The sequence below is a fragment of the Glycine soja genome, chromosome 16 (assembly GCF_004193775.1).
Source record: "Glycine soja cultivar W05 chromosome 16, ASM419377v2, whole genome shotgun sequence".
Classification (NCBI taxonomy): domain Eukaryota; kingdom Viridiplantae; phylum Streptophyta; class Magnoliopsida; order Fabales; family Fabaceae; genus Glycine; species Glycine soja.
The window spans coordinates 2655516-2758740 of NC_041017.1; the positions used below are offsets into that span (position 1 = coordinate 2655516).

A 103225-nucleotide genomic window follows, 5' to 3' on the forward strand; every position below is an offset into this window, starting at 1 on the left:
GAGTGTGAATAAATGATTCCTTAGATCATTACAACCTTACAAAATTCTTAACGTCAATGTGTTTCCTTTTTGTTCTACATTAAATTGCATTTTCGGATGATCTTTCCTCATCCAAGAATACATTTTTCCTCTCAAGCGCGCGGCATGATTAAAGTATAATTAATTTCTGTAGTTAAGTAAGTTCTGATCTTTATTAATGAAATACTTTTGCTTATAAAAACAATTGTTGTTAATAGCTTGAGATTAAAACAAGAAATAGTTCAACAAGAAACATACTTTTTATTTGGTACGAAGAAATTGTAACAACTAGAATAACTCTATGAACTTTATCAACGTTAAGGTAACGGTTAAAATTACCGTTTTAATTCATTGCATCTGTCTTTAAAGGAGGAAAAAGAGCAGATCTAGGTTACATGCAATGCAATTCACCAACGGCTATTGGATATATACTTTCGTATGTGTCAGGTTTCAGTTAAACAAGATCCTAGATTCCGAGTTTTGGGTAACAAAAAAAATATACTTTTGTGGAAAAGTTAGGGTATGTTTACTTTATGGGGGAAATAAAAGCAAAAATTGAAAGAAAAGAAAGAATAAAAAATATATAAAGAAAGTTATTTTTCTTTTATTTATTTTTATAAAAATAATAAGAAAAATATGTATAAAAATTACTTAAATATCTATAATAAAATGAATAAATATGAACTAGTTAGGATAAATTTGTCTTTATATATATATATATATATAATCATTACATATATATTTCATCATTTCATGTTTGTGTGAGTCCCCTCACCTTTAATTCTTCTATTTTTTCCCCTTTAGTCTTTACTAACAAATCAAACAAATGATAAAAGGGTACGTATTATTAATTCATACCTGCTCACTCATTCATCGTCCTACGTGTTTAACAAAAAAAATTAACCGAGTTAAATAAGTAACTTTATGTTTAAAAAAAATCAGAAATCAAATGTAATATAATTATTTTTGAAAGATCAAAATAAATATGGATCAATATTTCAAGAACCAAAATCATATTTAATCACTATTATATATATGACTTGTCAAGAATATTGATTTCAAGAAGTAATAGTAAAAATGTTTATTAAAAATCACAACAATATCCGACAATATATATGTAATAATTAATAGTATTTTTGTTATACAAAATAATTAACCTTTATTTACAAAAAGTTCAGAATCAAATAAAATCACTTGTAGAATGGATATTTATGACGTAAACAAAAAAGGTGGCATGCAATAAAAGTAGTGTATGCATTACGTAACGGGGTATAACGAGTACACTACATTTACGTACTGCATGCTGCTTGGTAATTAATGGCAGTAAAATACAATCTGAGAATCCATCACGATACAAAGTTTCTCGTCTACGTGTATGGTGATCATTTGCCATGCCAGAAATTATTATTCTGCTTTCTAACCCCGTCTTTTGTTTTTTACTAATTCGGGTACAAAATAATGAAATATACATTTCATTTCAAAACCCAAAAATAAAACACGTGAAGGCAATGCAAATAATGTACGTAATTTCAATGCCTAGAGCCCCGGATTCAGAAATGTGCAGAGCGAGGTACGAGTTTGGCATGCACACGAACAAATTTGAGAACAAGAGAGTTGTCGGCATTAATCATAAATTAAGCTCAACTTGTGTTTCAATCTGGCTCCTGTTTAATCAAATCTATTTGTACTACTGCGTGAATAATTGCCTACTTATTTTTTATTTTTTCGAAAGTAATACACAAAGGTATTATTATTTTAAAATAAACTGAACCAGACTGCCATACATATTTGAGTTCGATTAAATGTTTCTCGAATAAACATGATAAAATTTAGGTCAATTTTGATGGTTAAGTCAAATATATATTTATAATTACGTTTTTGACCATCCAAGAAGTATTATAATTAATTACTTGAATTCCTAATTACTTAATTATATATATATATATATATATATATATATATATATATATATATATAAAACTTTGACGATAAACACTTTGTGAAAATATTTATATGACTTTGTATATTTGTTAATGAGACAACAAATACATTAACTATCATGTTATCATTTTTTATATTCATAAAAATATAAATATAGTATCAAAAGATTTATAATACTTCCACATCATATTCAATCAATTGAGTTATATATCTTAATCTATCATGTTACCATCTAATGTTATATAAACAAAAATCTATTAAATATTTAATAAAAGACTAATGGAAGAATCAAAATGGTTTAATTACAATACTTGGAGGTTCCATTTTATGCATTAGAACCCTATAAACTAAAATCTCGTAATTTTGATACTTAAAGAACAAAAACTGTAATTAAGCCTGTATATTTTTAGTTTCAAAATAATAATTATAAAAATTAAAATTAAAATTTTAAAATAAAAGGCAAAGTTTTAGACTATATGTTTATATATTACATTTTTATATATAACATTCATATAAAAAATAAATTGAAAGGATGTTAAGTTTTCTTAAAAACAAGTTGGGTAAAGTTCAATGAAGTTAAAAATCAAATATGGATGTTTATAGGACATATTTAACTTGACTTTCACCCACCAAAATTTTAATAAGGTGATTTACTTTAAATCAAATCCAAACTTGACCATTACTATATATGAAATAGAATTAAACTGACTTAATTTGTTAATATAATTATAAATTTTAACATTATATATAATTAATCAAATACAAATGTATAAATTTAAAATTATGAAATATTTTAGGATATATATTTCAACAAACAATATCAATATAAATATATTATTGTGTTTTTTAATATAATATTAATTGAATTAATAAGTCCTAATTTTTGTTGGTAACATTTAGTTTCGTTAGAAACATACTCAAGTCAGTTTTTTTATTAAAAAAACATATCCAATATACCAATAACTCGTACCGGATTGGAATACGTTTAACGAAATAAAATAGACATCAAATTGAAATTTAAGTTACCCTAGAGTTTGTGTAAGAGATTATAAAAAAAAGACATTTTATTTGCTATAAAAATCCTCAGTTTATATGACTGCGAAATTGGGCTCCACAAATTTTACCAAAAGTCAATCCAAACGGAAAACACACAATCATACGTACACACAGATCACGTGAATAATTGAATATTGAATACTCCCCCACTTAACCCACAAGAGAGGTTAATATTGGTCGCTAGACATGCTCCAAAAGTTGTCAAGTACACTTTAACATCATCGCCAAGTCAGCTTCGTAGCTACTTGAATTGTACAAGCTAAGCACAATGATGCACATTGGCTATATATATTTCTTACTTAAAATAAAAATTAAAGTAAATTACACTAATTTTTTTTATAAATATTCTTTATTTTTTTTACTCTTACATCAATCCTTAAAATTGATTAGCGTAATTTACTCTAGATATTATTGGGAGCCAAACATATCACGTATAACATTTAAAATTTTCTTTCTTTTTATCTTTTTCTTTCATCCGTTCTTATATGTATTCCAAAATTGAGCATAGGTTTTCCATTATTCAATTTAGAATTGTCATTATAAGCTAGCATGGTCCATTCAAATTAACTTATAACACGTCAACCTATTTTGATTCGAGTGGACTAATATGATTGTATGCTTAAAGTTTGTTAGTCTAACCCTTGATAGATCTCTAGTCAAACGAGTTAGCACATAGGTCATTGTCTTTTATAAAATATAAAAAAATATCAAAACAAATTAACTTTTATATAATAAGTTAGTGAAATATTTTTCAATTATTATAAACTAAAAAAATATATAGGTTCTCCTTTCTACCCTAAAATATAAAATTTTAATATGTAATGATTGAAATAAAGTAGCATGCACTAATTGTATAAAAATATATTTGGTTCTTAAAATTTTCACTATTATCAATGAATTTGGTCCTATTGTTAAAAAAAGAGTAAAGTTGGTCTCTAATAATTGATAATAAATATAGTTTCTAAAATTATTATTACCCTTAGTTTTATTTATAGCATTATAAATATAATTAACTTAGCATTTGTTAGGGATGATTTTTTAGTCTTGAGTTTTTTGAATTTTTTAAAAATAACAATCAATTTTTAGCTTTAGTTTCAAAAATATTTTAAACCATTTTTTTAAATATGATTAGTTTCAAATAAGTTAACGTTGAAAGTTTCATATCATATTAAAATTAGTTTAAAAGTATTTTTGTGGGATAATAATGATAATGGTGATGTCATCATCAATAACAATGATAGAGATATTAGTAAGGGTCATGGCGGTGATAAAAGTAGTATTAGTGGTGGTAACAATGACAGTGACGATGAAAACTATGGTGGTGGTGGTGGTAGCAATGTCAGTAGTGATAATGATGTCGGTGACGACAATGATGACAGTAATGATGGTGACACCAAGTGGTGATGATCACAATGATAGTTACAATGACACTAATAGTAATGATAGTAGCAATGTTGGTGGTGGTGATAATAGCAATGATAATAGTGGTGGTAGTGATGATAGTTGTTATGACAGTGACAATAATGATAATGATGACGGTAGTTTGGTGGTGAAAACAACGAAAGTAGTATTAATGGTGGTGACAATAATAATAGTGATAATAGTGATGATGATGATGGTAGTAATGATGACAACAAATATATCATTGTCAAATGTGAAAAATATGTATTTTTTTAAATTAAAAACTAATTTTACAAAACCTTTTTTCTTGATTTTAAAAATAAGTGTAAAATTGTTTAGAAAATAATTACAAATTATTTTAGCTCCATTCTTTTTAAACACATTTTGTTTTAAAAATTATATTTAAAACCTAAAAATTAAAAACTTACAACCACTCCAAATAGATCCTTACTTCTTCAATTGGCCAATTATCACTAATTATTAATCGTTTGACTTCTAATTTAAATTGATTGATACGTATCTAAGTCAAAGACTCAAATAATTAATAATTAATGAAGTTAAAATACAAATTAATGATCTAATAATTGAAATCACCGACTATTGTCAATTTCAATAATTAAAATTCTTCCTTATAATTTTTTTTAGAGATTCTTCAAAAATTTAAGAATTGAAATTTTACAAGACAAATTTGATGTTTCATTCAAAAAATTTGTAGAGTTATTTTTAAGAGTTTAATGATGATCTACTATGAATATCATTTAATTATAAAACATCATTAATAATATTAGATGACAACATAAAATTATTTCATATTCTCACTACATAACTCTTTTTTTCTTTTCTTAAATCATTTGATTAAAGTATTTATTATTTTGTACTTTCTAAATATTTTCAGAGACTAATCCATTATAACTTTGCTAAACAAAACATCAATTATTATATCTTAATTATCCTTACATTTTCGATAAATAGAAGCGGTTGTTTTATATAATTCAAATAAAACACAATATAATAATTTAAATTACTTCTTTAATTAACTTATTAAATATATGATTAATTACGTATATTATTTTAATTTTTATGATCCAATATAGAATTGATTATTAAGTATTTTTAAGATAATGTCTATGTTTCACATCTTTTATAATGGATCAGTATAATGATATATTATTTTATCATTATGAAATTAATATAAAGTATTTATTAATTTTATTGATAATTAATATTTACTGACAAATTTATAAATTACTTTTAATGAGATTTTTTAATTACATTTTTTTATTCAAACAATTTAAACTTGAGACATAAAAAAAATCGAACACTCCAGAATATTATATAAGCAACGAAAGGCAAAATAATTATTAGTACGAGTATCCACGAAGAAAAATGATAACATCCATTATTGAGAAATTGTGTAGACAATATAGCCTAATTATTGAAAATGATTACAAGGACAACGATTTTCCCTGGTAATTATGATTCTATGTTGATTAAATTAAGCTGTGATTTAAGATTTCATTGTGACAATGAGCAGGCAGTTGGAACATCATATCAACGTTACGTGAAATCATTAGTACAAAAATTAATATATAAAACCAGTGGTAGAAAAGTTGCTTTTTCAGGCGAGATCTTCTGTGCCCTAATGATTTTATCGTTTTATTTATTTATATATCAATATAGTGACTTCTTAACGTACACCTCGTTTATTTTAAGGTGCATATTATTTTTTTAGTATTCTCTTCCTTTTGAGAAATTAATTAAAACTAGGTGTATGCCGTGCAACAGGTTTTTAAAAAATCAGAGTGAAAATTTATTAATTTTTTTTCTACTGTCCAACACCCATTAGCCAACACGTGGTAAGGTGTTAGAGAGTTTCATAAATATATAAATTATATTTTATTTATTTTATAATATCTAAATGTATATGTTATATTTTAATAGTTTATACATAAACAAAATTCTTAAGAGTAACGAATAATTAGGAAAATGTCTCTTAATGATATTTTAGCCTTTTCTATAATTTTTCTATAACTTGTAGTGCTTCAAATAACTAATTTTGAATTTATATTATTATTGATTTTAATATTTTAAAGTGTAAACGAAGTTTTAAATATTTTTATTATTAGTTTTGAATTTTTATCTAAAATTTTTATTTTCTTTTAAAGTTATAGATCTGGTAATAAATATTCAAAATTAGCTAACAATCATGTTGAGAATCAGGGTGCAAGAAAAAAAAAATCTTTAAAATGTTAATGTACATTAAAATTAATTTAAATATAGCATATTGATTTTTAAAGGGAGTAAAATGTATAGTTTAAAAATAGAGGAGAGGGAGGTTGTGGTTTTAGCATTTCCCAAGAAACCAGAAAGTAATTCATCCGGCCTATTTTTCAAAGTTATTTAAACTTTAATTACTAACGAAAGTGATATGGCATTTTCTTATTCATTTATAATGATAAAAAAAAGTTATTTAAACTTTTATTCTAAATTATATATAGTTAAACCTTTCAAATATATTTCTCAAAGTTTAATTCTTCACATGTTAATGGTCCCTCAGCATTAGTTGATTATAAATGAGAATATAAATTAGTTTGACCCTTGAACTGCTTCGCCACTTTATTTTTCTAGGTTGGTTTTATACGTTTTTACTTCACTCATAGGTAGCAGACCCATGTATCGCTTAAGCCTAATGGTGCACGTAATGACAAAATAATGGTGTATTGAATCCTTTGGAAACAATTGCCTTTTTGTTGCATGATGCAAAATAACAAAACATTGTTGGCCATCTCTTTCCATGTGATATTTCCCTCAGAAGAGTAATGCTCTACTGGGTGAACAAATATAGGACAAATTATAAAGATATAAAGGGCCAGCTGTTAAGAAAAGTGTAGTTTTTTTTTTCTTTTTGCAAAGACCAATTATATATCATAAAATAATTTTAAAAAATGGAATTTTAGAAGGAAATGGACCATTATCTCCCAGCTGCACAATGAAAAGTAGCTCGTGGTACCACAGGAAAAAAAAATCCTGTCTTTGTTGGTTGATGATGGTGGACAATTAACTGTTCAAAATAATAATGTTTAATTGGTGTGCTTAATTCATTTTTTCGAGAAAATAAACACTCACGTAAAAAAAAATGATCATATAATAATCCTACTTACAAATTGATGAATCATGAAATTTCTTGGAATTTAAATTCACTTTTAGACGCGACATACATATAGGCCCAACTTATGGTTTGCATTGCACATTTGATTTCGTATCTTCTACGCCAGAAGATTTGCAATAGGGACCAACAATTATTTTCAACTTTTTTTTCCTCTTTGATTCTTGGTTTTGGGTTCTTTTCTTTTTTTCACTTTTGGGGCATCCTAAGAAAGTTGTTTTTTTTTTCAGGGGCTAAGAGAAAGCTAATATAGATTCCATATTTCCATGCACCAAAGTGGCAAAGCATCTGAAAAACCCAAATTGGACCATCCATACGATCAATGAGAAATGCTTCATTCTTGCTTTTTTTTATATTATTGATTCAGTTATATTCATAATTACTATTAGAATCTTAAGATAAAAAGGTAAATAATCGATTGACTTTTGTCATGGCTCATAATATGTGCTGTGGTATTCATATTAACATCATAAAATGTCTATTAAAAAAATTGTCATTTCTATATATATATATATATATATATATATATATATATATATATATATATATATATATATATATATATATATATATATATATATATATATATATAATTCAAGAGGAGGTTGTAGTGTAACGTCGATTGATGTTTGACAATGCACAACTTGAGGTATTTAAACGTGACTTAAGAAGTGAAAAGATGGAGATATCTCAATCGAGAATTTTAGCACATCCCATAAATTACGCTGTGTCTCGAAAAAGTTGTGTCCGATAGTGACATCAGTTTAGTAACTAAGTCAAATATTAACAATAATACAGCTTAAACTAAACTGAAACATTATATATTTGGGATTCGACGTACTCCTTGACTCAAAATTCAAAAGTGAAGAAAGATTCTGAGTCATAGTATAGAAACTGCATGAAGAAAAGTTTACCTTATACGCTGTTATAATATGGTTGGAATCCCCATTATAAAGTTTCAAACTCTAAAATTAATGTTTCGGTTTAGTGGTGGATGAACACGATCTATAAATTTGTGTTTTTTAACTATAAATAATATAAAGTCCGATTTAATTTGAAGACCATAATATCAAAATAAGCAACATATTGATAACCTGCTTATGAATACATTATTAAGTGTGTGTTTGGTCAAACATTAAAACTCATGTTTAAAAAAAACACATGTTTCAAGGTACAAAAATCAAAACAATGTGAGGAGAAGTTTTTTTTTTTTTTTTTCAATTCACGCAACTGTTTCACAACATACCGTATAATTCTAAGTAATCAATTCTGTGTGATTTTCTTGCATTGTATTCGCATATGGCATGCAACCTTTTTGGGATCATATACCCTAAATGTTCAACTTATGCCCATATTCTCAAGTGGTTTACCAGCCGCAATAAATGACTAAATTCAATTACAAAACAGAATGATATTGATCGTTGATCTACCTTGCCATTTGTTTTTCCAAATGAATTGTACGTATATTCTGAACCATACAACTATTTTTTTTAATTGAGAATTGTCTCCTTTATAGGAAGCATGCTATGTACTCCAACTCTTATTATTTAAACAATGGCAAAAATATGCGCATAATTTATTGGAAACACTGTTTTTTTCGCATAATGCACAATGTGTCCTAGCCGTTTGGGCGTTTTGCTCCCTATGTGAATAAAACTTTTCATAGCTTTGATACTATATAACAGTAAAAATAAAAAAAAAATGCTTTCTAATCACGTACTAGCTAAAATATATAATTTTAAAATACTTTTGACATAATTTTGTTATTAATTAAAATTTATTAAGAATTTATTCAATAGGAAGTGAGACTTATATGTTTTTATATTAGTATATTTTAGCTGATAATAAAAATATATTTAAAAAGCATGTTAAAAAATATATGATGAGTAACATGTCTCTTATAAGTTGTACGCATTAATGACATAAAAAAACAAAAAAAAAAACATATCATTTCGATAATGACATAAAGGAAAAAAAATCAAAAAATAGGCCGGATGAATTACTTTCTGGTTTCTTGGGAAATGCTAAAACCACAACCTCCCTCTCCTCTATTTTTAAACTATACATTTTACTCCCTTTAAAAATCAATATGCTATATTTAAATTAATTTTAATGTACATGAACATTTTAAAGATTTTTTTGTCATTACGTGCACCATTAGGCTTAAGCGATACATGGGTCTGCTACCTATGAGTGAAGTAAAAACGTATAAAACCAACCTAGAAAAATAAAGTGGCGAAGCAGTTCAAGGGTCAAACTAATTTATATTCTCATTTATAATCAACTAATGCTGAGGGACCATTAAGATGTGAAGAATTAAACTTTGAGAAATAGATTTGAAAGGTTTAACTATATATAATTTAGAATAAAAGTTTAAATAACTTTTTTTTATCATTATAAATGAATAAGAAAATGCCATATCACTTTCGTTAGTAATTAAAGACTAAAATTAAAATCTACATGACCATATTAATTTATTTTGAGAATAAAACATTCTTTTCTCATAGGTATTTTCTTTAGATACAATCTTATTTGAGATACAATTAGACATTGAATATAAATATTTCTTTCAATAAAAATTTGAACCACAACAATTTGTCATGTTACGAAGTATTGGTCCTTTTTGTTAGACCCAGTTCGTAAAACGAAAAAGATTAAATCACCATAAATCATCCTCACAATGGGTAAAGAAATAGGCAGGAAAACTTATTAAATGTTATCGAAACTTTTTGATAAAGGGGAAGAAAAGCAAAGGTAGTAGTGTGGAGGCCTAAAACATCCAAAAAAAGCACATAATCGACCGAATATTCTATAAACCAAAATCACCCATAATGGCCACATGCAAAGGCAAGTGCCAACACTACTCAAAAGGGTAGCTTTAACAATAGGAGCGTGGGCAATATAGTGGTTGGAGTGAATTTACAAGAATGTTAGTTGATCACAAAAGATGCCGAAATATATTTTGCATTTAAAATTAATTATACATTTACAATTGAATACACACACAATTAAGTACCTACTACTTCTAAAAAAGAGTTACGTCTTAGATCATCAATATATAATAATGAAATAAAAGAAGAGTTACTTCTAGATTTGGATAAAATCGCACACTTTTTATACTCATTGAGGATTCAAACTCATTATTAGTTCTCAACTACCAATTCTTTACATATGGTTCAAAATCTTCACCACGTTACTTGCTAAGTAATTCAATGTTGAAATCATTGAGATTATGGTGAAGTAGTGGTGAACATTACTAACCTATGAAATTATGGTGCCTAATATAACCACCAAAAAAATTATGATGCCTAGGCCTAATAGCTAGCACGAGTGATGTTTTTGTACCCTTTGGGACTTTCCCAATCAAGTGTTTTGGATTATACAAGCAAAATCTAACTAATATATCAATGCCAATGCTCCCGTTGGAGCTCCACATTTCTAAAACCGATAAAGTAGGTTTTTCGTGCACCAGTATATAAGTCACATATTTTTTACAAAAAAAAAAACAGCAGTTTAGGATTTCGTATTTGAAGTTAGTTTATTAGTAAAACTAATACTATGAGTTTCGTGAAGAGTAATAAACTAACATTACGGACTCTAACAGCTCAAAAATCGAATAAAACATCAATTTTAACATCTTTGAAATTGGCATCATCGACCAATTTGGTCTTTGACATTGTGAACAAACAAATTTAATCCTTAATTTTGATAACTACCAGAGTACCAGTTAGTTTAGTTGTTGATTTTAATAACAACTACTGTTAGTTATTTTAATCCTAACATTGTTGTCATTTAATTTGATCCCTACAATAAAGATCAAATTGACCGATTTGATAATGTTAGTTGTTGTGTTTTTAGAAAGATCATGTTAGTTGTTAGAGACCAGATTAATGTGCAAGTTTGAGAACCCAAATTAATCAACGTACCGATTTCATTAACCAATGTTTTACACTTTTACTCAAGAAATATGGTAGGCAGAAATTCTCAGTTATTTGAGTTCTATTTGCACCCCTTTTTCTCTTGACTTTCTAACCCAAATAACACAAAAAGAAAAATTATTTATCCAAATACCACTCTCCCAGCATTATTTCTCTACCTTCTTTTTCCCCCCACCCCCACCCCCAAAGCCCGACTTCCCTTCTCTGAGTTGTGCCTAATTAAACTTTAGTTTGTACAAAAAAGATATATTTGTGATTAAAATATATTATAATGAATATTATATGTTTGTCAAAAAACTTAATTAATAAATTAATTATTAACTAATCAGTTCATATAATACTACTTTTGTTCATTGTTTTTGTTAAATAAACTTAAAGTGTAAATATGTTTTTAGTTCCTTAAATATAAGTCATATTTTTTTTGTGAATTTTTACTTTTAGTCCTTTTGTAAAGTGTGAGTCAAACAAAAAATAAAAGATTCATAATTTTTGTTATTTTTTACGATTAGAATTTGATTTTCTATTTTATATATTAAAGTAAGATTTTTTGACGGTTTCAAACTATCAGATTCAAGTCAATAAAAAATTAAAACAATTTTTAAAGCATTTAACGACCTTTTAAATTTTTGTTACTAACTTGATTATGAGAGTTTTCAACCTCTAGAAATATACTTTAAAATATAAAATAGAAACCAGATTTTGACGGTCAAAATTTATTTCAAAGTGTGAATCTCTTATTTTATGTTTTGACTTACACAATGACTCAAAATAATATTTTGTGGATTTCAAGTACTTAAAAAAATAACTTCAAATTTGAAGGACAAAAAATAAAATGACTCAAATTTAAATAACTAAAAACATATTTAAACCTAAACTTAATTATCACAATTTATAATAGTCATAATTGCTATTGAAAAGTTGTTAATAATTTAAATAACTATTACAACAATTGAAACAAAAAAAATGATAATGAGAAATAATTTAACAAACTTGTTCATTATTTTTGTTAGCTTGATTTAATTAACAGCTATTGTAATATTTCATTGGAGGCCACTTGCGAGATTAATTTCTTCCTTTATTGTAAAATTTTCAATTAATTATAATGAATTGTTTTAATTTCAAGTTTGTTTTATTAATTGTGATAATTAGTTTCATTTAAAAAAAACAATGGACAAAGTATTAATTAATTTTTTTAGTTACAAATTACTTAATGAATAAATTTCAAAAAATATGTAATATTCATGGGTCATGAACTTCTTTTCCTGGAGAAAAAACAATAACGGTATCCAGAAAATCGACTAACTCTGTACAACAGATAATTTCAATGTATATTTTAATCACAAATATAATTTTTTTTTGTATATGATAAACTTTAGTTATACATAAAACTTAGAAAATAATTATAATTAATAATTTTTAAAATATATAACCAGAAAAAAAATGCCACTGTTAAGAAGTTGGGATGGAAATCCCAACTTCCTAACGTAACTAAAAACAAAAACATTCATGGGAAGTCGGGTTGAAAAAAATTGGTAGAAAGGAAAAATAATGTTGGAGAATGGTATTTTTCCATTTTGCGTTATTTGGGTGAAAAAAATCATTTCTCTTTGCATCCTCTTTCTGTAATTTTTTATTTTCTTAAAAAAATACCTTTCCTTAAATATATTTAACTAATTCTGAAAGTGTTAAAATTTTAATAGTTCCAATTATTTTTGAAAGAATTGACATGCAATAACAATGTAGCGTATATTTGTATAAATGTTGCAACGAAATTTCATTCTCTTTGAGGCATAAAAACGCAGAAGTGACAAAATTGTTACTTTTGCATTTTATGCATTAGAAAGATAGAAATTATATTAAAAATGTACACACAAACATGCTCCTAATCTCCAATTGTGCTTACACATTTCTTGCGGTGCAAGCTGCTAATCATTAATTTCATACTAATCCATGGCTTCCAAAAATTTGTTTCTGGATGCGTAATTTTTTTAGTGGATCATAAGTGTTAATTTTATTTTTTTACACTTTCATAATTCACTTTTCGGAATGTATTCAATAAACTAAAAGCTAAAGTTTCAGAAATTAGTTTCTAGAAAATCCACTATCCAACAAGAAAAAATAAAATTAATTTCAGCACTAACACTGGCATTGGGGTTGGGGATGAGGATGGGAAGGAGGTCGGCGATGACAATAGAAGGCAAGGATACTAAAAAACCGAGAGGGGGAGGACGGCAGCCACCACGCCAGCCACCACCCGATTGGCGGCGTTGAAAGAAGAGGTGCAAGAGGAGGGCAAGGACAGAGAAAAGAGGGTGAAGGTTTTAAATGACAAAAGAAATGTTTGAGGCGGAAAAAGGGATTGCAAATAGAAAGGCCCGTAAGATTGTCATGGATTACTTGGCCTTTTTTCTAGCTAAATGGATTACTCGGCCTTAAACTCCAGCATATTCTCCCTAGGGTATTTCTTCCTTTATGCCTATGGGGGCATTAAAAAAAAATCAAATCTATGGAATTTCGTAGAAGTGGTAGTAAACTACGGGAGCAGTTAGTTCTATTTAAAAGTTATAATATACTGTAGAAAATTTCATTGACTAAATATATATGTAGCTTTCGCAAAAAAGTCCACAAAAATCTTATGAATAGTTTATTTTTCAAGTTCACCCAGGCATTTATTTGGCTTGGCTAAACTTGTTCGTTGTTGAGAAATAGTTTGAAAATCAGCTCATTTCAGTACAAGGCAGACTCAAGGATATTCAAGACTTTAAACAAAATTTACATCAAGACCTTTTTAAAAATATAAAATATATTCTTTTAAAAAAATGTATCATACAAAATCCATTATTAGTTTTGTATAATGAAAAATAGAAATTAAACATTTCTCAATTAATAAAATAACTAAATCACTCCTAACATTACCATTTTGTAAAATATATAGAGAGCGAGCGACGAATTATTACTGTTGTAAAAAGATTCTTTTATGGAAACATAATACGCATTAAATCAAGAGGCTAACTAATAACTATCAACTATAGGAGTTAAATAAAATTCTAAAATATTTTCAAAAAATAATATAATTTTATAAAAATATTCTCAACCCAATATTGATTTTTTAAAATATATATATATATTATAAAAAAAATCTCATACCACTACCAAAAAACAATACACACATGCCTCAGTTGCCTATACACCTTAGAGCTGGCTATTTGAGTACATGCAAAAAATAAATAGTCAAGTAACACATTCATAGTAGAGTGTGTTAACACTAGCCATTTGTTGGAGAGGCACATCCCATCTCATTCAAAGGTAACTGATGAACCTTTTACAGTGACAGTAGTGTCACCACACTGATCAACATACACAATAGTGGATAATATATGATTGAGGTCAAGGCATACATTCAAGGCATGGGGCATTCAACTGTTAGATACATGATATGGGGGAATGCAATCAATGTACATACTCCCCATAGTTAAATTCAGTTAACCTAAACAAGAAACTGTTACTTCTAGTTTAAACTACCAATTAATTTAGAACACTACAAAATATTTTTTAAAAGACCAAAATAAAGTATACATGTTGAGATATCCAGTGCTCCAAAAGACTGGGAAAAGGAAGAAGACCAAAGTTTTGCAAATTACTGGCAATCCTATAAGGTAATTGTTATTGTACAAAAGGGAAAAAAAAGTTTTATCTTCATCCAATTTTACCTGCATCCTTTTCCTTCATCAGGTGAATTCACCATCTTGATAATCTTTAGTCAGATCACTAGCTACCCTGCAAGAAAATAAACATTGTTATCATATATTAATAATAAGCCTTCAACGATTGGTGAAGATAAATTGAAGATTGTGGCAAATGTAATGAAGTACCTCCTCAAGAAATTTGATAATGTCAATTGAAAGACCCCTCTAAATTTTAACAAATGACAACAACCAATTGAGGAAAAGAAGTGAACTACTGTACGAAACCATTTCAGCCTGCAACCTTAATTGCCCCCAATTCATCAATCTTTGAGCTCTTATGCTGCAAAGAAATTGGAAAATTGAACAGAAAAGTTCATTAAAGATTGGACATGATCAACCACGAAGAGATAAGACATTTCAGAAATGTATAGAAACAGAGAAAAAAATGGGTGGAGGCTTATCCTAGACAAGGCGTCTTTCCTTTATTACCTTGCTCTTTTTGTGTTTGTGCACATCATTAACATCATCGTCTCCATCATGCTTCCGTTTCTGAAATATAGAGAATTAAAAAAGATTAATAAATAAAACTAAATGTTTGCAACATGTCTAAATAAAATGACGAGCAAAATCCCTTTTAAAATGCTAAATGAAATAGATGTCCATCACCGGATCTTAAATCACAATACAATTGAGTAACACATTATTTACTCAATTGTTTTCAATGTTATGGCATGGAAGGACTTTTATAACACTATTTACTCTCAATGTGAACAATGTAGATGCAGCTATCTAAAATTTCTCAACCTTTTCATGGTGTTTCTTTGAGTGATCAGCACTGGAATCACGATGTCCGCTTTTATCTTTCTTTTTGTCCCTGTCCTTATCCTTGTCCTTGTCTTTGCTACGGTCTTTATGACGATGCTTGTGCTTCTTGTGCTCCCTATCCTTATCCTTGTCCTTGTCTTTGTGCTTTTTATGCTTCTTCTCCTTGTCTTTATTCTCACTTTTTGATTTTCCTGCAATAGTTGGAATCCCTTTCTCTGCCTATTAGGGAGGAAAAAAACAAGGAATAAGCGGCATTCATATATGTAAAAAAAAAACACATTCAACTAATTTTTAAAAGAAAAAAGTGATAGCATGTCAAATGATTTCGGCAAGAAAAGCAAATTAAGTATGATCAAAATCAAAGAAAATTTCTTACAGCAGGCAAATCAATGGGAGCTGTTTCCCGTAATTGAAAAGCTTCCTTGAGAACATCTAGGTCAAAAGGCTGTATACGAGCATTTGTATCTCTGAAAGATGTATTCTGAATAAGTTGATCCAATTGCATCCCATCTCCTTTTCTTATTTCTGTGTCTCCTACAACATTGTGAAGGTAGTGTGTGTCCGCGATTGACACAGGGAGAGGCCTCTTGCAGAAAAACTCATAGTGGGGCAGTAATTTGAAATGACTTATAAGATCCACAGCACCAGTCAATTCCCTTGGTCCTAAAGGTTCAAACACCCACAGTATTAATAACAAACAAAAATATACACACACACACACACACACAAGAAAATACAACAATTTTTTAAAAAGGGAAGCTTGCAGGGCAATTTTTAAGTATGACTCAAAATCCTGAACAAATGCTTAGAGTAATTTTATATCAACACAGTCCAATTTCTTTTTATCCAATAAATTCATCCATATACCAGGAAATAATCACATTTAAGCACTTATAAAATAAATTAATAGCAAACTATGAGTTTCTGTAAACATAACATGTTTTGTTATGTGGGTTCATGCATAAAGCTATTATATACCAAAGTTGAAGATTATAGTAACAGAGTTTTTGTACAAAAATATATAATCAAAGTACATGCTGATATCAATTTTTATGTTAAATGAGAAAATTTATGACAAATGTATGTCCAAGCCAATAATATAATGCCAAAAAGAAAAGGCAAAACAAATTTCACAAAAGTTGAATTGAAAATAATTCATCCTCATGCTATCTTTCAGCTAAGCAATGAATCTTCCATCTCATCAATCCAGATTGTTAGTATAATAGGAGTACAAGTTAGTATTGTATATCATAAAGTCTAACGAAAATTCATTCTTATTACTTAATATATTCTCCCTTTTCCCTTTTCCATTCAATTTGAAAATTTTTCAACAGGCACTAATTGACTAAGTTAAAATTATGATATAGGGGCAAATGAAGATACCATTCAAGTTAAAATACTAGCTGTTTGAAAATTTAACTAAGTAACACCAATTGGATAACTTGTACAGTCAATGCCAAGCAGATAGGAGATCAGGACTATAATAATAATAACACAACATTAGACAACAAACAAAGATTTGTATAAAATAACATAATGTAGAGCACTAATGTAACCAACTTTTTACCTCCTCCAAACTTTTTGCCTTCAGGGTCCATGAGTCAATCTTTCATGAGCTGTTGAACCATTAACAACTGCAATTTATTAGATGACACAAGGTATCTTTCATCCATAAATGTCAAAACTCAAAAGAGGTTTCAATTGCAAGATTTCAAAATAAATATAGGCTCTCCATATAAGGGCAGAGTTTTTTTACAGAAAGGTAAAAATTATATTAAAGAAAAAATAAGGGAAATACAACAAGAGTGGATAAGGTATCCACAAAAGCATTTAAAAAAACACAAATTTATAGAATTAAAACAACTTCATAAAACCTGACTCTAGCACTACGGCCATAATTGCAGCATCTGTGATGCTATTCAAAAGCGCATGGCTAATCAAACTTCGTAGCAGCCCATGGCCACTCCACACCACTATTCTGATATATGCGCCATTGATAATGATCTAAAAATACAAAAATTAACGTGCCAAATATATAATCAAAGGACGTATTCATTTGGATACTATGGTTCATTTATAATCCAAATATAAAATGAAGGAAAAAAACCAATGAATTCTCAAAAACTAAAAATTTAGGGTTTTCTAGAAGGCTGTGCTTGAGTAGCCAAATGAGTAGCTGATATCCAAATAAATGCAGATATCCTTTTTGCTCATTTCATGGAAATAAATAACCTTAAAACCATAGTCATCAATCTTGGATAGTGGCACGTAGCAGCTAAGTCTGTTATCAATCTCTGATAGCGAGATAGCACCATGATCTGTTATCAATCTCGGATAGTGAGATAGCACGATGATCGCTATTTTAAATATTATAATACAAAGTAAATAATTTATACTAGACATAAATAAATAAAAAAATGAAAAACCCAAAATTAAAGAAATTCGTGGTAAATTTACGGCACCATCAATCTAAGAGCAATAAGAACATGGTAATGAAGTCAAAAAATGAAAGATGATGGTGAAATTAATTAAAAAGAGAACATAACAAATTAGATATAAAAAAAAGGAAAAATATGAATTGGGAAGTCTATAGGAAGAAGAAGGTAATACATGATAAAAAGTAGTTGTGTAAAGTGTGAAGAAATAGAGGTCAAACAAAGGTAACTTTTTGTGGAATATTTTACCCCAAAAATAAACAAACAATGTTGTTCTAGGGGTAAAAAAATGGGTTATTTTGGTAGCGCCACTTTAGCGCGCCAAGAGTCGTTATCTTGGTAGCACCACTATAGCGTGCAAAAAGCCGTTATTTTGGCCGTTTTGGCTGTTGTTGAAATTGAAAACCGCTCTACTATTTGAATCCAATAGCAGCCCTTCTGCTATCCTGATGTAGCACCACTATAGTGCGCTATTGACTACTATGCCTAAAACTCAGATGATTAACAATGATGTTCTAGGGGTGAAAAAAATGGGTTATTTTGGTAGCGCCACTTTAGCACGCCAAAAGCCGTTATCTTGGTAGCGCTACTATAGCGCGCAAAAAGCTGGTATTTTGGCCGTTATGGCCGTTGTTGAAATTGAAAACCGCTCTACTATTTGAATCCAATAGCAGACCAAGGCTAATCCACTCTGCTATCCGGCTGTAGCACCACCACAGTGCACTATTGACTAGAAAGCTTACAACTCAGATGATTAACAATGATGTTCCAGGGGTAAAAAAAATGGGTTACTTTGGTAGCGTTAGTGCACCAAAAGCTGCTATCTTGGTAGCACCGCTATAGTACACAAAAAGCCGTTATTTTGGCCGTTGTTGAAAATGAAAACCGCTCTACTATTTGAATCCCATAGCAGCCCAAGGCTACTCCACTCTGCTATCCCACTATAGCACCACCATAGCGCGTTATTAACTACTGTGCTTAAAACATAGATGATTAGTTGTAATTACTTTATTTTCGCCTATACCAATAACTCAAATTCATGCTTTTCCCTTTAATTTTCATTAAGGTGACAGGAACTTGATTGATTAAGCTTTAAAAAGATAAAAGTTTTTGCTTTCAAAAAAAAAAAAAACTCAATCATGACCGGCAGCGGAAGTAGACTGTATCCTTCCACAAATTTTTACCAGAAACGTCTAGAATTCAAACCCTACAGTCACCAATCTTAACAGGGCATTACTTAATCACCACCTTGTGACCAGGTTAGTCCTCGAAGACCACGAAAGGCAATGGGGGAAAAAAAATCTATGAAAGAAAAACAGTAAAGTTCACACAAACAAATACGAATTTTGGAATACTAACACTAATTTCAAACAGTTTTCCCAAATCTGCATCGATTTCAACCATAAAGCGTTTGCTAATCCCCACTCTCAATTTTCACCTTTGAGAAATATTCAAACGCAACGTTCAAAAAAAAAAAAAACAATAGCAACAAATTCAACAACTTCTCAAAGAGTGCTGTTTAGCAGAATACTGGCAAAAATCAACACCACCATACACACCCCAAAAACAAAGAAAAAAAGTCATGTAGGAATTGAAACAGTAAAGAGAACTCACAAGAAGTGACGCGAATTGTGGGTTTCGAAGCAAGTAAAACCCTTCCGAATTGAAACGAACCAAAGCCACGCCCCCAATCTAGAACCTTTCTCGACCTTCGACCCACCGAACAAATACTTCCGCGAAAGCTGCGCAAAATTGGAATTGTTAGAGCGAAAAGAAATTCATTTTTTTCAAAAGGGTACTCGAGATTGCGAAGAAAAGAGGAACCTTTTGTGGTGCGGGAAAAAAACAGCGCGCAAAGCAAAATTGGAATTGACCCGTGAAGGAGTTCGCGTGCGGGAATGAAAGAAAAGACCGAAAAGTGCAGATCCAAGCAGCGGAAGAAGAAGAAGAAGAATTGGGTCCTCACATGAGCACGTAAAGAGAAGATCTTTGGGTTCAGTTCTGGAACAAACTGTTTTCTTCCTTCCTTCGCTCGTGTTTGTGTTTCTCTGTTTTTTCTTCTCAGTGTTAAGAAAAAACAGCAAAACCCAAAATTCTCTCTTCTATTTGCCGATGCCAGTTGCCACCTCTGAATTTATATTCAGCCCTAAGTTTCTGTAAATTTTCGATTTTACCCTTGGATTATGCTTCTGCTATTGGATAAGGTGTCAATTTACGGCAATAGCCAACTTTGGACTATTTCGGACAATGGAGCGGAATGTGTGCATAGGAGATTTTTCTGTTTTTGTTAGTAGACACAAAGGTGTTTTTTTTTTTTAAAAAAAAAAGGTTTTTAAGTACAACAAACACCCCATCTTGTTAGTGTGGAATTATGACAAGAAGTTGTGAAAAAGCCCACGTGCGTTTGTTGTTATTTTTTTAAAAAATTTATATTTTTGCATGAATTTTTCTAAATTTTGTTAAAAAGTAGATATATAGAAGATGTGGGTTGGTTTAAGATTGAGTGGGAAAGAAATTCCATCCAATCATATTTAGTGCATGTTTGGATCTTCGACTGATTCGATGTAACACGTCGTTCGAGACAAAAACAAATAAGATGATACTTTCTTCAAACTTAGGTTGGATGCAAACACATCTTTAATGGTCTTTTTATTTGCTCGTTTTGATAAATTTAAATCAAGTTAATTAAATGTGTGTTTGCTTAGACATTAGAGGAGAGTGATGTGTGTCGACCTGATACAAAGAATACTAACTTTTGCATCAGCTGTACAGTTTGTTGGACATGGAAAAACATTGTTACATAAATTGCCGATACGTTTCAAAACACACGCTAACCAATCATACATTTAATTAGTTATTTTTAGTGCACGGTAATAGAAATCAAAATGAAGAAAATAGAAATTGAGAAAATTTACAGACGATAGAATTGAACACTAACGACATCAGTTATCAGATAGTTATTGATGTCATGGAGTGATGTTTCTCGAATCAACAAATAGTTATTTTATGATGCTCAATTATCATAACGTCCATACAATGGTTTCCTTCTCGAAGTGCATGGATTTGTTTGACAACCTATTCTTGACCGAGTTTATCCCATATATTAGTTTGGTTAAGTCGTTCAATTTATTATTACTTTTTATGTTTGTAAAAAAAAAAAACCAAATATTTAATGCATTTATGTGATGTTGTAATCATTTGTCTTAAATCAGTATATAATTTTTGTGATAAAAGAAAATCAGTATGCAATTTATCAAAAAATATATATCTTGCCATAGTTTGTTACTATTTATTTATACATATAGTTTGTTACTATTGTTAGAGATTCAAAAAATATATCTCATCACAACTTGTTAGTATTGTTAGATATCTTATTATTATTTTTATCTATTATTAACTCTCCCCATAAATAATAATTAGTCTTTGTTAGTAACTATAAGTGTATGTAAAATGAATATTTTCTCGCAATAAAATTGATTTCATACTCAAATATTAATCAAGATTTGAATTCTGAATCACTTTGTTAAGAAACATTAGTCACTATCACTTGTGTCAACTGATATTGTATATCTTTTTAGGCTAAATTATAACTCTAGTCTTCCTAGTTTTCTAAATTTATGATTTTGGTCTCTTTAAGTCTTAACCGTAATACTTAATCTCCTTAATTTATAAATTGACGATTTTGGTTTCTCTAATAGATTAATTAATAATTATGATTATTATAAATATCAATTAATTATAAATTAAATAAATATTACCAATCATAAAAATAATAAAATACAATTAATGTGGTGTTACTCCCAATGAAGTCACATGCCATGAGGAAGGTTGAAGAAGTGTTTGCGGAGAAAAGGAGTACAATATTGTGAAAAATTATGATTAATAATTTTTGTTAAGCTTTTTTAATAATCTGTGGTTTTAATTACTTTATAATTAAATGCTTATTATTTGATTAAAAATTGAAGGTAAATTGTAACAATATTCCTTTAAAATGAAGAATAATAAAAAAAAGTATTGATATGCCTCAAAATTCAAGTTATTCCTTGTTAAGTATTGATAAACTTACCTTATATACAAATTTTAATATTAAATAATAGTATCATTTAGTTCCTCAAATTTACCAAATCAATATAAAAGAAAAGATAATAAAGTTATTTGATTGCAAATATAAATATTTATAATCTTTAAAATATATTATACAAGAAAATAAATAAAACTCAAATATTTTAATTTAAAAAATAAAAAATAAAATAATTTATACCATGAAGACTATAAAAAGAAAAATAATTTATTAAAAAAATAGTATATTTGTCTTAAAAGAGAGATAAAATGTCATTATTTTCAAAATAAAAATACTATAAAAAGGGAAGAAATATTTTGTTAAAAATAAAATAGAATAAATAAATAATACTTAAATATTATTATTTTCTACAATCAAATTCTTCAAATAAAAGAATTAATTTATTATTAAACTATTATACATTGTATATACTAAAAATAAAAAGATTAAAAAAACAGGGGACCACGGCTCCCCCTCAGCTCTATGTACGTCCGCTCGAGTGCACAAGTGTTGATAGGTCCTCTTGCCCTTTAACCGCTACACAAAAAATACACTCCCATTACTGTTAGAGTGAGACTTTGTTCCCTTCTCAATTCACTTCGTTTTGGCGCCGCCGCTGCACACTCCGAGGTTGCTGGGTTTCGGAGAAGTTCCAATGGCGGCCTTCGACCACTTCGGGAACATGTACGACGTTGCTTTCAAGCCCCGCTTGCTTCAAACCCTCATAAGAGACCACCTCCCCGATGAGAAACGCCCCTTTTCGAACCCTTCAGAACTCTCCAAAGTCGTGTCTTTGATCAAAACGCACTCTCTCCTCTCTGAGTCTTTTGCAGATTCCACGCGCCCCAAACTCATCGAAGCATCGAAATCCGCACTCACTTCCTGGCTCAACCGCATTTACTCCCTCCTTTCCACCACCATGGTGACAAAAAAAAAAAACACAACTTTTACTCTTTTCTTATTGTTTTCAGTGATATACTGAGATGGGTGCCTTTTTTTTTTTTTTTTTGTAGCCAGATAAATGCTTGGCGGGGATCTCTCTGTTGGGGGTTACTTGTGAAGAGTGCAGCTCTGAGCGTTTCCTAGAATCTTACTCTGTGTGGTTCCAAAAGTTGCTGTCTTTTCTTCAGGTACCAAGTTTTTCTTTTTGACATGCATATATGTAGATGGTTCTTTTGCTAGCTTTCTAGAATTTTATGTTTTTGGGGATATGAAGTGGTGTTCAATGTAGATATGCTGTTTTCTAGGGTCGTAGATGAATTTAGACCCGAGTGATGCTCACAAGTGGTGCCTAGTAGCTTGGGTCTTTTTAAGAATATGACAGGGGTTCGAATTTCCATCCCTGGTTATGCAAATAGAGCAGCATTTGTGAGTAGAGGAGTTGTCCCTTAACTGGTACTGTACTTCTCGGGGAAGTAGTCCCACGGCTTTTGGCTATGGGGATATCCCTGGGTCCAATGCTGGATTGGAAAAAAAATTGATACTTTCTATCTGTTGTATTTTGCATGTTATCCGGCACAACATATAAAAGCGGGTGCTAGTACTCGAAAAGAGGGCTTAATCTAATTCATACCATTTTAAATTTAATGATATGGTACTAATCAATTTGTTGTTCATGAAAATCTATAGGCTTGCCTTTACAGATTAAAGGCATTCTGCCACTAATTTCTAAATCAGCTATCTATCTTTGGTTGATGCCTTTTAGGATTACTGAATGTGCTTATTCTGTCTGTAAGGCATTGTTGAGTTCATGCAGCTTCCTCTTTTCTTGTGTTGGATGATAAGGATCCTATTTTTGTCTACATGATATGTTACTGATTAATGTTGAACATCAATTTATCTGATACGATGTCTTTATCTTTTGTCTTGGACTTCGCATTTGAATCTTTTGAAGTACACATGCACTCAAACATTGGTGCTCTTCTTTACATGGATCTTTGTTCTAATCTCTGAAATGAATTTTTACTTTTGTTATGCAAAATTGTGATGTGTTCCTTGATCTTTATTTAAAACAGTCACCTGCAGATTCTCATTTAGTGAGGGTAGCTGCCTGTGCTTCAATGTCTGATTTATTTGCAAGGTTAGAGTATTTCTTTTCCCACTAAAAGAGTTTCCCATTAATTGGTACGATTATTGGTATGCAATGTAGAATACTCATGCTTGATGCTGCTTAATTGAATCCCCTGCTGTAAATTTCTTTCTTTCTCTCTCATTCTCTGTTTGTCTGCAAGCTGTTGTGTGGTTGCCACATACATTGCCTGTAATTAATTTACTATAACAAGCAGTTGCATATCACATTTACAGATCACAAGTATTACAGCTCTTGTGCCATATTGCATGGGTTGCTGATTTGCAGGTGGGCAACCAAGTGATTGGTTGTTGCAAATTTGCATCATTGTTGGGGTTGTTCTCAACTGCTCGTTATAGATTTGAAGGGGTTGCAGTTTGCGGGTGGTTATCAGAGCCATGCCTTGCCCGCAAGTGATCCTTGTTCAGCTTGGAGGTTCACCGGAGGAACAATTGGTGTCAATGGAGGCTGGTTGAAAACAATCTTTAAGTAACAGAAATATGGTCATCGTGAAAGAGGCAAATTAGAGGTGTCACGAATAGGGAAGCAAATGCATAATAGAACCAAAAAAATAGGGAGGCAAATTAGAGTTTGATCAAGTCTGACTGTTTGAGTTTGTTAGCGAGGTGGCATGATTGATGAACCTAAACTCCTAAACTTGGCTGAGTTTACAAGTTAACTTGAAAGTTTGAGAACAACAGATGGTCCTATGAAGTTCCTTAAATTTGACATTCCATCTACTTAACAGCTTACTAAATTTCTGATTATATATAGCTCCTAGGATCTCTATTGAAACAAAATTAATATAGACATGCATTTAGTCTTAATGTTAAATATTTCCAATATTTGTTGTGTGGAATATTTTTTCACTTATTGCGATTATCATTTTGAATCAAATTAGTACAATCTTGGAGCCATCCTCTGAGTCCCGTTGCTGGTGAATCTGTCTTCATTAAAATAGCTTGCAGCTACCTGTACTAACTCTCTGTTACAAAATAGGTTAGGTGGATATCCCAAGATCAAGAAAGATTCATCTTCCTGTGCTGTGAAAGTTGTTCAGCCTACTTTGAAGATGTTGAATGATGAGAACTCAGAGGCAATATGGGTAAGTGCTTAATAATAATCGAGGGAGAAATTCTTGGGTTGAAGTTTGTTTGGGCATATCATAGAATTGCATTTGCTATCATTATATGTGAAACATTATAAATATACAGTATATGTTGATGGACAAAATCATTTAGTTCATCACATGATGCATATAATGTAATCAGAAAGAATAACTAAACTATTGTAAGAATGCAACAGTTTCCTCAAAACCTCTCTCACGTACTCATGCATAGGTATACACTAAAGAGATGAAAATGTCTTGTGTTAAACTTAGCAAATGTGGAAGGTAAAAAGTTTTTGCTGAATGCAGAGTTGCAGACAAAAATATAAGATATTCTTTGCGTGCTCTTGACACTAGACACTTTTATTTGTCAATTCTCATATGCCATTTCTTTGGACAGAAATTATCTGCTTTATTTGCTTACAACTTTTTTATTATTTGAATTGTGGTGTATGCAGGATGCTGCAGTTCATTTGTTATGTACCATAATAACTTCATTCCCATTTTCTATTCGTAATCATTATGATAGTGTAAGCCTCTCCTTCCCTTTTTGCTAGTCCTTAATTTCTGTATGCATGACTAGAACTTTTTTTCTTAGAAGTCTACTACCTGCTTTAATACTTGTTTTACCAGAGCAAGAACTTCAAACTCAAATGGTAATTTTGATGTGTTCCTTTTCTTTTAATTTCACCATTATCTTTCTTTTTTTGACTTCATTATTATGTTCCTTTTGCTTCTAGGTTGATGGTGATTGTGTGTGTAAATTGTGGCATTATTTATCATTAGGTGGCAGATATTGACATGCTGATGCTGTAGATATATTCAGAGAGATTGGCATGTTGTGTTACATGCTTCACGCTCTTAATTTATGTTCTTTTCTCTTTTTGCATTTTTTTTAGCTGTAAAGGATTATTTTTATCGTCATCCCTTTGCATTTCTCCTCTCTATCTCAATACAATTCTTTTTTAATAAAATAAATACTTGGATATAATTATGTTTGTTAAATTGTTCTAACCAGCTTTTTTTTTCCTAATGTATTTTTTGGATTATTATCATTTCAGTCCTTAAACTTTTAAGCATTTTTTTAGTCCCTGAACTTATTTTATCTTTTTTTAGTCCTTTAACTTTTTTAGTTCTTACTTTTAGTCCCTTAACTTTACGGAAAAAAGTTAAGGGACTAAAATTAGAATTAAAAAGTCAAGGGACTAAAACCAGAAATTCAAAAAAGTTTAGGGACTAAAAAGATAGTAAAGCCGTATTTTTTTTTATATTTACACGAGTCATCAAACATACAAGGGATGCACCTAAGATTTGCATAATTGGGACGTTGATGCTTTTGCAGTTTGTATCTGCATATGCCTTGTATTGACACTGCTTTTCTTATTCTTGTCAATACTCTTGTGTGTCTCTGTCTCTGCATGATTGAAAGATAATGAACATGACATGTTTGCTTGTGGTTGGTACCAGTTATTTTTGTTGCTTTTATGAGGGAAAATGTCGAGGAAACTATTCAAGCTCCCTTGGTGCTGTATTCACATTTTGACGAGTGTTTTAAATTTATGCAGGTTGAATCTGCTATTGCTTTAAAACTTTTGTCTGGAGGATGCAGTCTTGATATGTCAAAGGTAATGTGCTCATCAAATTTCAAAATGCTTCTCTCTGGGGTATGTTTGGATAGTTGGTATAAGAATGGATGGAAGGGGACTGCTGTTTGTCTGCCTCTGTATGTCTGCAGCAGCAACATTTTGCTTAAAAATAATTTTTCTTTTTATTTTGTTTTATACATTTTATCAGAAGGGATCACTTTGTAATTGTAAATTTATATTATACCAGTTCCATTCCATTTTTTATACAACTTCTAAACAAGGAAAAACGATTCTACCTGCCGCCACATTTTGCTTAGTCAATATCCAACATGCTGGGAGTCATTTATGAATTTTTTATTCTATTTTTTTCCTAGTTTAGCAGAATGCCTGGTCTTAATGTTGAATTCTCAGTTTTTGTATGAGATGCTTTCTGGTAAATAAAAAAATACTGACGTGTTCTGTTATCTGCTTGGGTGCATCTAGAAACTCACACATTGCCTCGCACTGCTTCCAAAATCAAAAGGAGATGAAGAAAGCTGGTCTGTGATGATGCAGAAAATTTTGGTGTTAATAAATGATCAATTAAATTTAGCCTTTCATGGTCTAGAAGAAGGTAGATATTGGCATTATCTGTTCATAACAGCCTCTATTAAAAGCAGTTTGTGATAATCTTTTTCCATGTGTTGCAGAAACCCTGCGTAATGAGGTTACTAGGCTGTTGCTTTTGCCAGGAAAACATCCTCCACCACGATTAGGAGGCTATATATTGGCAGAAGAAGTTCGCAACAAGGCATCAAAAACGTCTGAGCAATCACTGATGTCTAATGCCTCTAGACTTATGTTTGGCTGCTGTCTGATGCTTAAAAATTCATATCCTGTTAAGGTACTGTTTAGTTTATCCAATTTGTGTTCCTACAATTGATTGTCAGTTCTGTGTATTCTTCTTAGTTTGGGAAAACAATGACAAAATGCAAAATGACATTGTTAGGTAAATGTGCCTGTTCGCCTGTTATTGGCTTTTGTTGAGAGAATTCTGATGGTAAATGGCTCTTTGCCACAAATGTCATTGCCATTCATGACTGCCAAGCAGCAAGAGAACATTTGTTCGGAACTTCCAGTTTTGCACTTGAGTAGCTTGGAATTGCTTACGGCTATCATAAAGGCCATGGGCAGGTATGACTACATGATAGCCTTTCTGTCTCCCTTCAAAAGAAAAATAGGCTAAACAGAAAAAAGTAATGAGGTTGGGAGCTTTGTAAATTAAATGTAAAATTCTTGAAACCTTGACATTTTAGAATAGTGTGTTTGTCTTTTATTTTAATGCCATTATTGATGATCTCTGTTATAATGTGTATTCTATCATCCACGAGCTTACCCTGCACTGTTATGGTGCTCTGGTCCTGTTTCTATGCATGACTTCCTCTGATATATCTTTTTTCTTGTAATTTTTTTTGCAAGAGTGAGGAATTGTACTTATTGCCAATTTTTGTATTGCAGTCAACTATTACCACATGCTGCCTTTATTGTACGTATCATTACAAAGTACTTCAAGACATGTAAACTGCCAGAATTAAGGATTAAGGTCTATTCAGTCACAAGGAATTTATTCATAACCATGGGTGTTGGTACATAAAATTTGACCTTGATTAAGCTGTATTTAATTTGACCATACATAATAGCCCTCGCTAATTAGTGATTTTGAACAGGACTGGCTTTATACCTTGCACAGGAAGTGATCAACAATGCTTTTGCTGATTTAAGTAGTATTGAGCATAAGAATGGTGGCATATTAAATGGTTCTTATTCAAATGCCTCTGCTGGAACACTGCTACCGCCAAGTCATAGAAAAAGGAAGCACAGCAGTACAACTGGTTCTCTTCAAGAGCATGGTGAAGGTGGTTTGAGTGTGGAAGTTCCCAAGAATCGTCCATTGATTCCAATGTCTCTGAGAATTGCTGCACTTGAGACATTAGAGTCTCTTATTACTGTGGTATGTATGCATCTAAGTATCTTTAATGTAAAATAACTAAAGGTGTTTGTTTCTTCATCAACCTTTCCCTACCTTAAATGGCTATTCTTGTTCATAGTTTGTGTTAAAGTTGTAGGGATGGATGGAAAGGGATAAAGGAAATATCTTTTAAGTGATGTGACTGAAAAATTGTGATGCAAACAATGGTCTGTTACTCTTGTTTGCACATATATTTTAGGTACAATACAAGAGATATATAACTATTATAAACCTAGCAGTTACTCCAAACATAATAAGAATCCTAACACAATGGCTATCCTAATATTCTCCCAGAACTCAATGTTAGTAATTGGAAATGCTTAACTATGTTCTGTTGCAAAGTATCATGTGGTTCACAACCTTTATAATAAAATACATAATGACATCAACTCATCATATTCTCTGTGGAAGGATATGTTAGGACACTGCTATCTTGGTGGGCCACAGTTTGGAATGTTGTTTCTATAACTTGATACACTTTTATCTTTCCAAACTTTCGGACATTTTTATTTTTTCATCAAAAAGTTAAAAGGGATTTTATTGGAGAGCAAATAGGGGAACTACAAGTTGAAGAAGAACGAGAAATCCTCCAAACAAGAAACTTTTCAGAATTTGGGCTTAGTGCCTAACACAATATCACAAGTATGGTGAGGACTGCCCAAGCATTGTAAGCTTTAATTTAAGTCATACCTCTTGTTGATGTGGCACTAAACACCACCCTTGACGATGCTGCCAAGGCATCCCCCAAAGAGGCCGCAAGTTGCAACTAAGGCTGGCTTGGGGTAACCACAATTATTGCGGTCTTTCAACAAAACTATACACAAAAGGGAGCAGGATAAACAGCTAAAAGTACAGTGAAGCTTCCCTATAAACTGCATATCCAAGATAGCAACTCCCTTGAAACAGCCATAAGCAGAATATTAAAGAGAAGAATGTAACTTTATCCATCAAAAGTAATTTCAGGTATTTAATATTGTTAAACTTGTATAAACTGGCATGATTCACAATATGCCACTGTTATGTAATTCTGAGGCCACCTTTAACTAGTTTATATATGTTAAACAAAATGACATAACAAAAATCGAAAATGAGGAAAAGATGTTCTGTTTTAAATAGGGTAAATAAAATATTGTAGTGCTTACAACAGTCTTTTGTTTTGTACCTTAGGAATAAGTTCAGTATCTTCCTTAATATTGACCTGAAACATTTAGGGATGAAATTTTCACCTAAAATCCATCCTTGAAATTGTCTTCTAAAGTTTAAGGGGACACCAAAGTGACCCTTGAGATCTAAATTTTCTTCTCAATTTTAAGGGAACTGTATGAATTTTCAATAATTTTTCACAGGCTGGTGCTTTAAAATCTGAACCATGGAGATCAAAAGTTGATAGCCTTTTGATAGTCACAGCAATGGATTCTTTCAAGGAAGGATCAGTTGGTGAAGAAAGAAGCGTGTTTCAACAAAAGGAACCTGCTGCAACTACCACAGATTTGCAGCTTGCTGCATTGCGTGCTTTATTGGTATCCTTTCTTTCATTTGCTCGGGTACGACCTCCATATTTAGCCCAGGGTCTTGAACTTTTCCGTAAAGGTACTTCTCTATATATCAATTTGAATTTCTTTTCTTATTTATTTTGGTATTTTGTTAGATGTTCATTGGTATATGTATCTGAAAGGATTTAGTAATAGGGAGGATATTGTACATGATAGCTAAGGTATATTTATAATATCCCTTGTGTTTTAAATAATATAAATTCTTGTCAATATAAATATCCACTTCCCATTTATTTTTAGTCATATTATTATTGAATATAGAATGATCAAATAGAAATAGCATTTTAGGTTCCTGATATGACTGCCTGATGAACATGTAAACCTTGTACCTACAATTTCATGAAATTTTATTTAATCCTTCTTCCTGTTTGCTTGAACAACATGGAATCCTTGTTTGCAGGGAGGCAACAAACTGGAACAAAACTAGCTGAGTTCTGTGCCCATGCTCTGTTAACCTTGGAAGTGCTTATACATCCTAGGGCACTTCCAATGGTAGATTATGCCTATGCAAATAACAGTTCTTTTGGTGAAGCTCACAGTAATCTCCAACATGAATATTTTGGCTGGAGCAACAGTACGCCATATGGTTTACCACAAGATCCTCCTGACTATGATGATGATCTGTGTGCTAGATGGCTTGAAAATGGCAATGAAGCCGATGAATCATTGGATAAAAATACAAAATACACCCAAGATCCTTCTGAAGCTTGCAGAGCTAGTGATCCTGAAGTGCTTTCCATGCATGTATCTTCTGGCACCAATATACAGGAGAGGACTGAGATGGTGGTGTCTGAGACTGCCACCTGTGCAAATGTTGAAATGAAAACGGTTGAGGATGAAATCAATTTCAAGTCGGATCAACCAGGAGAATCTGTGGTGCAATTTCAGGAAACTGTTTCTTGCACTACAAACATCCTGGTGGCTGAAACTTGCAGTGATGTAACTGATGATAAAGTGTCCGAGAAGATTGTTTCAGACAGCTCTGTTACTCGTAATGAAGCCAGTCATAAGGAATCAGGACAAGGAAGCTCGGCTAATAAAGACTTCAAATTTGCTTCTCTGAGTGGTAGTTTATGGCATAGAACCTCAGGCTGTAAAAATATTTTTGAGGAATTTGCTTTTCAATTGGATCATGACAAGGCACTGGCGGATGAAGATGATTTTCCTGATATTGTGGATGGAGACCCAGATTCTGATTCCGAATAAGGGAAGATTTTGTAATTTATTTTTATCCATAGAAGCATAAGGAACATTTATTGTAGTTCAATTTCATTCTCTTTTTTCTATCTGTTTTCCCAAGGTAAAACCTTTGAAGTTTTGACTTTGTTTTTACAAAAATGAAAATGATAGTCGAGCAGTTTTGGAAATGATATTCAAGCTTCTTATAGTCGAATTTGTTGACTTTGTTAGAAAGTATGAAACTTGAGTTTTGCTCAATTAACTCGTTTGTAGTTTTTTGGTAATTTCTTTTTAATCAAAATTGTGTTTTGGAATGTCTTTCAAGTTTATCAATTCATTATTTAATAATATATTTTTTATGGGATGAAGTAAAATTTCAAAGGCAAAGATTAGAAAAGAATGTTTAAATATAAAACTTAGGTTACTATGAAATTATAATTAATTTAGTAATATATAGTGTTATTTGTACAATTGTATGTGCCATGCACAAGTTATTTATAAGATTTTCAAAATCGGATTGGCCGTCCAATTGTTTAAACCAGTAAAAAATTGGTGAAAACTGGTTGTTTATCTTTTTGACAAGTTTTTCTGCTCCCTCTAATTCTTATTTCTCAAGTTTGGACCTGAAGCTGACCTCACCATAAATGACCAAACCATGCACACACAAAACCATGGGTTTTGGCTAAAAGACGAGGGCATTGGTAGAAAAGCAAAACCATGGATTTTTATTATAAAAACAGGTTTTCAAAATCATTTTTAAAAACAAATTGAAGTTTGTTTCAAATAAATACTGTATATAGTATATCAAACCAATAATTATAATTGGACACGTGCCACCTTTTAACATTACAGATTTTGCTTTTATATATATATAAAAAAAAACATTACAGTTTTTGCACTTGTTTTAATGGATAAGCTCAATAATTTTGCCTCGAGTTTCACTCTTTTACTTCTGTTATCCATTACTTCACCAGCTAGAAGTATCCTCGTGCAGTATTTTAGTTTGGTAGGTTATGTTTTTTTTTTTCAGGTTTCTTTCCTTTTTCACTCTTTCACGACATCTTTGATCATCACCCTATTCCCTCTCATTTCCAAAAAAATAATTGTGGTAAGTTATTTTACACACATAATAAATAGATAAAAAATAATAGTAATTTTTATAAAATTAATCTTAGAGAAAAATAATTATATAATGATGATGTAATTTTTTTTACAGAATTATCAAATCACAAATGATCACTAACTTTAAAAATAATTATTTTAAAATAATTTAAATGATTGGATGATCATGTAAAATAATTTTATATTATCAATATATAAACATTAAACTCTAAGTGAAAAAAGATAATTAATATTACATTAAAAAATTAAAATGATAATTATTTTAATTTTTTTTCTTGTCCGACAATTATAATGGATAGAAAGGATATTTCATTTCCCTTTTTGTTTTTTTCCCCCAAATTACCCACCAATGGACAATCTCCTCGTGGCTGAAATTGAATACGCTTCGCGCACTGAAATTTTGTTCCACTGGTTTCCTAGTGGGCCATAAAGCTTACTACTTTTAAATTAAAGCCAAGAATGTTGTTGTCCAATATGAGACATAGCTTCTACTCAAAATAAAATAAATTCTCATTTTGAGAGATAGCTTCTAGTCAAAATAAAAAATATTAAATTATTCATTTGATCTTTAAATTTATATTTTTTTAATCCTTGAAAGTGATTTTGTTTAGTTCTTATGGTTTGTATTTTAATTCTCTTTTAATTTTTATAGTTTAAAAGTAATATTTTTAGTTCTTATCATTTATTTTTTAATTATCTTTGAGTCTTTACTAAAAAATATATATAAAAATAATTAATTTCAAATTAATTATAAATTATCAACTATTTTTATTACAAATTATCTTACAATAAATTAGTTACGAATTACTTGTTAATATTTTTATAATTAATAATATTACTCATTAAAAAAGAATTAAAATATAAAGTATAAGAACTAAAAAGATTACTTTCAAATTATAGGAACTAAAAAAGAATTAAAATATAAATTATAAAAAAAAATTACTTTTCAACTACAAAGATTAAAAGAGAATTAAAATAAAATATAATATATATAAGAATGGTAAAGCTATAAAGACCAAATCAATAATTAAACCTAAAATAAATTCACAATAAAAAAACCACACAGAAATCTGAAATCTGGATGGTGGGAGCAAAGATTTAGAATATTTCAATTTCAATTTTTTTGATGATTATCTTGAAGTCAAATGAACTAGTACCATTTTCACAGTCAGATTCATGAATAGCATCATACGTCACTACAACCACTGGTAGAGAAAGTTAATGGGAACATATCAATTTGCTAGGAGAAAAGCAAATGGTGGAAAAAAAGAAGAGAAATTAAGAATACGAATATGAAGAAAAAATAAAAATAAAAATACAATTTTGTATTATTTGTTATAAGAAAAAAGTTCACGCCTCATTCATACATAATATGTATTAGAATGTTGTATCTATTAATTTTGTAAAGCTAATTTTGGTGGAGAACTTAATTGATTATATTGAACAAAGTCTTTTATTTCAATTATTAAGCTTGAAAATGAGACATTATTTAATTAAGAAAAATGTTGTATGTACAACATATAAGTACAATAGGTTTATACAAAGTTTGGACGTCATTTTTGTATCTATCTATTTCATCAGTTTGAGATAAAATAAAAGATGTAAAAAAGAGAGATAAAATGATAAAAAAATATTATTGTAAAAATTGTTGTATGTAAAAATATTCTTGATGTTCTTTTTTTTTTGTCATTGTATTATTTGTATGGAAAAGTAAAAGTATAAACTAAACTTTAATCATTAATATTTATATAAAAAAAAGGTTTTCTTATTTGCTTCATGTATAAAATTTTCAATTAGATGAAGAGATGAATGAGACAGCATGGAGTATTATGCACACACATGTCAGCATAAGAACAAATGATCATGAAGTGAAGTGAAGTGAAGTGTATATAAAATACTTTGGAAGTGTCGTGAAGAGCCAATAACGGTTTTTTGTGTGTTTCTTTCTCTCTCATGTTGTAGTATCTCACTAGTGTTTTTCATTCGTTTCTGAACCACACAAACATCACCACCGAACAATGCCGACGGGGTTACCGGCGGCGAATTCCTTAGTGGCGCCGGACGAAGAGGGGTGGGTGTGGGGGCAGATCAAGGCGGAGGCGCGCCGCGACGCCGAGTCGGAGCCTGCTTTGGCGAGCTACCTCTACTCGACGATCCTCTCGCACTCGTCGCTCGAGCGTTCTCTGTCTTTTCACCTCGGAAATAAGCTCTGTTCCTCCACGCTTCTCTCGACGCTCCTTTACGACCTGTTCCTCAACGCCTTCTCCTCCGACCCCTCCCTCCGCTCCGCCGCCGTCGCCGATCTCCGCGCTGCCCGCGAACGCGACCCCGCCTGCGTCTCCTACTCCCACTGCCTCCTCAATTACAAAGGCTTCCTCGCTTGCCAGGTCCAATTTCCCTAAACCCCTCTTTTCTAGGGTTTCCACTTCTTCAACCCTAGCTTGGGTTTGTTTTTGCTTAATTCATTCATTTTAATTAAAAAAAAACATGATATATACAACCTGCAAGATTTTAGATATCGGTTCCGGTCGTGTTGCAGTTTTTTGTTGATATGGCGAACAAGTGTGGTTGATGCGGTCGCGGACAGTTAAAAAATCTTGCGGAGAGTTAAAAAATCTTGATGTTGCAGCCAAATCACGGTCGCGACCGTTTTTTAAAATCTTGAAATGCAACTTTTGACGTAGTTGTTATAAAATCCTACAATTTTATTATACTGAGAAATTCTCGGATGGCAATTTACAATTTTTTATTGAGTTTAATTTCTGAGCATAGTTAATCAAGATTCATGTGGAACATGACAATATTTGGGATGACAACTTACAATTTCTGATTGGATGACAGAGTATGAACTATTTACACTTTTTTTATTATTGAATCTTAGGGTTAGTTGTGTGTGATTGTGATTTTGCAGGCGCACCGTGTGGCGCATCTGTTGTGGCGGCAATCACGGCGGCCATTGGCTTTAGCGCTGCACTCTCGCATCGCAGATGTGTTTGCGGTGGACATTCACCCGGCGGCAAGGATTGGGAAGGGGATTCTGTTCGACCATGCCACTGGGGTGGTGGTAGGGGAGACAGCGGTAATCGGGAACAATGTGTCGATCCTGCACCATGTTACTCTGGGTGGGACTGGCAAGGTTGGTGGAGACCGGCATCCTAAGATTGGGGATGGGGTGCTTATTGGTGCTGGTGCTACCATTCTGGGGAATATTAAGATTGGGGAAGGTGCAAAGGTTGGTGCTGGTTCGGTGGTTTTAATTGATGTGCCACCACGGACAACAGCAGTTGGGAACCCGGCGAGGTTGGTTGGTGGGAAGGAGAAGCCCTCTAAGCATGAGGATGTGCCTGGGGAGTCTATGGACCATACTTCCTTTATCTCTGAGTGGTCAGATTATATCATTTGAATTTCTAAGGTTAATCAATTAATGAATGAATACTTCAAATCAAATGCTATGTGTTCTGCTGTTCTAGAGTTTTGTAATTTTATATTTGGATTGAGATTTTGTAGAGACCACACTCTGCTTAATTATACTGTATTATGACTGGAAATTTTGGCAGCCTGCAATATAGTGACATATTGTGCAACAGATTATATAAAGCTGGTTTTGTTGGTTATGTTACAGGGATTTAGCTTTGAGCTGAGTTTTTAACATTGCATTGCGTGTCCAAGGATAATAATCTAGGTGTCTTGTTGGTAGAATATGGTATTTTACTATCAGAAGTAAAAATAGAAAAGAAAGAGAAAGTGAAAGTAATGAAAAGAAATGAAAAGTAGTCTAGTATCTTGACCTGGGTCTGCAGAACTGTTATACTTTTGATATTCTGGGATTAAGAAGGATTGAATGGAATCTACAAGGAAGTTGGTCAGGTGATTCAATTTTGAAATTTTTAAGGTGGTGTTTGTGCAATACTTGCTATTGCTGTGGTTATTCAACAAAGGATAAGAACATGAATTTCTCTGCTGAGTTGCCTTCGCTCTTAACTAGCATATGTGACTTTCTCTTACGTTTTCTTAAGGCAGTTTTGATTTGGTAATCAATCGAACGAGGTTGGTCTTCTCAAATCTCAATTTAATCTCGCACGATGCAGTCCAACTACAAAACAAAATTCTATGTTGTTTGGAGGATTAGATTTTAGTGAAGTCGATAGTACAACATATGAAAGAATTGATTTTAAGAAAACCATTAATCTAATATTTCTCGCATAGTTTTTGAACGAGAGAAAGAGGATAAAGTGAGTTTGGTTTGATTTTTCTTTCCCCGTCAAAATCATAGGTGTAAGGGAGTGGTTGTATGAATTTCAGAAATATTATTTTGAAATTATATTGTATAATTTAGTTAAATAGTTGATTTTGACTAATATTGTATCATCACTTGAAATATGATTGTGTTGGAAAATCTTATGGATGTAATGCTTAGAATCATTTTCATTCACTAGACAACTAAGCTCATATGATTAATATTATAAGATAGAATCAATTTTATTTTGGACGCAAAAACTGCCAAAACACAAACTTAGAACCTATTATTTTGAAAGCAAGCGTGATTTTATAGACAAACCGAATAAGCACATAGTTTCGTGTAAGAAGCAAGTAGTTAGTGTTCAGTTTAGTCTGTCTATACTCTCTAGCGATGAACCGCAGTCGTTGGAATTTCACAAAACTCCAAGAATAGTTGGTGTAAGTTATACTCACAACACGGGTTGTGTTAAATTCAACTCAGCATTCTATTCTATTTGCTTTCATTCTCCAACTTTTGTTACACGTGAGGCTCTCAATCAAATTGGCTGAATAAATTTACTATCACCAAAATATAGCATTTCTGGCATAAATATAGCACAGCATCCCCAAGAAATCTCTACCAAAATAGCATGCGGTGTGCATGCACCCCTGAATTCTTGATTTCGCATCCATAGAAATCATTGCACTGAATTCTCTCCATCTTCTTCTCCCATCCCACGTAACCAAAACAAGATAAAATCAGGAAAAAAAAAATATATCAACCCCAACAACCATGACAAAAGATATCGTTATCCCATAACTGCATGCAACATGAGCACTCAGTTACAACAACACAACAAAAGAGAATTCAAGGGAGAAGAAGAAGAAGAGGAGGAGGAAGAAGAAAACCATTTGCTACATTCAGAATGCGAAACAATACCATTGTCCTCACCCCACACATCACCCTCAGAGTGGGAACATGGAAACAGAGAAGAAGAAGAAGAAGAAGAAGAGAAGGACACGGTGTATGCAGCCAAGGACAAGGTGCAGATATTCGACCTGGAGTCCGCCAGTGGCGCCAGTGTGGGGTCAACGGCGGTGCCGCCATTCTCGTGGAGGAAGCTGTGGCTGTTCACCGGACCCGGGTTGTTGATGAGCGTGGCATTTTTGGACCCGGGGAACCTTGAAGGGGACCTTCAGGCTGGAGCCATTGCAGGGTACTCTTTGCTTTGGTTGTTGATGTGGTCAACCTTCATGGGGCTGGTGATACAGCTTCTGTCGGCAAGGCTCGGGGTGGCGACCGGGCGGCACCTGGCGGAGCTGTGCCGGGAGGAGTACTCCAATTGGGCCAGGTTGGTGCTGTGGATCTTGGCTGAGCTTGCTCTCATTGCTGCTGATATTCAAGAGGTTATTGGCAGTGCTATTGCTCTCAAGATTCTTAGCCATGGGATTCTCCCCATTTGGGCTGGTGTGATCATCACAGCCATGGATTGGTAAGCTTAACAAATTGTGCAATGCATGCTGTATCGTGTATAATCCATGTTAAGAATAACGATGAGTTTTAGGCGAGTTTTACGATGACTGTCTAAAGGCCTAACAATACCCTCCCTTACCCGGGCTTGGGACCGGCTATGAAAAGATACAAGCGGAGTTCAATGCATGCTATATCCTCTCACAAATTCTTTTACTATCTTAAAGCATTAAATGAAGAAGTAAATGCATTTACTGTGTGTTTGGATAATCTTTGTGAACGTACTTTTGGATAATGATACTCCTTGTATCTTTTATTCTTAATGTGCTTTTGAAAAGTATAAGGTTATCCAAACAACACACTTAATGTTTTGAAAATATAAAATGTATTCAATAGTCACTACACAAGGGAAACCAAAAGATTAGTAAGAAGATGTTGTATGAGGATTTAGAATTATTCAAACTAATTTTATATATGACTTGGTTGGAAAAATCGTCTTAATTGCGGACCCTCCTTAGTCTGCCTTAGTTGCGTTGCGACCTCTTTGGGGTTGCCTAAAGTGCAAACTTGAGGGTGGTGTTTTAGTGGTTTAGTCTCACATTGATTAGACATATGGACATTAAAATATATAAGCTAGGACAACCCTTACCTTACAAGCTGATTTTATAGGATTGAGTTGGTACTGAACCCCTTAACCCACACTGTAAGAGAATTGTATTAAGTTTTTTGTATTCTTATCCTGACTGTTAAGTTCTCAAATCATACAATAACATAGGATTTCTTCTCTAAAATTGCACAAGATATTCTTAATGGAGGTAATTTAAAAGGTAGCATAGTGGACAACGCTATTCTATCTAGTAGGATCTGGAGATGGTAGTTGTATGCAGTCTTAATTTCACAAGCGGAGAAACTTCTTTTAAGATTTGAATCTATAACCTGCATACCACAAGGTAGCAACCTTATTGTTGTGCTGAGGCCTGAATCTCATCCTCCTCAATGAAGGTTGTTTAATGTTTGAAAAAAATAAAGAATCCACATGTCACTATTTTAATTTCAGAATTTGATGGCGAAAGTATAAAGAACTTGATCCAAGTTTTGTTCTTATGGGCCATTCAATTTGAATTATGTATAGAAATGAAAAGTAGTTTACCATGTTTCACTTAATGATAAGTATGGTAAAATAAATAAAAATATGTTGTGGTTCACCATTTTCAATCCTGTTTTTTGTGTGAACAGTTTCTTCTTTCTATTTCTCGAGAACTATGGAGTGAGGAAATTAGAAGGTGTATTCGCAGTTTTCATTGGAACTATGGGCTTTTCTTTTGCGTGGATGTTCTTCGATACAAATCCCAGTGAAGAAGAACTACTGATGGGTACAAATTCATCTAATGCCTTAGCTTGAGCACATTCATTTAATTGCATGATGTAAAAACATACTAGTGTTTTTCCAATATTAGTGTTTTTCCAATATTGGTGCTTCTTGCAGGCCTTTTGATCCCAAGAGTAAATTCGAAAACGCTTCGTCAGGCTGTGGAAATTGTGGGGTGTGTGATAACCCCACACAATGTATTCCTCCATTCTGCATTAGTACAATCAAGGGACATTGATATCCGTAACAAAGGCCAGGTTCAAGAGGCTATAAACTACTACTCAATTGAGTCATCAGTTGCACTTTTAGTAACATTGGTGATCAATCTGTTTGTGATAACCGTTTTCGCTAGGGTGTTCTACGGTACAGAACAGGCGAAAGGCATAGGATTGGTAAATGCAGGGCAGTATCTTCAGGAGAGGTATGGAGGAGGGTTGTTTCCAATTCTCTATATATGGGGTATTGGTTTGTTAGCAGCTGGACAAAGTAGTACCATCACAGGCACATATGCAGGGCAGTTTATAACTGAGGGCTTTCTTAAGCTCAATATAAAGAAGTGGTTGAGGGCATTGATCACTAGAAGTTGTGCAATTGTTCCAACTATGATTTGTGCAATTGTTTTTAATACATCAGAAGGTTCTTTGGATACCATGAATGAATGGCTTAATGTGGTCCAAGCAATACAGATTCCTTTTGCACTTATCCCCCTTCTTACTTTGGTGTCCAAAGAGGAGGTCATGGGGACCTTCAGAATAGGGCCTATAGTAGAGGTAAGCAAGCTCTCCATCTAACCCTTTAATTAAATATTTATACTTTTTATTAACCAAGTGATCCATGATTAACTTAAATACTCATAAAGATTTGTTTGTTCAAATTGCATATGTATTACTAGTACAAACATGCTAGGATGCATTCTTTGATTTATTACATACTATAGTTTAGTAGTAATAAACTTGAGCTCTATGAAAAATTGACTGTGAGAAGGATAAAACATCATTTGATCATATGGTTGGCAGAAAATGATACAGGGTTATTCTTGTATGGCTATTATAGCAAAAGGATAGATGCATGCATAGCCATTTATTAATACATCTTGTACTTCATAGAGTAAAATGAAGCCTCAATCAACCATGTAAAACTCATAAAAAAAGAAAAAAATGCAAATTAAACTCTACTGTCTCGAGGTTTATCAAACTGACAGACAGAATTTTAATAAGCACATCACTTCAATAACATGAAATTTAACTCAAATTAGAAGAAAGAAACATTTTAATATGTTAATCTTTATTTATTTATTTATTTTGACTATAAAGTAGTAATTTAAGCAGAATAACATAAATACTTTCTACTGATTTCGTATTGGTTTGAAAGTTCCAATAAAAAAAATCTACTGGGCAAATTACAACATTTCCTAAGATTTTATGTAATTACACAAGCATCTCCTACTTTTTTAGCCATTACTTTTGTCTCCTTTGTAAGGGGTGTTAGTGTAAGGCTTAAAGGGATATCAGTATAATGTTTTCAAACACATAAGAGGGAGTTTAGTATAATGTTTCCAAACTTAAAAGAAGATTAGTGTAGGAAAATAAAAACAGGCGGGGTTATGTGAAATTACACGAAATCACATGGGGAATTGCTGTAATTTGCTCAAATCTATTTGATACTCATCCATAACTCTGTCCATTTTATAATGTAGAGAGTGGCTTGGAGTGTGGCTGTGCTGGTAATATTGGTTTATGGATATATGTTATTAGATTTCTTCCTGGATGAAGTGGATGGAGTGTTGTTTGGTTTTCTAGTCTTCCTTGGTGCTGCAGCATGGATTTCATTTATTATATATCTGGTTCAACATAGTGGTGCCATTTCTTCAATCCTAGTGAGGTCCTCTTATTCCAAAGGCTTTTTCTCTCTTGCTGGCAACTAAGCTATCAAATTCATACAATTTTTGGGACCTAAAGATTAAAAGAATGAATTATGTTGCCAATTTTGCAAGAGGGTCGTTGATACTGTTTTCCAAAAGGAAGCATTGGTTCAAAAGGGCTGTCTCTGAACTTGGAAAAGGAATGCAAGTCCATGTAGTTGAAAGAAATTATACTTTGGCAACCGAGAACTAACTCTTCATGCACAAGATGAAGGTATCATTATGGTGATATAAGAAACTTTTACTAATTAAGGTCTGCAAGATTCTTTTGTATAGAAATTAGAATAGACTACCTGATTATAAGTTGAAACAGCTTAGGATGTAACATATAGTCAAATAGGTTTATTTTTGCGGTATCATTGGGTCATTACTTTTAAGTTGTACTAGTGATATAACCTAAGAAATACAGTTGTCATACTCTGAAAAACGGCTTTGATTTTGCCTCTAAACTGTTATCCTCTCATTTCACCTTTGTTGTTAGCTATTATTTTTTGATTTTATCTCAATGATCTATACCACACTATTTTTTTTTATGAAGTCATTTTTGGATTATTTAAGGGAAAAGGTGCTTTGAGCAGAACATTAGTTCTAGGGAGGCAAAATGCAAAAACACTCTCCGAACTTCATTTTGTAATTGCTAGAGCCTTTTACAAATTCAAGTAGACGGGGGACAACTTTCAAAAACTTGCAAATAGACCCTTTTGCTCCCAAGATTTCTTTTCGTTTTCATAAAATATGAAACAAACAATAACTTTAAAGAAAAAAATAGTTTTTTTTAAATAACATGAATAAATTAAAGTTCATCAGTATTCATTATACATGCCGTGGGATTTAATAATGGGGTTTAGGGTTCATGATTTATAAATTTAAATTATAATAAATAAAATAATTATCATTCAAAATATTAAACTAAATTGCTAATTGTTAATTATTAATTTAATATAATATAATGATATTTTATTTATTTTAAAGACTAAACTAATGAGTATGAGTATGACATTGCTATATAATGTATTACTGTTTACATTAAGAAAATTCGACTCACTCTACTGATTGAATAGAATGCATAGATTATTATAAAATTTTCTAATACTCATTTCCATCCCTAGTAATGCTTAATATATATATATATATATATATATATATATATATAAAAGAGAGAGAGAGAGAGAAAGTGCAATTGTTTACATTGTAGTATGATGTTGAATTAATTGTTTATGATTTCATTTTATTATTTTTTATTTTTATCATTTTCTGTATAATTATAAAATAAAAATAAAAAATATTTTCTTAAACTAAATGATTTTTAAAAGAAAATATAAATAATATTTTCAACCTAAACTCTTTCTAACTCTCGGCTTTGATGTTGTTATGCTATATTCAGTTTTCAGCATCTTCTCTGACTTCAAATATTCTCTAATTTCAAATACCCTGTTAACATTTCTCATTTTTTTTCCTATCACATTATAAACCCTATTATATCTATATTTTTTTTTCTTTTTCTTTTTTCTCTAGGTATCTCATAACATAATGAGTGTTCATAAAATATTATTCAAAATTTATATAAAGATGAATTTGTTAGAAAAAAATTATATAAGAAATAAAAAACAACAAACATAGCTGTGGTATAATATCACATAGAATTAAAATACATAAAATACTTTTAAAATTAATTATATTCAAAGTATAAAAATAACTAAAAAAAGAATTTAAAAAAGTCTGAATTAAAACGCCCAATGCACTATCCTTAAATAAAAAACATCTCATTACACTAGTAAAAATTATTATATGTACTCCTATTCCAAAATACCTCAATCCGCATTAGACTGATCATGTGCGTTTAAAGATTCCAAATCAACGAACATCCATGCATGCTCCAAAACATATTTTAAGTAACACTAGAATTTTATACAAAAGAAATGCAAAACTGATTCTTTTTCTACACACGTGTGACTGTGCTGTGTTAGGTGTCTTATTTTTCAGCAAACAACACAATCTACCCCTCTCTCTCTATATATATTATTGTTGAATTATATTTATGTATTAATAAAATTATTTATATTAAATTTTGTCAAAATTAAACAACAACAAAAAAAATTAATCAAATAATTCATATTTTAATATATTTTGAAATATATATATATATATATATATATTAGGTTGATTTATTTTATATGAAAAAGATAATAAATAATTTTAGATAATTTGAAATTTTATATATATAATTTATGTGAATTTTTTTTAATTTCACCGTAAATTTTAAGAATATATATATATATATATATATATATATCCGGGAAAGAACGAGCAACTTAACTGTGCAAGACTAACAGTCACAACATGCCAAAACGGTAACAAATTTTTAAAAATTATGAGAGAAAAAATTACACACATAGTATAATTTTTTTTTTACAATTATTCAATCACAATCTATTACGTATGATAAATTTATTAATTTTTAAAATAATTTAAATGATAATTTATGATTAAATGAAAATATAAAATTAATTTAGATGGACAATGTATATACATTAAACTCTTAATAAACATATTGAAGACTTATACAAATAGTATCCTAAAAAATAGGAATTAAGAAGATTAACATGGATAGTAGCCAGATTTTGTCTTGTTAAAATAGAATTGATTAAAGAGATATTTTTTACTTTAATTTAAAATTATAATAAAATATTTTTTAATAATCTCCCACTAATTTAAAATTTAAAGTAAAAAAATAATATAATATTATAACTATGTAAAAAACTGAAAAACATTTTTTAATAGAACATAAGATGTTATATTTTTAGTATAAGAAACTTTTCGAATGAGCGTTAGATCTAGTGGATATGAAATTTCACACGAGAAAAACATAGTTATTTGATTTTCTTGAACTAAATTTCCTTTAACAAGCTTTAGAACACAATACAATATGATATAAGTGTTCATTTGAGTTTAAAGACATGTAACTTATTTTGTGAGTGTTATTTAGAGATTAACTCATATCTAGTGACAATTTCACCATCACATTTACTAAGTGAACTCCCAAAGAGTGAGATGTGACAACCACCCTCACATTTAACTGGTGTTGTGTTCATAAGAGATATTTAAATATGATATTTTTAGTAAATTAATATATACCTCAACCTTATAATTGCTACACTTTGTCATAGGAATAAAAATCAGAACAACTCTGTAATATTCATAATTTTAATATACTTTAGTCAATAAACAACTTTGTTGTTATCCTTAACAAATTAGTATTTTTAAGGACATAATTGTCTTAAAATATAGTAACCAAAAAGTGCTTAACAAAAGGAATATCCCTTTGATCTATTGTTATAAATTATTGGTTTAATTTTTTTATAACAACTTGAACTCTATTCATGAGATCCCATTCACATGAAGATTAGTGTTCATTATTGTGACTATTTAATGAGCTTAAATTTTATTTCCCATGACAACTTAAATATGTGTTGACATGTCAATCTTTGTTTTGTAAATGAATTCATAATATTTTTTTTAGACAAAGAGTAAGATGACATACCTGATGATGATCTCCAATTCCCATTTTTCATTTCTCACAAAATGTATTAGATAAATGATTTGTATAAGAACTTTCTAATAAAAACATGATATTGATTCAAATGTTAATTCAATCTCACAAAAATTATTCAAAGAAAAAGTTAGATTTAAAATAAAAATAAAGAATGAAAGAAATAATATTATAATAATGAAATAAAGAAGAAGATAGAAAGCACACTAGAAAGAAATTGGGTGAATATTTATAACTCTTTGAAGTTGAATTTATATAAAAATTGAAAACATCAATTTGATAATGAACGGTGAAAATGATAATACAATTCTAATTATAATCAATGACTATAAATATTATTAATTTTAAAAATAATTTCTTTATTAAAAGCTTTGAATAATATTAAATTTTTATAAAGAACCAAGTGAAAAAAACCAAGAAATAAATAATATATTGTATTATTTTAATATATAATAATAATAATAATATCTACTATTTTATTATTATTATTAATAATAATGTCTTAGACAATTTTAATATATACTATTTTACAGTACATAATATTATAAATATTTTTATTTATTTTGTGAAATATATACTTTAATGTACCTTATTTTTTAAAAAATAAAATTAAGCATAGTCAAATATTATTTAATTTACTATTAATGTGAAAATTATTATTTAAAATAATATCAAGATTATATTATTATAGTTAAAACATTTAAAAGACTATGGATGAGCTTAATTTAAAATTATATTTCATAAATAAATTAACTTTGAGTTTAGATTTATTTATTTATTTACATAAAATTTAATCTTAAAACTCATTCATGTATATATAATGGTTTTTTTATTAATCTTATTTAATATGATTTAATAATATTTTAATATATATAACTATTAAATCTTATTGATAATCATTATGTAACTTCAATGTGATATTAAAATAATCTAAAATATAATTACTTTTTTTATCATTGAAAAAAAGTTATTTTAGAAAAAATAATTTAAAATAGAAAAATATTGTTATTGACTCTGTCATACGAAAAATTTTGTAACATATATTTTTACATATAACTATTTTTATATAAAAGTGAAACCAATAATATTTATTATTTAATTATTACATTTATAGTTTTTTTAAAAATTAGTTTATAAAATAAAAATTACAATAAAAATAATGTAAATTTTTTATATTTATATTAACTAGTGTTGTATCATTAATAACTAACATTGAATATAATTATTAATAATTTTATTTTTAAATTTATATATATATATATATACATGTATATATCTAATTTTTATATTGTTTTATTTTCATATTATATTATATTATATTATATTATATTAATTTATAAATTTAAAATCATAAATTTAATTTATTATTTTCTAGAAATATATTTTAAAGTAACTAATTATAAAAATAAATAAATATGTGCATAGATAATAATATTAAATTAGTGTAAATTTTTATATTTATTTTATTTAATAAGTTTTTCTTGGTAGTACTATTAATACAGTTACACAAAACATAGAATATTTTTTTTTCCTTTAAGTCATCAAATTAATAATTTTACTGACATGACAATCTGACGGTGAAAATTTCTCTTTGCTTCAAATCATTAATTTTACTAATGTGATAATGTAATATGAAGACATTCAATTTAACTTTTATATATTATAAACAGACATGTTAAGTTAATAAGGTAACTCCACGGCTTGAGGATATGATGAGTTATCTTTGGAGGGAGTCTCTCTTCTTGCAATGATACGCATTCTTATCTCCAAAATGACAACGATAATAACTAAGACAGCAATAATGACTCCATAAGCAAGAAACCACTTAGATCCTTCCCCTCCTAAATGGAGTCCATAAAAGGTGTTAAGCACAGCAAAGATAATCAAAATCCTCCCCACGTTATGATGGTACCAATTCCAATACTTTCGTATCTTCGATTCCTTTCCTGGTCGAAATACAACGGCTAATACCTATGAAATAATAAATAAAAAAACAGATATTATGAGAGAAAATTAAAATGATTTAAATATGTTTTTTATATATGTAATATATTTATTTTTAGTTTATTATCTAAAATTTTTAAATTTTTGTTTTTAATATCCATGTTAATCTTAGTTTACTAATGATGACATGACAAACTAATAAAACATCACATTATGACATATGATAACGTGACTATTTAAATGTCACATCATAACTTAGATTAACAATTAATACTAAAAGTAAATATTTAGAAATGTTAGATATTAAAATAAAATGAAAAATATTTTGTAACAAACTGAAAAGAAGGATATTACAGTGTGAAAAAATATTTAAACCTAAGATAAATTATCCAAAATCAGAGACAAATTAACCTGTAGGAATCCAAGGATGATAATGACGATTCCTATATTTTTGTGATGAGTCACTTTAGTGTTGAGTTTCTTAGATAAGACCAATCCACATATAATTCCAATTACGCCGGCCACAAAGCTAAATGCTTGAATGGAAGCATGGAAATAAAACCAAGTGGGATCCCATTGCTTGAAGTAGCGAGCAATTATGGATCCTATTATCATTAGAATGCTCCATCCCATGATGTTCAGAACTCCATGACTTCTAAGAAGATTTAGGTTAGAATTTCCACTCGTAGAACCTGTTACGTTGCAAGAAAAACCAAGTTACAATAAGATTCAAATTCAACGGATTTTTTTTTTAACTCAGCAACACATTTTTAATGAAAACTATCTAATATTAAAAATAATTTTGTCACAATTTGATTCAGCAATTTGAAGAAAAGAATATAAATATAAAAAAGAGAGCAAATTTTACTCGTACTCACTAAACTTTTACCAAATTACTCATAATATTTTTCTTTCTCTTTTATTTCTAAACTAACCATTTTTAAGTTTAAAAACATTACATTAATATCTCTTATATATGTTACACTAATACTCCTACAAGGGAGATGGTTAAAAAAGTAGATGTTTATATAATTACACAAAACCTTGGAGATGATTAGTGTAAAGTTTATTGATCATAACAAAAAGCTTAGTCGCTAACCTTTTGAATAATCTATGGTAATGGATGTCTGATCGATATGTTGGGGCAAGGCATAGTTTGGATAATCTGGAAATTGACCATTGGGTCCAATGGCAAATATGAGATTCGAAGAAGGTTGGGTGGTTTTCAATTGGAAGATGAAGTAGCCTAGCTTAGCACTTGCTGGAACAAAGGATGCGTTCATAATATAAAGATCACCTTTGTCATGAACTACCTCATCTTGTGATTTTCCACCTAGATAGTACAATTTCATACCCCCAGCTCCTGCAGATGGCATCCACCCCACAATTGCACTAGAACCCACCATGTTCCCATCTTTTGAGAACCCTATGGCCGCATAAGCTTTTTTGTCTAATGGGATTGAGAATATGAAGCTCCACACATCTGATGAAGCCTTAGCATACTGAAGATCAGAAGAAAAAAAATAGATAGTCAGCGCACTAATTCAACTTATATATCAAATAGTCAAAATGTAAAGTGTTGTCGTTGTTTTTCTTTCTTTGGTCTAAATTAAACCACATTTAACGGGAGAGGTAATTGTTTGAGTTTAGTAGAATAATCATGGATGGTAAAGTTCTCTCTGTGTAAATATTTTAATATAATTATATATCTAAAACTTAAAACTATATTAATTAAGAAAAAACAATCTCACACCAAATAATTCATGTGCTAGATGGTTGTAAAATATTGATCTTCACGTAATAAAATTGTGAATGGTAAATCGATATTTCTGAAAAGTTTATTCATAAAGTTTGTTAGAGGTGTTAATTAAATGCAAGTATTTTTTTTTTTTTGTTATCAAGACAGCAAAATACATCATTTTTGTAGATGAGCCTTAGCTAAAACTAATGTTACTTTGTAACTTAAAAGTCACGAACTCTACTTTTTGGAGAAAAAGTTGCTTACGCCTATTTATCCTCTCTAAATCTCATCACTAAGTACTTAAGAATTATGTAGTCCTTTTGATGAAATATACAGTTTTTGAAAAGTGCACTCAAAGCTATCATCACTAAAAAAAAATGTTAGCATATTTTCTAAGACACTCTTGCTAATACATTATTTATTTTTGGTTAAAATTTATTAAAAAAATAAAATCATATGCAAAACTTGTTGAGTAAGAAATAAAACTTACACAACAACATAATTTTTAATAAATTTCAGTTAATAATAATAAAATAATTAAAAAAAAGGTGCATTAATTTCTGTATCATAAAATACGGATGAAAAATGCAACACGTACTCTAAGGATGAAATTGTGAGCAGGCCAAACAGGACTGCACAGTAGTGAACTTGTATCGAAAGGGATAGGAAACTGAATTTGCACCAAATTAGAGGAGCATGAATCTTGAGAAGTCACAAAGGTTGATGAGCTATAGAGGATAATGAACACTAATATTTGGCAAAAGTATGCCAGCTTCATTTTTGTGTGGAGGTAACTACTTAGGTTGTGCCATTAATTATGTTCAGTTTTATAGTGGAAAAAATCAGAAACGTTCTATAAATTATCCTTGGAATTAACGAGCAGTTCTTGACAATTGGCATTGCCGGCTGGAACAGGACATGCAGACACAGCCATGGTTTCGTTCAAATGTACGATAAGATCAACCAGACAACTGCGTACGGTGTTAATTTCCAGCAAGAAAAATTGAAATCAAAATGATATCATAATACAATTATAAGTTAAAAGAAAGTTACTTGTTTGAACTATACTGCTGTCTTGTACAAAGCTACTAAGGGAAAATATTAATAAAAAAGAGATAGCTTCTCTATAAAGTATGAGTTTTGACTTTTGTATATCACTTTATATATATTTTAATTTTCTTTGGGTAAAACTAATGTCACTCATTGATCATTCTTGAATAATAACTGTGCAGAAAATATGATGTATAAATTGAAGGTCAGTTAGCTTAAACTTATGAAATTAATCAAAGAATAGTATTATTTTACTTCATATTTTCACAATATTATTGTTGTTAGTAGAAGTGCATACTTTTAGCCTTTAAAAAAATTGAATTTTGATTTTCATCCCTAATAACACATTTGGTTCATGGTTTGTTTGTCAAAGTTTTGAAATACGAAATTATTTAATCTAACTACATATTTAAGGCTTATTCAAAATTACTTATTAATAGAGTAATCTTGTACTAGTTAATCTACATAACTATATGGTGTCCCTACTTATTATATATGTAACTATTGTATTCTGTCATCACATTTTTATCACTTGTACGCAAACATTTCACAAGGATTTCAATTTTTAGTTTTAGCACTTGCATATTGCTCGAAATAACCGCGTTTCCTCTTATGCTTTTGTTATCCTACATATGTATTTAATTTGCAAAATTTCAAATATCTGTTAAATTGAAATTTCACTCATTTGGAACATCCACCTACATATATTAAATTCGGATCCTTGTACTTTATAACAATAGTCTTGTTTTTTTTAGGAAAACTTTATAATAATAGTCTATAACTCTATACATACTCACAGCAATTTGTTGAAGCTTTGCCTTCAAGAGACGAAGAGGCATAATTAAAATATATGTCTAGTATAAACTTAATTCACTACCAATCCTCTTCATAGAAAAATAAGTTTAAATGGAACTGAATAGCTTCCAAATGAAAATCATAGTGGTGAAACAAAACAAAATCTATAAAAAGAATTTAATCGTCTCTACTGCACAATTGAGTCTCAAAAGTAATTGCCATAGTGAATAATACGGCAAGCACAATTCCATAACCGATGTTCCATCCACTTCCCTCCTTACCTAATTTGATTCCGTAGAAAATGTTAGCTATGGCTAGTATGATCAAAATTCTCCCCATGTTGTGATGGTATGCATTCCAATACTTTCTCACTTTTGATTCCTTCTTCGGTCGACCAAGCAAAGCCATTATCTATACAAAAGCAAATAACACACTAATTAAAATAGTGAGTAACCTAACTCTTATCTTTTAAATAAGGTCGGTAGTTTGTCGACAAACTAAGTTACTCTCAATAAAGTGTTTCCTTTTCAGTGATGGTTAATTATATGTTTTAATTTGCAGTCGTGGATGGTGTGAATAACAATGATGATGATGATTATACATTAAGCCTTTTTCTCTTGTTATGTCACTATAGCTTACTTTTCATGTTGTTATTGGTCACTAAAATGTACCGACACACACAAACATGCAATATACGACTGAAAAATAATATGTATTATTCGTAAAGTTAAGGATATAATATTAAATAAGAGTTTAATGTTGATCTGTATTTTTATATAATACAATGGGAAAGAAGTCTGATAAGTACTATTTTCATTTTGGTCCTTAATTTAGGACCATCAGTTAAGTTATTTCATGACGAAAAAATAAATTTAATCCCTAATTTTAACATTTGTCATCCTAACATTTTTTTTTAAAAAAAAGTGATGAGAAATTTTGAAGATAAAAATGATATACTTAATGTTAAGTATACTAAATCAAATAATGGTACGTACTAATATTAGAAATCAAATTAGTGTTTTTTTAATACGTATTATCAACATATCATAAGTTAATTAACAAGTTTTGTATAAAGTGGAAAATTGTTAAAATAGATAAATACCTGGAGGCAACCTAGAACGAAAATGATGATTCCAAGAGCCTTGTGAAGACTAACGTCGGTATGAAGTTGATTATTCAAGACAAACCCACTAATTACACCAACTATTCCCAGAACAAAACCCAAAGACTGAACTGAAGCGTGGAAATAAAACCAAAATGGATCCCATTCCTTGAAGTAGCGAGCAACTATTGCTCCCATTATGATTAGGATGCCCCATCCTAAGATATTCAACAATCCATGGCTTCTTTTCAGGTTATATGACTTTCCTGTTGTTGCACTTGAACCTGTTTTAAATGTAATCATAAACAAAACGTTTTGAATGCCATCCCTGATTATTAATCAAATATGACTACTATATTCATAAACTTTTTGATGGCAAGACCAATAGCATTTTCCCAATTTACATGAAAATCCACAAGGCAGCACAAAATGTTTACATCCAATATTTTTAGAATTGAAGAAAACAAATACTAAATATAGAGATAATATATTTAGCAATTCTTAAATCATCAATCAATTAAGATCATGACTATATATGAAATGATGATTTTAATTGACTACACGGTAGAGAATTTCTTATAATCACATAATTTTTTACTCAATAAAATTTATGACTAATACATAAGTTGAGTTAAACGTACGTAGAACATCTACTGCTATATATTAACACGTGTTATGCAAAAGAAACCAACGAGCCAAATTTAGTAGATAGAACTAAAACACAAGGTTCCAACCAAATAAAAAAAGAAAAAGAAAAAGAAAAAAAAAAACTAGAACACGTGGGTTTTGTTTGGTAGAGGGTCGAGTCAGATTTACATTTCAACTATATTATTCTTGCATCAAGCTAGATGACAAAAGAATGTCCTCTCAACAACCATACTAACCACTGCCAAGGTATAGTTTTGAATGGGCCACGTATTGTTCAAATAATTTGTCAAAATAAACTCAAACAAAAGGTCAACACTAGAATAATCTTCATTGGTCACCTGTTTTCTAAATGTCTTCTTTTTCAAACATTGTCAATCGTCATGCACATAAAATCACAATAATCATATAATTTATGCAATATTCTTGAAAATTATTTTACAACACAATTTTTTTCCATCTATATCTATCATATCACTCATTTTGGCATATACTTCTATCTGTTTTTCTTTTTATATATCTTTCTTCTTGTAATCTTTTTTTGAAAATATTGTAAAAAAAAAAGTAGTTAGAAGTAGCATTTCTCCAATCTTAATGAAACCAGATTTATTGCAGTCATTTCTACACGCATTCACACAATCAGCACATTAATTTATAACTGTTGGATGAAGATAAAATGTTGCAATTTTGAATTTGTTTATAAATTTGATTGAGCAAGATAAGATAAAATATGATGAGTCTCTCATCATTGGGTTCTAAATTGTTGAATGTAAATAATCTAGATCCATACTTAAAAACAGTAAATGAATGGTTTTAAATTATGGTCCACAATCATAATTAAGACTGCAACATCAATTTATTTTGACACTTTACAATCACATCTATAACATATTATGGTGCATAGTCGAATTTTCTTCCAATTATCCGTAATGTAAAATATTAATGACTCATTGCAATGCAACCGCAGCTGTAATTTAAAACCATAAATACATGGGTTTAAATTTCATCTCGTGCATGCCCCCTTAACCGGATACACCAAATTAATTTGCTCACAAAAAAAAAAGAAGTGAAAATCAAAACACATGCATGCATAATTTTAAATTACAGTCCACAATCACAATTACGGCCAATATCAATTTATTTTGACACTTTGCAATCACATCACAACTGCAATATATTCTGGTCGCATCAGTCGAATTTTCTTCCCATTATCCGTAATGTAAAAAATTGATAACTCATCGCAATATAACCACGGCTGTAATGTAAAACCATGAATACATGGGTTTAAATTTCATCTCATGCATGTTTGATGTTCCCTTAACCAGATACACCAAATTAATTTGCTCACAAAAAAAAAGTGAAAATTAAAACGCGTGCATGCATGGCATGTTTTGATGACTAACCTGTTGCGTAATTCAACGTGATGGAGACTTTGTCTTGGTGCTGCGCTAATGCAAAACTTGGTGCCGAAGGGAACACACCGTTAGGTCCAAAGGCATAAATCAACTTGGAAAGAGGTTGGGTAGTCTCTAACTGGAATGCCATGTACAAACGTGAGGACTGTGATGTGATGAAGGTTGAGTTGGTGAGAACTTTTAAGTTGCCTCTATCTGGCACCACTTGGTTTGGTGTGAGACCTGTTAGATAGTACTGTTTCATGCCTCCACTTGCCCCATTTGATGAGATCCACCCCACTATGGCACTTGAACCCACCATGCCTCCATTGGGAGAGAACCCAATTGCTATGTATGAATTTGGGTTTGGTGCTGAGAGAATGAAGCTCCATATGTTTTGAGATGTCTGAGAATACTGCATACATACATAAATAGTGAATTCAATTCATATATATATATAAGGTTAGTTGGTTTGGTTTGATGCTAATTTATGATAGGTCACAAGTCACAGTTAAACTTTCGTTGAACTTAGGAAAGTGTATAGTTGAGATTACAAAAGTAGCTCATAATAAACATTAAACAGCTTCTTGAAATAAGTTTATTGAAATTTGTAAACTTATTTCAATAAATTTTGACAGAAAAACTTATCAAAATAAACCACTTCATTTCAGCTTCTAAAGTACAGCTACATCATTGTCAAGCTTATATGAACATGATGAACTACAAGGGTTGTCCTAGTGGGTTTTTTTTTTTAACGGTAGGTGTTACTTTATAGTTTGTTAGTTTTTTTGTTGATGGAAGAATTCGAATTCATGAATTTTTCCTCTTCTCTTTGGGTTGTCGTCCTAGTGAGAGTAGATTCCTAAGAGTATAGATTCGATCCACGTTGTTATCATACGTAAAAATAAAAAAATTGCCAATTAGCTTATGACTAAGTTTACATTTGATAAGAACTTCATTTAACTATTCATTCAATCACACTTTTGATCTTGAAATGGAATCCACAATCATAATTAGAAAGACAATATTATTTTGGATCGATTAAAGCTAGTATGTTCAAGGAATAATGCACTTACTCTAAGGATGTATCCTTGAGCATTCCAAACAGGAAGACAATTGAGGTTGGTTGTGTCGAAGAGGAGAGGAACACTGAGGTTTAGATTGGAGCCGCAAGAGTCTGCTGATTGTGAAGTACTTCCATTTACTTGTGAAGAATTTCCATCCCCTTGTGAACTTCCAATGTTGGCTGAAGCATGGAAACAAATAGTGAAGATGAGGAATGCTAGAGATGCCTTCATTTCTCTCTATTGTTTATGCTTGTGTCTTCGCAAACGTATTCGTGAGAGATTGTTAAAATAAGATAGACGTATTGTGATTAATTAAAGGAAATGGAAAGATTGTTACAATTAAACAATAATTACGGCCTTATTCGACTAATTAAGTAGATTAGGTGAAATGAAGGCTAACTTAAACCATTAAGCATCCTTTTATTAATTCATAATAAAAAAAATGATTTTAATTATGGTGAAAATCATTATAATTATAAAAATATGATATTGATCAAACTTTTCGGTCCTCAAACCATTAAAGTTTTGTTGATTTAGGTTTAACATACAGAACATCTTTTTGATGAAAATAGAAGTAATGAAACCGAGATTTTCTTAAATTATATTCTCTTTTTTTTGTGGAGAAAGAAATAAAGAAAGATACAGGCTACAAAATCTCCTATAATTGATACAAACAAATATGGAAATTTGTAATTGATATGACAATCCCAGTGATGATGCAGTTATGATGGTAATTATAGTAATATAGCTAGGTTACTAATTAATTTCTAATTGCTTTAACATATGAGAAGGGGAGGTTATAATGACATTTTTCTAAATTGAAAAAAAAAAATACCCCTTTCATATGCAGTGATCCGTAGCATGTTAAATAAATCCGGTATTTAAAAAGTATTTGTCTTTATAGCTAACTCTTTCTACCATATATAGTGTATATCTATCATAGAGTAGTCAACTCTTTTTCTTTACAGCATAAAGTAGTAAACTCTTAATAACTAATTGTTCGGCTTGTTTTTTTGTTCTTTCTCTTGGTTCAGTATACCTTCCGTGTACCAAAAAGTTTAAAGTCTCTCATTATAAATAATGTAAGTGTTTTAGTTCGAGAAAAATCTTTTTTATATCCACTGCGTTTTACATTGATATACGTATCTGTATCTGCAATTCTGTATCATGCTCTAAACTAAAGGATAAACAGAAACAAGAATAAATAATTTATAATGAGATTGTAAAAGACTTATATTTCATCATCCAATCATAAATTATTAAGTTTTTTAACTTTTATAAAAATTCTCTTATAAATAATACCAACAATTATTTCTTGTTAGTTAACAGTGTAAAAATTTATTATTGTCAATGTATAGAAATTAAATACAATGAATAAATCTTATTTCATTCACCATGCATTAAAATTTAAAAGTGGTCAAAGATTATATCAATAACTATAGTGTGATTTTTTTATAAGTATAACAGAGTAACGATACGACAATACTGTAAAATATTTATTTTAAAAAATTGTTTGAATTTTTTATAATGTAAAATAGTCTATTAATTTAAAATATTTAAATTACTTCATTTTATTAATTATGATTTTGAAAAAAGAATCACTAAAATTATTAGTTAATAATATGTTAAAAGATATTCATATATTTGGAAAGAAAAAAAAACTGCGATTTTTATATAAATTTTAATTGTTTTATTTTTTACTTTATAATATCCTTTAAAAAAATAATTATAAAATTTAATTCTGAACTGAAGTTTTTAATTTTAAATTATTTTATAAATATTTATGCACAAATTGTTAGAAAAAATTGAGACACGGTAAAAGAAAAGTGGGCCCCAACCTAAGGCCCAAGCTCGAGTTGGCCCTGTTCCAGAATCAGATTGCTTCAAATGAACTCGATCCGGTTGTTATTCCATAATAATAATAACTTCCAAGTCAGAGAACATTACAAAAAAGTGTGAATCTAAGACTAAGAATTTTGTTACCCAAACCAGTTATCGGCTGTTTTTTTCTCTCTCCCTCACTGTCTCAAAAAGACTACTCAATTTTCAAGAAAATGGAATTGTGTTGCTCACGACCAACATGTTTGTGAATTTTCATTATTTGGTGGATGTTTAGTTTGCACTTAGAAATATTATGACACACGTTCTAATATAAGTTTAATGAATAAAAATAAAATAAACACAAAAATAAATGTCTTATTCCTTTGGTAAAAGTATTGTTGCCTCTTACATAATTTTGCAACAGGAAATCAAATGCATATTTACTCTTCTTTGCTTGTTTTGGCATTTCCTAGTAACTACAGTAGTAAAGCTTTTGATAAAACACCTCACCCACTCACTCTATTATGCCCAACCAAAGAATTCTCTAGGTGAATCAATGAATTCTAAATAGTATGCCGTCAAAATTCAACGTCAACCACAGACATAATGACATATAATGACGCGTACTTGACTATTAGCCACTAATCATGTTTTTGGTTACCTTGCATTATAGAGATCTGCAAGCACAAGAAGAAAAACAGATATTGTGTTCTGCTAGTTAAACTTAACTATATTTGGTTTTTAGTTGGAAGATTCTCAACACCCGTTCAAAAAGTAAAATTGAAAACACCTCTGGTCTATTTTTTTGTTAAGTTCGATTGTAAATTTAGTTTTACCTTAATTTAAGATGGAAAAGAAGAGAAAGATGCTTTTGTAAGCTCAGTTTACACTTATTCAAACTTCACTTTAAAAACTTAAATCCAAACATCCACATTGTCCGAGCGGATTTTGGTTTTAAAAAAACACAGCTTAGTTATTACCTAATTGTTATGAAAATAGTTATTATTCTTTCTTTTTAGCTTCATATACAATTAATTATCAAATTGATTGTCCTTTTAAAAATAGGCCAATGTTAACAAGTGTCCTTAGGACTGTTTCTATTTTTATACAAACTTAAGTATCATTTACAGAGTATTTAGAAGGAGCTAAATTTATACTAACCTTTTGAATAGTCTATTCTTGTGGACACCTTGTCTAGGTGTTTTGTTAGTGCAAAACTTGGTGGTGCAGGGAACAAGCCGGTGGATCCAGTGGCAAATATCAGAGAGGACAAAGGTTCGGTAGTTTCTAACTGAAACACCATGAACAAACGAGAGGATTGTAAAGTGATGAAGGTTGAATTGTCTATAACCTGTAGGTTGCCCTTATCAGGAACCACCTGATTTGGTGTGACCCCACCAAGATAATACTGCTTAATCCCTCCACTGGCTCCTCTTGATGCTACCCACCCCACCATGGCACTTGAACCCACCATGCCGCCGCCGGCCGAGAATCCAATAGCTATGTAAGAATTTGTGTCCGGGGTTGAGAGAATGAAGCTCCAAGTGCTTGCAGAAGTCTGAACATACTGCAAAAGCCATGCATAATCATTAGTATATATATGATATGATGATATTGGAATAAGGCTATATACATGTGATGAGATTCAAGCATGGTGCACTTACTCTGAGGATGAAACTTTGAGCATCCCATACAGAAAGGCAGTGAAGGTTTGTTGTATCAAAAGGGATTGAAACATTGAGGCTTAGGTTGCTGGTGCACGAGTATGCTTCTGGGCTTGCAAGGAAGAATGAACCAAGAAAAGTGAGTATCAAGAGAAGTCTTGGAGATGGCTTCATTTGTCTCTCTAACATTATTATTGGTGTCGATTTGTGTCAGTTTGAAAAGTGTTATAAGCATGAGTAAGTCTTACAACTGATCTTATTGAAACTGGACTTACTATTCTTACTGAAGCTAAATGGGGGAAAATGTAAACGGTGTAATGATTGTCATATTGTAACTAACATGGTGCAGGCCATTCTCAATTATGATCATAAATTAGAAACATAATGAAAGGTTGAAAACGAAAAGGGGAAAAAAAAAAAAAGGTAAATTGAATAACACAAATGGCAAGTTTTTGTTAATGACTGAAATCCACGTAGTGTTTCACGCACCTATTTAAAGACAACACAAACTCGTGTTTGAACTTGTACGTAATGCAAATGTATGTAAAGAAACGGAGATGTAGGGCAAACGATATATGACAATATTAAGGAAAGGTACATATTTTCATAATTCCACGTGATACAACAACGTATTCCATTATACAGTTGTACATTCTTCCAATAATAAAGAAAATGATAAAACCCAGACTCCAAATACATGGCACCAGCTCCCAATTCCCAAATAATACTTTCAACCATTTTTTCTGGCTAAACTTTAGCAGGTCTAGATCCCAATTCAAATGTCCAGCTCTTCACTATATTCATTTATCACTAATTGATAAATGGTACCACATCCTAATAACTTTATTCGTGCGGCTTTGCTCGTTCGCAAGGTACAGATATTTACAAATAGAAGCACAGTGCCATAACCTTAAAGAGCTACATCATCAGAGACCCGACTTTGAAGTCCATTGTACCCTACAGAAGCAGAGATAATTATCAAATTGATAAATTGCAATGGATTCTTTTAATCAAATGTAATGATTATTGTTTCACACAATTTTCTGACAAATTCACCCGATGATAAAATTATCATAATAAAAACTATGTTCAAACAAAAGAGAAATCTCAAAAACTAAGTTAAATACTTAGCAATAGGCAGTAACGTAGACAGCCATAAAATAGCAGCAGATTACCAATTACAGACTAAATAGACTGAAACCAAAACAAAAGCAGCTCCTTCTTTTAAAGAAAAGATCAGCTTTCTAATCACCTACAAGTCAATCTATTTTCCACTATGATTTTGAATTAGAGGTAAATTTATTTAGCAATGAAGTTAAACACCATCTTAGAATCCCAGGCATCTAAAAGATGCATGGATATTTAGGAATCTCCTCCTGTTAGACATATTGTTAGTCCCCTTACACCTGGCCATGAGTTAAACCCCTGTTGTTAGGTATACTTAGCAATTTTAAAACATTCAACTTCGAATTTCGGAGATATATACCAGGCATCTTCCTCAGCCCCGGGATTCTCACTCCAATCCTCTAGTAGGCTTGAGCTAGTATTTACAAATTTGAGCAGTATTCAAACTAACCACCATGATTGCTATTATAGTATTATACCAACCAAAAACATTCCAATTCTATCAGTTATTTTTCAGCCAGGTGATCTCCGTGAGAGGGTAAGGATTCTGGGGCAGTTGGAGAAGGACACAACTGTTTTAAAGTGATTTCTTTGCTCCCAAAACAGTTTCTTGCCTTCCTGTTGTTTTATGTACAGGACTGCTTCAAGGGTGTTGCAATCTTGGATTTGCAAGGCTGGGGAAGCCTTGCTTCATACTTTGAGCATTATTTGGAGGATTCTTTATCACACCCCTAGTTGTACTATTTTTCTCTTCAATGAAATCTCTTCTGTCACAAGAAACAAAAAAAAATTGCTTTCTTTCTCACTACTACAGATATCTAGAATGTTGGTGGAAAAGTGATATCAAGTTTCTTGCTCAGATGTTCCACTTGCAAAGGACAACCATTTGTATAAATCAAGTCACAATCAGCATGTTTCTTTTTTTTGGTTCTGCACAATCAGCATGTTGAAGTGCACATGTTGTTAATCAATCAAAAGGAAGAAACATCCATATAAAAAAATCAATTTTTGTCCACCTGCCATTGCCAAGTGTAAATACTCAATAGCTTAAATCAATTGACATTAAATTAATCTGACCACTTCCATGTCTCAGGTCAACCAATTTCAGATTTAGCCACAAAGTTCAGTAGAATTGTAACCAGTTTCCAAACATATGCTTCATTACATGCTAACTAGAATGAAGTACAGACAATCCCTTCATCCTTAATCCATCAGTCATTAATATGTAACTTTTAGCAAACTAGTTTGGTGGTTAAGAGCAACTGAAACAACAATATAGATATACCAGTATAAAGATGAAACAGTATTGAACTTACCCACTGATACAGATTCTGGCAAGCTAACATATTTGGGACAAGATTTTTTTGAAGTAACCATGTCGATTTTAATGTCAGATCCAAGAGCACAATCTCGTGGCTGCAAAACAACAGACAATATTCTAGAATAATGATGGCCAAATTATTGTGTTTGAATAGGATACCATAGCATGAAATCATAGAACTAATATATAATTTTAAAGTACAAAGTCATGGGGACTCTCTCATAATGCCCATGGAAGTTTGTTTACCAGAAGGGTATTTCTTCATTTTCTAAAAATAAACCAATTCCCAAAGCATTTATAAATATTAAGCTAAATGTCTCTGTCATACGGGTCTATAACATCTCAGTGATCTCATAACTATTACATATAGCTCATATGCAGTATTACTTCAAATTTGACCGGAGAGTACAATAGTGGTATCAAATTATCAATAGTTGAAAATAAATACCAGCTACCACAGACTGAACTAATTAGCTCTAAGCACATCAATTGATATCTAAATATACCAATCTCCTAACGTAAATAAGACAAATATTTGCACATATTTTAGTTTCTTATGTGCTAAATATATTACAGCATAGAGCAGATTTCAAACCTGGAAGTTCTTATAAAAGCATAGGTAAAGTTCCTCAATGGAATCTTTTGAGCAAACTATTTGAGGAGATGCATGAAAAGCATTCTCAATGGCAGAGATGATGCCTCCAAGGGGATACTTTTCTGTATTAGAGGGAACATATCCAGCATCATTTAGAACGCTCTGAAAAAATGTTGAAAAACACATTAGTCAGAGTATGCCCCGATGTATATGCAGGCAAGTATCAGGTCTTAACAATCGAAGGTTTAGCAAATACAAGTGGTAGTCAGACTGAAAACAGAATAAGCTCCAAACCAACTCATTAATCAGCATACAAATTTTATCAGTTTCTTTGGTTAGGAAGGGGCAAGATAAAAGTAAAAATTAATAATTTCATGAAATGACCTTTAATTTTCTATCTAGTATTCAGTAAAGCAAGTTAGATGTTTTATCTGTAGGAAAAATGAGAATGAGCAATGGACCCCAAAAAAGTATAAATTTACCAGTTATTAACCTATCATTGTATTTTTTATCATTATTTCATATGAGCTCATTGCCTACATAAACCACAAGAAATTTCTAATACAAAAAAAAATTATACTCTACAAACTTACCGTAATATTATATTTGAAATAGACATTCAGAACTGTCAGAAAATAATCATATTCATTTCGAAACACAGGATAAGAGCATGTGCCATGTTTCTCTGGAAGTAAAATTGCAATATTAGAAAATTGGAATATTAGTACAAGAGAACATATCATTTTGCCTCAAACTAAATAGAAAAAAATAATAAACAAATAAATGTGTCAGTAAAGAAATTCTGTAACTACTAATAAAGATATATTTGAAGCTTTGAACACTTTGTTCGGTACCAATTTAAAACTAAATAGAACCATCTCTATCCACATTCCACAAGTAGTAGATTTTAGGAAAACAGCTCAACTATTACTCAATAAAAACAATGAATACACTCGTTAAAACATGTAAGCAAGAAAAGCTACAAAAGATTATTACCCCACTGCCAATGCAAGCCAGACGTGATAGCCCCAGAAGCACAATTGGAAAAAAGAAGAAGTTAGAATCCAAAATAACATAAGGTTGAATAAGAAACTAATTAATTTCAACAACCACCTCATGAGCCCAAAATGTTCCTTTCCCACCATGGCATAATGATGGCTTGCTACAGCTCAATGATGGCCAATATTGCTCTAAAGCATTAGTCAATGTTGATATCTACACAGAAGATAAAACAACGTTGGAAATGGAAAATTAATGCAACTAAGTTAATAGAAGACCCAAGTTCTGATAGTATATAAAATTAACACTAACACAACCAAAATACAAACAATTAGCCACAGAAAAAATTTAAGAAACTGCAGTTTCAAAAGCCAAAAGAAAAAGTGTCTTGGCTTTCTTCAATCAATAGTTAATATTTATCATTAATTACCTAGTAAAACTAATAGGAATAGCTAGAACTTCCCAGTATAAGTCTGAAAGGTAATTCAGTTTCATTCTTCGCCAAATTTATTTCAATCAAAGCATGAAACCAGCAAATGTCATTTGTGATATAATGATTTGCAAATTAAGGTTGGGGAATATACCTCTTTTGGATCAAAACTAGATCCAGAGCAACAGGACGGCCAGCTTCCATCATTATAGTCAGGCCAGAGTCCATCTACCATACATGTAGATATAAACTGTTAAGCTATTTGTTGCAGGAACCTCAACACTCAACACTCAACAGAGATATGCAAAAAATATCAATATATTGTTTACCTCCCAAAACAGATTTTATTTTTTACAAAACCAAAATAATTGATAAGGAAGAAATGAGAGACAAAAAAATTGATGAAAGGAAACAAATTTTAAAGTCATACTTAAAGCTAATTTCTCAAAGAGCTTAAAATATCAGTATAATTTTACAAAAAAAAATTCTAGACCCAACAAGGTATTCACACCCTAGAAGGAGATATTGACTCAGAACATAGTCAATGCAAGTAGGAAAATTCAAGAAAAAAAAAAAGCAATGAGCATTCCATGCAGTCCAAATTTACAACAACCACCTCAGGAGAAATAAACTCAGAACATAGTCAAGGCAAGTAGTGAAATTCAAGATAAACAATCAATAAGCATTCCACGTGGTCTAAATTTACAACATCAACAACAAAAACAACAACCTCAGAAGGAGAAATTAATTAAGAACGTAGTCAATGCAAGTAGTGAAATTCAAGAAAAAAAGGCAATAATATTCCATGTGGTCTAAATTTACAACAACAACATCAGAAGGAGAAATTAACTCGGAAGTCAGAACATAGTCAATGCAAGTAGTGAAATTCAAGATAAACATGCAATTAGTATTCCACGTGATCAAAATGTACAAAAACAATAACAACAACAGCCTCAGAAGGAGAATTTAACTCAGAACATAGTCAATGCAGGTAGTGAAATTCAAGATGAACAAGCAATAGGTATTCCAATTAAATTTACATCACCAACACCGAAAACAAGAACAACAAGCAATAAGTATTCCACAACAACAAACGCCGCATTTGAAACTTCATACTCACGTATGGTGAATACTGCTGGAGAATTGGAGCTGAAAAAGAAAAACGTATACATGTCAGCCTCTTATCAAGCGCTTTCACATAAGTTGCACAATAGAAATCCATATCATATGACAAAAGTCAGTAACAAGTTTTTTGAGTCCTTCATAATTATAAGCACAATACAAACAGAGTAAGCACTCCAGTTATCAGTAAATATTCAAATTGAAAAATGAGAAAAAAGGAAGAAAGGCGGTAATTACTATATTACCCTCTGCAGCAACCATTGGTGGGGCAGCAACTGCGGGTGCGTTTGCAGTAAGTGCCGGGCCATTGCAACGCTAACTTGAAATAGTCAAACTCCCGTTGACCGTCGAAGGACGACGCGACCGGTGAGGCACGTGCTGGAGGGGTTGTTGCCGGAGCCGCCAACAACACGAGAATGGGCAGCACCAGCCACGAAGTCAATGGAGGCATCGTTCTTTACCGTTCCCGAATTTTGGGTCTGCAGAGGCAATAAATAGGATTAAGAGGGGATGGACAGGTTTAGGCTCCACCTTTGTGCGTTTTTCGATTGTTCGTGTGTTGTCCTTTGAAAATTACGTAATTTTAAAATTAAATTATAAAATTAAATATTAACACAATTAGCTGAACAACTACCACCGAACAACACAAAAACAGTTGAAAAAAAAAACAAAAAACAACCAATTTTGTTTAGGCTTACCTAGAGCTAGAAGTACGGGAGTTAGTTGGGCATTTCTAGCATTTTAAAATAATTGCACCAATCTCGAGTTTCGCACCAAACTCCAATCGTCATCTCTGTTGATATAACCAATTAATGCAGGGTATATGTTAAAACATATTCAAGATTCATGCCTAACCCAAAATACCTTCTTATCAAATCATTAAAAAAAATTAAAATATATTTTTCATTGTTATAAATATTAAAATATTTGAAATTTTTTCTTCTAAAGTTTTGTTGTATGATTTTTTTTGACAAAATTAAAATGTGTTATTTTGTCGGTGTGTAAGGTGTATTTACTAAATTAGACATGTGTCCTACTTTTTTTTCCTTTCTCTTTGTCTTTCTCTCTCTAATCCGGTGATGGCCTCTCTTCCTTCTCTCCCTCTGCCCTCTCCGTTTCTACTCTATTGAACCCTTTCAGCCCCTCCACGACAACCTCTGACGGCGGCTTCCTCCTCATTGAGGTCATTGGCTCAATCCCGACACCGAACAACATCATCCTCAACCCTATGGTCCCAGATAACCACGTCGTGTAAAAACTCCACACGTGCGTCCTTAGGAAGATGTATACCCACCCATCTTGGCTTCTCGGTGGTGGCGTGAGAAAACACGAAGTGGCTCGGCGGATGTCGCCGAAAAGTCTCCTTCTCCACGTGACTCTCCATAACCACACCATTATTCCCCACACACACTTCACAATCTTTTCTGATTATAGTTGAGGTTTAAGGATTTCAGATTTGGGGATTAGAGGTGGCGGTTGTTTGGTTGAGATGCGATGGTGATGGTGATCTGGTGGTTGAGGTGCGATTCAGTTTGATGGTGGTGTTTGGTGATGCAGGTGGGCTCGTGCTTTCGAAAAGAAAGGTGTTTTTTTTTTTTTTGCAAAACAAATTCCTACTATTTTAACACCACAAATTGTGATTTGAATTTAAAAAAAAAAAACAAATGAAATTAGTGGTAATTTTTAATTGTGTTTTAAGATTCGTCGAGCCTAATTCTAGTAAAAAAAATAATATATTTGAATTTTATAAGAATGAAAAATATATCAAAAAATTTGTAAGGACAAATTTTGAATATTTTAATATTTATAGGTTAAAAAAAAATATTTTAACCTAAAAAATATGTTTAACAAAAAAAACATTTACTAAATATATAATAATATGTTTAATAATAAATAATATTTATATTTCATATAATGTTATTTTTAATTAATTTAATAATAAAATTTGGTCGTTGTTATCTGGTATAATAGAACTTGAATCTTCTTTTAAATTATTGGAAAAAGATAAATGGACATTCAAAATATTACTACTAGACAACCATTGAGATAAAGAATATATATATATATATATATGATTTTATGATATGATGATAGAAAGAGAAGAATAGACATAAGATGTGTTAGTTAGGTATTTAAATTAAAGGGGAATTCAAACATCATTTCAAAATTGAGTTTTATGAATAAGAATGGAGGAAGTGTAAATTTTCATATATATTAATAAGAATCACAAGAATTATGTATTTTTAAATTGTTCACAAAACAAAAATTTTAACTTTTGAATAAAGTAATTTTAATCGGACCTCAATCAAAGCAATTTCACATCAACATTAACTAGAATATCTTCAATTTGGTCTCAATCAAGATATTTTGAATTTGGTCATAGCTAAAGTATCTTCAACTTGACCTTGATCAAAGTAACTTTACTTTTACCTTGGCTAGAGAATAACTGACTCAACCTCAATCACGATATCTTCAACTCGACCTTGATTGAATTTAGAGAATCTTTGGCTTGAACTCAATTAGTGTATCTTTGACCAATTGGTTGGAGGCATATTTGAATCCACATTGATTGAGCATCTTTTAGTTGATCTTGGTTAGGGAATCTTCTAGTCAAGATTGAGGCCTCTTTTGATTTGACATTTACATATTCAGTTCAACCTTAATTATGACATCTTTTAATTGACATTAATTGAGAAATTTTTTAACCAATCTCGGTCAATGCATATTCAATTGACCTTAGTTAAGACATATTCGCCTTGACCTTTATATTTTTATTTCTTATGTTTTTATAAAATGATCACAAACTATTTTAGTCCTAGAATTTGTGGGTCACAAATTATAAAATCATCACCTAAAATGTAAGATTACTTTTTCTAGTCCCAAAATGTTAAAATGGTTCTTGTTAGTCATTCCATTATAAATAGGTAGCTTGCAGCAGTTTTTAGCTACTAGAATTTGATTTTTAATTTTGACTAAAATACATTTTACTTCCTTAAATTTGGATAATTATTTTTTTAGTCTTTCAAAAAAATATTTTTATGAGTTTCTTAAATTGTTTAAAAACTATTTTTAGTTTGTTAATGGTGTTACAATTTGCAGTGGTTTTACAGCATCATAGATATTTTTTAATTTAATTTTTAAAATAATGTGACAATTTAAAATAACAAGAATATGTAAAAAGTCACAAAAATTTCACATTCATGTTTTTTATTTTTCTTCTTTTAAATTTTCAGGGTATGTAAAAAACAATAACCAAATCATATGAGTAAAATATTTTGGTAGTTTAAAATTTTCATAAATCATTTTTAAAAAAATGTTTGGTGGTTAAAAAGAATCACAAGATATGAAACTATGAACAGAATGACCAAAGAGAAATTAAAAGTATTTTTCAAAAAAATTGAAAGATTAATAAAAATAATTTTTTAAGGACTAAAAATATATTACTCAAATTTAAAAGATTAAACACATATTTAAATTTTTAACTGATAGAATTTCTATTATTACATGAAGGACTAAGAAGTGTAATTTTTAAATTTAGAGACTAAAAAATAAATTTAAATTTCAAGAAGTAAAAAAACATAAGCTGAAGTTAAAGAATAAAATAGTAATTAATATTTTTTTTATCAGTAAATGTTTTATTTTTTCTTTTCAAGAGTGGGTGTGGGTGTGGGTGTTGAGACATTACACAGGCTTAGAGAAGAAGAAAGGAGGATGTCGCGAAGTCGATTGTTATGGTTCACGTTCGGGTTCGCGTCCACATACGTCGCGCTTTACCAAACCGTTTTGAAGGACCTCACGCTTCAGCGTCACGCGTTTACCTCTCACACGGAACGCTATTTTCGCATTCTCGAAGCCAGACTCTCCAACATCGAACAATCCTCTTCTTCTTCTTCTGTTCCCGCTCCCAATCAGGTAACTAATTATCTTCTCCTCCTTTATTAAGTTATTATAACTTCTTTTTTTAATTTTTCACATTTTAGGGTTTGCAACTCGTGGTTGATTGATAGGTGGAACGTGGAAGCACTTTTGCATCTTAATAAAATTTTGCATATTTATTAATGATCCGAGTAGCGCAGTAGTGGATTGGCTTGTATTCGTAACTATATATACTGGTTGCATCTGTCAACGAGGCTGTGGATTTTGTGTGTTCAATGAAATTTTTAATTCAGTACTAGTTTGTTATGCATATGGTGAAAAGACCAGTGTTTCTTTGTTTCATAGAATGCATCTGAGGCCAACGATTTGGCCTGTTTGGATACAAGGTACAAGTGCTTTTAAGAGAGAGTTTTTTCCCGAAGAGAAGCTCTCAAAAGCTGTCAAAAGGACTTTTAGCCTTGTATCCAAACAGGCTCCCTTATAGGATAAACTTCTTCATAAGTACTTACAAAAGAAGAAAATAAGAAGGGAAATGAAATGATAACAAGGTAAAATGAATTGAGTTTTTTTGTGAGTTAAAATCAACTTATGCACCTCACTTTTAGTTTTTGAAGAAGTTAAATGAAAGAGTTTCTATAGAAGTTAAGTGTGTAAATTGATTTTAAGTTATACAAAAAAATCCAATTCATTTTACTCTTAAAATTATTTATGGAAAAAGTTATTCCAAGAGAACCCTAGTACGTGAGCCTTAGCTACATTATTTTCAATCCAATCAATTCTTTCTTCTTTTTTTTTTAATTTCTTTTCAATATTACGGTGGATACTTGAACTTGTGTCTCTGCAAATACAGAATCTAGACATAAAATACTTGAAAGAAGCCCGAACTAAATTCTATGCTAGAGGAAGGTGCATACTATGTTGATATCTGTTCTTTCCATCTAGACTCGGCCATGTTATCTGCAGATGGTAATTTAAGTAGAGAGAGAGAGAGAGATTTTTCAGTTGCAAGTAGATTTAATTCTTACTATGATGTTTCATGATTGATCAGATTTAACTGTAAGTGCGTATTGAAAAAGTTGCATTCTCTTTGGCAGGTTGAAGGCTAGATAACTCTATCAGGTCCAGTGAAATGATTTCTACTTGGTTCTATGGGATTTATGCTTGATTCAAAACGTTTGTTGAGGAAATGGCCATTATAAAACAGACGCCAAGGCAAAGGATAAAATTCTTACCTGCTTTTTTTTTTCGCTCCGGAGAAATTAACCAACTGTGTCTGTGACGAGAAAATGAAAAGAATGTAGTGAAGTTCTCTCTGTCATGTTATTAAATGCCATGCTTTTGTTGTACAGCTCCAAAAGCTTGAATTTTTAACTCTCTTTTATATTATTATTAGCAAATTTTGATGAAATTTGATCCACCTAAACTAAAAAATGAAGAGACCAAAGATCCCACTGGGTTCTGAAAACTGCAGGGTGGTGCAATTGTTCTGAAATCTGTGGTTAAAATTTCATGCAGTTTGTTTTAAACAGTAGAGAACCTGGATCCATGACTACACTAGAATCAACATCATAGTAATCAAAATTCTTATATTCTACATGAATTATATTTTCTAAGCAAACTGGTGTCTAGGAAAATAAGTGAAAATAGAAATTTATCATCAGTGACTTCTCGTTTCTACTTTGTAGTTACTATCTACATTTCTGCTTAAATATTTTAAAGTTGTGAAAATTGAGATGAAGAAAATGCAGTGGAAATATAGTTACACTTTCGAACTGGTACATGTTCTGTCATTTTGCTTTTCCTCCCTGCTATCTTTTAGTATGCCTGAACATCTAAGCTTAAAATTCTAAGATGCTTAGCTTAAATAGTAGGAGGAGGGTTAGAAGGAAGAACACATTCTGATTTGATATGCATCTGTGAACTGTGCATTTGTGATTTTGTAGAAAAGGAAAAACCCCTGTGAAGGAGAAACTCATGGAGGAGAATTCTCTCCATTTCTTTGTTGTCATTCAATATTCCATAACAAAAGCATTATGTTCTCATATTTTGTTTTTGGATTGCTAACTTATTTTTGAAATATTTCCAAAGAAGTTTCTATGTCGGTATGGAGGAATATGTTTTTCTTGCACATATGTGGTTAGGCCATGGAAAATGTGAAATGAGGTTTTGAAAAAATTCCTATTTACCAAATAGTAAAAAAACCTGTGTTTTGATCAACAAAATGTTCTGATCATAAGAAACGTGTACAATGATACTTGATCAGCACGATCACTATATATACCATAATCATTGATCAAATGAACAATGGAATATTTGAATTGTATGCTGCATCATTAGCAACCAAACGTTTTTCAACCCAAAAGGTAATGTGTTTTGTAGTAATCTTCTTTTCGCCAACAATGCTTGCTCATGCGTTATACGATGATAGAGAAAATGCTAGTGAGGTACTAATGTGAGTTTTTTAGATAAGTGATATTTTCATATTTTTGGGAATCGATCATTTTTTTTTCTTTTAAGAGATAATACTTTGATTTTTAATCAATCAATAAATAATTTTTCATAATCTAAAATAGACAAACTAATTCGTAAGAAAGAATAAAAAAAACAAATTCATAAGATCTTTGTCACTATCTTTTTTCACAGGGACAGCACTTTCGCTGGCTGAATTGTCTCTTTTTTACTTCTCAAATGCAGTTTCTCAAATGCAGCAATCGGTTTCTTTAAATTAAAAAATAATAATTCTAAAATAAGTATTTTTCTAAAAAAATGTTATTTTAATAACCAAAATAAGCAGAAAATATTTTTTTAACAGAAACAATTTAGAGAAAAATACTAAGAAAACAGAAAATTATTTATCTTATTAAAATAAGTAATTTTTCAAGAAATAAGTTTAAACAAACTCACCTATAAATATATCTCTTTTTGGTATAGCTGATTACATAAACAACAGATTAGTTCATTCTAACTACATGTTTTGTTGATTAATCCTTATTCATAGATTTTGGTATAGTCCCCCAAATCTTTTGTTTCCTTCTTTTTAATCAATATATTAATGGCTTGCTAAGGCTGGTTTAGAGGTGAATGCTAACATAGTTGGGATGCATTCTCTTCTCTATGACTACAACTTGCATTACTGATTAAAATTTTAAATACCAATAAACAAAAAAATTCGATTCAAAATATTGAATTTCATCATAAATTAATATCTAATTGTTACAGCAATTAGATTAGGATAAAGCTTATCAATATTTATTTGTTACAACTTAAATTAGATTAGGATGGGTCTTATCGATCTTTATCTAATTTTCACATCTTAGATTAAATTAAAATAGATCTTATATTTTATCATTTTATGTCTTATCATCTTATCTCCTATCAATCATTTGTCACAGGCTCTATAAATGTAGTTTGTGGTATCAAGAGCAATTGAGAATTCCCTCAATAACTTCCTCTGTACGTAGGATATGATTAGTTGTTGGAATGTTGATATATTGATCTAATCTAATAAATAAAAAAATCAACCCAAAAAATCCAAAACTGAATCTGTTGAAAATAAAAACAAACACAATATTTTCCGTTGGATTAGATTGAATTTGATTTTGCAAACTAATCGAGTCTAATTAAAATTGAACTTAGACATACATATAATTTTTTATTTATAAATTTATCATACCACTCATATTTTTATTTTTATTTCTTATGCATTGCATAACTTTTTGTTATTCATAAAAATATATGTAATTAAAGATACTTTTTTATTAAATATTTGTGTGAAAGTATGAAATGAACTGTGAAATTGTGTAAAATAAAAATTAGTATAAATTCAAAAATTTATATTTATTATATATCTGATCATTTATTAAATAGAAATAAAGATTAAAACTGAAAACCAATCCAGCTCATTTGATTAGATTAAATCAAATTTAAATTTCAAAAACAAATCAATAGTGAATTAAGATAAGATAAATTGTTTTGTTTATCTCTCTAAAAACAGATTCAATTTAACATGCCAACAGTCCTATTTATAGTCGTGTAATTTTCTTTTTCAGGAGTTGTGTAGCCTTAATTTTACGTGTCTTGATTCATCAATCTCCATTGCAAAGGCTCTCTGAGAAGACGAAAGAATGTTACAAAGGCGATTATTATTGTTCAGCCTTGGATTGTCTGTTGTGCATTCCCAATGTGATTTGAAGAAGGTGTTGACCTCTCACATGGAGCGCGAAATTCGTTTTCTGGAAGACAGAATAAGAGACTCTCGTAAAGAATCATCTTCTTCTTTAATTCCAGCCGCTATGTCTTGTTTGAAGAATCTGTTGATTTCTCACATGGAGCGTGAAGTTCGCTTTCTCGAAGCCAGAGTCCGAGTCTCCAATCAACAATCATTTCCTTTTATTCCATCCTTAATAAGTAATTTTCTCTCTTTATATAAATTAGATGAGAATATTTCTGATTTTCAGAAACTTTTATTTAATGTTCTTAATTCTGTATCTCTTTCATTCATCTATCATTCTTTATGTTTATTTCTAAACTGAATATTTACCTAACAAAACTTATTAATTATATCACAGTACAAATGATTTATTATAAATCTAAAGTATTTGTTTTGTAAATTTTAATTATAATATAATTTATATGATCAAAGTATCAATTCATTATGTGCTCAATGAGATTTAATTCATTATGTGCATCTTTGTTTTTGTAGTATGTATCGTGAGCTTTGCCTACATTCTTTTCAATCCCACCAATCTTTTATTTTTTTTTAGGCTAGATATGGCAGCCGGAGAAAGGAGTTTGGTACAGTTATTGTTTGGGACAATAATTAAAATGTATAATTGCAAATTTCCACATTCTTTCTCTTAAAATTCGATTTTGGTCATCCTATAATTTAATTCATGAATTTAGTCTTCTAATTTTTTTGATCATGTCTTTATTCTTGAACTTAGATGTTGATTGTTCCTTGTTAATGTTGATGATCACATGTGGTATTTTTATTAAACAACAGTCAACCTCCAATAAAAATGTGACATTTCATAATCAATATTGACAAGTAATAATCCATATTGAATTTCAAGGTTAAGAACTATGGAGAGACTAATTGGTAAATTAATATTGAATTTCAATATCGAATTGTAAGATAAATATGAGAACCAAATTTATAATTTTGTCCAACTAAAATGATTTCGAAGACACCAAGATATAACTTCATTAACTTGAAACTCATTTTAACCATTGATTAAAAAAATATTAAAATCCTTAAATTTTCCATAATATTGTAGCATTTCTGTTCTTTTTCCTTCTTTTCTTTTTACTTTTTTTTTTCTCTCTATTGTAACCTAGAATTTAAATTTAAGAGTCATACACTTCAAAGACATCAAAATTTAGATAAATGTTTAACTTTAGAGTTCACATTAAATTAAAATTTAATTACATACATAATTAATTTTAAGCGTTACTAGTAATTTGTTTTAAAAATAAAAATATTAAAAACATAAATTACATCACTTCAAATTCAGTTTTACCTTAAATGATCAATTTTGTAAAAGACACGCTAAGTTTATATTTGTTCTTTACATCTAAACTCAGCCATATTTTCTGCTAGTAATTTGGGTAGAGACGCAATTTCCTGTTGCAATTAGTTTTAATTATTTTGATGATGTTTCATGATTACTCAGATTTAACTGTAAGTGTGTGTTGAAAAAGCTTTTATTCTCTTTGACAGGTTGAAGGCTAGATAACACTTTCAGCTCCAGTGAAATGATTTCGATTAGCTAGGTTCTAAGGGATTCATGCTTGATTCCACATCTCTATTAAGAGAACTATTTTATGGATGGTATGCGCCATCCTTATCATTTATTATTTCTGTTCAACAAGACTTTTGAGTTAAAGTAGTGATTATTAAACTCAAAAGAAAATAATTTCCAAACTTTTGGAGAAAATAGTTTTATTTTATCTTAATTAGTTTTTATTTTATTGCTACAAACATTATAAATATATTGTGTTGGTAGTCAAATAAAAAATATAACTCTTGCAGTTTATTTCACTCCAAAATATTTACATATTATTCTCTCCTTTTTTTTGCATTGTCTTTATTCATTAAAAAAACAACAATGGCCGTAGAGGGAAGTGACCATAACACTGAGGCAACGTTAAAATTTGTGAGGAAAAAAAATAAAGAACTAAGTGAAGGCTTTTATTTATTCTTCTTTTGATTTGGAAGTGAAGTTTACTCTGTTATGTTATTAATTTGTGAGGAAAAAAAATAAAGAACTAAGTGAAGACTTATCTTTGTTACTTTATACTAATAATTTTTATTATAATACAAACAGAAGTTTTTAAAATTTCATGCAGTTTGTTTTAAACCGCAGAGAATCTAAAGATTTGGAAGTGTGACACGGAAAAACAAACACACACTACTGTATGCCTATCTCTGGATTAAGAAAATATAATTTAAATAATTGAAAGTAAAGTACACTAGAAATACCAGTCACACCACCGTTACCCAACTTCTTATATTTTCAAAGCATTAGTAAAAATATAGATTTATCATCGGTGACTTTTTTTCGTTTCTACTTTAAAAATCTAATCTATATTTCTGCTTAACAATTTCAACGTTGTTATATTTGAAGTTATAAAAATGAAAACAATATTTAACGAAGATGCACAAAATAGCAAAAATGAGTCTAAAAAGTAAAAAGAAGAAAAGAAAATAAATAAAAGCACAAAACCAAACAAATTCTTAAAAAGGAGTTAAAACTTAAAAGTACAGAAAGGAAAAAATTTAATAAACACAATTTCCAGATTTTGCTATTTTGGGTACTGCAACAAAATGCTTTCATGGTGTTTCTTGCATATCAACTTTAGGGGCACCAATTTGCTGAGCCACCTAACCACTTTGATTTTTTTAAATATATTTTTAATGTATAATAGTTTAAAACTATCTCATTACTTCCGTCAATTTTTTCATTTCAATACTAACATCATAAATAATATATTTCTTATTGTTTCATTGCATAAATATGCCTCAATAATATTTTTAGTTGAGATTTAAGTTTTAGAAAAAAAAATTATAATTCTTGTTAGAGGAATATGATAACTGCAGTCTATCCGATACTCTCTTAACAAAATAAAATTGAAATTATAGGAGGGTTAGAAGAGGAAAGACATTCTGAATCATGTAGGAGGAACTCTCAGAGTTTTCTCTCCTTCTCTTGCTAGTCAATCATTATATTCTCATATTCTGTTTTTGGGTTCCTAACATATTTTGAAATATCTGAGTTGCACGTACCGGTTAGGTCATGGAAAAAGTGAAATGAGATTAAAAAAAATGTCTTGTTACCGAATCATCAAAAACTTGTGCGTTCATCAACAAAATGTTCTATGATAAAAGACATGTACAATGACACATTGACCAACACAACCATTTTGTATACCATAGTCATTAATGAAAGGAACAAGAGAATATTGAATTGTATATATGCTACATGATAATCAGCAACCAGAGTATAATTTCATTGTCAAGGGACTAATCTTTCCATACAGGAATGATCCCCTGTGCTGCCAAACGTTTTTCAACCCAAAAGATAATGTGTCTTGCAGTGATCTTCTTTTCATCAACGAGAAATGGCTCAACGGTGCTTGCTCTCGAGTTATACGATGACAGAGAAAACCCCTTTGGACCTGTTCAATGGAAGAACAGAATGATGCTAACTCATTGTTTACTTGTGCATTTAACTAAATGTTAGTGTGATACTACTTTCTCAATGAAACATGTACATACCAATAAGGTTTCCTGTGGGAAAGAAGGCCCAAAATGAATAGGGGTTACCTTTCTTCAAAAACGAACCTTCCAACTGTCAATCATAACCCAATCAAAACGTTATGGATTTCTCAGTAATGTCAAGCTTTATAAATTGCAATAATGAATAACTCTATATCCTTCTTGAAACACTTCCTTACTAATCCTTCTAAAAGATTTTCTTAGTAGTCCTCATTAAATATTTTTACTTTGTAATTTAGTACTTCATCAAATATTAGGAGGATTAACAGAAAGATACTTGTAAAGGATGCAACATTATTCTATTAAAATAAGACCAGGCTTTTGAAGACACATTCATTGAGCTTTCTAATTTGAGTTTGGGTTCACAACACTGGCTGAAATTAGTGGGATGGTGTTATGACGTATGTAGGTTTCTCAAAAGACTAGTTCCTTAGATGGGGGAGAGTCCCATAATCCCCATGTCTTAATTATCACATTAAGTTTCTTATGCTATGTAATGTGAGACTCATAACATTATCATGTCGTTTAAGAGCACACTGTGACCACTGATTTGATGGTAGTCCTTTTTTCCTTTGATGACTTTACTCACCTATCAGTATTTGATATATTGCAACCTTAATCCAGCCATAGGTAGGTCTTTCCGTAACCCAACTTTTAATCAAAGCACCAATTGTTATGACTTAAACACAGAAGGCGAACTCAATCAAAAGACTAGTTCATTAGGTGAAAGAGCTTCATGGATTAAGTATCACGTTAAATTTCTTTTTCTACTTAACTGTTTATTAATAATTTAAGGTGGGACTCACATAAAGGATGGGGAATAGACTACCTCGCTATGCAGCCTAAATTGCAATCATTACAAAGACAGTAATGAATGTGGCAATTGGCTAACCTTATTGTCCTTGAAGACCAGCTCAATATTTGAGAAATCTTCTTGGGCTTCAAATATTGCTTTCAGTGAAGGGATCACATCCTCCTCCATCATCTGAGGCAGAGGCTTAGCTGGAGCTTTAGCAGGAGGTTTCTTTGCTGGTGCTGCGGCTTTTGGGGCTTCCTTTACCTCCTCCTTTGTTTCAGCAGTAGTAGCTAAGACCAGAAATTTCAATAACAGTTTCAATTATTATACTAATCATAGTCAATCCTTCCAGTGCAAAATTATTAATAACTAGTAAATGAAACAAAAGTTTCAAAACTTTTAATTGTGTTAATGCAGAAACACACCTGCTGTGCTAGGAGATGATTCTTGAACGGCAGAGCAGGTAATTCTGTTTCTGCTGGCCGTTTTAAATTTACTTGCAATCTGCAACACAAGAAGAACAAATATTGAAAAGAAACTAATCATTTAGTTACCTCAACCAAAAAAAAAAATTGCTATAATTGAAATATCCTAATATTTCAGTCGTGTAAGTTCATTACATTAGTATTATCTCATACAAAACTTAAAAAACTGAAAGCTACAACTAAAGATTAGCTATTAAAATGGAGAAATAAATAATATTCCACATAATATTTTCTTATTAGATTAATTAATATGTACAAATTATTTGAGTTGAACCTGAATAATCAGAGAGACATACCAAGGGTAGTATTGGTGATGATGATGAGGTGGGTATGGCAACATTTTGGGAGACATGCAAAGAAGAAGTTGATGTTAATGAACACAAACGAAAGCTAGAATCTCCAAGTGCTCCTCCTCTTAACAAAATTGCCATTTGCATTCTTCCTCTCTCTTAATGCTTTGATTGTGTTCTTTTTTTATTTTTTTCTATTTAGTCACCAACCATTTTTTTTCTGTCACTAGTTTGCTAATGGTTTTGGTCAGAAAATATGCGTGGGAGGAACAAAATGAAGAACCCTCTGATCCACATGGTGCGTGAGATAATATGTACCACTGGTTTTGAAGCCTTTTCTTCTATCTATCTATTTAAGAGAGAAAATAAATAAATACTACACAAACTCGGAACACTAGAGTACAAAACTAGGAGTGGCAGAAATAATGACCACAAGTGGCAATGAATCTATAAATGAGTTTCAACCGTGTATAATAGAATTTTGCTATAGACAAATTAAAAACTAGGAGTGCTATAGCCTTTTCTTCACCTTGTTGTTTTCTTACTATTTTTTTCTACACGCTTCTCCAATAAATTTCTCACCTCTTTCTAGTGTTGTATTTTCACTAAAATACAAAGAGGGGGTAAATTAAATGTTAGTTGTACTTGTATAACTCCGCTAAATATATCACGAGGAAAATCCTATAATCTATTCTCTTGGATACACATGTTAAACTTTCTTTCAACTTAAAAATGTCAAAATGCTTATGTCTTTTAATTTAAGTTATTTAAAAAATAATAATTTACATATAACCATTTAAATTATAATTGCTTGTGAAATTTTTAGAATTAAAGCATACTTTTATTAATAAATTTATAAGTGAAAATAATGAGAAAAAACAGGTAATGAGAAATGAAATTTTCTTTTTCTTTTTTCGGTTAGCCAGAATATTTTGATTAACACTCCTGTAAATGACCGTTGTTTAAGGCATGTGATGTCTTGCTGATAATTCTGTCCAAGTCCAATTCAAAATTAAGATTAATTGGTTAAAATTAAGCAGAAGGCAAAAGATTCACAAAAAGCAAAACAAAAATTTGTTGTATATAATTTTTTATACAATCTCGGATTTTTTTTTTTCATCTTCTTGTATATTCTCAGAATCATTCGTTGGTTGTGCAAACTAGCAGAAGGCAGAAGCATAACAGTGTTGTATAGATAATCAAGAGTCAAAACCATACATATCACATTGCTATACATATCAAAAGGGTAAATCTGTCTACGAAGAATAAATGCAAGACAAGTATTACACCATTTTTTCATTTAAATACAGCAAATTAATAAGCAAGCACAAGGCGGCAAATCTGATCCTCTAGGCTATTTTCTTGTGGTCGTTCTACTTCTCTTTTTGGTTGGCACATGGTTAGAAGGAAGAGTTTTCTGCTTGAAGTTTTGAACCATGTTGTACACCTGCAGCAGTATGACAATTTTAAGACAACAAATTATGGTATCTATAAAGCAAGAAGAATAAAATGAAACTTCAAATTTTATCCTTAACTGCATAGAAGCTAAACCTTTAGCATATTGAATTCTCTTAGAAGTTACAAACAGCATAAAATAAACAGAATGATCAGTAGTTTTCTAACTTTTTAATGTTAATATACTTGTTGCAACATACTATTTTAATGGATTTAAAATTGAGGTCAGTCAATGCGGACACATAACATAACAGTAGTCATGCATATGAATTGTGTTTCACATGGCTATTTCAAGTGTAGAAAATTTGTTTGCTGCGAGGATATGTTGCTTGCCAGCCAAGTTGAACTTCTATTTACCTGAACTCTATGAAAAGGCTACCAGCTATGCAATAAAAATTTAGGTTAACCATTTTTAAGCTTACTAGTAGCCTAGGACTACTGAATGAATTTGCTAAAGGCCACTCTGGCAATCCAGTACAATAACATGTAACCACAAAAATCATTAACAATTGTTGTAGTTGAGATAATTGAACCAAATCTAAAATGCAATGCATATCCTTGAGTGAAAATAATATCCCGGTTGAGGTTCTGAAGTTATGAAATACCCCTAAAAATTGGACAAAGTTAGAAAGACCCCCTTGAAGAGGAAACTACAGGGAAATTTTGGAATATTAAAATCTTAAAAAAAGGTGAATTTGTGCATTTCTTTTTTAAGTGAGGCATTTTAAACATATTTGGAGGGTATTTGTAATACTCAACTCCAAATTGAGGACATTGATTAAGGTCGCATTCCACTTGCTCATAAGCACAAGCATGAGACCAAAAGTATAGTTAAGGTCTCTTCGGTTCATCAAAATTGAGGAAAGTGTTAAACTATTCCTTACACACAAGAGCTTTGTATTTCCTACATATTTACAAATGTTAAGAGTGAAAAAGACTAGGTGTGAGGTCGCTAAGTGCAGCATACTACCTTTCTTACACTGGTTGTCAGTCCCATACTAGAAAGTGCATTGCTGTAAATGCACTTCCAAGTTGTTGCTTTATTGTCCAGGCTTTTGAACAAATCATCTACTCCTCCTTCCAGAAGAAAAAAGTTAACATTAGTACAAAAAGTCGCCTAATGAGTACAATGTGATCATTGTGTTAGTTTTTATGCACATCAATCAATCCATAGGCTATAAACCCTACGATGCTCATGGTTCTTGCATTACTTTCAATTAGTAGATAATGAAATTTAGTTACTTGTCATTTAATAAAGATAACATATTGTAAATGTCCAGAATTGCACCTTTCAATTGTAACACTAGCAATTCAACATACAACTTGAGGCGAATGTGACTGAAAATGTGAACAAATTCCCCAATATCTTCCCTCAAAACTATATTGCAAGTCTTTCTGATGTCAATTTTGAGATTTTTTTTCAAGAAGGGATCCATTGCTTCTCTTCTAGCTAATGGAACTGCTTCTCCATCCAGTAAGACAGATGGAAATTCCCAGAGACCAGCAAGCAATCCTTCTTCAGGTCTTTTGACAAGAATAAACTTGCTGCTAGACTGGTTTTTATCTAACGTTTCAGCTCCAACTAATTCAACAACACATACAGCAGAAAAATCACATCTTTGTTTAACCTTCACACCCTTAACAGGATAATCTGTAACTGCTACTGTACTATCATGTTTAGCATTTGATAGTGCATGACAAAATTCTGATGCTGGACATGAGGAACAGCTTGGGTTCAAAGGGGTGCACACAGTTGCCCCAAGTGAAATTTTACTTTTTTATTTAAAATTTCAAATTTATTTCTAAAAATATTAAAATGTAATAAAACATATTTTTTAAAAAAAGTAATCAATAATAATAATCTCATATTATATTTTTAGAACAATATTACTAGAAATGTAAAAAGATTATGTGAAATAAATACATTGATTTTATGATTTTTTTTCCAATCTAATTCCTAAGGCAAAAAGCCTAATAAACACTAAAACACAGACTGATTTTTTTTGTAGTGTTTGTTAAGGAACTATTTGCAATTCTGTTGAATGTCTAAAATATCATTTTTTTTAAACTGGTAATCAACAGACTAGAATAATTTTTTCTTAGTAAGTAATTTATAATAATTCTCATATGGTAAACTAATAATAATATTTTTTTAACTTTTTACACTTAAGAGAGTTCCCAATCATCCCTAACCCTAATCTCTAAACCCTAACCCTAATGCCTAACCCTAACACATTTAAAAAGGTGAAAATAAAACAATACAGTACTAACGATTAACGCCGTCTGTCTTGCATCCCCATTTCGCCGGAAGGGACACTGACATGGAAATTCCACCAATCATAATTCCCTAGCACAATATAAAAAATATATAAAAACAATAAATAAATTTTATTAATAAAATTATTGGTTAACATAGCTTTTAATTTGTTAATTTTATTTTTTTTGGAATACAGAAAGACTCAACTTTTAATTAGTTGATAATATTTTAAAAAATTACTAGTTTCTCATTCTCATAATTCCTAGGATTTTTATAAACTAACAGCTTTTAAATATTTACAAAAAATAATAACATGAGATTATCTCAGCCATTTTCTTACCAAATAATAGTCACTACAAAAAAATATGTTGTTTATATATAATGACACTGATGCTAATATTTGTTATTTGTTATGCTGCTAAAGGAAGCGCCTTTCCTAAGAAGTTGGGAGGAAGAAGAGAGTGAGAGTGAGAGAGATGGAGGTTGGATTTTTGGGTTTGGGGATAATGGGCAAGGCTATGGCAATCAATCTTCTACGCCATGGCTTCAAAGTCACTGTTTGGAACAGAACCCTCTCCAAGGTTTATACTTTCATATATATGCTGCTCATTCTACTACTTGTCTTTGTGATGATTTGTGTGTGTGTGTGTGTCCTTGTGATGATTTCTCTCCATAATAGGTTGATTGTTATGGTTAAGATAATTTTGTGCATTTTTGTGTTATTTTAATGAGTTTAATCTTTATAGAGTGACAATTTCATCCATCACAAATCATACTTTGGATTACTTTAAGATAATTATTTTAAAAGTTAACAATAAATTTACACTGTCAGTGCAGAACCTTTTTTCTCTATTTTAATTTGGGGTTCTATAGCATAGTTTCTTCTCATATGCCATTATCATACTTCAAGATATACAGAAAGTTATGTGCTGAGCCATGGTTCCAGGCATTTTGTAAGGCAGAGCGGCTTAGTAAAAAAAATTGTACTTTTAGCTGATATCAGATTAGTGGGATGACAAATTGTGTATTGGTATTGAACACTTTATCAAATGGATTTCTGGCTCTTCTAAAGTAATTTCAGTTGTTGATGAGAAAATCAACAGTTGATATTATGGCACATTCATGGTTTGTTATACAAGTACACGTAATATCAACTATTGATTTTCTTGTCAACGACTGAGATTGCTTACTTTACCCTCTAAAGTGAGTAACCCATTTTAGAGGATCTAGATCCTTATCAGATGTACCTTGTAGTATATTTTAATTTACTATTATTTCTAAACTATGAAGCTCAATACAAGTCTTGCCTCACTAACTTTTAATTTGAATACTCTGCCATTGTGTCCTGCACTCAGATAGTCATGACTCATGTTTGTTGTAACGTCTAATTGTAGTGTGACGAACTCGTGCAACATGGTGCTTCAGTTGGAGAAACCCCAGCAACTGTAGTCAAGAAATGCAAGTATACAATTGCAATGTTATCTGATCCTTCGGCTGCTTTATCGGTCAGTGGTGGTGATTATTATTTTTGACACGTGACTTCTTTTGTTGCTCTCTTATTTGAATTTTGTTTGTGGTGATTATCTAGGTTGTGTTTGATAATGATGGTGTTCTTGAGCATATTAATGGAAAAGGTTATATTGACATGTCAACAGTTAATGCTGATACATCTTCCAAAATATCTGAGGTTGGTATTCCTGGCTGATTTTACGATTTATTTTCCCTTCATTCAAATTCAAAATCAATTACATTTTCTTTTCTCTGTTTGAGAATTCTTCTGCTTGTGATATGTGTAAAATCTAGTCATGTCTTAAGCTACTTTTCCAAAATTTTGCTATTGCTCCCTGTTGTTAAGGAGAAACTTGTAAATCAAACAGAGGCTGTAATTGCTAATGTTGCATGACATCATTTTCCATGTTGCTCGAGGTATTTTCTGTGAAAATATAAATCATATTTGTTCTGTATTTTATTTCATCCTTATCATAAGTGTTTCATAGCTGAAAAACGTTGCTCTAATTCTGCCTCTTCTCTCTTTTCCCTAGATTGAAATGAGAATGTAATGTCGTTTGTAATTCACATTGTGGGGACATCTTTTTTTTCTTTTCAGTATCATGCAACACAAGTTTTTATCTAATTATAAGTTTATGATTATAGTCATTATTTGGAATTTGTCCATTAAAAATTTCTGTATAAATGATGTTTAAATTAGCTGGGAAGTCTATAGTACTGGGGATTTCTGTTTGGATGAGGAATACTTGATATGAAGTTAAACTTTCCCAATCTCATAAATGTGATGGGAATTCAATATATTACATTATTTGCAGATTCTTGCTGTAGAATTATAGAATATCTGCAATTTTATACCCTCAATAAGTAAATGAATATATGGTAGTTCTCTGTATTCATGTGTTGTATGCATGGCTTAAAGGTTCACTGTAGTATACGCTTGTCCCTGCTATGTGCATAAGATGGTGCTTGCATTTTACGTTTTACGGTAAGTTCTCTGATTAGGTAAAACTTTTACCTAATCAACCTTTCAAATGGAATCCATAGATAAGTTGTCATTGACAGACCTGATTTCCACAGGCTATCAAAGCAAAAGGTGGTTACTTCCTTGAAGGTCCTGTTTCGGGTAGCAAGAAGCCTGCAGAAGATGGCCAACTCATAATACTTGCTGCTGGACATAAGGTATTTCTAAATGTTACTCAACAATTGTGGATAAATTGTTAGTCATGTTTCTTGTATGCTTCTCTGCTGTGCCTTCAACTATTTGAGGGAGTTGAAATATTCAGATGTCTATTCTCTCCATTATATGACATGACATGTTTGCATGGCCGGAAGTTTTCAGAGTATCACATGCGTAAGACACATCAGCAGCTCATTAATGTACTCAAATCCTTAAAATGAATGTATTTTTATGATCAGCAGTCACCTGAGTATTATGTTGATTTCCCAAAACAATACATTGATGTTAGTTTGAGATATTTAAGCAATATTTAGTGTTATAAAATGCAATCTGATGACAAAAAAAATGCAAAGGTATAAATCTTTTAATTATGCAAACATCAATTGGGTATTGTTATCCAGAATAGCTAGTGACAGCTGCCAGAACTTTCCATCAGAAAGCTTGAAAATATTGTGACAGTCCTGCCAGTCAACTTTAAAATGCATATGCAAAGGTAATTGTCATGAGCCAACTCTCCCAAAAACATAAGCTGCAAGGAAATTGTCATGAACCAATTTTAAAATGCATTATTGTGAAGGCTTCAATACCTACCATATCAAGAACCAGTTCTCCCAAAAGCTCAAATTTTTAAGTGAAGACATATGAATGGTTTGTATTACATCTCTAACAGCAACATAATCATGTCCTATTAAACAGCAAGACATCCATTTAATATTTGTCATAAATATTATTATAGCTGATGATTTGGTGCACTTGAATGAGCATCTATGCATTCTTCACCTCTAAATGGGTAAAACATTTTTTTTTTTCATTTAGGTTAGACATGAGTGTAACTTAAAATAAAGTGTTAAAGTGAGAAAATTGGAGAAGCAAGGAACGTTGAGAGTGTATGTGATGCACATTAATTTATGTAACATATAAAGGGTGGCTCAATGCACGAGGTTCCTACCTGGTGGGGTCTTGGGTAAGATGTATCCAGTCTTACCCCCTCCCCCTCATGAAGAGAGGCTTTTTCTAGGATTTGAACCTGTGACTTCCAGGTCACAAGGCAGTGCCAAGGTTCCTCCTCTTATGTAACATATACAATTAAAATTAAGAATATTGTTTTGATGGGTTGAATTCCCTTGGAGAAATTATTGCAGCAATTAGATTGAGAGTGAAAAATAAAACAAGTGGTCTCACCATTTAAAATTAGTGGGACATTTGTACTTTTTGTTTTTTGGTTATTTTCTCTCTCCCACTGGTATTTCAAGTGGCCATTTGAAATAGTTGTCTACTGGGAGAAATGTGTCTGTAGTATTGATACAGGTTCAGTGAAAGATGAAGTGAAAGGAGCAACCGTTATACTTAACTTTTACTAAGTTGATTATGAAGGTTAGGCTGAGTATTTGTTTGCTGGTAATGTCCTGCTAGAATTGGTAAATTAAATGTTTCTGTCCTTTTGGATCATATGAGCCCTTTATACAACTTGTGAATCACCTAGAAATAAGAGTTCAAGCTCATTGAGCCCAGCCATAATCTATAATAGAGAAAGAAAAATATTCTCAATGAAGAAAGCATTACTGCCATGGTTGTCAGTTGTCTGTTGATTGTTGAAATTGGATGTGCAGTTATGAAGATAGGTTTTGTTGATTTCATGTGTTTTGTGACGTGTAAAATATGAAATATGTGCATTATTTCTTTTTGTACAGATATAATTAGATTTATTCTTTCATTAGGATTGATTGGTAAAGGTTTTCATATTTGTAGTAATCAGTTTGATTTGATGTCCATAATTCTAGCATAGTTCAAAGCTTTATAAAATAGTGTTCCTTCTTTTACTCTTTGAATTATCAGAAAACAATATTCACTTCTCATATTCCAAGTATTTGAATGTATAAGTGCTCATATTCAGATTCCTTGTTATGAACTGCTCCATCTTGAGGAAAATATAAAACTATAAATATGCATTGTGTATCTTTTTGCATGTTAAATTTCAGTGGTTGATCATTTTGATACGTAGGCATTGTATGATGAAGTGCTTCCAGCATTTGATATACTGGGGAAGAAGTCTTTCTTTCTGGGTGAGGTTGGAAATGGTGCAAAAATGAAACTAGTTGTTAACATGATAATGGGCAGGTAATCTTTTTCTTCCTCCCTTTTCTTGGCTCTATAAGTTTTTATTTGGGAGTGCCATTATTTTATGAATCAGTAAGCAAAAAATATTCATCCAGATTGCAGTATTAGTATTCCTTATTCGCTTCACTTACAAGCTAGATGGATTGCATGTCCATATTTTCTGTCTAGTTCTGTAAATTAGTTATTCTCTGTTACAGTATGATGAATGCTTTCTCTGAGGGAATCACACTAGCTGAAAGAAGTGGTTTGAACCCTGGTACTCTTCTTGATGTGCTGGTAAGTGATTTTGACCACTATGATTCTTATTGCTACCTTTTATTGTCATTTTAAATCATAATCAGGGAATTTTTGTTTGCAGGATCTTGGTGCCATAAGTAACGGCATGTTTAAATTGAAAGGACCTACAATGCTCCAAAACAGTTATTCCCCAGCTTTTCCGCTGAAACACCAGCAGAAGGACATGAGATTAGCTCTTGCCCTTGGAGATGAAAATGCTGTATCAATGCCAGTAGCAGCTGCAGCAAACGAGGTAAAACTGTTTTTCTCATTTTCTTTCTGTGGTGATCAGAAACAGCGTCTTTAGTTCATTTGACCACAATTCCAGTGAATAATCACATGGCTGCATCTAAATAAGTAACCCCACTTAAATGCCTTTTCCCCTCTATCAAACTTAGATGCATCTACATCTGCAGTTTTGAAGGTTGTGTAAGTAATATTCTGATTGTCAAGGAAGAACAAACCCCGTGTAGTCTAAGGATCAACTTTGGATTATTTCAAGATTGATGTTACATCATGCTTGTCAGTTGGTTTGGATCCTAACATTCCCATTTTAGTAAATAAATCATAGCATGCATGCTTTTGAGTTTGATTTATATGTTATAGACACAATTTAACTTCTGCATGATCATGTGATATCACGTACATATAACTAGTATTTATCAACCGCTGAGGCAACTGAAAACTAAGCAACTAACTTTTTAGTACTGAAAGTCTGCAACCAAAATGATTACTAAACTTACCAAACCAAGTTCTAGGAAACTGTTTGTTGTTAGCTACGACTGAGCTAGTAGTATCTTCATGGATTGCATGTTGCTTCAATGCTTCATCTGTTTCTGTATATAAAAAAATGATGGAACCTTTGTATCTTCTATTTTTAATGACTCTTGTCATATAGAGGTTTTCATAAGGTACTAAAGTTTGAATTCTGTTTGTAGGCTTTCAAGAAAGCCAGAAGCATGGGGTTGGGAGACCTTGATTTTTCAGCAGTTCATGAGACTTTGAAAGCTCCTGATCATTCATCTTGACCAGAGATTTCTGAATTGATTAAACCACTGTTAGGCAACAGTGATGCGAACCATCTATTTATGAAACAACAGTTTGAGCATAGGTCATTATTGTAGAAACTTATAGAAATGAATGAACCTTGTAGAATTTTGCCACTTTCGTTGCAAGATTAAGCTATAAAAGACAAGAACATAGGTTTAGTTCAACTTGTTGCAGACTTGCGGTGGACGGCTTGGCCATCTGTTCACAGACATTAATGTTTTAGTTTATGAGTGGTTTGAATAGGTTGCATGACTATTTTATGAACCTTTGTGGCATTAAATGTTTGCTTTGATTAGACTTTCTTTTTATGTATTTATACTAAGGAAAATACTAATAAGTATCCTCAAGGCATTGATTAAGGAACTAAAAAAAATAGTGTTATTGGGATACGCAAAATTGTGTAATGCAAATGATAATTGATTCTTTTAAAATAATTTGGAATCCAAATGATAATTATACCTAAAAGATATACATCCCAACATAAAAATTTGATATCTTGATTCCTATTTATAGGTTTTTTTCATTTGTCTTAAAAAATAGTAAAATATGTGGCGTCTAATTTGTGAAAGTGTATGTTCAATTAAGGAACTGGATTTAGCCTTAAGATTAAGTAAATCTGGATTAAATTTAACCTAACAAATTAAAGTGGTACATTCTTTCATTGTCGAAAAAAAAAACAAGCACAGTTCGTTAAACTAAACAACTTCCTGATAGAAACAAAGCGTATATCATAAAATAAGGTAAGACATCAATTCATGTTGACACGAAATTGACCAAAAATACGGCTTACTCAACTTCAAAAAGTATCCAAAATTTTGGACCTAGAAAATAAACAGCACATGTAAATAAAATGATTGACTGAACGCAAAATAAGAGAGTTTTAGTTGTGCAACGATGACATGGAATCTGCAATGAACTTTCACTCATCATCTTCATCATTATCAGCAGCAGAGTTGATAGCCGCCACACGAGCAATCAACTTAGCCTTCCTCTCCTCATAAGTGAGTTTCTTCAGATTGTACCTGCAGAAAGATGAAGATACTCTCAGGAACATTCTCCAATCAGTAAATACTATAACTAAGTTACCAAACCACGGTTCTAAAAGTCAAACAAAATATATAGTCACAGTAGATAACGAGCACATAAGTAGCTAAAAAGAAAGCCATGCCAGCAACAGGTACAAATCAATTTGCCGGAAATCAAATGACAAAAAATATACATCCATTACCCTATTTCAAGAATCTAGTATTCTAGTTCAAGTCAAAAATCAATTTTACCTCTTGTGTTCCTTCGGGGGCTGCTTCTCAGATTTCTTGAGAGAAGGATCAGCACGGATGGCAGCATGAACCTTCTTGTACAGTGCCTCAATACCATCAGCTTCTATTCCACGCTTGATGTATTCACTGAAGTGTGACTGATATTTCTCAGGTTCATCTTCCGCCAAGATCTGCAGGAAAAAAAAGGTTGTCTAACTAGCTGAAAAATCCAAATATTCCATAAAACAATACAGAAAACTGGTACAAAATAAAATCTTCTCTCATGCCTTCATATAGGCAGCAACATGTCCACCAAAAACATATTTGCGATGCACCTCAGCATCAAGCTCCTTCTTCTCCTTATCAAACCCAGCAAACCTCTTGTCACTATGAGGAATATCCAAACCCCCATCCAGAGCTCCCTGTAAACAATAAAAAATTATTCAATTTGATCACCATTAAAACAAAATCACACCAATTAGCATTGCAGTATGATAGATTACCTTAAGGGCACCAAAGACACGGTTGCCAGTTGTAGTCCTAATAAGACCAACATCAAGGAGAGCACGGAATGGCCTCCTGCTCTCAGCAGGTTCCACTGAATAGTCCTCTCCAGTAGCCTGATGAAAAGGATACAACCAATTAATTAACAAAACTGAGAGAAAGGCAGCAGTTGCACACACACACACACAGCATAGCAAATTCATAAATACCTCAACATTTCCTTCGTACTCCTCATCCATTTCAAGTGTTTTGAGGACTCTTCGGGCCAACAGGAGACCAGTACAATAAGCTGGACACAGATATTAAAACATGAGACAAAAGATAATCATAAAAAACCTGAGTGAGAAAAGGAATTCCTCATGAACAAAGTACCTGCAGCATAATTTGTAAGCCCTACTTCAAGACCATATCGTGGCAGCTCATGTGCATATGCTGCAGCAAGAACAATATCGCCAGCAATGCTAGCAGATATTATTTGTGCAACAATGTCTTTGTTGCTCTAAAAACCAGGTCAAGGTTTACACCCACAGAAAAAACAAAAAACATCACCAGATAAACAACTTCAATCGTTCATGTGCTATCCTCAAGCCATAAATAAAAGAATAAACAAATTTGAAGTACATAAAAAATGATGTTCCAATGAACGTTTACAACATTGATTTTAAATTAAAAAGATTTTGGTTAAAATTTATATTTTCAAGAAGAGTGTGTCATAAAACTTAATAAAAATGTTCCAACCCATAGCAAAAGCTACAATTTATAATTTCTAGGCAAATCGAGGTTGAAACAAATTCAAATTTACCTAGCAATAACCAAAATCAATTCTCATTAGTCCTCCTCTAAAATCCATGTCAAGCATAGATTAACCTAAGATATCGTTAACAAAAGGATACGAAACGAACAACAAAGCGATATTTCGGGGTGTTATATTTGTTCTTGTCCTGATTAATCAACCGAATCCTGGCACGGTAATCGGTTTTTCCCTCTGCAGATAACAAATATCGCCGTTATAAACAGAGTACGCAGAGCGCAGCATTAAACACGACGAAGAGAAAATAAACGGATGCGAATACCTCTTCTTCTCTTGAACTTGACTTGATACCTCTTGAAGTAGGCTTTTGATTTCTGTGACTTCACGTAAACCTTCAATGTTCACAGATTTTAGGTTAAAACTCAAGCATTAGAAGAAGCAATCAAACACGTCAAAAAAGAAGAAGCGCACTCACCATTGCTGAAGGACTGAAGGGCAGCAGCGCCTGAGTCTCTTTGGGGTTTAGGGAAAGAGTGAGAGCGATTAGACAGTGTTTTATAAGGTTTGGATGGGTCGGTTGCAATGAATTATTTTGGGCCATGTTGGGCTTGTAGCTTGTTTTGATATTAAACCAAGGAAAATACTATTCCTACTTCCAAAATAACTATTCCCACCTCTAATTGGAGTGGAAGATTAGTTCACTTGTGAAATTTTGTATTAGCTTTTCTCTCTCCCTCTCATATTATTAATACAAGATATTCATTTATTAATATCGGTCCAAAAAGCTGATTAATCACTTTTAATGAGATTTCATCTTTCAACTTAAGTTTTTTTTATTCACAAAACTCGAACGGTTGCTAAAAGGAACCAAGTCCAACTAGGAGTCAAAATAAGTCAAGTGACCTGTTAGGGGCCTCTGGCTTGGCTTGTCAAAGGCTGGACCTGGCCTGAACTATTTACTAAAAAGGTCAAATTTAAGTTTTTTAAAAAGCCTTTTTAACTAAAAAGGTTTATTAAGCCTTATAGGTTGTCTTGTTTATATAATAATATTATTATCATATTTTAGATTTTATTTTATATATATCACGATTCAAAAGACATTTGTCTTAAGACAAATCATGACCCTTAATTATTTTTATTAGATGCAAAAAAAATACAAAGATTAAGAGTTGTCTTATGTAATATCAGACTATGTTATATGATCTTGCGTCCAAAGTTTCAAATGAAGGCAAGTTTTATATGTTCCAATACAACGAACACTTAAAAATGAAGGCTTATAAATACCAAAAGCTTAGAAAAAAATGGTATACGAACCTACACACTAACATTCAAATTCTTTATGTAAAAACCTTCTTTTATATTCTTGTAAAGTTCATAGCTTTTAAAACACCTTTAATATCTCCAGAGAAAATATTAGGTGCTTAAATTGTATATGTGTATCTATAAAACGATTAAGAACTAGTGAGTGAGTTGTCCAATAACATTTTTTTTATTTATATTAGAGTCAGAAGTGGTTTGATAGGACACATAATATTAGTTTTTCAAACTTAGTGTTAAGCTTGGTTTGTAGAACCAAGAGTGACAATAATTAATACTCATAGCTTTCATAAGTTAATGAAACTTTATTGTTTATCAAGAACTAAAGGTAATCTTAGTGAAAGAGAGAAACTAGTATTATTCTCTATATTTTTTATATTTATTTTGTATCTCTTATGCTTTAAATTGACTTAGATTTGAATTTGATTTTGTTTTGAAAACATGTTTCAATTGCAAAATATGATTTCATTACAAACAATTGAATGTTGTTTACGAAAAAAGGTTTATACATTTTTTAAAATCACAATCCAACCCCTCTTCTTATAATATTTATCTTAAAAAAATATGAATATTAATAATGAATTTTATTTTATTATAAAATCAATGTATGTAATGAACAAGACTCTTTTTAAGCTTGTTGTCCTAGTTAGGCATATAGACCTGTTGTCTTGTTTATAGGTCCTTACAAGAGTATGTAAAGACTAGAACTTAAGAAACATAATATTATCTCTGGTCTTGGTCTTGTATATAAGAAACAATTATCTAATTTATCAAAATCAATAAAAGTTGTTAGATTGGCTAGTTAATGATAAATTAAAATTTTATTCCAAGACTACTCACCATATTAAATGGTTCAAGAAATTATTATTTTTTAAAACATAAATTTTCAACCAACGAGTATCTCTTGTTTTATTGAAAGTTCAATAAATGCACCTACTTTCATATATATATATATATACTATTTATAGGCCTTACAATTAATTAGGAGTAAAAGAAAAAACATCAATAAAATAGTCTTATATTTCTTATAATTAGAACCAAGGAAATATTATCGATAAAAAATATATTTTTTATCTTTTATATATAAGACCACAGATGTAATATTAACTCTCAAATTGACTATTTTTTTTCTTCATATAAATGAATATTGGACCAAATAATTAATTTATTAAAAGAGATCTCTAATGATTTTTACGGCTTAAAAAGCATTAGTTTTGGATTCTAGTTGGATGAATGATAAAAAAAAATTCTTGTTCCTGTGTACTAAGGGCCTGAAAGGCTAAGCTACGAGGATTGTTTCAAGAATTGGGCCATTTCAGGCCCAAAACTTTACTCATCACTCACTTCCCTCGACAATGGCGGACGAAAGAGAAAGAAAGACTCTGCAAAAACCTATCCTGAAACGGTTCGCAGAGAGGCAGCAAAACGCTAAAGCCCTAAACCCCCATATTGAGCTTTCTCCCTCTCTCTCCGTCTTCGATGGCAACATCTCTTCTGAAAACTCCGCTCAATGTGTTCAACAGACACCACAATCACGTCGCATTCTTCTCCAATGGCACAAGTGCAAGAAGCAGTGCTCCAATTTCGCAGAAGAGGAGATCGCGTCCATTCCCCGTAGTGTCAATGGCATCCACACCGGTTCAAACTTCTCTCGAAAAAACTGAACTTTCGTCCAAAAGCACCGGTCTTCCAATAATGGTAATTCACCATGATGAATTAATTTTGCATTAGTTCGTTAAATTATTGATATCTCATTATAAAACAAACGTGCAGTAAATAATTTTATGAATCTGAGTCATAATTATTTGTATTTCTGACATGTATGTTTACTTGTTGGTTGCACTGTCTTTGTTTTGAAACACAGTAAATTAGTTTACATAGCTTTGTTTTGTTTAGGTTAATGCATGTACTGGAAAAATGGGAAAGGCTGTGATTAATGCGGCGGAAGCTGCTGGACTGAATGTTGTTCCTGTGTCGTTTGGCTGTGAAGAGGAGTCTGGACAGACTTTTCAGATTGGTGGAAAGGAGTTTCTAGTGCATGGTCCTTCTGACAGGGAGAGTGTTCTTGCATCTGTGCTTGATAAGTATCCAAATTTGATTGTTGTGGATTACACAATACCCGATGCAGTCAATGGTATGTAATGAATTTTGAAGCATACTTTATTATATCATTGGATTGAAGCCACATCTTAAGCTTTTTTTTCATCTTATTTATAATGCAAATTATCTTTGAAGATTTAGTCTTTAACCGAGTTGAATGATATGTGATCCATGTAACCAACCTCACCCCACTGGGACAAGGCTTTGTGTTGTTGTTGTTGTGGTATTTATAATGTAAATTATGAAATCTCACTAGTGGCAAAGGAAAGGAAAAATCTTATGTTTCAAATTCATACACTCCAGTATCTTTTATGCTTTTGTTTTCTGATTTATCTTAAAATGAAACTCTATTTTTTTATTACACAAGTCTTTACATATTAAACATAGGAATTGAGGATATTGTATATGACTGCATAGAATGTGTAGGCTGTACATGGCCTTCTTATTGACCAGTGTACATTATGAATTTGCAATTCCAGACATGTGTTTTGATTTTCATGATAGAAACAAAATTGGAATTTTTATTTTATGATCTAGGATTGGGAGAGTTTTATGCAGATTGTAATAGCATTGGAGATATTTATGAATGCATGCTCATATGCAGGCAATGCTGAGTTATACAGTAAGGTTGGGGTGCCCTTCGTGATGGGAACCACTGGTGGAGATAGGGACTTGTTGCATAAGACCGTGTTAGATTCAAACATTTATGCTGTGATATCCCCACAAATGGGAAAGCAGGTATATATCATAATATCAGAGAACCTTGATCAAAATGTCATGTTTCTCAGTCTCGTAGTCTGTCATCCTTATGTTGCCATACTTTTTTTCCTTTAGGTTGTTGCTTTTCTTGCAGCTATGGAAATTATGGCAGAGCAATTTCCTGGAGCCTTCTCTGGGTATTCCTTACAGGTAACTCTTTTGCTTCATTGACATTTTGGGGCTTGGGAAGGGTTTTGTTAGTTATCCTAGTACAGGCTTTGAATTGTCTCTGCTTATTGTCCTGATGTGAAAATAAAAAATAAAAAAAATTTGGGGTTGGGGTGACTAAGTCATCCTTTTCTCACATGTATCTCATTCTATTATATTCCCACTGAAACTAACTCACTAAATCACTGAAAGAGGTTCAAATAGACATATTGTACAAATAAAATGGAAGAAGTTTTAAAATGTTTGAAACTTGAAATGGCTGTGGTGCAAGTAAATCATTTGCTTAAACTGCTAATTTAGTGGAACTGGCAATGCTTGTGCTAGAAAATACTGCCCAGCTGTTTACAATTGGAAAGAGTTACAGTAATGCTGAAGTTACTATCATACTTGTTGCCAAGCCAAAAGTATTACGACAGATTTATCTCTGAACACAAGATAGTATACCAAAATATCATATCCTATGTTGCTACTTGCTACTAGTATGTGATTGGGATATTCTCAAGGGATCTTGTTTTGGAAAGCTAATTATATAAATGTTCAATAAAAAATGTTAGGTTACATGTACCTAATCCTAAAGTAAAAATTTTGTTGTGTTTCTTAAACTCTTAATTTTAATGCTTCTTTTCTTTTAATTAAGCTTCTGTTTGATGTAATATTAAAATCTGATGCATTCGTTCAAGATTGTAGGTATTGGAGTCCCATCAAGCAAGCAAAGTTGATGCATCTGGAACTGCAAAGGCTGTAATTTCTTGCTTCAACAAACTGGGGGTGTCTTACGATATGGATCAGGTGTGTTAGATCACATTGCATGGTTCAATGTGGTATAGCGCAGTTGAACTCTCAATTTTACTAAGACAGTTTTATTGGTTCCCATGTTTTGTTGATGTTAAGGTTAAAGTAACGTCCATAACTTCATGTTATCACCAAGTTGGCATTTTGTTGTTTCTACACATTGCACTATTGTGGCCTTCGTATTAGAACTACAAATTCTTACGGGTTTTCTTTCTTTCTTTCCTTTCAATGAATTTCTTTAGATAAAATTGATCAGGGATCCCCGGCAACAACTTGAAATGGTTGGAGTCCCAGAGGAGCATCTATCTGGTCATGCGTTTCATATGTATCATTTGACATCCCCAGATGACACGTAAGGATTGACTTTTTCACTTGATTATCATTCTTTTATATGTTTTGACATATTTTTCTCAATCTGTTCTTTTAAAAAATTGTTGCAGAGTTACATTCGAATTTCAACATAATGTTTGTGGTAGATCAATATATGCGGAGGGCACTGTTGATGCTGTGCTGTTTCTTGCTAAGAAGGTGCTGATAATTCCATTTAACTTACATATCTTATTATCTGATTATCCATCTTAAATCTATGATTAGGGATGCCTTCATTTTAAAAAAATACTAGGGGTTGTTCATCACCCTGAACTGGTGTCTTTGTTCAATCTGTTTCAACAAGTAATAATACATTAATGAGAGATCATACAACAGCTCTAGCCCACAGAAATAACCAATGCCATACCACAATGCTTTGCACGGGAAGCTTTACAAGTTTACAATAATTATAATATTATCAAACGGATGTTATCCTACCATGCTGTTATGTTTAGCCAGAAATATACTACTTTAATCACTCGCTGCATACAATATTTGATTGGAAACTTGTTTGATGTTTGCAGATTGAAACAAAGGATCCCAAGAGACTGTATAATATGATTGATGTCTTGCGAGAGGGTAATATGCGATGAAATTTTCTTTGGAATCTGGGTGCAGGATGTCAAATGTAGAACTTGCAATAAAAGAGATATGACATTCTAGTTTTTGAGAACCAAACAATTTTCATCTTCTGTTCGTGATCTTTTTTGATAAGTTAGGAAAGCTTAGTGTATGTATCATTAAGAATCGACTCTAGAGCTATGTAAACACTGCTTATGCAACTTTTGTTAATCGGATCACTTTACAATCGCTTTTCCGACTGTAATATTTTTTGTTCTTCTACTTGTATCGATTATGAATTTCGTGATAATTTTTCTTGAACTTCAATTATGCCCCTACGTTGCCTACATAATTTGAGTTTCAGATCGTAAGAAACTAGTTATAAAATTAGTTCATGGAATTGATTGTAAATTGAGTTATTATAAATTTCTTGATATTTTATCTTTGATTTTTTTTTAAAAAAAAATGTTTTTTGATACATAATCTACATTATATTTACTGAATTTAGTGAACCTCTACCCCACCACCTTTTTCCTACCGTAGGAAGGTTAAAAGAAAATAGACAAATTCCTAATCATTCAACGAAGGCTTTTTTTCCCAATCATTCAACGACATTAACATACCCACATGATATGTGATACCTAACAAGCAAACCTCGTCTAAGTGAAGTGTGTACTGTATTCAGATAAGATTACCTAAAAAACCACTTCATTCAACAAATAAGACTAATTATTGTTGTAATCAATTATATAAAATGAATTCTATGTTTAAATATGTTAAATGTTTACTTTTAAAGAAAACTAATCTATTTCGCTTGAACTATTTAAAATAATTTTTATGATAAATTAAAAACTTTAGAATTTATAATAATTAATTTTGTATTTAAATTAATTGCAGAAACAATTTATAGCTTTTAATCATAATTTCCAAATAGAAAAAAAACCATTTCCTTTGTGATGATCATAATATTTGGTTTAACTATGTAAAATATAAGTAGTTCTATATTTATGTCTCCTAAATTATAATGATTAGGGTTCAATTTCTGACTTAAAAAAAATATAATCGTGATTAAAAAAATCACTTTATTCATAAAATGAGTTAACCCAATGGTATATATATATATATATATATATATATATATATATATATATATATATATATATATATATATATATATATATATATATATATTGTATTTTGAAAATTATATTCCCATAAACGTTATGCTTGGGGATAGCATTCCCATAAGCATGTTTGGTTATCACAGAAATTTTAGAAAATAAAAATAAAAACTTAATCAAAAAATTAAAAATAAAAGTGAAATAAATGTGAAAAAAGAAGTAAGGATAAATAGTTATTATAGAAAATAACTGTCATTTCCATGGAAATTCAAGATACCCACCGGAAATAAAAAATAACGAAAACATGCTTATTTCATATTCCTAGGAATATTTTCGCAAAATGAGAATGTGATATTCCCAAGTTTATATTCCCAAGAATCTTTCTTGATAATTTGAAACAAGCTTTTTCTTAAGATCAACCTAGTAATGGAAGATTTAAATAGTTTCCTTTAAGTTTAAATTCAAAACAAAAACTATTGTATACATTTATATAATAACACCAATTTTTTTATCATTCAGATTAACATTTCCAAAATGAATTCAATCCAAATGCACACTAAGTGGTAAAACACACATGGTAAAAGGTAACCACAGCCACAACATGAGGAATTGCTTTAAAGTATACAAACCAAAACTACCAAAAGTCAGAATGCCTTGACTAAGATACCATTAGAAAGATCACACCAATATAGTTAATACACAACCAATTATACAGCGGCCGACAAGCCTCTCTTAAAGTCTAAACTAAATCCCTAATACTCTTCAATTTACAAACTTTTAAAGTTGTCATTCAATTCTGTGAAATCTAGTAAAATACAGAGTTTATGCCCTAAGAAACTCACAAGCAAAGAATTAGTTCTGGTCTATATAGATGGAATTAGATTGTAAAATTCAGCTGATCCATCCCTCTGAAAACTGTTAGCACCAAGCTGTAATTTTGGGCTTGTAATATGCCAAAATTACATAATTAGCCAGTGCAGTTACTGGTTTCAACCAGCTGCTACAGCATTAGCTCTAGGATTTGTATCCAGTAGTTGATGCAGCTTTGCACCAGAATTTGGTTTGTTCTCGCAGATATCATTCTCATTCTCTGCAGTTCTATCATTAGATCCGGAATTGTTAACTCTTGATAACAAGTTTTCTGTACTTACAGGTGCAGCCCTCTTGCTGTCAATGCTGCTCAAAGTTATCTCTTCCCTTGGTCCCAGTTGAGTATTTATCAGTTTTTCCTGAATAAAAAGCAATCAAGTATTCAATATCACAGAATACCTATGAAATGTCACAGTATAAAGGAATATTATGGGAACAGTACCCTCAATGCAGAATTTTCCATCCTCATCTGCTCAGAACCTTCAGTCAGTCGAGTTATTTCTGACTTCAGAGACACATTCTCAGCAGTTAACATCTCAACTTTTCGTGCCAATTCTTCAGTCTCGGCCTAAACAGAGGAAATATGAATATTAGTTATTAACTTTCCTCTTGTCAGAACAATCCTTTTCCTTTTTAGTTATTTTATTTTATTTTTTGAGGCTACATATGTGTACATGCAACAAGTGAATAAACATGTGATAGTAATAAAGAAACTAAACAATTTGTCTTTTATCAGACAAGACACGATGGAAGGTTTGCAAGTCAACAAACTAAATGTATACCTGCTTCCTCAGCCTGGACCTTCTAGCAGATTCACGGTTAGATTGTTTTCTCCTCTCCCGTTTCAGCTCACGCTCATTCTAAGGAATTAAAAATACACACAGGAATTAATTTACTGTCAGTAAAAGATGGACGGTATTGCATAATTGTTCTAATGTGTTTCACAAGCATCTCTAATGTACTAGACATGATCCGAGACATTAGAACAAACCATTATACCTGTAACCAAGTTTCATTACGCACAACTGCACAAGGTTGTGCGGCACTTGTGGAATTTGCCTTAGAATGAACAGTCGAAGGGTTCCTCAGCTCCAGTGCTGTGGCCATACCTGAAGAAACTACAGGTCCAACTAATGTTCCTGCAACACTAGCTGGGGTAGCTGACACAATCTTTTTGGAAGATGCAGTCTCTTTGGAAGCCGGACCATTTTGTAGCTCAGTTTTCCCTTCTGCATCTGCTTGTACAGATTGATATAATATATAACCCTCAAAACACATATTATGTTGACAACTTTAATTCCTAAAATTAATAGCTGAAGTTACTTAAATATCACATTCTGCATGCAAGTATGACATTTTCTTGATAATTGCATACAAAGAACACCAAAAGCTTGACTGTATTAAGTCTGAAAACCAGGTAAAAAGCCCATTCAAGTATCCCATTTGTCAAACTAATCAGAAAGTTAAAACTTGGGTAATTTCATTAACTGTGCATAAGTAATAGGATAATATCAACTTATCAAGACCATAGTACCATACTCAATGATCTAGTTGACAACATTGCACAGTCATGACACCAAAAGTATAACTGTAATCCAACACAACTCTTTTGTTCATCCAGATGCAACAGTGAATAGGAGTCATACCAGTGATCGGTGTTCCTTCTCGGCTTCTTTTCCTTTTTGTTTGATTAGCCTGAGCATAAAATTAACAAATAACATAATTTAGTGCTTCAATTTGTCAGATCATTTAAATAAAATAGACTGCTAGTGCACACAAACAACAGATGTTAATGGTGAGAAAGTTCTCACCCCTGCAGTGTTGCCATCACTTCCGTCGCTGGAACCCTCAGTATCCACACTGTTCATGTGAATATAAATTTTGTCAGTTATTCATATCAACCTACTAGAATAACTCATGGACCAATATTCTATATGGGGGAAGAGGGAAGTAGAGTTCATTCTGGTAATAAACTAATAGTCATATAGAAAGAAAATAGATCAACAAACCTCTGTGACAGCCTGTTTTCAGCTCCTCGCTCAGCACTCTCAGCATTGCAATTGCCTATTGACATTGCAAGCTCATCAAACCCTTTCAATTTCTTCACTAAACCCTGATTAGTATTTCCAGAGAATTTGGTTGGTGATTCTACGCTTGAAGGAGTCCCAGCCTGCATCATTTTGCCAAGTCAAATACATGATAATGTTAGTATTCAGGGAATTGATCAGAAGATTAGGAACTGAGAAGACATTTAAGAGAAAATCAAAACTTACAGCAGGTGAAGATGGAACTCCTTGACCATGTGAGTGTGGCCCCTATATTTTACCAATATAATTAATGAGTACATAAAAAAAATTTCCAACGACAAAGGTTTTTTACATTAAGAAGATCAAAGAATGAAAAAATCAAGAGGTTAATAACAGCTGAAATGCACCCACATGAATAACTCTCAAAATACCAAGGAAAAAAAGAAATCATATCTTAATACATTCCTAACATTTTAAAGTCCAGATGTGTAAATTAAAGTACACTTGTAATCAACTAATTCATGGACAAAAAAAAAATAAACATAAATTATTACAAATGCATACACACACACACAAGAGTAGACTTACAATAGCAACTGCAGGGTGAGTATAAACCCCTCCATGCGAATAAAATGCTGCATAAGGTGGCCCATAAGGTTGCATCATAGGCTGGAAGAAAAATAAGCCGGCAAATTATTCATCCCTGCCATTTAGGATGTATACCAGAGACAAAAAAAAAACCCACAGAAAATGTTTTTTTGGGGCACTACCTGTGGCGGCCCCCACATGTATGGGTGTGGAGCATGACCAGAAGCCACAGCTGAGTTGAAGTATGGTGGAATGTTGACTCTTGGCCCATAATACTAATATACAGCAAAGTTGATTGGCAATTCGCAAGAGGGAACAATAGAAATAGGTTTCATCAGATCATTGGTTTATGAATTGGTAAAAATAGAAATACATGGACTAAGTGAGCATAGTACTATTTGAACTAGTTAGAGTAGTTATTCACATTGAAGTGAATTTAGATAAATCAACAACTAAGACATGAAGATATGATAACTAAGACTTGAATCATTAAGGTACAAAGGAAATGAAGGCAAGAGGTAGGTAACCTGCATGGCAGCCCAATCAGGATAGACGTGAATATTAGGTTGGTTGGTCTGCTCCTGTTAACACGATAAGAAAAAATAGTATTTAGGCACAGACTTTATAAAATGCTGTTTCCTCAAACATGCATAAACTGTTCTCAGCTTACAGTTGTTGCAGGTGAAGAAGAAGGACTTCCAGTTTTAACAGATTTCTCTTCCTCACTGTTTCCCATGAGGCAAGCACCAAAAGAAAAAGCGCCAAATCAAATATGTCCCAACAAGTTATTCAACTGCATTCAAAGAAGCTATGTTGTCAGAAAGCAAAATGTTGCAAAGACCAAAAACATCTTAAATCAGTGTTTATACAATTCAAACCCTACAACATAATCTTTCACTCTTGGAGATATAAGGTTGGCTGGGTCGTTAAGAAAGAAAGGAAGGGGGAAAAGGTTGCGGGTTTGGTCTCTCGTGCTAACAAAAACTAACAAACTAACAATTAACATTTGCCAATAAAAAAATAATCTTTCACTCTTAAACTGTGAACTATAACCCCATTAAAAGCAGAAAGGAGGAGCAATTCCAACGTTTCAAAATTATTAATTCATAAGCATAACATTAAAATTGGATGCAGGAATCAAATACAGCAATACAGTATAACAACAGTGAGAAATTTGGTTTACTCCATTAATAATGACTAGTTAGCATTAAGACAACATATTATTACAAAATTAACCTCTGCAGTTTGACATTATAATTATAGAGATGGCATCATACGAACAAAACGAATAGTCAGTCAATGACAGAATAGAAGAGGGTCAACTATGTCTTTTTGCTACCCCACAATGGATAGAAAGCGATGAACACAAACCAACAACGATAATACAACAAAATCAAACCCAACAGGACAATCCGAGAACATAATGACATAAAAGCCCTTCAAATAAAAAATTCTTTTCCACTCTCATGGTGAGAGAGAGAACTATTGAGACTCTTATATTTGCTACCTGAACCTCCGTAGTCTACAATTTACAGGCTCTACCCCTGACCCAAAATACCCCTTTCTATACTCTTCATCATTTTTGTTCAGCTATATCATATGGGAAACTAAATTTTCTATAAAAAAATTTAGCAAATAAGCGTAAAAAACAAAGAATCAAAACACAGAAAGCATGCAAATTCAAATATTGTAACACATACAACACGAGATCCAGGGCACTCCCAACTCTAATCCCTTTCTTCCATTAACTAACATATAGAACCATCCAATATTTAAATTAAAAAAAAAAATTACACCATGATTCGGTTTTCGTTGTTTCTATATATTTCTACCATGTTTTCACCTTAATCATAAAACTTCAAACTTCCATGAACCCAAAACACAAAATCAAATCTTTCAGCGTTTGAATCAACAAAGCACCGAAACTTCACGTACCTTAAAGACACCGAACTTTCTCCTTGTGAAAAAAAAAAACGAAAACCAAAAATCTCTGAATCAAAAAGCACAAAAAGGGAAGAACAACAACAATTGGTCCTGGTAGCTTCGAAGTGTCCTGAAATTAAGGTTAGGCAAAGCAATTGTGGGAGTTGTGTGTGTCTCTCTCTCTACTTTCTCTCTCTTAAAAAACGAGGGAAAGAGCTTGCTTGGGTTTCAGAGAGAGAAGGAAGGGAAGGGGTGGTGAAAAAGAAGGAGGAGGAGAGAGGGGGGCAATTTCCACGTCACCATACACGTGTCGCACGTAGGAGCTGGCGTATGCGTACGCCGTATATACGGTGGGTTGGGCGAGTGTGGTGGTTGTTGAGCTGGCCATTAATTTATTCCAGCGTCATCGTGGCCGTATACCAAAAATAATTATCAATGTCACACATTATCTTTCTCTCAACAAAATGTTAATTTTGGTTGTTTTCTTAACTCCAATGATAGATACTAATTTCTCCACGTATTCTTTTACGATTAACATAGTTTTTTTTTTTTTGAAAGG

The 103225-nt window shown here is 31.3% G+C and overlaps 13 protein-coding genes and 2 long non-coding RNA genes across 18 annotated transcripts; 7 read left to right on the plus strand and 8 right to left on the minus strand.

The window, feature by feature from the left end:
* Window positions 1–14877: 14877 nt before the first annotated feature.
* LOC114388976 (mediator of RNA polymerase II transcription subunit 19a-like) lies at window positions 14878–20491 on the minus strand. 3 transcript variants are annotated; one of them, XM_028349529.1, is made up of 8 exons: window positions 20291–20491; window positions 20081–20208; window positions 17599–17647; window positions 16408–16694; window positions 16011–16250; window positions 15696–15755; window positions 15393–15546; window positions 14878–15297 (listed from the first exon to the last, which is right to left on the minus strand). In XM_028349529.1, exons 3-7 carry the CDS (start codon window positions 17627–17629, stop codon window positions 15496–15498), a joined length of 669 nt encoding a protein of 222 aa, XP_028205330.1. In that variant the 5' UTR covers window positions 17630–17647; window positions 20081–20208; window positions 20291–20491; the 3' UTR covers window positions 14878–15297; window positions 15393–15495. The 3 variants fall into 3 exon arrangements, with proteins under 3 accessions (XP_028205330.1, XP_028205331.1, XP_028205332.1); XM_028349530.1 differs by having other exon boundaries at window positions 17599–17665; window positions 20291–20462; XM_028349531.1 differs by lacking the exons at window positions 20081–20208; window positions 20291–20491 and adding an exon at window positions 18264–18282.
* A 2544-nt stretch (window positions 20492–23035) lies between these two features.
* LOC114389638 (proline-, glutamic acid- and leucine-rich protein 1-like) lies at window positions 23036–32236 on the plus strand. Its single transcript, XM_028350353.1, has 13 exons — window positions 23036–23448; window positions 23540–23656; window positions 24542–24606; window positions 25594–25699; window positions 26161–26232; window positions 27268–27327; window positions 27772–27901; window positions 27978–28171; window positions 28277–28461; window positions 28786–28913; window positions 28995–29278; window positions 30643–30886; window positions 31250–32236. The coding sequence occupies exons 1-13, from the start codon at window positions 23182–23184 to the stop codon at window positions 32053–32055; spliced, it is 2658 nt and encodes an 885-aa protein (XP_028206154.1). The 5' UTR covers window positions 23036–23181; the 3' UTR covers window positions 32056–32236.
* Window positions 32237–35025: 2789 nt separating this feature from the next.
* Window positions 35026–36769, plus strand: LOC114389639 (serine acetyltransferase 5-like). The gene is made up of 2 exons (XM_028350354.1): window positions 35026–35537; window positions 36062–36769. Exons 1-2 carry the CDS (start codon window positions 35169–35171, stop codon window positions 36551–36553), a joined length of 861 nt encoding a protein of 286 aa, XP_028206155.1. The 5' UTR covers window positions 35026–35168; the 3' UTR covers window positions 36554–36769.
* A 1163-nt stretch (window positions 36770–37932) lies between these two features.
* Window positions 37933–42132, plus strand: LOC114391065 (metal transporter Nramp2-like). The gene is made up of 4 exons (XM_028352062.1): window positions 37933–38861; window positions 40076–40212; window positions 40326–40978; window positions 41905–42132. Exons 1-4 carry the CDS (start codon window positions 38200–38202, stop codon window positions 42130–42132), a joined length of 1680 nt encoding a protein of 559 aa, XP_028207863.1. The 5' UTR covers window positions 37933–38199.
* Window positions 42133–47251: 5119 nt separating this feature from the next.
* On the minus strand, window positions 47252–50141 carry LOC114389276 (cytochrome b561 and DOMON domain-containing protein At3g07570-like). Its single transcript, XM_028349912.1, has 4 exons — window positions 49963–50141; window positions 48723–49125; window positions 48035–48315; window positions 47252–47650 (listed from the first exon to the last, which is right to left on the minus strand). The coding sequence occupies exons 2-4, from the start codon at window positions 49027–49029 to the stop codon at window positions 47360–47362; spliced, it is 879 nt and encodes a 292-aa protein (XP_028205713.1). The 5' UTR covers window positions 49030–49125; window positions 49963–50141; the 3' UTR covers window positions 47252–47359.
* A 1216-nt stretch (window positions 50142–51357) lies between these two features.
* LOC114390882 (cytochrome b561 and DOMON domain-containing protein At3g07570-like) lies at window positions 51358–59328 on the minus strand. Its single transcript, XM_028351800.1, has 6 exons — window positions 58903–59328; window positions 58400–58805; window positions 55427–55596; window positions 54360–54765; window positions 52312–52595; window positions 51358–51620 (listed from the first exon to the last, which is right to left on the minus strand). The coding sequence occupies exons 1-6, from the start codon at window positions 59089–59091 to the stop codon at window positions 51387–51389; spliced, it is 1689 nt and encodes a 562-aa protein (XP_028207601.1). The 5' UTR covers window positions 59092–59328; the 3' UTR covers window positions 51358–51386.
* A 148-nt stretch (window positions 59329–59476) lies between these two features.
* LOC114390883 (ribonuclease 2-like) lies at window positions 59477–68429 on the minus strand. Of its 2 annotated transcripts, none has more exons than XM_028351802.1 (10): window positions 68313–68429; window positions 64740–64973; window positions 64493–64521; window positions 63527–63600; window positions 63057–63158; window positions 62940–62943; window positions 62537–62628; window positions 61944–62105; window positions 61344–61443; window positions 59477–59859 (listed from the first exon to the last, which is right to left on the minus strand). In XM_028351802.1, exons 2-10 carry the CDS (start codon window positions 64943–64945, stop codon window positions 59813–59815), a joined length of 816 nt encoding a protein of 271 aa, XP_028207603.1. In that variant the 5' UTR covers window positions 64946–64973; window positions 68313–68429; the 3' UTR covers window positions 59477–59812. The 2 variants fall into 2 exon arrangements, with proteins under 2 accessions (XP_028207603.1, XP_028207602.1); XM_028351801.1 differs by lacking the exon at window positions 68313–68429 and adding an exon at window positions 65193–65333.
* Window positions 68139–69778, plus strand: LOC114390884. The gene is made up of 2 exons (XR_003662023.1): window positions 68139–68406; window positions 69465–69778. It is a non-coding gene; the product is annotated as an uncharacterized LOC114390884 (long non-coding RNA).
* A 2612-nt stretch (window positions 69779–72390) lies between these two features.
* Window positions 72391–74418, plus strand: LOC114389334. Its single transcript, XR_003661750.1, has 2 exons — window positions 72391–72777; window positions 74090–74418. It is a non-coding gene; the product is annotated as an uncharacterized LOC114389334 (long non-coding RNA).
* A 1267-nt stretch (window positions 74419–75685) lies between these two features.
* Window positions 75686–78039, minus strand: LOC114389537. The gene is made up of 5 exons (XM_028350229.1): window positions 77725–78039; window positions 77369–77447; window positions 77040–77233; window positions 76148–76220; window positions 75686–76047 (listed from the first exon to the last, which is right to left on the minus strand). The coding sequence occupies exons 1-5, from the start codon at window positions 77863–77865 to the stop codon at window positions 75893–75895; spliced, it is 642 nt and encodes a 213-aa protein (XP_028206030.1). The 5' UTR covers window positions 77866–78039; the 3' UTR covers window positions 75686–75892.
* Window positions 78040–80411: 2372 nt separating this feature from the next.
* LOC114391068 (adenine DNA glycosylase-like) lies at window positions 80412–81514 on the minus strand. Its single transcript, XM_028352064.1, has 2 exons — window positions 81445–81514; window positions 80412–80884 (listed from the first exon to the last, which is right to left on the minus strand). The coding sequence occupies exons 1-2, from the start codon at window positions 81512–81514 to the stop codon at window positions 80412–80414; spliced, it is 543 nt and encodes a 180-aa protein (XP_028207865.1).
* Window positions 81515–81823: 309 nt separating this feature from the next.
* On the plus strand, window positions 81824–87862 carry LOC114389056 (glyoxylate/succinic semialdehyde reductase 1-like). Its single transcript, XM_028349649.1, has 8 exons — window positions 81824–82011; window positions 82825–82935; window positions 83019–83117; window positions 84017–84118; window positions 86119–86234; window positions 86432–86510; window positions 86593–86763; window positions 87449–87862. The coding sequence occupies exons 1-8, from the start codon at window positions 81907–81909 to the stop codon at window positions 87536–87538; spliced, it is 873 nt and encodes a 290-aa protein (XP_028205450.1). The 5' UTR covers window positions 81824–81906; the 3' UTR covers window positions 87539–87862.
* A 388-nt stretch (window positions 87863–88250) lies between these two features.
* Window positions 88251–90638, minus strand: LOC114388934 (60S ribosomal protein L5-like). The gene is made up of 9 exons (XM_028349477.1): window positions 90547–90638; window positions 90394–90463; window positions 90214–90305; window positions 89693–89819; window positions 89530–89609; window positions 89320–89436; window positions 89104–89238; window positions 88838–89007; window positions 88251–88582 (listed from the first exon to the last, which is right to left on the minus strand). The coding sequence occupies exons 1-9, from the start codon at window positions 90547–90549 to the stop codon at window positions 88480–88482; spliced, it is 897 nt and encodes a 298-aa protein (XP_028205278.1). The 5' UTR covers window positions 90550–90638; the 3' UTR covers window positions 88251–88479.
* A 2103-nt stretch (window positions 90639–92741) lies between these two features.
* LOC114389080 (4-hydroxy-tetrahydrodipicolinate reductase 2, chloroplastic-like) lies at window positions 92742–96464 on the plus strand. The gene is made up of 8 exons (XM_028349670.1): window positions 92742–93086; window positions 93285–93522; window positions 94093–94226; window positions 94323–94397; window positions 95103–95204; window positions 95450–95559; window positions 95648–95735; window positions 96101–96464. Exons 1-8 carry the CDS (start codon window positions 92868–92870, stop codon window positions 96167–96169), a joined length of 1035 nt encoding a protein of 344 aa, XP_028205471.1. The 5' UTR covers window positions 92742–92867; the 3' UTR covers window positions 96170–96464.
* A 1372-nt stretch (window positions 96465–97836) lies between these two features.
* On the minus strand, window positions 97837–102896 carry LOC114390902 (common plant regulatory factor 1-like). The gene is made up of 13 exons (XM_028351830.1): window positions 102679–102896; window positions 101414–101536; window positions 101271–101324; window positions 100926–101018; window positions 100744–100824; window positions 100402–100443; window positions 100138–100298; window positions 99940–99988; window positions 99775–99823; window positions 99128–99363; window positions 98911–98988; window positions 98571–98696; window positions 97837–98487 (listed from the first exon to the last, which is right to left on the minus strand). The coding sequence occupies exons 2-13, from the start codon at window positions 101477–101479 to the stop codon at window positions 98248–98250; spliced, it is 1275 nt and encodes a 424-aa protein (XP_028207631.1). The 5' UTR covers window positions 101480–101536; window positions 102679–102896; the 3' UTR covers window positions 97837–98247.
* Between the last annotated feature and the right edge of the window lie 329 nt (window positions 102897–103225).

Bases quoted from the DNA above. Each gene is read 5' to 3' on its own strand.
- LOC114388934 (XM_028349477.1), bottom strand. The intron at 89,610-89,692 runs GTACTTTGTTCA...ATCTGTGTCCAG, and splicing joins GCTTACAAATTATGCTGCAG to CTTATTGTACTGGTCTCCTG. The intron at 89,437-89,529 runs GTATTTATGAAT...CCTTTTCATCAG, and splicing joins AGTACGAAGGAAATGTTGAG to GCTACTGGAGAGGACTATTC.
- LOC114390883 (XM_028351802.1), bottom strand. From the start codon at position 64,945: ATGCCTCCATTGACTTCGTGGCTGGTGCTGCCCATTCTCGTGTTGTTG. The intron at 63,159-63,526 runs GTATATTCCCCA...TCTTCTGTGTAG, and splicing joins CTAGTTTTGATCCAAAAGAG to ATATCAACATTGACTAATGC. The intron at 59,860-61,343 runs GTAAGTTCAATA...CTGCTTCTGTAG, and splicing joins GCCAGAATCTGTATCAGTGG to GGTACAATGGACTTCAAAGT.
- LOC114391065 (XM_028352062.1), top strand. From the start codon at position 38,200: ATGAGCACTCAGTTACAACAACACAACAAAAGAGAATTCAAGGGAGAA. The intron at 40,213-40,325 runs GTACAAATTCAT...TGCTTCTTGCAG, and splicing joins TGAAGAAGAACTACTGATGG to GCCTTTTGATCCCAAGAGTA. The intron at 40,979-41,904 runs GTAAGCAAGCTC...TTTATAATGTAG, and splicing joins GAATAGGGCCTATAGTAGAG to AGAGTGGCTTGGAGTGTGGC.
- LOC114391068 (XM_028352064.1), bottom strand. From the start codon at position 81,514: ATGATTGGTGGAATTTCCATGTCAGTGTCCCTTCCGGCGAAATGGGGA. The intron at 80,885-81,444 runs GTTAGTACTGTA...CCTCATGTCCAG, and splicing joins CAAGACAGACGGCGTTAATC to CATCAGAATTTTGTCATGCA.
- LOC114390882 (XM_028351800.1), bottom strand. From the start codon at position 59,091: ATGTTAGAGAGACAAATGAAGCCATCTCCAAGACTTCTCTTGATACTC. The intron at 58,806-58,902 runs GTAAGTGCACCA...TGGCTTTTGCAG, and splicing joins CTCAAAGTTTCATCCTCAGA to TATGTTCAGACTTCTGCAAG. The intron at 55,597-58,399 runs GTTAGTATAAAT...TCCATGCTTCAG, and splicing joins AAGAATAGACTATTCAAAAG to CCAACATTGGAAGTTCACAA.
- LOC114388976 (XM_028349529.1), bottom strand. From the start codon at position 17,629: ATGGACCCTGAAGGCAAAAAGTTTGGAGGAG. The intron at 16,695-17,598 runs GTAAAAAGTTGG...TTGAACCTTTAG, and splicing joins AGGCAAAAAGTTTGGAGGAG to GACCAAGGGAATTGACTGGT. The intron at 15,756-16,010 runs GTTGAGAAATTT...TCTATATTTCAG, and splicing joins CAAAGAAACACCATGAAAAG to AAACGGAAGCATGATGGAGA.
- LOC114389639 (XM_028350354.1), top strand. From the start codon at position 35,169: ATGCCGACGGGGTTACCGGCGGCGAATTCCTTAGTGGCGCCGGACGAA. The intron at 35,538-36,061 runs GTCCAATTTCCC...GTGATTTTGCAG, and splicing joins AAGGCTTCCTCGCTTGCCAG to GCGCACCGTGTGGCGCATCT.
- LOC114389537 (XM_028350229.1), bottom strand. From the start codon at position 77,865: ATGCAAATGGCAATTTTGTTAAGAGGAGGAGCACTTGGAGATTCTAGC. The intron at 76,221-77,039 runs GTTAGCCAATTG...TATGATTGACAG, and splicing joins TGGTCTTCAAGGACAATAAG to TTGGAAGGTTCGTTTTTGAA. The intron at 76,048-76,147 runs GTATGTACATGT...TCCATTGAACAG, and splicing joins TCCCACAGGAAACCTTATTG to GTCCAAAGGGGTTTTCTCTG.
- LOC114389638 (XM_028350353.1), top strand. From the start codon at position 23,182: ATGGCGGCCTTCGACCACTTCGGGAACATGTACGACGTTGCTTTCAAG. The intron at 24,607-25,593 runs GTTAGAGTATTT...GTTACAAAATAG, and splicing joins ATGTCTGATTTATTTGCAAG to GTTAGGTGGATATCCCAAGA. The intron at 30,887-31,249 runs GTACTTCTCTAT...CCTTGTTTGCAG, and splicing joins TCTTGAACTTTTCCGTAAAG to GGAGGCAACAAACTGGAACA.
- LOC114389080 (XM_028349670.1), top strand. From the start codon at position 92,868: ATGGCAACATCTCTTCTGAAAACTCCGCTCAATGTGTTCAACAGACAC. The intron at 93,523-94,092 runs GTATGTAATGAA...GCTCATATGCAG, and splicing joins AATACCCGATGCAGTCAATG to GCAATGCTGAGTTATACAGT. The intron at 94,398-95,102 runs GTAACTCTTTTG...TCAAGATTGTAG, and splicing joins TCTCTGGGTATTCCTTACAG to GTATTGGAGTCCCATCAAGC.
- LOC114390902 (XM_028351830.1), bottom strand. From the start codon at position 101,479: ATGGGAAACAGTGAGGAAGAGAAATCTGTTAAAACTGGAAGTCCTTCT. The intron at 100,825-100,925 runs GTAGTGCCCCAA...TTTTTCTTCCAG, and splicing joins ACATGTGGGGGCCGCCACAG to CCTATGATGCAACCTTATGG. The intron at 98,697-98,910 runs GTATACATTTAG...TCCTCTGTTTAG, and splicing joins GGTCCAGGCTGAGGAAGCAG to GCCGAGACTGAAGAATTGGC.
- LOC114389276 (XM_028349912.1), bottom strand. From the start codon at position 49,029: ATGGTGGGTTCTAGTGCAATTGTGGGGTGGATGCCATCTGCAGGAGCT. The intron at 48,316-48,722 runs GTTAGCGACTAA...GCAACGTAACAG, and splicing joins TACCATAGATTATTCAAAAG to GTTCTACGAGTGGAAATTCT. The intron at 47,651-48,034 runs GTTAATTTGTCT...ATTATTTCATAG, and splicing joins TCATCCTTGGATTCCTACAG to GTATTAGCCGTTGTATTTCG.
- LOC114389056 (XM_028349649.1), top strand. From the start codon at position 81,907: ATGGAGGTTGGATTTTTGGGTTTGGGGATAATGGGCAAGGCTATGGCA. The intron at 83,118-84,016 runs GTTGGTATTCCT...TGATTTCCACAG, and splicing joins CATCTTCCAAAATATCTGAG to GCTATCAAAGCAAAAGGTGG. The intron at 84,119-86,118 runs GTATTTCTAAAT...TTTGATACGTAG, and splicing joins TACTTGCTGCTGGACATAAG to GCATTGTATGATGAAGTGCT.